At 39.4% G+C, this 142,973-nt stretch overlaps 7 protein-coding genes across 16 annotated transcripts; 5 read left to right on the forward strand and 2 right to left on the reverse strand.

Moving 5' to 3' along the window:
* Positions 1-13,094: 13,094 nt before the first annotated feature.
* On the forward strand, positions 13,095-34,811 carry rad50 (RAD50 homolog, double strand break repair protein). 2 transcript variants are annotated; one of them, XM_079355591.1, is made up of 28 exons: positions 13,095-13,201; positions 14,506-14,639; positions 14,882-14,965; positions 15,501-15,652; positions 15,756-15,941; positions 16,081-16,285; positions 16,831-16,959; positions 18,708-18,873; positions 19,063-19,121; positions 19,660-19,794; positions 20,079-20,285; positions 20,471-20,653; positions 20,799-20,956; positions 21,056-21,231; positions 21,368-21,605; positions 23,375-23,564; positions 23,694-23,820; positions 24,790-24,983; positions 25,639-25,749; positions 25,856-25,948; positions 26,274-26,387; positions 26,963-27,090; positions 27,283-27,384; positions 28,505-28,627; positions 33,080-33,165; positions 33,276-33,418; positions 33,528-33,661; positions 33,990-34,811. In XM_079355591.1, exons 2-28 carry the CDS (start codon positions 14,511-14,513, stop codon positions 34,174-34,176), a joined length of 3,939 nt encoding a protein of 1,312 aa, XP_079211717.1. In that variant the 5' UTR covers positions 13,095-13,201; positions 14,506-14,510; the 3' UTR covers positions 34,177-34,811. The 2 variants fall into 2 exon arrangements, with proteins under 2 accessions (XP_079211717.1, XP_079211718.1); XM_079355592.1 differs by lacking the exons at positions 28,505-28,627; positions 33,080-33,165; positions 33,276-33,418; positions 33,528-33,661; positions 33,990-34,811 and adding an exon at positions 27,876-28,064.
* Positions 34,812-34,940: 129 nt separating this feature from the next.
* LOC306831479 (uncharacterized protein) lies at positions 34,941-36,203 on the forward strand. Its single transcript, XM_079355607.1, has 4 exons — positions 34,941-35,297; positions 35,393-35,446; positions 35,603-35,728; positions 35,842-36,203. The coding sequence occupies exons 1-4, from the start codon at positions 35,067-35,069 to the stop codon at positions 35,956-35,958; spliced, it is 528 nt and encodes a 175-aa protein (XP_079211733.1). The 5' UTR covers positions 34,941-35,066; the 3' UTR covers positions 35,959-36,203.
* A 7,673-nt stretch (positions 36,204-43,876) lies between these two features.
* pou4f3 (POU class 4 homeobox 3) lies at positions 43,877-46,357 on the reverse strand. The gene is made up of 2 exons (XM_079356093.1): positions 46,008-46,357; positions 43,877-45,646 (listed from the first exon to the last, which is right to left on the reverse strand). Exons 1-2 carry the CDS (start codon positions 46,128-46,130, stop codon positions 44,705-44,707), a joined length of 1,065 nt encoding a protein of 354 aa, XP_079212219.1. The 5' UTR covers positions 46,131-46,357; the 3' UTR covers positions 43,877-44,704.
* Positions 46,358-49,639: 3,282 nt separating this feature from the next.
* rbm27 (RNA binding motif protein 27) lies at positions 49,640-68,733 on the reverse strand. Of its 5 annotated transcripts, none has more exons than XM_079355598.1 (21): positions 68,492-68,733; positions 66,674-66,792; positions 65,437-65,567; positions 65,220-65,299; positions 64,479-64,684; positions 63,675-63,983; positions 62,810-63,040; positions 62,407-62,589; positions 61,438-61,584; positions 61,189-61,342; positions 60,775-60,928; positions 60,124-60,375; positions 59,884-60,021; positions 59,020-59,145; positions 58,783-58,857; positions 58,462-58,638; positions 56,620-56,718; positions 54,678-54,908; positions 54,505-54,588; positions 54,250-54,369; positions 49,640-52,350 (listed from the first exon to the last, which is right to left on the reverse strand). In XM_079355598.1, exons 1-21 carry the CDS (start codon positions 68,548-68,550, stop codon positions 52,249-52,251), a joined length of 3,177 nt encoding a protein of 1,058 aa, XP_079211724.1. In that variant the 5' UTR covers positions 68,551-68,733; the 3' UTR covers positions 49,640-52,248. The 5 variants fall into 5 exon arrangements, with proteins under 5 accessions (XP_079211724.1, XP_079211722.1, XP_079211723.1 ...); XM_079355596.1 differs by having other exon boundaries at positions 56,620-56,724; XM_079355597.1 differs by having other exon boundaries at positions 58,456-58,638.
* Positions 68,734-68,752: 19 nt separating this feature from the next.
* On the forward strand, positions 68,753-91,557 carry lars1b (leucyl-tRNA synthetase 1b). The gene is made up of 32 exons (XM_079355593.1): positions 68,753-69,065; positions 69,406-69,527; positions 69,752-69,839; positions 69,919-69,999; positions 70,274-70,414; positions 70,533-70,694; positions 70,932-71,044; positions 71,327-71,390; positions 71,686-71,774; positions 71,903-72,128; positions 72,320-72,407; positions 73,249-73,325; positions 73,591-73,644; positions 73,752-73,892; positions 74,311-74,388; positions 74,575-74,660; positions 74,849-74,914; positions 75,028-75,110; positions 76,119-76,257; positions 76,769-76,981; positions 78,046-78,103; positions 78,474-78,537; positions 80,947-81,130; positions 81,490-81,580; positions 81,882-82,022; positions 83,095-83,235; positions 86,477-86,587; positions 87,094-87,204; positions 88,428-88,532; positions 89,792-89,887; positions 90,097-90,229; positions 90,401-91,557. Exons 1-32 carry the CDS (start codon positions 69,060-69,062, stop codon positions 90,604-90,606), a joined length of 3,558 nt encoding a protein of 1,185 aa, XP_079211719.1. The 5' UTR covers positions 68,753-69,059; the 3' UTR covers positions 90,607-91,557.
* Positions 91,558-92,220: 663 nt separating this feature from the next.
* On the forward strand, positions 92,221-96,918 carry plac8l1 (PLAC8 like 1). 4 transcript variants are annotated; one of them, XM_079355195.1, is made up of 6 exons: positions 92,221-92,433; positions 93,155-93,262; positions 93,568-93,900; positions 94,497-94,729; positions 94,909-95,045; positions 95,431-96,918. In XM_079355195.1, the coding sequence occupies exons 3-6, from the start codon at positions 93,875-93,877 to the stop codon at positions 95,560-95,562; spliced, it is 528 nt and encodes a 175-aa protein (XP_079211321.1). In that variant the 5' UTR covers positions 92,221-92,433; positions 93,155-93,262; positions 93,568-93,874; the 3' UTR covers positions 95,563-96,918. The 4 variants fall into 4 exon arrangements, with proteins under 4 accessions (XP_079211321.1, XP_079211320.1, XP_079211322.1 ...); XM_079355194.1 differs by lacking the exon at positions 93,155-93,262; XM_079355196.1 differs by lacking the exon at positions 93,155-93,262 and having other exon boundaries at positions 93,687-93,900.
* Positions 96,919-124,116: 27,198 nt separating this feature from the next.
* On the forward strand, positions 124,117-133,761 carry grxcr2 (glutaredoxin and cysteine rich domain containing 2). 2 transcript variants are annotated; one of them, XM_079355604.1, is made up of 6 exons: positions 124,117-124,363; positions 124,602-124,663; positions 125,088-125,271; positions 127,853-127,962; positions 130,530-130,757; positions 132,905-133,761. In XM_079355604.1, the coding sequence occupies exons 2-6, from the start codon at positions 124,607-124,609 to the stop codon at positions 133,076-133,078; spliced, it is 753 nt and encodes a 250-aa protein (XP_079211730.1). In that variant the 5' UTR covers positions 124,117-124,363; positions 124,602-124,606; the 3' UTR covers positions 133,079-133,761. The 2 variants fall into 2 exon arrangements, with proteins under 2 accessions (XP_079211730.1, XP_079211729.1); XM_079355603.1 differs by having other exon boundaries at positions 124,117-124,663.
* Positions 133,762-142,973: the final 9,212 nt, after the last annotated feature.

Below are 142,973 nucleotides of genomic sequence, written 5' to 3' on the forward strand. Positions count from 1 at the left end.
TGAGCCACACTGCAGCAGGAAGCAGAAGAGACACACAGGGTTCGGTAATGTGTGTAGAGTAAGAGTGTGTATGTGTGTTGGAGGTGAGGGGGTGTGAATGTAAATTACAGAGGCTAATGTTATCATAGTGCTTGCTGCCCAGCAGGCCAGGAAAGTTTTCATATTAAGTATTTAGCAAGTTGAAATACTCAATGGTATCTTTTACAGTGTGTGTGTATGTGTGTGTAGGTGTGTGTGCATGTGTGCGTGTGCATGTGTGTGATGTGTGCAACTATGACTCTGCATATCTGTGGCAAACGTGTATTTGTGTAAATACTTGTGCATGGCTGTGTGCTTGTGTGTGTGTGAGTAATGCATGTAGACAAGCCAAGTGTAAGAGGCCTGGCAGACACAACGCCCACATTTCCCTGTAGCACTGAGCCAGGGTGTGCGTGCAGCCGACAAAGTTCAAACCAAGACCACGTCACACACAAACACACACAAAAACAGACTTGCTCAGTCACTCACACACGCACACACAACCAGCCATGCAGGGTAATTTATGTCTGCTCCAAAAAGCAAACAAAATAGAAGGAAATAGAAGAGAATAGACAGAAATGTCTTTTTTGGTTGACTTTTTGCCACACGCATACATCGCTTAAATCTTTGATTTTTCCTGTAGGCTAATATTGCTTCCAGTTGTGGACAGTGATGCTATGCTATTTGCTTTTGATGATAGCCTACAAACAAAAGCCACAACAAACAACACAACAAAAGCCAACACTAAAAATGAAACCCAGCGTGCTCTGAAAACAAAAAGCTCCAGCATCTACGTTGACTTGAATCTCAGTGACGTCACCTGTTAGCTCCTGATGAGCGGTTTGAATCCCAACGACAATTGATATTAGAAATGCTACAGTATCTCAACCTAATTATGATCTGTTTAGAAACAGGCGAAGAGGTGGAGTGGAGGCAGGCCTAACAGCGCCTGGCAAACAGCTAAAAAGCGCCCACCTGTCAGTGAACTTTCCCAACCCCTAATTATGCAGATTTATGCAAATATCTTAATATAATAAAAACTGATAAGTTGTAAAAAGTTTAGCCAAAAAAAAGAAAAATTAACAAGGCCAAAACACATTACAGTTTTTTTTGAATTTCCACAATAACATCATGTTTCAAATCCAGTTGTTGTCCCTAGTTTTGACTTGAATCATTGGAGTATTAAACGCAACACAAGACCCAACACTAATCCACTATGAACATGCTCTTGGCAACAGTGGCACGAAAAATGTCCTTTAATATGCAGATAAGTCGAGCACAACTGGACATACAGTCCTGATTAACAGTCATTTGCTGCAACCAGCTGAGCCAAGAAAGTAAGCAATAAAGACAGACAGACAAACAGGGAGGCATGTCGAAGCGGAGCAGCAGAACTTGGGGTTGGTCCAAGGCAAACCTTTCAAAAAGGAAAGGTTTATGCCAGCTCTGAATAGTAGAGAGAGTGTCTGCCCGACTGGAAGATGATTCCAAATAACCAAGGCTTCATGATTAAAGGTTAAACCTCCCATAATTCTTTCAGAGACTATAGATACCAAAGCACCTCTGCATGGAAGTGTAATGTAGGTGGGAAAAGAGGCTCTGTGCTCTTTGGGATTTGACGGATCTGAACCATTAAGAACCTTGTAGAAGAGACAAAGTTCTTTTTGAGATATGAAAGAGAGCATGTGCAGATACAGAGAGATATGATCTCTTTCCTAGTTCTATAGTCAAAACACGTGCCACAGTATTTTGCTAGACAACGTCCTTTGTTTTAAGATGAATTGGGTAGTAAAAGCCGTCTGACAAGTCTGCTGGTTTAATTGAAATTAATGCAGAATGTTTGCTAATGATCCAACAACACCTAACTTTGTGTTACTTTGTAGATGCCTGGAGAGTGTGGCTGCTTTCCACCTGACAGGAAGTAAATCAAATGAATCCATTTGTCATTTTCCAGACCCTTGGTCATTCCTACAGGCAATGAAAAGCAGGAGATAGCCTAGAGACCCTCCAGGAAGCTTTCTCGCAACGAATGTGTGGAACATGCTGATCTCTGTCGTGGTAGAAAAGTGCCAAGTTTTAATATTCAGGGATTCATCCTCAGCCGAATCCATTTAAAATTTTTACCAAAAGCAGAGGTTCTGCCAGTGAAGCCAATATGGAAATTCTTCAAATCCAATGCTCTTTGCGAGCCAAGTTCTGCAGGGGATGGTTTTAAGACAAATTTTTGGCCCTCACCACAAGTTTCATAATGCACTTGAATATTGAAAAAGGTAAAGGCAGGCAGCAATGATTTACATGTGGCACTTTTACTAATTCAATCCTAAAGGATAAATACGTGCCAGAGGGGACCTGCTCTGCTAAGTCCTAACATTAAAACATACGTTTTTTTGTGAACAATGGGATTCTCCTGAGTGTATTTACCAAATGTTAGGTGACAACCTTTATTTGACATTCAAATACAATGAAGAAAATGTACTGCCCTTAATGTAGGAACCAATCGTGATTATAGCTTTTTAATGAATCTTACAAGAAGTGGCATATATTTCTTCATCAACAGTAGATGACTAATGACACAACCCTTGGAACCTTGGAACCTTGCCTTGGAACAAGTGTAAATGCTTTCAGCATCCTGCGACAACAGTTTATGGAAATGCTGCAACCCCACAGTAAGACATCATCTCACCAACGAAGTCAGGCTGACCAAAGTCAAGAGGAGATGAAAAACAACCACACATATCCAGAAGCTTTTTGGCAGAAAAAGCAAGTCAACAAAGGGCTTGTTATGTTTGTTTTTGTAGAGGAGATCTTATTTAAAGTCAATCAAGATAATAAATTAGAAAAAAAAAAACAATGGACTTCAGTTACCAGGTTATTTGATTTTGAAAAGACCAAATAAATAAAACAAAAACAGAGCTGTTATATACTTTTTCAAAATATAACAGAAATGTTATTTTACATATAAGATAATCTTCTTCTGAGTTTGTTCATTTCCAAGAGGTGAAAGGAAGAAAGGACCACGGATAGAATTAAAACACACACACACACACACACACACACACACACACACACACACACACACACACACACACACTTTGTCAGTATGACATTGTTGTTACACAGCCTTTTAGAAAGCTTTTTGCTAATCCAACCACTGAGAGATTCATCAATGTACAGAGAAACTCAAAAAATCACAGTAACCCTCCGATGCACATGACATTTAACTGCACTTTTCATGGTAATCAGAGATAATCAAAGTCTTTGATCTGTGCACACGTGTGTCATCACATCTGTTTACTTCCCTCTTTTTCCAAAGGGACCTCAAACTGTTCTTAATGAGCCATATAGGGTCATAATGAGCGCTCTGCTTGAATTCCAATGAAAATTATTTACACTATAAAAAAGTGAAGCAAAGCAATAACCCGGACAAAAAGACCTTTCTAGTCACTGCAATGAAATCACACTCAAATACAGACGTTTTCTTGATGAAAAATACATTTTGAAGCTGACATACATTTTGAAAGTGTAAACATTTAGGAAGTTTGACAAAAATCTGATTATTTGGTCTTTTAGTGATACAGTTAGTTTACATCTCTGCAGTGTTCATAATGTTACCACAAATAGTATACACTGTACTTTGGGTTTTATATCCTCTCAATGTCTAATATCTGAGTATCTGAGCACAAAACACTCATCGTGCATTGATGGTCTCTAGGCCATCTGTCTGCACTTTCATTTGATGAAGTAGATTTATAGAGAAGAGAAAGCAACTGTTACTCTAAAGGTTAATCTGTTGAACTGATTCATGAAAAAAAGTCCTTCGACATATTCAAAGTTAGTCCACAGCCGACAGAAACAACCAAAACAAATTGCTGCCTGCTCTGAGTGCATCACCTTGTTTGAATGTAATAATTACGTTCAACTTGATTTCAAATAAAAAATAACCAGAGCACTGCTTTTTTTAACTTTCCTAATTTTCAGTCATATCCACAAACCAAGGTCCTGTTTTCACCTAAACATCAGCTGTTGGTTTCACACCAGTGCTTTTTTTAATTGGGGAACTTTGTTATATTTTGGACAGAACGTTTTTTTTTGTAGAGATTTCTCATGGTTGTAACAAATTGTAACAGTATTACCTGCAACAAAGCCATATGCAGAAATGTATTTTAGCAAAAGGCAAAAAGGCAAACAAAGACAAAAAAAAGTCCAAAAAGGAGCCAGGAGGATGTATTAACTCACATTAAGAGGGAAGACGCACTTTAACCAAAATGATATTTTGGTCATCAGAAGCAGGTTAGACTAACAACACAGGTGATTTCAATGAGGACAATCAACACGAAGGGAAACCAGACAAAGAGAGGAAGGAAAACAAGAAACGTGAGAATAAGGAATTATAAAATAAAACAGAACACTAGAGTTACGAAAAAAAGCAAATCACCATACACATAAGGAAAGTCTCCACAAAATATCTTGATTTTTTGTAATCATTAGTAAGGTTACATACTTAGATTGTAGAATTCTTGCTAAATGTATTCAGTTTCATTTCCACCACTGATTAAACACCAGCTTTTGCATGTCTTCAGGCTTCACTTTGTGTACTTTGCCATCTTTGAAATCCGGTACATAACAATGCTTAGGAAACCCAATTTCTGGCCACGTGTTTACATTTAACCTTTCCTACCCTTCAGCTATGCAAGATCCACAAATGTGTACAAAGATCTTCAAATGATAGAGGTGAGGATTAGTTTTCCCTGAGCTCAGGTTCACAGGCTTACCGTGGCTTACTTTTGTCTGCTCAGATTCCCTGGTCACATGTTGTCATGAATTTAGGAGCCTTTCAATCAAAGCAGCTCTCCACAAGGTTTATTTGCCTAAAAGTATACCACGTGTCCTTTACATAGAGGATTATGACATAAAGAGAAAAGGCTGGGGGCACCGCCAGCTTGGTGCACATTGCTATATAAACCAGCACATTTGCAGTGAATTGGTCGCTTGTGAAACCCAATGAATAGGGTATGAGCTAATACATACTACTTGCCTTTGTTACTATTGTTTGATCATGCACTGTCCTATCCTCAGCCAATAATTTTAACAGCACATAGAAATGTATTATCTTTTTGACAATTGCTTTTTCATTCGCTCTGTTTTTTGACAACCAAACAAACCCACACAGAATTTCATTCTTTTTAAGGCCTTTAGATTCAGCTATAACTCCACATAGAAGCTGACATGCTGCTCTGGAAAAAAAAACAAAAAACATTTAACTGACTTATTTTCAAGCTAGAAAATGTTCTACTTTTGTGTGTGTGTGTGTGTGTGTGTGTGTGTGTGTGTGTGTGTGTGTGTGTGTGTGTGTGTGTGTGTGTGTGTGTGTTCGTGTGTGTGTGTGTTTGTATTTTTTATTTGTTACAGCAGTAGCAATGACAGAGAAAAGTGTGTAGCGTTAAACAGCAAATGATGATTAATGAATCAAATCTTAAAACCCCTTTGTCTTTTGGATCCTGTTTTGACAAGCCTCATATGTTTCTTTCTTAAAAAAAGATTGATTTTGCAGTGTGGCCTCTGGCTACACTTAAAGAAACTGAATGTGCAGAATTGATGCCTCTCAGCTTAAGTGGAGCAGGCGGCCTCAGGGTTTAATCGGATATGAGCAATGAAAGGAGAAAAGACAACACCATGCAGTCATTTTATGGAATAGGGCTAAATTGGAAAGGGCACAGTTAGAAGAACATTTCCAAAGATGATTGTCCCAGATAATAGTTTGTTACAAATAACAGAATTGAAGTAACTTCTGCTGTTAGGTGCTGAGTGTAAATTGCTCAATTTTAGCCTCTTGGCTGGTGGCTGAGTGAACGAATCATCTCTAGAAAACAAGCAATAGGCTGCATGACCACACATCCCTATGCTGTAATTACACACATGCTGCGCACAAACACGTACACAAACACACAATTACTCTAAGTTGACACTAATGATTGAGATAAGATGCAAAATTACTTTAAAATCAGTTGAAACTTGCAGGTTTTATGCATGTAAGGAAGTGAATGAGCAATAGACGACAATGACAATATTGAAGCACCTGTCCATTTTTTTGCATGCATTCATAATAGTCTCCATCCTGGCGTTGTTCTTGACTCATGGGAAGGTAGCTCTGCTCTGAAGATCAAAACATCACTCAGAATGACATCAATGCAGCTGTTTTCACCCACTGCTGGTCGAGCCACACTTTCATCAACACTGTTGTCACTCTAGTACAGGCCATCACAGTATGTCCTGGAGTACTGTCTTTTAATAACACTTAAAAGACACTGTCAACACCTGTATGCTCAGAAAGATTGATTCGAATATCAAACAAACGTGCTGGAAAAATCAATGACAAAATGTCAATGTTTTGAAACGCATGTGAGGTTGTGGGAAGAGTGCCATACCCTGACAAATCATGCCACTGTTTACAGGCTGATGGATTCGTTTCACAAATTCCATTAATCTCTGTAATCAATCAAATAAGAGAAATTCAAATAGAAATGACATGTTATGTTCCAAACTTATCAGAGCGACTTCTCTGCCAGTCCTAATATTAAATGCAAGTGAAATTATTTAATACTACAGAGGAACATACGAAGAGTAAAATGTACTATTAACATGAACATCGTCTTCAACAGATTAGTGACATGGTGAGATTTTCTTCACAATTCTACAATTAATTTGGCAGATGCTTTTATCCAAGGTGACATCAGAGAGTAAGTACAACACAAGCAAGGATCTAGAAAACAGGAAACAGTATCAAAAAAGTGCAAAGTCTGTGAAAACAGGTGCTGACAGGCAATGCACAGAGAAAAAGCACAGAATCAACAATATCAACACATTTGAAGGCAAAGGCCTGATTGTGATGTCACTGTCTTGGTAGCCTGTTCTGTATATGAGTAATTGAATGCTTATATTTAAATGTATGCCGTTATCTGACAGCAATGGACATTCACTTACCAACGTACAAAACGATCCACTTCGACATACGTACGTATCAGCTTCTACGTGCACTTCTATTTATTCAACAGCCGACATCAGGGGTCTCCAACCAGCCTTCTTCTGAGAGCTACTTTGAGAAAATGAAAGTGGCCAAAAGCGTTGTGCATCACATCGCTTGCATTTATTGACACGGACTGGAGCATGTTATCATTGCTTCTCAGTGGAGGTAGAAAACAAACATATTAGTGTGTTTGCGTTTGCTTAATGTGCTCACCAAATGTTCTCCTAAAACGTGATCTGGATATTTTTCACAGACTGTGAATAATAAAGTCTGAGAGACGTCGCCCAACCGTTACTGCAGAAGACTTTGGAGTCCCATCGATGGCAGTTGCTATGCTGGAAATGCTGACACACTTTAAGTGTCAGTCAACGTAACAACAAGCTGTAGAGCTGGAGCTGAAACGACCTTTAAGCTTCTTGACAAACCGCTACATTGCACCATCCCTTCAATCAGGTCAGCTCCACACTATTTTGAATGACACTTATAAAATCAAAATGAATGACTTATCAAAACATTGATTTTCAATAGAGTGAGTAATTTCTAAGACCTTGGTTTCAATCATGTTTATGTTACAGGGTAATGAAAAAAAAAAGATATTATTGCATGTGTGTACTTTAGCATCTATGAACTGGAACAGCAAAGTGCAGGATCTGTAGTTTGAAAATATGTGCATTCTGTATTCTACTACCAAGCACTAAAACACAAGCTTTGTGTGATCGGTGTTATTTACACTACCCATTAAGAATTAAAATGTGATGAAGAAACACTAGAATCATTTCATAGTTTATGAAATCACAAAGATAATGTATAAAGGTACCTTACATCAGTAAGAGCCAGACAATCTGCTTTCTTTCGAGCAGGCTGTTTTGGATGAACTCACTTGGCAACTTTACCCCTTCTGATTTCACGCACCAGCTCATTTTCAATCATACAACTTCCATCAGAGTAAGGCATCGAGCCTTCAGCTAAGATAAGATGGAAGGAACAAGCTAAGGGACAAGAGTTTCAAAAGAGGATCTGCACAGAACATCTAGATTTTCAGTCTGATGGAGTTGAAAAGCAGCTTTTGAGTCTATTCTGTTTATTCCTGCATTTTGAGCCATGAATTGCTTTAATGTAAGATTCATTTTATATAAACTTCTCTCTTCTATTGTGGCCATTAACTACTGCTGGCCTGTGAAGGGTTAAACATTTCAGATGAGCATTAAAACTGCATTCATAAATCCTCACATAATGCAGGAACTCAAATGATATTTTACAGCAAGCGCATACTTTGCCCACTGTCTTTCCCTTTCATGGAATTTGCTTGCTTACTGTCATTGAAGCTGTGTATCTCTTGACACCACCTCCATACAAGAGAGGAAAGCTTATTTATCTCCCATTACCAGGTCCAGCACATGTTTACCCTCACTTTCATCAGCTTTGTGTCCCCATATCTAGTTCTCTGCATGAATATGAGCCATCATTGAGGCTTAGAGCAGAGTTTGTGTGAGTGTGTGTGTGTGTGTGTGTGTGTGTGTGTGTGTGTGTGTGTTTCCATATTCTTATTCAACAAGTATGTGTTTATTATAGCCATAATTATTGACATTTTAACTTTGCAAAGATGTAATCCAGTTTGGTAAAAATAATCTTAATAATCCCTCTGGTCAACACAGCTACAGCTCTGACAGACCTTTTCACACTTTTTGACTTGGTTGTGCTACAGAGGTGCAATGTATTCTATTTCCTTACAATATAATATAACACATTACGATACAATGCGATATAATACAATGCAATTTGCTACTGTAAATAATGTTCTTGCACAATAACAGTAAATATACGGTAATTTTAGAGTATGACTACTGTAACAGAAACTTTACAGTAATAGCCTGTAAATCAGAATTACAGTATATTTCTGTAGTTCTATTGGCAGCAAAGATGCCAGCAATATAGTGTAATTCTAAATGATCTGAACAGTGAACAGTCTAATACTTCTTTTTAGGATTTTACTCATCACAGTTTACAGTATTGTTATTAGTCGAGAAGTGAAGGACGTTATTAAAACACCTCTGACTGACTGATCATGCACACTCAAGTCAGCTCCTGAGAGTGCCACTTGTTCAAGATGTTTCATCAGATTATCTCCTTCAACATCAGAAGTGATGTAGCATCTCTTGAAGGAATGATTATGCATACATTGAAACCAGCAGATGTAGGTCAGTGAGTTACACAATACATTCAGACATCTATTTAGTTGATAATTTATTCTTAAACTATCCAAATTCAGGTTATGGGCTGTTAAAACAGGTTCCTATCTTAATTACTGGGTTCAGGGTCTTTTTTTGAGATCAATTTGCCTGACTATATTGGTTATCATAATACAAGTGTTTACACTATCTGTCTGTTGAAGATGTTTAACTGCATTCAAAGTTAGAAAATTGAAGCAAAATATAATATTTAAAGAATCTACTGATTTCAATCGAAGTGTTATAATCAAAGATGCCAACTATAGAATATTTATCCAGCTCTCTGTAAGAATTGTACATAACACTGCTACCATGCTTTGTAAACTAAAAAACTATTTGACCAAAAAAAAAAAAAGAAACAACACCAATTAATTCTACTGAGGATAAAACTGGCAATAACTTCGATGTCAAATCTAGATCTAATAGAACTTGTATACAGGTTGTCATGTTCTGGTGAATTCAATTCAATTAAATAAACTGTAGTTGTCCCCACTCCCCAGGGGGCAACTCAAAGGCACACAGAGTAGTAAATAAACAACACCGCAGGTAGATTAAAAATGTAAACAAAAAATATAAAGTGGCAATTTAAATGAATGACAACATTTAGTGTTCCTGCTTTATGAAGCCACTGAAGCCCTTTCCTTAGTGAACAATGATGTCTTTTATATGTGCTTACTGTCAAAAACATGTAGCTCTGACAAATAACGTACATATTTTACATATGCGGAAAGGCTAATGTCAGAGATGTATCACTTTTGAAATTAAATTTGACTGCTTTCTTGCTGTGTGTTAGATGAGGAGTTTGGTACAACTTTATGAAGCTATAAACTAGCTACTTAGCTTAACATAAAAATGAACAGCATAGAGGCAAAAGCTACCCTGGTCTACAACGTTACACTTAAAGCCAACAGCTCATGTTTTATATGCTTTGGCAGATGTGTCTGCTCCCCCTCATAGACAGACAGATTTTCAGTCAACTTGATTCAGGTTGTTTAGTTTGGCTCTGTTTTTACCCACTGTCTGGACAATTTTTTTAGCATTAACATGCTTTAAAAATAAAACTTGCCTTTCACAGATAAACAAAGCTGCAGGCTTATAATTAGAACATTTCTGAATACACTTATGCATACACTTATTTAACCTGTGTGTTATGGTGATCTACAAGCAATACAAACAGGTTATTTGACTGGTAGTCTATCTTACCACTCTCACATAATCAGTTGTGGGGTAAAGGCATTTTGGTTTGTCTTTTGATAAAGATTCTCTGAAAGGGAATGTGACGGTTATATAACATGCAATCATTTAATGCTTACAGTGCATTAGATGTTAACGTTCACTAGCATTAGCCATGATTGATGCAAAAATCATTTGCAAACATCTGTGAAATATCAGATACACAAGGCTTACAAAGTAGTGTGTTTTAACGTTATGAACTGCAAATAGCATAAAACAACATTTTTGATTACATACCAACAAAGCTAGCAAATAACTAGCAAATGTCGCTAATTAACAAAGATGAATCTAAACTGTGAATGAAGATACTTCCTGTAGCATGTACACCCACTTCCTTGTTGAACATTTCTTTTACAGGAAGTCAAATACAATTTCCTGTGATATGTTAAGGAGCCACACATTTAATATTATTTAAACAGTGCATACTGACATTAGCACACACCACTAGGTGTAACTATTTAAACATCTAATTGTATGAGGACTGTAGTGCAGTTTGGGACTTAAGTTGGAAACAGGAGGCTAGCGGGTTCAAGTTCCGATGTGGACAAAGTCTGGAAATTGGGCTGATATCTTCCTGAGTTCTTTTTAGCAAAACACTGTATCCCCAACTTCTCAGGTGCATTTTCGAGTGTAACCCTTCTCTATCATCTCTCTATTATTGCATGTCCATAAGATCCCGTTTGTACATATAGCCATGTATATTTAAGACGTGTATCTATCTAACTTCTTTTTTAATCAAACTATGACTTAAAGTTCAACATTTCTACGACAAACTAGAGTGATAGTAAATGATATAATTTTGAAACAAGGGTCCTTTTAAAACCTTCTATTTGAGCACAGAATGGATAAACACAGCTGGGGCCAATTAGACAAATAGAGTGCCGAGATTCAGCCGTGCCAATATGGAAGCGCTCACAACAATTAATTATTGTCAAGCAAATCCAGCTAATTGGCTCTCCATTAGAAAGCGAAACCCATTGTTCATGTTAATAGTTGCATCTGCCCATGTTTTTTTAGATTCCATTGTTTTGATACTGCACACATTTTAAAAATAAAGACAGATACAGACAGGGAGGACAATTCAATTACCTTCACATCCAAATTTTTGGTAAATTGATAATCAGCTGGTTCCAAGTTTGTCTGTCTATCATCCAACCGGGTCACCAAAAAAAATTAAAAAAAATAAAAAGTAATTGCCCAGTACAAATAAGGTATCTTTGGCATGTCAGATGAGGCCTTCACACTCAAAAACACATACACATAATAAATCTCACAAATACATATACATGTACTGTGGTTCCACACAAGCCACAAGGTCACAGCATTTTCATGACAGGACAGGATGAAAATAGAAAGAAGTCCATGAGCTGAACAGACTGAGGCTCAATGAGTCAGCCAGCTGATAACACAGACAGACTGAATCAGTGGGCTGAAAGCAGAAGGCAGTTTGCGTGAGGGTGTGTTTGTTTGTGTGCCCTCTTTAAAGAGGGACAGAAGATGAAGTAAAAGAGATGATGTTCTATGGTTTTTAGAGGGTTGGCTGCAGGAAACACCAGGGACCTGCAGGACTCACCCATTATTTCTCAACAACACACACACACACACACACATGGGAGAGGAGATGAGAGGGGAAGGAGGATGGTATGTGAGATTTGGCAGCATTGGCTTTTCCACTGGGAAACATTGTCCTCTGGTGGTAAACGTTGATATGAGATATGTCGAAGTAAAGAGTAACAGATGTTTTCAAGATCTCTTCTGGACAAAGACATCCTAAATGTTTAAACAACTTTAGAAAACAAAAAAAACAAGAGAAAGAGAAGGTGTTCATAAGTAAATAAATAATGTGAAATAAAAAAATAAAAAAACAGACATAACATGAAACTGATAATTCTTTAAAAAACAAAGCACTCTGATGAACAAGGTAATAACTGTTTAGCGATGATTAGGCTGATGAACTTCTATATGTTCATATTGTTATGACACTATAGACATGATATAACAGAAACACAACGATATCCTGTGAAGCCAAAGGCTTAATAGCTTGTTTTTTTTGTGACAATTTTTTTGTTCTTGACGATTGAAAACACATTATTGCACAGGGGGACTTGAGTTTTCTTTATATGAACAATGAACTTATGGTTTATTTGACACACATACAGCTTCCTCTTGCCCTAAATATATGCCATTGCTGAAAGTACTCCCTAACAAAATGCACTACTACAAAAGAAATAGACACATGTATATATGTATGTGTGTGTGTGTGTGTGTGTGTGTGTTTGTGTGTGTGTGTGTGTGTGTGTGTGTGTGTGTGTGTGTGTGTGTATATATATATATATATATATATATATACATATATATATATAAATATATATTTATATATAAATAGTAAGCATTAAATAGTAATTAAATAGTTACTATAAATAGTAAGCATTTAATTAATATCACGGTGACTACTATCCAAACATGAATTATTAAAAGAAGGAAAGATAAGCCTGAACCATGGACTCTCCTTCATATTTACATATTCATATGTTTACATATTGCTATGCTGTACACGGCATAGATAGTATATCTACGGTACCCAGTATAAATGTGAAACCGGAAGTCGGAAGTGGACACGTTTTTGTCATATCACACACAGCGCGAAAGCTCACTCCCGTCCCCTCACGTCTCTACAGTAACAAACCAATACTCTGAGGTGAGTTATAATAAAAAAAAATCAATAATGTAACCAAGAAAATCACGTTTGTATTACTGTAAAGCGAAACATTCAGCTCGACAATGAGTCCGGAAGTTTGAATCACTGCTAAATAGCACGTAGCCAAACTTACGTTGAAAGCTAGCATGTAAAATTGTTGAGTTCGGCGCGATGTATTTTTATAAGGAGAAGAAACAGACATCCAACAGAGGTTACACGGTCAACCCTCGGACTGGAATACCAGGCCATTAAAGGGGTTTGATTGTTATTCATTCTTGTTTCTTCTTTAAAAACGTGAACAGGCTGGTGAGGACTTCTAACTAGTCACGTTATGTTTGTCAACACGAGCAGTAAACTTCATTTTACATTAAACATGTTTCAAGACCCCCCATCTAAAGCTTTCATGATGAAGCAGCTGTTGGTAATGTATTTAAGCCAGACTACAATCTTTTCAGAGAGACTGCAAAGGCAGCGGGAGAACAGAAACAGCTAATTATAAAAACAAGATTGTTTTTAGTGCTCATCAAATGTGTGATATATGGTAATACTGATATGACCAATTAAGTGAAGAGTCTTGACAGTTTAGATTAGTAGCACCAATCTGACAGTAATTAAAATACCACAAGTCATAATTCCAATCATCTAATACCCCTGATAAGTATGACCAATCAGACAGTCACTGTAGAATCTTAAAGGGGACATAATATGAAAAATCCACTTTTACAGTGTTTTTGATCATTTATTTGGTTAATCTGAGTGTCTATCAACCCACACAATTTGAAATAAATCCATCCAGTTCTTTGTTTATGATCTGCATAAGTCTTACCACGCAGAGAAAAATGCTCAGTTTCAAATGTTCTCAGTTTGTGACATCACAAGTTGGATTCCCCTCCCCTGGTATCTCCACCCATGGACACCACCTCCAGCCTGGAGCTAAACTTTTGCGCAGTTCTGCCATTTTCATTGTCATTACAGAGGAGTGATGTCTGCTGGGAGAACTCAGGAGGGCTTGTGGCATTTAAAGAGACACACACCAAAACGAAGCGCTCTGAGAGAGTTGGTTTTGACAGGGTCACAAACCTCTTCTGCTGCTTGATTCATGATATATTTTGACCACAGCACAGTTTCATTTAGAGCACAGGGGACTGTTTGAAAAGGTATAATATGTCCCCTTTAAAGTAGCATTGGGGAAAAGATTATAATTTCTCAGTTTTCTCAAAGTTTCGTAATTAACACTTCACACATTGTATATTCTCATCCCTCCTCTCTCTGTCTGTTTGTCTTCCCTTTTCTCCTCTGGATAGGAAACATGTCTAAAATAGACAAGATGAGCATCCTGGGGGTGAGGAGCTTTGGCATTGAGGATAAAGACAAACAAGTCATCTCTTTCTTCTCTCCTCTGACTGTGCTGGTCGGACCCAATGGAGCAGGGAAAACGGTATGAGAACATGTTTTGAGAGCAGAGATTGACCGAAGCATGGCCTGGAGTCAATGAACAAGAAAGTAGTGACAGAATCTTTGACGTGCCACATGTTCGCCGAGTGTAGCTGATGTGATCATTTTCTTATTTCATATTCTGAAAGCAGCCATGTGAAAAGTTGTTGAAGATATTTCAAAATGACATGTTTATCTCTCACAAAGTGATTTGTTTTTCATTGAACTATTTCTCCCCCACACCAGACTATTATTGAGTGCCTTAAGTATGCAACATCAGGAGAACTTCCCCCAGGATCTAAAGGAGGTGCTTTTGTTCATGATCCAAAGGTGAGCTTGTTCTCTTGTGTTTGTAAGTAACTCAGGCTTGCTTTAGATTTAGTTTTGAGCGCTTGAGTTCTGTTGTATGGGGATTGTAATCAGTATTTTAGAAAATGTTCCTTCTACTAACCTGTTTAGCACTCACTTTCAGTTTTTATTCTTAACTTTTTCCATTTCTGCTAAAGTGCAGCAGTACCTTTGTAATCCAGAACTTCCACCAGATACGTGAACGCTATGTATCCACTCCGGTTCGTTACGGCTCCCTCGTCTAACAAAACCCACAGCTCGAGTGCAGAGACTGAGGAATTCCTGCAGTAATTTTACAGATTCAATGGCAACAGCAGTTTTACTGTTGTGTCTGTGTCTAACTTCTTGTCCCGCTCGATCTTTTCTGTAAATTGATGTGCCGTGTTCCGGCAAAAATAGAAGCCTTGCTTATCTGCTGCTGAGGGCTGTCCTGAAGGAGTGGAGACAGACCGTACACGCATCTCGTGGAATTTAGTCTTCAGTCCCACTAAAGTCAGGATGTGCTTTGTGAATTCAGGATGCCCACGAGACCGATGTGCGAGCACAGATTCGACTCTTATTCTCTGACGTTAACGGAGAGAAAGTGACGATTCAACGCTCCATGTCTTGCACCCAGAAGGCAAAAAACTACACTTTTAAAAGTTTGGATCAGGTCATTACTCGAATTAAGTAAGCCCAAGTCTAACTTTTAGAAAAATCCCTTTTGTTGAACATTTTATGTAAATATACCGTGACCTTCTTTTTTTTTTTTTTGCATGCAACCTCTACTCAGGGACGGTGAGAAAACGAGCTTGTCAGCAAAGTGCGGTGAACTGGATCGGGAGATGATCTCTGCACTGGGTGTGTCGAAGCCTGTCCTGAACCACGTCATCTTTTGTCACCAAGAAGAGTCGAACTGGCCGCTCAGCGAGGGCAAAGCGCTCAAAGACAAGTTTGACTCCATCTTTGCTGCAACAAAGTAAATCTTCCACCTTCGTTTAATCGCTTTGACGAAATAAATGAATCCAAAGCGCCTGAGAGAAACACAAACCTGCAGATACTTGTGGGATACTTTTGGTTAGAAGGGGAACTCAAGAGTTTATATTTCTTCTTCCCAGGTATATCAAAGCTCTGGAGACGATGCGTCAGTTGCGACTCAAACAGAGTCAGACGGTGAAAACGTGTCAGATGGAGCTGGGCTACCTGAAGCAGAACAAAGAGAAAGCCCAACAGATTAAAGAGATGGTTGCCACCAAGGAGGCTCAGCTGACAGCCTCTAAAGACAGTGTCCAGCAGATAGAGAACCAGATAGACCCACTCGAGGTTTGTGCATGTATTTTGTTTAAAGACAGAGCAAATGCAGCAGCTTTAATGGAGAATGTTTATCAGCGTGAGGTTACACCCACAAATCATCTTTAAAAATTCTTTCATTCACCTGCAAACATACAGTACGCACAGCACTTTTTTTTAAGGTGCTGAGTCATCAGCCACAGAGTTACGAGTCTTTATGCATCATATTTTGTGTAACACACAACATATCTGACCTTAAACATGCTTTATGAATATTTATTTTCTGGAAGATTCTGAGAGAAAGCCGTATGTCAAAAACATCTGAGTTTATAAAATTGTTCACAATGTCAGTCGACTGGTATATTGATTAAAGTGCAGATATCAGTGTATCTACAGTGGTAGTTTGTACTGCGCGTCTTGAAAGTAGACTTGACGTATAGACCAATGGGAACGTCGTCAACTGTAACCACGTGATTTCAGCGAAACATTCCGTCAGTCTGAGGTCTAAGCACGCCAGAGTCACGCTCGCTGTACAGCGCTCCAAGTATCTGATGAGACACTTTCACTTCCACTTTTAGGTTCGTCTCACAGATATTGACATGAAGCTGGGTAAAGTGATGAAGCTGGACAACGACATCAAGGCTTTGGACAGCAGGAAGAAGCAGATGGAGGAGGACAACAAAGAGCTGGAAGAAACGATGGAACAGGTGAGATAAAAAAAACCACAACATAGATGCACATGTAAAGAAGTGCATGTATCAGGTGTGTGGTAATACGCGTTTAACTAGGATCTTTAATAGAAATGAGAAACAGGAATGACTAATTGAAGAGTGCAGGGAAGAAGATACCAGCAACAGTGGAGGTTTGCCAAAATGATTCCTGACATGAGGCTTTAAAGATGTGATAGAGGGTAAATGAAATGCAAGAGCACAGATGATGAGACTGAAACAAAAAGGGGAACATTTCTCCCCCTCTGGTCTGTTTGGGAGTTTCTTTCACTAAGCACGTGCTTAACAATACTCCAGCCTCCACTCTGTAAGAAGGGTCATTACCCTAAATGGGGAAATAAGAGAGAGACTGCAGATGGTGAAGAGGGTCGTTTAGCTCGTTGATCTCTGCCTCGTATTGATATTGAACGTCTTTTACGAGTGATGGGAGTTTCTGGTCCGTCCTGTCATACAGGAGCCAGGACACTTTTCCTTCTGTTTCAGCGTCGCCTCTGCATTTCAATGTGATTTTTTTTCTTTAAACAACATATTTTCTTATCACAGATCATATTTATCAAGTGATGCAGAAAAGGCACAAATGTTTGCACAGCACTTTTCTATTCTCGCGTCCACTCAGAGCTCTTACACCACACGTCACATTCACCCATTCGCACCACATTCACACACTGAGACTGCTTTGGACAGTCTATCAGTATGAACTAATCCCATTCACTGACGCAGCAGTAAGTCAGGGTTCAGTCGTGTGTCGTTGAGAGATGACCGACTTTACCACTGAGCCCAAGCCAACCCTCTGCAGTGATACTACTAAATGACAACTATTGAACTGTTCTGTGATAGTGACAGACAGCTGGCTGCTCAGCACTAATATATGGATCACTTCCAGGCACCGTGTTTTGTGAGTTGAACCATTTAAGATACATAGATACTTTATTGATCCTGATGGAAATGAAAGTATACATGAATAAGTTTAATCACTTTTTGTTGAGTGGTCTGTGTGTCTGTTTTTTGTTTTTTGTTTTGTACTTTGCCAATAACATCCTTGTTCAGTTTTTAACACACAGATATAAACATGTCTTCCCTTTGTGCCTTATTGCAACTTTTACTATTGTGACTAACAAAATAAAAAATCAATAATGAAGAAACTGCTAAAAGCTAAATAACTTTTACAATGAACACAGAGGGCCCTTAATGGTTGCTCAACATGTAAACAGCACACAGAACATATGCAGATATTGAATATAGGAATATTCATTCTATCAAGTTAAGATCAAGTTTGTCCTCTTTTTAATTTGTCATACTTCCACCTTTGTGCTGTCTAAAGAAAATGTGTTTATATGACGCCTTCCTAAGTTTAAACCAGCCCCTCAAAGAGGTAGCTTCAGTGTTTGTCAGTAAAGTCTGTCCTCCCTCCAGTACGACTGTTTACATCAGTCCTGCTTGTCTTGAATGTGAAATTATTTGTGTGTGAGGAAGAGAAAGCATCAGCAACTGAGAGCCATGGCATGTGAGTACCTTTACGCAAAGAATAACTTTGAAAACTTTGTTTTGTGGATGAAGTTTTTTTTTTTTTTTACCCAGGTCATTTTTAAGCCTCCAGTGTCGCCTTTCTGTTTTCATTATGTTGGGAAGCTCCACAGTCGAGTCAAACTTCTGATGCGGACAATTTGCCATGACGTGCTCGCTTAGCCCTCGAGCCGATCTCAGCCTGTGAGCTGTGTTTGCTGCAGGTGTTCCAAGGTTCAGATGAGCAGCTGCAGGACGTTTACCAGAACCATCAGAAGACGGTGAGGGAGAAGGAGCGCAGGCTGACAGACTGCCAGAAGGAGCTGGAGAGAGCTGGTCGAGAATGTCAGAGACTCAACAGAGTCAAAGCTGATCTCCTGGTAGAGCAAGGTACACACACACACACACCTATATATCTTCTTATCATGAGCTTTTAAAAAAAAAATCAAAAACTGAAGCACTTACCTTTGGAGACTGTTTTCTGAATAATAGAAAAATAGAAAAAGTATTAATGAACTATAAAAAGAAGGTGATCATCACACACATGAAGAGAGATATGTCCGCTCTGCTATTTCTCAGGTCGTCTGCAGCTTGAGGCCGACAGACAAACTCAAAACATCAAGAACCGTGACACTCAGGTATGACCGAAATATGAACCTCCCTACACTTGTGCAGCAGTACCTTACAAAGCTTCCTCGGAAGGATACACGGTACATTAGAGATGACAATCATTTTCTCTCACGGATGTTAAATTCACTTCTGTGAATTAATCCAACAAATTAAAAAAAAAAAAAATCTGATCTTCAGTTTCCAAACACAAGCCTGATGACTTTATCAAAGACAGAATTCTGTCAAATATGGAAAGGAAAAAAAAGTTGTTTGTGGTGGTTATTAAAAATGACTTTCAAGTGTAGGGATTATTCGTGGTTAGGGTTGCAAAATTCCCAGAATTTTCAAAGTTGGAAACCTTCCATGGGAATTAACTGGAAATTAAGGGTCATTTGATCAAATCGATCATATCCAAGCATAAATATAAACATTTTGTTTCCAAAACTCCCAAGCTTAACTTCCCATCGATAGTTTCCAGAAATTAACCGGGAAACTTTCCACCCCTTTGCAACCCTACTTGTGATATTAGAAACAATTTCTATATCTATATGCATCTTTCTTTCTCAGGTTCGCTCTCTGTCGTCTTCTCTGGAGATGGAGGGTTATGACCGACCTCCTTTTAGCACCCTTCAACTTGAGAGCTTTAATCGTCACGTCACACAGAGACTGGAGCAGGAAAAAGACACAGTCTCTCAGGCTCTGGTAAGAAACACTCCCTTTCATGTTGGTGTGTGTTTTAGACCGTCAACCTACCAAAACAAGTATGTTCAGTTTTACACCAAACTTTCTGGATTCCTGTGGCTCAATATTCAATAAAACGTTGCAATATGATGATAAAATTTGATCCCTGATAATTGTGTAAGACAAAACGACTATTGTGGTTATTAAATGATTTTAAACAGCTCTGTTTTCTTCACTTTCCAAATGTTGTACTCTGCCCTCGAGAACTGTTTATGATTCCTCCTCTCGATGTTCTGTCCCCTCAGGCGGAGCTGCAGGAGAAGGAGCAGCAGAAGCAGCAGTCCATCGATGAAATGAGGGACAAGAAGACCGGCCTGGAGAGAACCGTGGAGTTGAAGAGAGACCTGCAGGGGAAAAAGCAGCAAGAGCTAAGAAACATCAGGGCAGAGCTGCAGAGGCTGGAGGGCTCGTCCAGCCGACTGCAAGAACTGGAGAATGAGCTGGCGAAAGCGGTGAGCATCGACACAGGCCAAAGTGGATTTCTGTGATTACTTTTACTTAGTTCTTTTCTAAATTCACTTAAAAAAAACCCCTCTGAATTCATTAGAATATGTAACTGAGATACAGCACACCTTTTATTCATATTTTCAAAACAAACTACGTACTTTCTAAGTTTGTGTGTGTTGTCTTTTTTTAGGAGCGTGAGTTGCAGAGCGCAGTTGAAAACTCCAATGTGGAGGAGCTGAAGGCCGAGGTGGTGGAGCTCCAGAGAGAAAAGAGCGAACTTGATCGCGCGCAAAGACAGCTGGACAAAGAGATGGAGATGCTCAACTCACACACCACAGCACGGACGCAGATGGACATGCTAAAGAAAGACAAGGTAACGCGTTTCCCCTCTCTGTCTTATCTCTTCTCACTCTTTTCCCTCTGCACATCTTTGTATTACTGCCTTTCTTTCCTTTTCTTTTTTTAATTTGTTGTACTCTGCTGCCTCCACTCTCATCTTTCCTCTGTCGTTTGTTCAGACTGAGAAGGACGAGCAGGTACGTAAGATCAAGTCTCGTCACAGCGAAGATCTGGTGTCACTGCTCGGTCACTTCCCCAACAAAAGAGAGCTGGAGGACTGGATCTATGCCAAATCTAAGGAAATCAACAGTACCAGGGACAAACTTGCCAAACTCAAGTTAGTAAAATTTACTAACATTAAAAATCCTGCTCAATGGAAAAAAAAAAAAAAAAATCCCTTTGCTACACTGTTTAACAAAATTGTAATGATTCTCAGTAAAGACCTGGCATCAAGCGAGCAGAATAAAAGCCATATTGCTGCTGAGGTACGAAAAAAGGAGCAGCAGTTAGCAAACGACCAAGAGAAGTTCTTCAACGTATGTGGCAGTCAGGATCTGGAGCAGGACCTGGGCAAACTGCAAGACGACCTGGAGAAAGTCTCCAAACAAAGAGGTGAGTCTCCAGAAGAGAACACTTAAGGATCGTCCTTGCTTCCTTCTTACTGATGTGTGTGTTGTTGAGATTTAAGATTTTTAACGTGCACGTACAAATCTTAAAAAATGTGTTTTGTTATTTGCCCTTAACCCAGCCATGCTGGCTGGAGCCACAGCAGTGTACACTCAGTTCATCAGCCAGCTGACAGAGGAGAGAGAGCCCTGCTGCCCCGTGTGTCAGAGAACGTTCCCCTCAGAGCCGGATCTGCAGGAAGTTATCAGCGACATGCAGTCCAAACTGCGCCTAGTGCCAGACAAGCTGAAAAACACTGAGCAGGACCTGAAGAGGAAGGAGAAGAAGAGAGATGATATGGTGGCTCTCCGACCTATCAGGTACGGAGAGAGTCTATAACCATTAGTCCAGTCGACAAAAGAGAAAAAAACCTCCTTTGAGTTTAATGTCTGTAAATGTCAAAGAACTGTTTAACATTTGATAAATTCAAAAACGACAAAAACAGGCATGGGGTTAGCAAGACAACAAGAAGCCTTTTTGTTTATTTATTTAAAGTAAGTAAGCCCACTCTCAAGAAGGCTTAAATATGACAGGTGTGTTCAGGATCTCCTACCTTCTGGTGTGTCTATAAACACATTTTTAAAACGGTGTGAGCTTTCTCGATCAGCTCCTGTGGTTCCCGGTTTCAGACTTTTTGCGCTCGAGCTCATGAATGAAACATGATTCATACAACCAAAACAAAAAAGCAACAGCAAACTAAATCTGTCAAAAACAATGTCTCCAACCCCCCCCCCCCCCCCCCCCAAAAGCCACACAGCTGGCTGCAGCCTTTGCTTGTCACACTAAAAATAGATTTTTCAGCTTCAATCTGTCGTGTTCATTCAAGCGGTAAGGCGTGTGGGGAAAGGCGGATGAGCTCTCCTCTCCAAACCTCAACAAAATATTTTTTCTTCTGATTTGATTTCATGAAAAAAAAAGAAAGAAGAAATGGCATGAAAGGAAGATGAAGGAAAACAATGTTCAAAAACAAACGCTGTGTTTTGGCAGCTAATTAAGTCTGTACGGCCTTTATGACGGCTCAGCATTTATTTCCATGGTTCTTTATATTTTTTAGGCTCAATTCTGTCAAAGAGGGGTTCACTACCATTCACTCATTCAAACGCTGATGATGACCTGCCTTTTGTGCTGTTTTAAACCATCTTCGTGTTGTTGTTTCATCCTGTAACTTAGACTCACTCCTTCTGCTTTCATCGTGAATCTATGCATAAGGGCAACAACAGAACTCTCTCAGTAGAGTCATGGAGTTTCACAACAAGCCCACTAGATGGAGCCAGACTCTCATATAATACAGATTTGTTAGGAGCAGAGTCCCACACATCAGAGTGTTTATTAAACTGAATGCATTTTTTATGTTCAAGTGTTCAACAAGTGAGATACAAATCAAAGCTGTTAAATCTTTTGAAACATGTAGGAAACAGGTACACACAAGGCCGACTTACACAACCCGAAAACGCCTTCAAACCACCGATTATATAAAAGTGTTCTTCAGTAAACAGCTTCTCTCTGGTACAGCGGTACGTAAAGTTTTACCGGTAAGTTTGTGTCGTTTTTTAAGTCGTCATCCAACTCTATATAGCTGTCAAATTTGAATTTATGAAGGTACCCATGCGTCTTTCACACTTTTAAGAATAGCAACTACCATTTTGAGGTACCTTAATGCAAAACATAGGAAAATCCACTCTGAGTGAGCTCGAAACCTGTCAAATTAAATTCCTTGCCGAATATTCAAAGATTGTTTTATTTACTTTGAACTCTTTTAAACTGAAGTAACGTAGGGAAACAATTTGGCTTTCTACTTGCTTTTATTGGCTGGATAGAATTCAAGATAGAAATGAAAAGAAAACAACCCGATTTTTAGTTTTTTCATTTTCTTCCCTGATTGCAACCAATCTGAATTATTCTCAATCGCACAACTCAGTCGGAAAACTGTCGTCCTTTATCCAGATTCGTTTGTCTTCAGACGATATATTTATTAACTATAGAGAGTCAAAGATGAGAGGATGTTAAAGGACGTTGGTCGAACTGAACGTGGATGTTTATCCTTTGAACTTTAAAACAAATATATTTGTATTCATTCATCGTTTTCCAGGCAGTCCATCATACAGTTTGAGGAGAAGGAGCTGCCGGAGTTAAGAAACCGCCTGCAGACTGTGAACAGAGAAATCGAGAAGCTGAAAGGGGATGTGGAGGAGCAGGAGACTCTGCTTGGTACCCTGATGTCAGAGGAGGAAACAGCAAAGGCCTGCCTTCAGGACATTTCTCTCATGGACAGATACCTGGTACCGCTCTTCTGCCTGTTTCACTTTTTTCCAGACCTTAAACAATGGGCTATTCTGTCCCTTGTCCATGCCCTCTCTCTCTCTCTCTCCAAAAAGAGTTGATTACATCCTCCCTTTTTTTCTTGCCAGATGGACCTTAGAGAGGTGGAGAGGAAAATAGCTCAGCATGCAGCCAAACTTCAGGGAGTAGACCTGACCAGAACCATCCAGCAAGTCAGCCAGGAGAAACAAGAAACTCAGCACAAGCTGGACACCAGTAAGATGTGGACATTTCATTGTCCTGTAGTCTGGGTCCAGACTCAGACACACTTGACAGCCAATCAAAAGAGTTAAAAAGTAGAAACTGGTTTGTGGTGAGGGGAGAGTGGGAGGAAGGGAAGGAATTTTATTTTTCTTTGCAAGCTAACCCTGATCGCTTGATTGATTCAGAACAGATGATTATTATTATTATTATTTTTTTCATCAGGACTAAATAGAAAGGGGCGTGTGCACACAGACAAATCATCAGACACACATTTATTCTGTTTTTTTTTATTGTCACTGATGATGCAATGACCAAAAAGTGTTATTTTAAACAAATCTCCAATGACATGATGTCACCTACCGTAGCTTTTAAATTAAATTAAAGTTTAAATGAAATGTATCAAACAGTTTAACAGTGAAGTACACAGGGTGTCATAATACTTCTATATTTGTTGAGTTTAAGTCCATCTTAAATCACTAAAGACAGGTTTATTCAGCATAAAGTGATGCATAGATTCACTCACACACTAGTCTTCAATGCCCCTCTTTTCTTTAAAACCTAATGTACAATTAAAGACTCTTTCAGTATAAAGTTGGGTATAAGTAATTAATCCAAATCTGGTTAAAATGGGTTTACAATTGAAGGGATTTTGTTTTTGTGAATTCTTTCATTTTTTTTGCTATTCTGGGACAGTAAAAACTCAACTTTTTTTTTTTTTTTACAACAACTGTATGACCGTATTTTTGTCATCCTTTACGTTATGTAACAACGCAGTTGAAAGCAGTATTTTATAAACCTTTAATTAAAGCGATTCTTCGATCTATAAATCAACATTTAATCCAACAATCTGTGGCATGCTATTAAAAACATCCCACATGACCTCTTCAAGGCTAATCGTGTTCCCGGCGTAAGTTGGAAGTGGAAATGAAATGACAACAAGACGTTTTCTTTGCCTGTGTGTGACTTGATTTGTTGTTGCAGGCTCGAGCAAAATGGAGCTGAAACGTAAGCTGATCCAGGACCAGCAGGATCAAATTCAGACGCTTAAAAGTGCGGTGAACGAGACGAGAGCAGAGAAACTCCAGCTGAGCAGTGATATGCAGAAGCAGCAGCAGCTAGAGGAGCAGTGTGTGGAGTTCACCACCGAAATACAGACCTTAACCCGGGACATCAGGGTACACTTCAGTGTTTTGGATTTTCTGCATTATCTCCAACTACATTTGTTTGAGACAAACAAATGTAGTTTTCAGTTTTTCACATCACAGTTTTTGTAGAGATTTCATTTTTCATCCTTTCCTTGTCAGTACCTGTTTTGCACATCATATTGTTTTGATTAATGTAAAGTTGCTTCTTCCTGGTTTATTTAAAAAGCACCATGCATACACAGAAACTCAAAATACCTTTCTGACTAGCAAAGTGCCATATCCTATAGTTCACAACAACCGGTTTATTTTCTTACATCCTCACTTCTTGACGTAGTGAAGTCAAATTGTTACAAACGCAGCGCACCGCAACAACAACGGATCATACCATGGCAACATGTAAGAAACGCTGACGACTGTGACAACACTGTTTGTTGTTTGGGGGGGAGGGCGCATATTTCCCACCCCTGTTTCTGACACATATTATAACACTTTAGAAACACCTTTTAAGTCAAAGCATTAGTTCCTTTTATTTATTTTATGGCCATAAAGCCTGTCAGTTTTTCTCTGAACAAACTTTTTTTGGAGCGTTTTAACTGTCTGACTTCACATGTGAAATTGTTTAAAGTTTATGCTCTATAAATTATTATATATTTTTTTTATTCTCTTTCTCGTCTTGTCCAACCAGGAAGCCAAAGAGCAGCTCTCCCCTTTATCTGCTGCTCTTGATAGACTGCAGCAGGAGAGGCAGGAGCTGGTGGAGCGCAAGAGGCTAAAGCAGGAGGAGGGGCAGGAGAAGGTGGACACATTCACACTGATGTCTTTCTTTCAAATTACAATCATGTTGTAATGTTGATTTAATCTTCGGATTGGTTAATCGTGCTTCATACCTCGCCCACTGACAGATCAATGCCATCAAAGAGCGAGTGAAGGTGATCACCATTTTGGAGAGAGACATCAACAAATACATTGATGAAGGCAAAGACAAATATAAAGAGGTAACATGTTGACATTTTTATTTATGATGGACTCAACATACACTTAAATGTAAAAAGTAATGCTTCCCTCAGTTCTAGCTGAAGAGTCATGGCTGTATCTGTGTTGAGTGAAAAACGAAGAAGCCCGCTCGACAGCAAATAAAGTTTCAGGTGCACGACCACAACAAGACTAAAAACAGCACTCGACGCTGATGGAGGCCGAGTCCATTATTGTTTTGTACACTTCTCTCACCCAGATAAAGGAACCTTGAGGGACATGTAGTGTGCAGACTTTTCAGTCTCCTATTATTGTTTTGCAATCATCAAACATCTTTGCTTGTTGCAGCAAAAAGAGTCCGAGCTCCAAGAAACCAACACTCAGCTCCATGAAGCGGAGAAGTATAAAGACAAGATCAACAAGGAGATGGGAAACATCCGCCAGGACATCGACACTCAGAAGGTGCAGTCTCCAGAGTTTGTTTCTTTGACCTTTTGAATAACAACGTTCAATCATCTTTGAACTTTCCTTAGTCATTTGGTTTTACTGATTATATGAAACAAGTGCTGCCTCTTATTTAGAGATGGAACATTGTATGTTATTAAAGTTTAAAGTTCCCAGAAGTGAACATTTTAAAGGGGACAAAAATTCACATTTTCTCAGTTTGTGACATCACGCAAGTTGGATTCTGGTTTGAAAATTCCCTCCCCTGGTGTCTCTTCCCATGGACTCCACCTCCAGACTAGTGCAAAACATTTGCACATCTGCTATATTTATTCTTCCTACAGAGGAGTGATGTCTACTGGGAAAACTCAAAACACTCATTGCATTTAAAGAGACATACACACCAAAACGGAGCATACTGAGAGAGCTCGTTTCTGCAGGGTTAGAAACCTCCTCTGGTGCTTGATTCATGTTATATTTTAACCAAAGCACAGCACCGATGTTTCATTTAGAGCACAGGGGACTGTTTGAAAAGGTGAACGGGGGGGGGGGGGTATAATATGTCCTCTTCAAATGTTAAATGTGTGTTGTAGGTCCAGGAGCGGTGGCTGCAGGACAACCTGACACTAAGGAAGCGAGTTGAGGAGTTGAAGGAGGTTGTGGCCAAACGGGAAGTTCTAATGAAAGACATGGGCAACATGCAAGTCATGCAGCTACGCCAGTAAGAGCCTTTACTGCTAATAATCGCATCGATGAATCAACTTCAAGGGCAAACCAGGCTGCAAGGAAACAGTTTGTGTAGACAACACCAATGTTTCTTAACCTTTAAGTGTCACTCTTTCAGGACTAGTAGTAATTAATGCACAGGTTGCAAGTGTTTAATCACAATCTTTTCTCTTCACCTGGTTTTCAGAGAAAGACGTGATTCCGAACGCAAGTTGGAAGACCTGAAAAAGACCCGCAGTGTCGCAGTGGGACGTCAAAAAGGCTTCGAGGAGGAGATACTGCATTACAGGTGAGCTACTCCGCTCCAGGCTTTGGTTTAACACTGGACAGAGCGTTAACACATGAAGCTGAACTCATCATCAGTATATTGCAGGTAAATATTATGTCAGGCAATTTATGTAAATTCCCAAAGAAGAAGTTAGACTGAAGATGTGCTCTGCCTAACAATTAACATTTTTAAAATCGTGATAAATCATCGAATTTGTAGCGTTAATTGTGATTAATTCCAATTTTTAGTCTCTCTGTAAAATGTCAGAATTTTGTTAATCTTTTTTTTTTTTTTTTTGAGCTGAGATTAATTTTCTTGCTGTTTGAATTGAACCCTGTTTGCATTTTGAAATAAAGTAAGAACCTTTGGGTAGATCAAAGTTTACAACATTAACTTAACCGCCGAGAAAGAAACTCAGTACGAATCAAAAACTAAATGGAAACAGCTTCGAGGAACAGTGAGAAAGGGAAATAATGTTATTAGGTTGATGTTTCATTTTGTCTCGTCAACAGAGCTGTCTGAGAAGTAAAATGAGCCATTCAAAGACGCAGCAGTGTCTTTCATTGTCATCACCGTGACCACAGAGAGCCCTGAGTATTCACCTTTAGATTCTTCATTGTCCCACAAGGGGAAGTCTGTATTGCAGTAGACTTGCTCTTGTTCTACTCCTCCACGAACGCATGACATCAGTCTGAACGTCCGGCTGTGGTTTGGAGCGTTCGTTGTGCAGTTCCTCAGAAATTAACGCTACGCATCCGCAAGATGCAGTATGAATATCGCAGTGTAGGGTTGTGATGGCGATGAGACCGGAAATGAAAACTCCAGAGAGCCGCTACAACAATGGCGGAAAGTTTAGAAGAAAAGTTAAACGATTCTGTCTGTGAAGTGTCAGTATGTCACATTAAGTTTTATTTAAGACCTAAAGGGACAAAATAGCACATGATTAATCTCGATTTAAAAAAGAAATGCATTAATTTTAGACCTTAATGAATTGTAATGAACTAGTTCATACTGACAGCCTTTCCAGAAGATTCTTATGCTGCAACAATATGAAAAACCCCGAAATATACCAAACCGACTTCAGATCTGTTCAAGACTTGAACTTTTATTTATTCAATCATCTATTTATGTATTTGTCCAGAAAAGAGCTGCGAGAACATCAGTACAACAAAGCTGATGAGCTGTACAAAAACAAGATGATCACAATGAGGACCACAGAGCTGGTCATCAAAGACCTGGATATCTACTACAAGGCCCTCGATCAGTAAGTGTTGCTCCCACATGCACACACAGACACACAGCTGGCATTCACCATTTATTTCTTTGTAATGCAACATTCAGCATATGAGTCAGACTCTACTCCTTTATGTAAAAGTTTCAGACCGCTATTTGCCGGCTACTTGTGCTATTACTCCACCTGCTGTTTTTTCTTTTTCTTTTTTCAATGTGAGAGCAAAACAAAACATTTAGTCTGTTTTTACCTGATGACATTTGCATGTTGGGATTACTTCCTCTCGGGAAGCCTGGAGGCGTGCTGCCCATGAAGCACTGATCTGGATTAAAGCATGATTTGGCAGAAAGAGAGCACGTCAGCGGAGCGGTGCTGCACACAGTGCTGAGAGGACTTTTTAGACATTTAAATCGTGCACGATTATGTGTTTTCAACACCGCTTGTGTTTTTTTTTTTTTATGTGTGCAGTTTATTGCTTTTAAATGTAGATATTAAGCGTATAGACTAGTTAAACCATATGTCCAGTAGTTGTTGTATAGCGCAGGGAAATAAGTGTAGCGTAAACTTGGTTCTGTAGTGTTAAGTTTTTTGAATTCTAATAAACACGTGTTTTCTAAAACCACTAAGAGTGTGAGCTAAAGATCAGGACCGGTCGTCACAAACAATCTGAGAGTCTTCTTAAAGAGCTCCTAAACTAAGCTTCAAGAATCCTAGCAGAGATTTTTAGCTCAATAGTGATTTAGGGACATTCTCAGAGCAACTCTGAGCAAGGAAGGGACTGACACTTGTATCTAAGTGAGGATGTGTAAGTTGACCCAGATACTAGGAAAACAGTGAAACAGAATCTAGTCATTGTGTAAATATGACTAGATTCTGTTTTTTGTTTTTTTGTTTTTTTTTCAGACCAAACTGCAATCAGCACTCACCTTTCTCAGCCCCCTCAAAGGGAAGTTACGTGTCGTGTGAGTGTATTCATCTCTGTCAAACAAATCAAAGCTGTTGCGCATTTCGTGGTGACGGGATGGCACGTTGTATCAGTTGAGTTTCCCATGTGTGGGTGAACAGTTGCTATGCAGCAAGACACGTCACAAGTCGTGAATTGACTTTTCTCTTATCTTTTGTTATCAGAAATACAGTTCACAGTTTTTGCAGCAACTATGATTTCAGTATTTCAATTTGAGCTTCGGACCAGCCCACATTTTTGTCGTTAGTTTATTTTCAGAGATCTAATAAGGGCAGCCTTAATATGTTACGAAGCTCGTAAAAAAAAAATCAGCCGTTCAATCAGTGAAATACATCAAAATGAGTTCTTGACAATTCAAGTTGACTTTCATTGTCTTACAGACTTTTTTTTAGTTGCAGCTTACTGGCAGAAAAATTATCGAAACATCAGATTTTCTTCCTCGAAATGTGACCACATAACTATCATGGGCATCAGTTTACATTGAAATGCTGAAAAAAAATGTATTTGGGAAATTGTCAGGAGGGTGGTAACAGATAGCCACAACATACTCAACTGAAACACTGCAGAGTTTAGCTTTTCAAAATGAAAGTTCTATCATTTGATTTCAAGTTCATGAGTGTGAAGAATAAATGATCTAACTTCTTTTCCTCAGTGGTTTTCACACCTCAAATCACAGGAGCAAAGTAGTTCTTATCAAAGCAAATATGTTTAGTTCCAGCAGCCAATCCTTTTTTTTTATTATTATTTTTTTTATTGGGTATGTCCAGGAGTCCGACAGAGAAACTAACCCCGGATTAAAACACATTGGAGCAGAGAAGTCTGAACTCCAGCTGTCTCTTACAATCTGATAGAGCAGCAGCAGCAGCATCGTTTACTTGTGTGTGGGCTAACTAATGCATCAGTGTTTGCACTGTTATCAAGATCGTGAAGCAGGCCTTTTTATCCAGGTCACAGCTTTTGAATAAACCAGAAAAAGGCATCATGGTGAGATGTTTTGATTTGGAAGTTGATGTGAAACTGCCACTGTCGCAAACTCTGCAGCGTATCATGAAGTAAATAGTCTAAAATGCATTGAAGGCAGAGATGTGCGGCTCAATTATACCAACGCCTTTGTTTTAAAAGGCCTGAGTCAGAACCTGTGTGTGTGTGTGTGTGTGTGTGTGTGTGTGTGTGTGTGTGTGTGTGTGTGTGTGTGTGTGTGTGTGTGTGTGTGTGTGTGTGTGTGTGTGTGTGTGTGTGTGTGTGTGTGTGTGTGTGTGTGTGTGTGTGTGTGTGTGTGTGTGTGTGTGTGTGTGTGTGTGTGTGTGTGTGTGTGTGTGTGTGTGTGTGTGTGTGTGTTTAAGTGTGAGCATCAAAGTTAAAAACAGATGTTACAAAACCACTTGTTGAATAGAATGAGCACGAGCGGGCTTCACAAAGACAGAGAGCTGTCTCTAAAGGTGAGTGAACTGAAAATGAACCACACATGACCAGTAAAGTCAGGTCGTGTTTTAATAACCATCCTTTGCATTAAACTGTCCATCAAGCACACATTAAGATTAGGAAACACAAGAAGAGAACTCTCGCTCCTTCCTGTAGCAGCTTCAATTGATTTTGCTTGCACTACTTGAGCACAAAATTAGTTTCGAATATATTTTCACAGAAAGCGAGGAGGTTTGATTTTTTTTTTTTTTTTTTTCCTGTTATACACGAGGTCAGGGGTGTCTAACTCCAGTCCTTGCTTTAAACCAGAGGTGTCCAAACTTTTTTTCTTGCGGGCCAAAATTGTCGCGTTAGAATCGCTCACGGGCCACAGGGTTTTTTTGTTGTTGTTTTTTTTAATTTTGAAAGGAACTTTTTGTATTTTGACCTCTTCAAAAAATATTGTAAATGCACAATAACTAATTGCAGTGGGAAAGTGTTGTGTTCTAATTTTTTGGAAAGAATAGTCAGGCTTTTGTAGGTCCCCCTACCTAAAATGAAAAAAAAAAAAAAGAACGAAATATGCCATCTGATGAGGCCTGGGGCCAAAATCTTCTGATTCTTCGATTTGAAGTCAAGGGCCACAAAAAATCCACTCAAGGGCCACAAATGGCCCCCGGGCCGCACTTTGGACACCCCTGCTTTAAACTAATGTGCTGTCATCAAGCTCTCCAGAAGCCTGATAACGAGTCGCTCATTGGATTCAGCGGCGTTGGAGCAGGGAGACGTCTAACAGTGTGAGGACGCCGGCCCTCCAGGACTGGAGTTTGACACCCCTACACTAAGTCCTGTCTTAAGACATTATTTTTATATGTTAGCATTTGAGTCTTCTGGTCCTGAATGTGTTTCTTTTAGGCTTCAGTTCTTCTTCTCACTACCAATTCTATTTATTCATAATTCAATTCTTTAGTGTTTTTGTGGATGTTGTGATCCCCTGTAAACTTTTTTTTTTTTCATACATTGTTGTGCACTTTGGTCAGCTGTTTGCTGTTGTGACTTGACACTTGTAAGTCAGAAAGGGATCCTCAGTAGGGCCTAATTTAATAAGGACCTTTTTGGGTTCTGATACCAACGTCGATAAAATGTGTACCTATTCTGCTACATTATTATTAAACATGAAAGTCCAATGATGGAAGATTATCATTCTTATTTGCAATAATCTATACTTGTCTATTAAGTGACCAAGTCATGTTGTGTTTCCCTTGAAGCTTCATACTGTTTCACTACACCATTACATCCAGTCATCTCTATTTAGTCAGTTAAATGTATACATAGTGCAGCTCTCTTTTCTTTTTTTTATCTTTTTATCCATCATATATGCTCTTCAGAAGAAGCGCTTTTGGTAATACAGATATCACCCCGCTGATTTCAAACCGCATGAAGATTGTAGATCAAATCATTCTTGGTATGCCGGAAAGCAACATCTAGTTGTTGGTTTTAAAGTCCTTCATATCAACCGATATCTGAAGCGATATTATATGGATGTGTTGGAATAAAAAAGAGAAAGAGAGAAAAAAAAAACAACCCATGTCAGGCCACGTGCAAGTTTTCAACAACACATTATGATGATTATCCATTCAGTCAAGTTTAGTTCAAATAACTGTGTGTGCATACTGTTATCAACACTAGCATGAGCAAGTTCAGTGGTCAGTATACCTGGTTATCGAATCTAGCAGTTTCTGGGTCTCTGGCCTGGAGGCTTTGATGCTCTGGGTGCATTTTGACAATAAAGGTATCGACCTCCTAAAGGAAACCATCTTTTATCCTCAGCTGTAAAGAAACATCTTCACAATGGGAATGATTAATAAACCAGTAGGGTTTCTTTCTCTTCAGGTCACCTTCAGTGACATCCTGGAACCAGAGGAGTCTCCCCCTGCTGGCAAAAAAAGGAATGCAGCTTTAAAGCGCTTCAACATTATCATGGCTCTTTAAACCAAGACGCTACTATCCACTTTATACAGTTCATGCTTGGAGAAAAAGAATGGAGTTAATCAGGAAGTAAAGAGGTAACCTTTTCGTGAAGGTGTCGCATCTAATACACTTTTCTTTTTTTTTCCCAGAACCATCATGAAATTTCACAGCATGAAGATGAATGAGATCAACAAAATTATCCGCGACCTGTGGCGCAGCACCTACAGGGGTCAAGGTGCAGCAAGCGTGAAAAAAGAAAATAAATTCCAAATCATGGTTTTAAAGTGTCGTGTTCGTCGGTGTATTGTTCTTGTGTGTCACCGCCCCCTCTTGCTCCCTCTCCAGACATTGAGTATGTGGAGATCAGGTCGGATGTGGATGAAAACTCTTCAGCAGGAGTGAGGCGAAGGGTTTACAACTACAGAGTGGTTATGGTCAAAGGAGACACAGCTTTGGACATGAGAGGACGCTGCAGCGCGGGTCAGAAGGTACCAGAAAAATAACTTCTTCATGAGCATACATCACAAAAAGAGTATTTATCTGCACTTTAAACTGATATCGAGTATTTTTTTATTTATTTCAAACACATTTGTTTAGGTGTTGGCATCCCTAATCATCCGTCTAGCTCTGGCAGAGACCTTCTGTCTGAACTGTGGGATCTTGGCCCTGGATGAGCCCACCACCAACCTGGACCGGGACAACATTGAGTCACTGGCGCACGCCCTTGTGGAGTCAGTACAGACACAGACTGAAACAGTGTTTTTACCATTACATTTGTGATAACAAGATGCTTTATTATAGAGAGAGAGAGAAAATCTGGTCAGATACAAACTCTGTTTTTTTCTCTTCGATGGGCCACACGCAAGTGCCTTCATAGTTTTGAGCTGTTAGATACAAAGACATTTAGCAACATTGTGTGACTTAAGTAACTTTCTTCAGAACTGTAGTCCAATCTCAATGTCTTCTGTAGTTTATGTTGCACCAGATACATTACTCCTCAAACTCATTCTCATTCTCTTATTGTTTAAACTATATTTATCTTTTGTTCGTCCTTCCCAGAATCATTAAGAGCCGCTCTCGCCAGCGTAACTTCCAGCTGCTCATCATCACCCACGATGAGGACTTTGTGGAGCTGCTGGGTAGGTCCAGCTACATCGAGCACTTCTATCGCATCCGAAAGAACCAGGACCAGAACTCTGAGATCACAAAGTGCAGCATCACCTCCCTGTCATCGTACCTCCACTGAAGGAAAAAATGACTCTTGGAACTCCTTTGGACTTTCACAGTACACTTTGGACTTTCTGTATTTATTTCCTTTATGGAAAACGTTCCAGTGAACATGTTTCAGAATATTAGAAATACAATCATTTGACATACTTCAAGACCCCATCAATTCTGTGAACTGATATTTAACTTCACAGATTTGCACAATTGAACCTACACAATGTGGCTGACAAAAATCAACTCAATTTTTTTTTCAGGTAATCTCCAAACTGGAATGATAAAGTTTCCTTTTTGAGTCACTTTTAGGTTACCTGAAGTTCATTTATGTTCTACACTATATTGTTTCCTCCACTACTTCCATAAAAGTTCTATAAAACTAGAAGTCGTGATGCCATTGAATGGCTTGAACAGCCTTGAGGGTGTTGACCTAAACTTTTGTGTTTTGTCATATGGAGACTAACTTTGTGTTTTTTTTAGTCTTTTCAAAGTCCAGGAGTTGTGTGATGGCCAGCAATGGCAACAGAAGGATCTGTTCTACGTAAAAAAAAAAATTAGGCAAGGCAATTTTGCAGTTTTCAGTTGTTTTCATGTTTTCCACTTGGAGAGCTCATAATGTTTTGTCATTAAATTTCTTGTGGAGGTACAAGCTGTCACATACCACTGTCTCTCTTTTTACCATAAGTAATCAATTTGCTAAGAAGGTTTTTTTTTTTTTTTTTTTACCTTGTATGGAAACAGACTTTAGATTCAGAGAAAACTAACTCAGTTTTGTGAAGTTGCTCAGCAGTCACAGCGTTATCAAAACCAATCTTATCTCTTGTAATACTGCAGACTCACTGCATCTTACTTTTTTGTTATGAGTAAAAAAAAAAAAATGGCGAAGGCGTATTCAAGCACATACTGTATAAAAGCATGTCTTTCTCAGCCAAGACCTCAGAACAAGCTGCAAGCTCACAACTGAGAGATCAATTCAACAGCTTCTGCTCAGAGGTCGACAGGCTGCACGCTACAAACATGAAGACCGTGATGCTTCTGGCGTTACCTGCTGTAGCTATGCTGATTACTTTGTCTGTTGCCAATCCCATTCACAACAGTATGTCCATCATCGACTTGGTGAAAAAACACAAAGAATCTTTCAATAAGGTAAGCTAATCTAACTAACAGGCGTTTTATTCATCGATTATATTTTTTCATGTTATTGTTGAAACAAACGTCTAATTCCCTTTGATGTTGTGTAGGACATTTTTGTGGAGGATGTGTCACGTCTGACAGAAGGCAGCGAAAACTGCGGGGTAAGACATTTTACATATGTAACATTTAAAATACCCTGTATAGAAACTTAAGACGGATTGCTAGAATATTGTCTATGGTCATTTTGCTTAAAGTTTCATTATTAATGAAGTAGTTAATACCAAAAGTTTACATGGTGTTGTATATCTCTCAAACAGGCAAAGTTCTTCTGCAAAGTGCATGAGATCCTGGAGAACCAGAAGAAGAGCAATGAGCAACATCATCTTCGTAACATATTGACAAAGTTTGTTCAAGCCTTGGAGATGTACATCAACAAGACCAATGTAAGAGTTCTGGTGTTTAAAGTAAAAACTGGGGGGATTCAAAGTCACACACACACACACACACACACACACACACAAAGTGAAGATTCTTAACTTAACTTCTTGTACTTTAGGTTGACTGTACGGAGACCCTGAAGAATGTGACAACTTCAGAAGAAACCAAACCGATACCTGAACTTCTGAAGAATCTCAAGGAATGTTGCCAACACCACAACCTCAACGCGCAATAAAGCAACATCTCTGATTCAATCCTACAAACGACACGATGTAAGGGTCTTTCACCAGATGTGATCGTGTATCTGTCCGGTTAACTGATTTGAAACGGCAAGCAGCCACCGTAATGACTTGATAAAACTTTGAAGTAGAGGATTAAAGCCGGAAGTTATTGCTTATTTATTTTTGTCATAGTATTACCTTTACTTAATAATAAGTTATAACTTGTTTATGTTTGAATGATATATTTATTGTAATCCTATCCTGCAGTATTGAAATAAGTGCTGAGTGAACAATAAAACTTGATGCCAATCAGTGAAGTGTGTATGGATTTGATTCATGTTGTGAGACATGCTACCAAGCATCTACTGAAATACTCTTCTACTCTTCTCACACGTTATTTTATCATGGATTTTTGTTGCTCTTTATACTTCAAATAACACATTTTCCCATTCAGTCTCTCAGATATGTATCAGGTTATATTGAAAACTTATCTTTTCAATATAAAGGTTGTGAAATACATTGTATTGGTCCTTTTCTGTTCTCTCTGTCTTTTTGTTTTTCTTGAAGATTTCACGTTAAGATTTGATCCATAAACAGGCCTTTTGAAAACGTTCTGTTTATTTTTTTACTCTCCTACAAAATAAGGTTTTCAGCATTGGAGATCTTCAATTGGATTTACTTGGTCTTGCCTACACCTGTTCAGTTCTCTGCCATTATTCTGATTTATCAGCTGATTAGTTACTTCTCAATAGGGCCAGCAGGGGTTGCAAAATAGCAGTATATTCTCTTATTTATGTGTGCAGAAATAGAAAAACAGAAACGTTTAGAAGTTCAAATGATTTCTAAAATATTCATGAGTCTTTTAAATCATTCAGCCTCCACATATCTTCTGAGGAACCCTGTTTTTTATGAGTGCACTCAACCAATCAGAAGCCTCAGACATAGGCTACATGCTGTGTGCTGGACTGCGGTGAGCATGCTTTCCCAGCTGAGAGAGGAGCTCTCACAGAAACATTTCTCACCACTCTTTTCCCCCTTGCCTTGGACAATGTACCCGTCACTCAATGACTTGATGCAAAGTGAGAGGTATGGGGAGGCTCGCTCACGGTGATGGTTGGGTCTCTGTGTGGCGCTCAGCTGTGTGTATGTGCGCTACTGAACCGTGGCTGCTTCATTACTAAATAAAGAGAATCACTTTCCTTTTCAACAAAGCTTTTTATAAAATTGCTGGAATATTCTCAATAATTTGGGTTACTATTCCTCCCACGGTTTTCTTAAAAGACGTCACGAACAAATGAACCCTCATCATTTTCCAATCGTATGATGAGGAAAATAAACCTCTGCATTCTCAGTGAGCCACTAAACTGCATGAATAGAGATGGTTAAACAATAAAACCTCAGTAAAATAAAAAATAAAAAAATAAACATTTACAAGTTCTAGGGAAGGAATCGTAAATTATCTCACAAAAATTATAACAAAAAAACAACAACACCTTTTTCAGTTTTATTTACATCATTCATTATTCATTTCAGTTATAATTATAAATGTTTTCCCTACCATACAGAATCATTGGTAGGCTATTCTTTGTGCAGATCAAGAGGAAGCTCATTTAAATTAATGACTTGTTTTGTAGACAGTTTAGAAAGATCAATTTGACGAATCCCACTTGGAAATCCAACTTTTTTTTGTTATTCAGGATCAATTAATCGAGCTTTTCCAGTTTTTTTTTTTTTTTAAGATTAAAAGATACATTTTCGTGCTTTTTGTGCCTTAATTGTAGAGAAAGGACAGACGATAGTGAGAGAGAGAGTAGGGAAGAAAATATGGGAAGAGAGACACATGCCGGATTCTAACATGGGAAGCACACTTCACCACGTCAACAGAGTCATATTCACCTTACTTCTATTTTTTTTTTTAATTTACCTGGAATTGCATCAAATTGATCGAGATGAAAAAGTTTACAGGACATGAAATCTCGATTTCTAGCGCTCCAATAGTCAGTACCTAGAACACACTTCCCCTATAGGGGGCGACAAATACAAAGCAGCTTTTGTCAAATGTTGTGTTTGATATTTTAACCTATTTGTCCCCCAATTTTCTTTTAAAACCTCTGTCTACTTTATTTACTAGTTCAGCAAATCAGAAATGTAAGTGCAAATACATAAAACAAAAGTCCATCTTTTCAACAGCGTTGTAAAAATTTAGTTTTGTACTGGGAAAAAAAATCATTAGGCATTCATTATTACTGTCCAATTTAAATTCATCAGAGGAATAGGATAGTCTTTCCTTCTCCAAAGTTTTACTCAGATCAAACCCAAGATTGGTTTATCTGATCTACAACCTCAACAACCTGAACAGTGGCTGTATATTTTGTGGCGCAGAAATAAAAAAAAAATACAGTTATTGTGACTAAATATATAGTGATTCCACATTAGGTCACTGAAATACAGTTTATAGTTTATTTTAACATGGATACCAATAGGCTGCTTTTGTTCTTTTACCTGTTTTGATCTAGCAGGTATTTAAAAAAGCTTTCTACAGAATCAGTCTTAAGCACAAGATCTAGTCTTTACTCACGAACCAGAATCATGTAAACATGAATAGTTTTGTATGTATCAAAAAAACTAATTTAGTTCTTGTATGCAGTGTAACTTGATAAATATCATTATCTTAGCATCTTCCCCTTGATCTGTACACACAAACGAACACCCTCAGCACAGGCTGCTTTGGCTGCTTCTTTTTTTTTTGCGTTCCTGGTCGATTAGCCTCGGGGCTATCTTCAGGGCCTGGGGCCACTGGGAGCAGACAGGGGGAGAGGAGGGCGGGTGACTGCATCTGCCAGGGGACCTCCTTCAGGGGCCTCACTGCAGTGTGGCTCTGTTTTCATGTCAGTCTTCAAAAGCACGGCCCCGTAGAGATGGAGATAGAAAGACTTAGAGCTGCCATTGTTATAATCCCATGTGCCCTCAGTCAGTGTACGGGGTCTTGGGGTGGCGGGATGTGCCAACATTGAGCTGCTTTTCACTTCCTTGTTTACATGTTTCACATCCTCAAGGCGTGAATGAACATGTACAGAGCACGATCAAAAGATGTGCATATGTTCAATGTTGTTTGTTTTTTTTCATCTCCATTATTTGACTTGATTTCTCCAAAATTTACCTCTACACTGTAATGTTGTTGTTTGTTGCAGTTTCATCATAGCCTAATATTACCGAAGAGAAAACACAAACAGATAGCTTTAAGGGTGTTTTTCAGAATATTAATAGGCTGCCATATTGGTCAACAAAATACACCATCAATTGTTTGCATTCATTTGTATACTATACTTTGAATGTTGAGAAGAAGGCAAAGGATTAGTAATTGAGTTTCTGTAAATCCACCACATTTTTATTTGCACTCTTTTGAAGCATGATTTAAAACCCATACTGCAATATCAGAGATTTCTGTTTATTTTTCCTTGGTGCACAAATACACTACAGGTGTAGTTATAGCAGCTCATTATCAGGAGGTCTTAATGGGTTTGGATTGGATGATTATCCGCTTGCATGTAGCCTCCTCATACATCTCCTTCTGACTGAGGGTCTTCTGGGCGCTCCTGCTGTCACAGGAGTTTAGTGTCAGACTGTTTGAGGCCGACAGGGACGCACTCACCTTGACATGATCAGGCTGAAAATGAAAAGCACGGAATTCAGACAGTCCAGGAGGGATCCATCAGGGATTTTTCTTTCTTTGACTTCTTTCTTTCTCTCTCTCTCTCTCTCTCTCTCTTTCACGTTTCCTTCTTTCTCTTTGATTTTCCTTTGTCATTCTTTAACTATTTTTTTCTCTTTATTTTTCTTTCTTACCTTCTTTCCTTCTTTTATTCTATATTTCAGTCTTTTTTCTGTTCTTCTGTTTTTGTCTTTTGCCCTTCTTTCATATAACTACGCCTTTCCTTCTTCTGCTTCATTGTCATTAAAAGTGTTTCCCATATTTCTATTCTTTTCTTTCAAATCAATCCCACGTGCTACATCCTTGTTTCTTGCACCTCCTTAACCCCTTCACTTTTTATTTCTATTTTCCTTCATTCTTCTATGTCCTCTTTCAATCTGTGATCAATCTTCTTCTTCTGCTTCTTCTCATCTTCAACTTTTCCCCCTCCTAACAATCCTCCTATTTTTTTTTTCTTCCTCTCCTTTCATCCTCATGTCCTCAGTCTCACTACACTACTGGCGCATTTTCTTGGAGAGGATTATTATGTTCAGCAGACTGTGTGGTGATTATATGTTCATATACTGTGTGCAGACCTGGACCCGACCGGCTAAGTGCTTTGTAGAAAAAAAATCACGCCACAGTGAGTTATTTCTAGCTGGGTTCATCTTTTTTCTCTGGGCACTTTGATAATGGAGAGGACTTGAATAATGAATGGGGTGTATAATACTGTTGTTCAGGCCCGCTGAATGAATTAAACAAGTGCCTATAAGTGAGTTTTAAGTGAGTGTCTCTAATATAGAGCCCTGCTGCACCTCTCAGCTCAATCTCTTCAATGGACTTTTCAGTTCATGATCTTCATTTTGTAATTACGATGAGAAATTCTGCAATGAAAGAAATACTAGATCACTAATGTGTACTAAAATATAAACTTGGCTACCGAAAGCTTCTCTTCTGTGTGTTCTTGCATCTGTGCATCTGTGCATATGTGTGCGTGTCTCAATAGTCTGTGCGTTATGCATCGTGTGTTAGTTAGCAGAGGGCTTGACCTCATGCACTGACTATGAGACGCTCATTTTTTTTTTCTATCAACGGCTCATTGCTCTCTGCACAGCTGGCTCTTGTGTTTTGATATTTGAAAATAGTTCTTTTTTCCCCCCCTTTGATTAAAGTGTGTGTATCCAGTACAGAAACATATAGCATATCATTGTTTCACTTTAAACATTTCACTCCCAAATCGAAATATAGTGCACCTTCAACCAATTGATCGTAATTCATTTATTTTTATTTTTATTTCTCTTTTTCCCCCCTTTAAATCTTGATCATTGAATTTAATCAGACTTAAATAGTGCACTAAATCCAAACCAAAAACCTTGACTGATCTGTCATTCCAAAACTACAAAGTATAGATTTTACAGTCCTGTAGTCTGAACTCTGATCTAACTTTAAAAAGTGAAGACTTTGCAGGAGAATGGACTCTTTGCAGGTTTATATTTTCCATGGAGTAATGTCAACATGTGCATTATGGGCATCATTATACTGCACTGTTAGTTAAATCTGTCTTACAATGCTTTGTATATACTATGTAAATATTTGTGTATGTTTAAAAATCTAAACCAGCTAAATTATGAGTAAAATGAGTTGAGTCCGCTCTAGCTTTGCAGTAGAAGTATTGAGTGTTAAACTAAAATAAGTTCAACTGCGCTCTGCAGTAGCCCACTAGAAAAGTGCAAATGGTGATTGTCCGGCTCATACACAATTCACTTTGTCTTTTCCTGCTCTGAAACAAACATAATACTACACAGTGTACAGAAAAGTGAACAGTAGCTAGAGATGGGCAGTATCTCCTTCTATAAAAGACACCCTTCACCCTGCCTCAGGTTTCCTTAGGGTAATACAATCCCACTGTCAGTGTGTGTGTGTGTGTGTGTGTGTGTGTGTGTGTGTGTGTGTGTGTGTGTGTGTAAGTGTGTGTGTGTGTGCATGTGTGTGTGTGTGTCTGTGTGTTTTGCACTCAGGTATGTGTTTAGACCTCAGCAGCAGAGCAGTAGCAGGTTGGTATTGAGCCGGTTATTCTTCTGATGGTAATAGAAAGCGACTAATAGAGAGCACAGACGAAGCTGTCTCCCATCGCTCTGGTCACATTCTCATTTGTTGCTGCTGGCGGTGGATGAATTATTGAGGGGTGTTTCGGGCTTCCACCCCTCCTCTTAACATTCCCCCACTCTGCACTTGAGGGTGACAGCCTTCCTGCGTGTGTGTGTGTGTGTTAAAGTGAGACACCATGTGTATGTGCATGAAATTCTTTTGCAATTGAACCAAGCTTTCATCCTCATTCTGTCAAAAATGTTTTTCCCTGCATGAGACCACCTCAAGCAGACACACTTTTCTCCATCTCTTTCTTTCCTAATTGTTTATCTTGTCATTTATTTTGGAAGTGGCAAACACAACTTTAAACTCCTGTGATAAAGTTGTCTTATTCACATTTGCATATTGTTTCCATTTGGATATGAGCATTTAGCCTTATATTAAGAATTATAGCCAACTGTCTTTGCACCTCCATTGATGCAGGAGAAAATGTAACATACCTGGGAGCTGCTGCTGAATAATTGAGATAGCTTCAGTCCCCACATGCCGTGGACGCTCGCGCGCCTTCAGCTCAACTTACCACACAGTGAGCAGCCACGTTATGATATCAATACGGATATTACAAAGATCAATTATTCACGCGTTAGAGGAGCACTTTTTTTTTTACCTCACTCTTACGTCACAAACACCTTATTCGCTGAAGAAATAAGAGTTCCCTTTCAAGTCTGAAAATTGCTCAATCTCAAAGCACAGGCTATTTTAAAAATAATAGTAAGGAATTAAGCGTTTGAGAAGACGGCTGTAAAATATTTCACAACAGGTTACTTTCTGAATTTATTGTAATAAAAAATGTAAAGCAAATGAGATAGGGGCTTTGTAATTCCCCTTACATAAAAAGAAAACATAGGAAGCCAATTTATTGCCATAAATTATAGACTGGTGTTAATCATCCTTCAGCATCAAAGGGAATATTAATAAGAGCCACTAACGTTTCCGTTAATTACTAAGTATTGATCTCTCGAGTGTTGAAACAACCCTCTGAAAGTCTCCCTGGGAAAATATCAAAACCGCTGGATAAAGCCTATCAATGGAGGATTCTGGAAGCTTGGATCATTTCTATTGTCTATCCTTAATTTTTGCAATTTATTTGCTCTGCGCGAGCACAAGGGGGAGATTTTTATGGAAATACTGAGTTCAATTTAACCAATATAAAGTCTATTTATATAAAATAAAATAAAAATACAAAAATCACCCATGGGGTGGTTTGGAAAGAGAAAAATAATGGTCGTACGCAATTAAGTAATTTGTTTTTAAAAGAATTGGAAAATTAAACATTGGGCTTAATTTATAGGCTAACATAAACACAATGTCTTAATTACAGGGCCTACATAAACAGTCATTCGTAACAGTTCGCTACTAAATAATACAAAAAAAAAGACTTATTAAAAAACAAAAAAAATATTTTGAAGGAAAAAATACTTACTTCGTCAAACGACAAAAAAATATCAACATGTAGGCTATTTGCTTCCTCTTTTCCTCGATGCACCTGTTGTGTATCCGGTTTGTCTCTCCCATGAGTCAGCAGTCAGACTTCTCCGAACTCCTCAACATTACTTCGTTTTATATCAATATATGATTAATATTGCATCGTCATTACTTAATAATTTCAAAGCCCATGCAAGCACCGCGCGACACAACCCGTGACACACAGACATCCATAATTCAAAGAGCGCTAATTAGAGACGGAAGGGCCGCGCGCGCCGCGTCAAGAGCCGCGCGTGCTGCGGCTTCGCGGTGTGAAAATGACAGAGAAAAGGGAAGCCTCTTATTTCCTCTAACGCTGATAATATGGATGACAATACATATTTAATCCAGGCAGAGGTTGTGGGATTTGTAAATAAAACAAGTGAGCCAGTTTCTGAACACAAACTAATATTTTATCGTCTTATGGTGCTGCAGGATGTGGAATCCGGTTTGATTTCTCATTTCGTAAGCTTCAAACATTGTTGATGCTGCTCAACATGAATTAAATTACGCTTTAAGCACACAAAGCAAGTCGCTGCTTCAGAGCAAGTTTACAAAATTACCAATAATTTATTAAGTTTATATTTCACACATTTGAATCAAGTGAAATTATAGTGAGAAAAGAAATACTTAAATAAGGTGATTAAGGTCTGTATACTATATATTTAAAATATAACTCACCTGTAATACTCCAAAACACGTTCACATCAAATACTAAAATAGCAGCAGCCAAAGCCACACAGAGGTGCCTCATTTTATAAGATGGTGTCATTTCCTTTTCTGAATAATTGAAGATAAACAGACGCAGTGGGTCATACCCTGTGAAAGCGTAATTATTCACAGTTGTGCGTAAATGACTATCACACATTTCACGAACAGATAAAATTAGTTTTCCAAAAAAAGTGTCTAGTTTCATCATTGACCTTCTATTACTTTGAAAAATGTGCAAAAAAACAAACAAATCTCGAATGTGATTCAGTGAAGTTGAAGATAAACATGGATCTTGAGTTTACCAAAAAAAAAATCGTAATTCTTTTCTCTTCTTCAACCCTGGTGTAATACCACTGAAAATCAAACAGCCTGTACCATCGAGGCCATTTTAACTCCAGTTTAAAAAGTGAGTTAATATCCCTGAATGTGACAAACTGCCAGGGTGCAAAGTTCATATTTAGTGTGTGCAATAAACACGAGCAACAACATCAACATCTGCCACCTCACGAATCAATAAAACAATCATTTATCAGTCCGATATTATTAACAAAATGGAAAAAAAAAAGTGCAACAAGGAGGAGTGGGTGACACGACCAGAAAATATCAAAGTAAACGTCTTTTCGCAGTAATCCCATATGAGACGTGAAGAGCTGTTAATAATCCCTGTTAGTTAGGCTACTTAGGCTATTATTAATCACTCGATCAAAAATGTAGTAGGCTATTTTATTCATGATGATGTGTGAAACTCAGTGCACCGCAGAGTATTTCATTCGTTTCTGTTTCTGCCGCTGGTTGCAAAACCACACTCGAACCACGTTCTTTTTCAGGTCCAGTTTCTCTGCTATAGCCGCGATTTTTTCCGAGGAGGGCCGAGGCTGGATAGCAAAGTAGGCTTCCAAAGAGCGCTTCTCCGGTGCGGCGATGGAAGTGCGCTTTCGTTTCCTCTCGTTCCCGTTGAAAAGGTCCGGCTTGCTGCTTTTTTCCCGGTAAGCAGCCTCCGCTTCTTCAAGCCAGGCCTGCAAAACTGGCTTTAGCGCGATCATGTTGTTGTGGGACAAGGTAAGGGACTCGAACCTGCAGATGGTGCTCTGGCTCAAAGATCCCACTCCGGGGATCTTCAGGTTGGCGAGAGCAGATCCAACATCCGCCTGGGTCACTCCGAGTTTGATCCTTCGCTGCTTAAAGCGCTCGGCGAAGGCTTCCAGTTCCCGTGGATCCGACTCTACGTCGTTGACGCACGCCATTCCGCCGTGCACGGACAGGGAGTGAGGGTGTGCCATAGTGGCCATCGCCTGGTGCAGCTGCCCCATGGTCTGAAGGTGGTGATGGGGATGCTGGTGGTGGTGCGCCGGCGTGTTCATCCCGGGTGGCTCCGGAGCCCCCATCCCGGTCACGGCCAGGCTGTTGGAGAGATGATCCAGGAGGTCCCCGGCCTCCAGGGTCTGTCCGAGGTGGTGGTGATGGTGATGGTGGTGGGAGGCGATGGTGGAGGGGACGTGGGAGATGGGCACGGTGGTAGAGGAAGAGGAGGAGGCTGAGGTGCAGGGGACACTGCTCATGGTATGGTAAGTCACGTCTGGTTTGAACGGGTGACTCTTGCCGTGAGAGACAATGCTGTCAGCAGCCGCCAGAGCCTCTGCCCGTGCCAGCAGGCTCTCATCAAAGCCTCCGAATATATTGCCCTGCAGCTGCAAGCAAGAGTGCGCATACTGGAGTCAGTGGGGAATTCTGTCAGGCAGTGCTCAGGATCTAAAAAACATTTTCCAAAGGCAAGCAGCGCCGAGGAGAGGAAAGAACCCTCCTCAAAGCGCAGGTCATAAAAATTAATATGAAAGCAAGAGCATTGCTCGAATAGACATGTGGATAAGAGAGGAAGGAGGAGGAGGGGGTGTTGGGAGGGGGAGGGGGGGGGGGGGGACACAGACAGGAGAGAAAGGAAGAGATGAGGGGGGGAGATAGAAGATAAAACAAAGTCCTGTCAAATCAACTTTACAGACATTTTCTTGTGATATTTTCCCTCCACTCTCCCCCACCCGACCTCAAACGTACCTGCGGGCCGGGCAGACAGACTCTGCGCATGCCCTCCGAGCCTGAGTGCAGGCCGGGATACTTTGGCGGCTCGTGCAGGGCCGGGTGCATAGAGAAATGCTGCTTGCCGTTCATGGTCATCATCCTCCTCCCTGCAAGCAGCGCGCGAGCAGTGTGGCCCCTGACATTAAAGGCCGGCCGGGGGAAGCGGACGGACAGCCACAGAGCTCCTCTGCTCTCCTTCACCAGACTGAGCTGTTAACATGGGGCAGCGCCTCCCGGCATCCCTCTCTTCTCCTCTTCCTCTTCTCCCTCCTCCTCCTCCTCACCCCCTCCTCCTCCACCTACTCCTCTTCTTTCAGACTCCCTCCTCCTCCCTTGCTCCATCACTCCTACACTCAGTTTACAAGTTGCAATGTGTCGGCCTTTGCGCGCGCAAGCGTTAAACAAACCAAATGAATATCACTGTAACGTTATTATTTCACATGGAGGACATCTTTATAGTGTGTATCTATTTGATTTAGAAGAACTCCTTTTAAAGAAGGTGTGTTGACGTTTTTCACTAAAATGCTTCAAGAATTCAATAACAAACCAACCACTGATCTCAACTTTTCAAGTTATTTCAGCACCATGGACAGCGAACATGGTGAGACGTGGTATAGATAGATAGATAGATAGATAGATAGATAGATGGATGGATGGATGGATGGATGGATGGATGGATGGATTTTGAACGATTGATGCGACATTATATGTAGCCTATATGAGGCCTTAAGATTTTTTTCCCCAGGTGTCTTGCCCTCCTCTACCCTGGACGCACTTCCTACGGACAGTTTACAGACTTCTCAGGTGACCGCCTGGTTTGAACTCTCCATGCTGCGGTGAACGGGCCGAAAGAGGAGCTGGGGCGGGCACAGTCGGGCCGATGACACAGGGGGGGTCCATCTGATCCTGCAGGCCGCGTCTCTGGTTCCCCAGACGGTGAATAATTCAGCAGCATGGTGGCAGGCATCCATTACCACGTTGGCATGTTCTCATTCATTACACAGATTAAAACAGGCCATAGTCTTTTTTTTTTCACACCAGGTGAGCTCTCCCACACTGAGAGAGAAAACAACGGATTCCTTGATTTTCCATTTTCATTAACCAAAATAGAACGATGGAATTGTTTTTGGAAGTTTAGTTAAGATCTCCAATCACAGACTGGATGTTTGATTTATTTAACCCATGAAGTATACTTTTTGTATTATATTTCGTTTCAAAATAAGGCCACATGCTGGATAGCTGTGTCTATTGGGAGACCATTATGTCCCTTTTCTCATCTTCATAGCCCTTCCCAAGCGTTCTCCTTAATAGCTGTTATGGCCAAGATCATTTATATTTTAGTGGTCATTGTTTACAACTCTGTCATCTCTGTGCTTTTCATACTCTGAAGATTGCATCTGACATTTTTTATGGAGAGTGTTGTCATATTAGTCCCATCTGTACAGCACACACACTCCACCACAGGATCCCACTTCTCTTTTACCACATTCATCCACTTTACCTGCTATTTATCAGTCAGTGCATTTCAGTAGAATTTTAAGATAGCATAGCTACATTTTTCCTGTTTCTTAACTTTTAATATAACTATAAGCTATTCACTTGCCTTAATGTCTATAGACTTAAATGTGATTGGTTATGGTGTGTGTACACGTCTGATTTTTTATAAAATTCTACTAAAACCTAAATTCTGTCTGTACTTAAGGATCATTATTTTCAGACATTGAAAGACTTATTTGAATGACATTCTTTTCAAAAACCAAATAGTGAAAACAATATGTTTAACTTCACACCAGGAGCAGCTTTCATTAATTTTACTGACATTTGATCTCAACCTACAAGAAAGAGCTTCTTGTAGCTCATTCATGGCTTTGCCGTTTTTAATGTTACTAAATGAAATACATGACCAAGCACTAAAACAGTGGACGAAGAACTTCCCATTTTTGTTCTTAATTCATGCATGTGCTTGTCCCAGGAAAGTCTATCATTAACGATAACTCACGTTTTGCTTAAGTTTAATACTCAGATGACTCGTTGGATGAGACCATAAAGAACAATTACTTCTAAAGTGTTTTAAAATACATTTAATTTATTGCTGCTGATCCAGTCTACCATGATGTTATGGGATGATTGAATTTGTTTTCATTTATTGTATGTGTGGGGTGATTGGCTTGTTCTCTGTTGAAAGATGGCACGATGGTTTCTATTGCATCATACTGTCTTGTTAAATGAACCTGATGTACTGGCTCATATTGTTGCACAATGTTCACACAAGTTGACATAAGAACTATTCCTACCCAAACAATAGCCCCAGTTTACCACCTGCAGTTATGAGGGTATAGACATCCTCTCTACCTTTCAGAGTAGGCTTAAACGTTTCTTTTTGAAAAAGCTTATAGTCAAGGCTGGCTCAGGCTTGAACCAGCTCTTAAGCTGTCATAGACTTAGATTGCTGGGGGAACTGACTGGCCCATTGAGTGCTTTCTCTCATGTATACATATCAAATTAGTGCATGTCACTAACTGTAAATCTTCATGTACCACGTATACTGTATCTTCCTGTGAGCTCCTGAGATTCCTTGTCTCGTAGTTTCCTCTGGATTGTTGGTGTGGATGGCCTGCTGCTCTGGGCCTTCCTGACTCCCTAACATCTATTGTCATTATTATAAATATTAACTTGAATCTTAGAGCTGCTCCACTTCAACTGCTTTAATAACCAGCATCAGTACTCTCATCATCATCATAGCTGGTAATGTTAATGTTAGAATGGTCTGTCTATATACTGTTGTTCCTGCTAGTGCTACACATTAAACATTAAATCTGGCACTGTAGCTATACAATCATCTTATTCAGTGTTGTCACGGTTTTCTTTTCTTTTTCGGTCTCTCCCTCTATTCTCTCGACCACTTTTCCAATTGTGACAAATCTGTTTAACAAGAATCCAGTTCTCATTTTCTTTGTCACTGTTACTTTGCTAAATGTTTCTTATCATTGTGCTCATGGTGGACAAATGTTGGATCTAAAATAAATTGGTGCAACAAAAAAAAAAAATGAAATTGATGAACTTGGCTAAAGTACTCAATAAGTAACTTCAGATATACTTACCTGCACCAGTGTTGATGTACTGCAGCAAAGAGGCATTGATACCATCTTTATAATTATTTTAGTGTTTTAAAACTGTTAATTTGAATCACTTGAGAATCCACTTTGGTCTGAAGTTTTTACTGCCAGTAACGTTTCATTCATTGTGATTAGTTTCAACAATTTAAACAAAGAGATCTAATAACGCATTACTTTGCTCACTCATTTAAAACAGCCTCTTATGTCTGCCATTTATAAATGGATGCCAAAAATGACCTTTGGTAGCATCCCTTTTGAAGAACATTCTGTCATCGTTTACACTCATGTTCTTAAAACATTTCTCACAGATACTGCTGCTGTCTTTCGGCCCGAGGAGAAAGAAATTCAGCTCTCATCTGTAACAGAAATGACACAAATACTAACCTCATTTGTGGCATTTCAAGAATCATTCTTCTATAGCTCAATGAACAAATAAATTAGATGTCTAAGTTTTAGTTACACACAATTAAAATAAAAGACACCACACAAGAGTTTAAGGTTATATTTTCTGGAATGCTTTTGCTCGCTTTTTTTCCCCCCATTGCCAATGTCACCTTCTTTTTTGGTCAATTTTTTTTTCTTTAACTAAAAAAAAAAGATCTTTTCTCTTTTTCTCTCCAAGATCCAAGTCAGATTGTGTATTTTTTTTCTTTTCTTTTCTTTGTTGGTTTTACAAGCACCCCATTCCTCCATCTTTATTGGCAAAAGCAAACATGCTAGTAAATTAGAAATCCATTTTTTTTTTTACAAACAAAATACATGAAGAAAATACATCCACATCCTGCAAATATAAACAGTAACAAATCCAAAACTATTATTCAATAAACATTTTACATGTTTTTACAACGTGTGATAGTAGATAGTACAAAAAGTGGGAGCGAGACCTTACTTGAATTCTCACTAACACGAGCAGTATGGGATTTGTTTAAACTGCCAGAGACTTCATTTAAACAAAAAAAAAAAAATGACTGTGAGGAAAACATACATCACGACAAAGTGTCAATGGAAAAAGCTTCAGCTCTCCATTGCATGAGGGCCTTTGTGCTATGTCCAAAACGTGAGCTGAGGTTTACATGAGGAAGCTATTTCAGTCATCAGTCCACAGTGAGATATGCAATCCAACCAAGAGTGCTACTCACACTTTAGATGGGAGGAAATCACATTTTGAAACTGGTCTGCATCTTGTACTTCTGAAGCCAGAGCACACAGGAGACGACTTGTATTGTAAAGTCTCTGTTAGTGTCTTTCTACACATGCAGGTAAATATCTGCCTGTGTGTAAAGGCTGGTTACCAGATGTGATTGGTTAAGTTGATGTATGATAAGCATACATCCAACAATGCTTCATTAGGCTGCATGTAAACATAGTTATTTGTTTCTGGGGAAATAACATCGATGTCCTCCGTGTATATACCTGCATCCAGCTGTCACAGTACAGATGTAATGTATGTGATTCCTCCCACCATTAGTATTCTAATATACAGTAAATGTAGACAAGGCAAAAAGAAAGGGTAGTAATGAAGCATTTCTCGTGAAAAGTGCACCTTGTTGGAGTCCTGTCTGACAGTGTTCAGATAGAGGCATAGCTGCACTAATGCACAAAAGAAACGGTGATGTGCATGACTCCCAGAGTTTTCCATCGCTCACAGCATCTCTGAGAGACACTTTGAAAAACGGGCGACTTTAATCAAAAAATGAAGAGAAATAACTGCGTCAACTGGCTCAACAAAACACAAGAAACCTTCCAGACAAGCAGAGTTGTGAGCACTCTTGCTTTACTTTTCCTATTGACAGAACTTTGCCATTAAAAAAAAAAACCAAAATAAATGAAATAAGTAACAAAAACAAAACAAAAAACCCCCAGTAATTTCTCTTTCAAGCATTTACAAAATTTACAAAAGTAAATCACAAATCTTGTAAAAATTCAGCCATCCGCTGATTGTGTAAGGCAAAGAAATCATATTTATATATATTAAAATCAACTGCTCCGTATTACATTCAAACACCTGTCTTTAGATCTCACATTTCTGAAAATGGGTGATCAGATCCTTTGTCCTGCCGGGCCCTTTGGATGTCCAGGAGAAAGAATAACAGAAGTGAAAAATGTTACACACTCTTAGCAAATTGTAGAGCACCTGGGAAGGTGTCTTTTTTTTTTTTTTTTTTTTTTTAAACACAGGGCGGGACTGAAGATTAACTGAGCAACAAAAAAACAAAAACAAAAATACAAGATGGGAAATGTTTCATATTGACTACAAGACTGTAAGTGACGAGAATGGACACTGCCATTTGTAAACATAGTTTGGATTTTTCTATTGCACTGAAGTCCTTCTGTACCTGCACAGGCTCTTATATATTCAGAGTACAGTATCAGGTGTGGCCCTGCTTTATGTAGGAATACAACATGCATTCACTCGCATGTATTCATGCCAGGAGAGAGAGAGAGACGGGTGCTGTCAAAAATATCTGGATCCTTTAACATTTTGGATATATGGAAACTTACTATGGGGAGGAAAGTGAAATGTAAAAAAACCCACACCATCCTGTGCTGATACAGGTTCAGCACAGTGCAATTGTTAAGAGGAAAAATAAATTAATATCTCTGTGGTAGCCACAGAGAACGTTCTTTTGGTGAAGGAATGGCTGTCCCTGAACAGAGGACAAGATTTTTCAAAAACTGGTGAGAAAAGAGCTTAAATACAGTATGTATAAAAATACCTATTCACAGTAGACACAAATGTTGTGCATTACTGATATCTATTATCTGGTAAGCACACTGAAACTTACATAGAGTTTTTTTTTTCTATCTATAAGAACAACTGAACATTTATTCTTCTCAGCAAAAGTGAGATGTTTTAAATAATTGTTAGTCGAGGGGTACAAAAAGAGTCGTCCCTCCACACTTCTTCTCACGTACAAGACAGTAAGGAAGCGTTTGCTATGATTAGTCTAAAATTACTTTGTTTTAAAAATACTGGATAGGAACAACAACAAAAGAAAGGGTTGAAACTCTGTTTTGTTGATTTTCTCTGCAGGCGGTGAAAAAAAACAAACAAACAAAGAAAAAAACGACTGATTCTCCTTGAGAGCGTGACGGCGCCTTCATCGTCGCCAAGAGCGGCTCTCGTACTCGTCGTCTTCGTCGTCATCCTCTTCCTCCTCCTCTTCTTCCTCCTCACCAGGCAAGTAAGAGCTAGCTTCCTTCTGGTTCAATGAAGAATGAAAAGAGTTAAATGTACTGCATGGTTTTGAACATTTGGCATATTAGAGGCTTTTTCTTTTGAATGTGTGATGTTCGCTTGGGGCAGTGACGGGATTTAGACGAAAAGGAGGATTGACTTGTGTTCATGTGTCAACCCTCCGTCAGAAGGGAAACGGTTTTCAAACTTGTACTAACTCCCTTCTTTTAAGTGTCCCAAATGAGCTCCTGTCTTTAAGGACAATCATGTGTGTAGGTGGTGTCCAAACTTTTCTCTTGAGGGCCAAAATTGTTGTGTTAGAATTTTTTTTTTTTAGTATTTTAAATAACATTGTAAGGAATGTTTTGTATTTTGACCTCTTCAAAAACAACCTAAATACACAATAACTTGTTGCAGTGAGAAACGATTGTGCTCCAATTTTGGAAAAAAAAGTAAATATTTGTACTGTCAAAGAACATCAAATACTTTGATTTTTTTTCGTACTTCTTCATCTGTTTTTCTCACAATAACGTAAGCTTTCTGTATTTAGCTCAGCTTCTTAAATGGTTAAACAAAAGTCTGCGTATTTAGAAAAAATATGCATAGGTTCATTATCATAGTTAGAAAATGTGGAAAATAGTCAAAGCTGTTCATATTGAACACTTTTTATTTTATGAATATATTTCAGCCCTTGCTCACATGAAAAAGGAAAATAAGAAAATATGCCATCTGAATGAGGCCTCGGGCCAAAATCTTTCGATTCTTCCAATGAGGTCAGGGGCCGTAAAAAATCCCCTCATGGGGCCACAAATGGCCCCCGGGCCGCACTTTGGACACCCCTGCTTTAAGGCGTTTCAACTTGCTATAAGACATGCTGAAATTATAACTGATGCCTTTACAGAGAAAGAACAAAGGAGACTATCAAGAATGAATATTATATATATAATAATATATTTAGCACACACAAACAGCGAGGGGTAAATTTACACCACAAAATGACACCAGGACAAAGTATGCATGAATCGGACAGAATCAATAAAAGAAGTGTCCACAGGGGGCGCCAAAGTCGACAGAAAAGTTCCTTACAGTAGGTTTAAACGCGTCAGTAAACGAGTGTTGGGTTTGAATAGGTTCAAAGTGTATTCCGGATTATTTATTTCCTCTGAGCAAACTATGACTTCAACAGAGCCCCGTGTGTTTTTTGTAAGGTGAGGTTTTGTTCTGCAGACTCGAACCACATGTTTCCAAGTGATGCATTTATTTAGAGAGTGATGCAACAGGATTCATTCCTGGGTGTACTTGTACTGAATATCATCTGAATGTACAGGCGTCTGGATTTTCAGCACTGAAGAGATTTCAGCGAGAATTTGCTACCAGGGGTCTCTTAGAGAGAATAAATGAGCCCCCTCGTCCAAAGATTTAAGACGATTTCATGAAATTGAAATATAAAAAAAAAAGGTGTTTGATTCGATCAGAGAGACTGTGCACGACTTTTCAAATGATCTAAAAATGACCCTGAAGTGAGTGAATCCACAGTGACTTCACAAAGCTTCGAGTTGCGTTTCAAAGGCTTGCACACAAACCTCCGAAATGCATCTCAAAGCATGAAAATACAGTATGAGGATTTCACCTGACAGTAATGCAACTTTACTCAAAGGGCCAAGATGCTCTTAGTACTGAGAGGCTTGCTCTGATTTTCCACTGGGAGCCGTGGTTAAAAAATTTAGAAGCGCCAGAAAGAAATGTAAAAGTAAAATCTGTGAATATAACAAAAAAAAAAAAAAACTCAACCCTCCCCACTTAGAATGAAAGATCAGCTCTCTACATTGACCTTAATTCCTGCGTTGTCATTGGTTGTACGCTGCTGATGATAAAAAGTTGACTCCATGTTGTACATTATCGTCTGTGTTTGTGTGTGTCATACCGTATTGTCCTCATCTTTCGACTCCTCCTCCTCTGGCTCGGTTGTAACGGAGGGCGTCTTGGGCTTGTACCAGGAAATCTGCAGAACTCGACCTTTGAACTTCGCTCCGTGGTTAGCTGCCTGGAAAACCACACAGGAAGAAAGGCGAGTGTTAGAACTTCAGTGTCTGCGTCTTTCGTCCCGGTAACATCATCGTATCATTATGTCACAGTCACAGCCTTTTTCAGACGCTTCATTAAAACTCTTCTGACTTACATTCTCTGCTTCGCTTCTCGTCTTAAAGGTCATAATGACCGTGTTTGCATCTTGGTCACGGATATCCTCGATGTCACCAAATTTCTAAGAGAATATTTAGATTTAGAAGATTTAATATGAGATGCTGTTGATTCTTCAGAGAAAAAAATGAATAAAATGAACACAGGCCTCACCACAAAGTGTGGCATCAGCTCTTCCTTCTCCTCCTGAGTGACACCCAAAATAGCCAGAGCTCTGGGTCTGTGGTCGACCACCATGCGGTTCACAGAGCCGCCGCCGCGAGCCATCATGTCCCGGCTGCGTCCCCTTCCACGACCCGCGTGCATCGAACCGGGCTCCAGCGCCATCTTCCCTCGGCCCCGTCCCCGACCTCCTGGAGCCCGAATCAGTCCCAACCGAGTGGCCTGAAAAAGGACAGATTGGGAGGAGCGAGGTTATAAATACTGTCGCTAACAGGCAGAGGAGACTACACGGGGCCCAACCTGGCTGTGTTCAAAAAATCATTACAAGCAGATGTGGAGAACAGATTGTGAGCCTTGCTCATTTGCTGTTGTGCTATAAGATGTGAAAACAAACTAGAGTGTTTAGGACAGGGATTGTCAAAGTGGGGTCCGTGGCATCATTTAGAAAAAAATGTTAAAAAATTGAAAAAGAATATCTACAAACTGAGACTTCTTGTGCCAATAAAATCAGCTACATTATCCAATACTCCCGCCCACTTTACTTTTGTGCCAACAGATCAAATCTGATATGACTTTGACATGTTTGTCACAAAAAACAAAAAACAAAAAAACAACAAAAAAAACACGGAGCTAACATTTTGTCAAATATTATAAAATTACTCGTATAAATGTAGGCTCATTGCTAAGTACTACATAGTTCATGAATACATTGTATTAACATAATGCTTATCAACATTACAATATTAAGGCGGTCCTTGGAAAAATGTGTCACCTGAAAAGGGTCTATGGTCTAAAAAAGTTTGAGAACCCCTGGTTTAGGTTACCCTAACCCTTATTAGGCGTCTACCATTTTTTCCTCAGCAAACAGGTCAGAATAAAAAGAAAAAAAATCATTTAAAACAAATTCAGAAAAGAGACAGAATCTAAAAGACATCTTCATCTTTAGAGTTCAGACGTCTCTGACTTTTACCACTGTGTCACGTGTCACTCTATTTTTAACACCGACTTTTCTTTACTTCCCCAACCATTCTGCAACCACTCTCGTTCCATTTGTCCCCCCCCCCCCCCCCCCCCCCCTCCCTCACTTCTCCCTCTTAATTGTCATCCTGCGAATATCTCATAAGGAACAGCAGCTCAAACATTGATGAGACGGGGGCTCCGTCAGCGAAGGACCAGTGTCTGATGTGGCTTCGTTAGCGGCGGTTCCTCTGGGCTTGCTTAAGTGGCTGTGGTTTAATGTGCAGAAGGAGGGACCGGGGGTTTGGATGGATAGATGGTAGAGGAGGGAATGCATTTTTAATAACTGGATAATTTAGGACCCATTGGAGGAGATGGGGGGGGGGGGGGGGGGCGACATGCCAGGCGGGGTGTTGCTAACACAAGCGATGTTCTTGTCACAGCTGACCTCGCCTATGTTTGTGTGCACAGCCATGTGTGTGGGATCAATTTGTGCTGCCCACCAGCCTCGGATACTCTGAGCTGCGACTTCACCTAAAAACAAGCTATCAAAGTCACAAGTCTACTTTTTTTTTTTTTTTTTTTAAATGAACACCTTTACTGAAATCCCAAATACCCGATGCTAAAAATCTAAACATGAGCAGGGGAAAAAAAGACTTCTATTGACAAGCCTGTCAGTTTGTAGTCCTCACTTCTTTCTATGGGTTTATTCGGTTTGAGTTTTTATTCAAAGTGCTTTATATGTGCTCCCTCTGTTTGAAAAAGCCCTCTCGTTTTTCAGGCAGGAAGTGTTAAATGACGTCGTACACTGCCACTATCTTGTGTGCCGACTTCCTCTGAAGCGTTTCAACCTGTCACATCCTGCAATTCTGAAAAAGTGTGACGATACAACCTGCGACCTGTTCGCTATCTGTTTGTCCATATATGGTCAGGTAGCATGTAGCATGTTATGTGTATGTGTGTGTGTGTGTGTTACCTCCACTTGTAGCAGTCCTAGTTTTCTCTTGAGATCTGTCGTATCCTCTCCAGAGCTCATCTTCTTGTGAAAGTCTAACTCAGCATCCAGCAATTCCTTCTGCGCCTGTTATCACGTTATTTAAAAAAAAAAAGAAAAAAAAAAGAAAAAGAAATATCGTTTTGTTAACTCAATAAAGAGGGCAATGATAAACTCAGACCACCTAGTCTGCAGTTACAGAGTCTGCAAAACAAAGGGCCAATAGAGGCAGAAATGACACATTTGTCAATGTTTGTCTAACAAGGTCATCACATCACAGTTACGGGCGGGTTAAACCACTTGTTGATATTTTCGCTGGTTAAATGATGTGTGTGAGCGGTAATGCAGCTGCTTAAACTTCTCTCCCCGCTCGACTGACCAGCAGCAGTGTACGGATGGCATCTTGTACGTAAACGGTAAAAAGTAGAAAAATGATGAAATATGTTCATGAGATGTATGTGTTCCGTTTAGTGATGTTGTAATACAAAAAAAAAAATGCTTTGAATGGTATAAAACCAAATGTCACCAAGGACCTACTAAAGGGGCTGTTTGCCTGCAGCCAATTTGTTTTATATTGAATGTTTGAATTAAGAGTTTTGTTCATTAATAGTTGGGGGTAGTTAAGAGGGTCAGATTATATCAGATTCATCTACTTTCTGCTCTTTTTCATTTAAAATTTGAGGTTTTATGTGATGTTGTATTTAACTGTATTTGCATTTGTTTAAATGAAATCAATTTACAAACAATAAATTTTTTTTTTTCTAAATGACTTGAGCCATTAGGCTTTTAAGTCTTCTGACGACTCAAAGCATGAAACCTATGATGTAGAAATGTCCTCTGTGAAATATTCCTGCATAGGAGGTGAATTGCATTTTTCAATTCTGAGTCCGCTTTTCATCAGAGCTTAAATCCTTGTTTTTTAATAAAACAGTTAATGCTGCAGGATTAAAGGCAAGCTACCAGAATAATCAGACATCTGTTGACCAATTGTAATAAACTACATTTGAAAAATGAACATACAAATTGCCCATGTCATATCTGTTGAACATGTATACGTGAAATATTTTCTTAAAAAATCAAAATCTAAATTTGTTGTGTTAAGTGCTCATGTAAACATTTAGGAATAAATCAAACAAGAAATTCTTAGGTGACATTTGGGTCTGTATTTTTTCTTAATTGGGATTAAGTGTCTCGCCTCAGGGACACGTCGGACATGTGGCTGACCTTTCGTTTAAGAGACGAGCGACTCCTACTCCTGAGCCAGCACCGTAGTAAGGCTTCGTCAGGTTAAAGGCAGGGTTGCTAATTCTAAAACGCTATAGCGGGATTTGAAAAGTAACATCCACCTTTGGGCTCTGTCTAAACCCCTCCCCAGTGATTGCTTTCAAATTCATTCAAATATGTTTCCTTGTTTCTCATTCAGCGGTACGAAAACCCCAAACACTCAATCATACTGGATTAAAAAAAATAATAATTTAAAAAAAAAGGGAAAATAGTGGGGTTAGGGTTGTGAGTGAAACCCTACCTGTACCAGTACTGGTAGCGTTAGCTTCCCTCGTTAGTTATTGTTCAGCCGCAGAGCGTCATACATTTGAGCAGCAGATTTTGTTGTTAAAGAACGTGATGAACCATTACAAAAACCAAATTAACACGCTGAGTTCAGTATGATTTTAGACATCAAAAGCTGTGTTAAATGCACTGTATACTGAGTGTTCTCTTATCTATTAGAGTAGGGATGTTAGTAGCGAAATTTAAATTTGCAACGAGTCAACTGCTAGTGTATCTGTGTAATGCTGAAGAAAAAAAAAAGGAGCTCACGCTCACATCGATCTTGGTCTTGGGCTGGTTGTGGTTGGATTTGGCGCTGGGGTTCTGCGAGGCTGGGTTCATTTCATTCTGCAGCTGTGCGATCTTCTCGGTCAGCTCCTTCAGAGTCTTCATGATGTTGGCTCTCTCCTCAGGTTTCATCCCTCGGTTCTTCTCAAGGCGGTTTATCAAGGCCTTGAAGAAGACGCACAGCAGCGAGAGAGATCGTGTAAAGGCCGGGACTTTATACAAGTGTTTGAGTGATTTTTAGTCAGAAACGATGGATACTTCAGACGTTTGTCAGAGAGTTGTGTAAATGTGTATTCAGGCCAGTCTTACCTTCTGACACTCAATCTGGGTCTTCAACATCTCTTGCTTCTGCTTTCTCATGTCCTGCTGGAGCTTTAACGCCTCCTAATTGAACAAAAGCAATACAATAAATCAAATTAAAAAAGACACTATTTAGACATTTTGTGACTGCCCCCCTCCCCCGCCTCGAGAGAAACAAACGGGCTAATCCTAGTTTAGCTATTCTGGTAGCAGTCAAAATACGCAGTAAAAAATTAAGCAACATGCCTGCTTCTTCTTGAGGACTTCCTGTGCTTCTAGTGCTTTTCCCGTTTTCCCAAGGCTCTTTGAGGAGGACTTCAGGGCTGCGGAAGAGTAGGGGCCCTTCTGGGCGTTTGTCAGTGTAGGTGCCACCTAAGTGCCACAGAAAGGGAGATTAGGTCATCCGAAAGAGTTTGTAGAAAAGCTGCCGTGCCGACACCGACAACATGCACTGTGAGTTTCCAACCGCTCGTACGCGTCCCACCTCTGGATGAACCAAACAAAAAGCTTTCCTACTGTATTGCTTTGTTCTTTCAACAAAAAGACTTTGTAAGACTGTGGAAGTGACTGATAGTCACACTGAACTTTTATTTTCACATCTCTCGTCCTACTGTAAATAAGGTTAAAAATGCATATCAGTATATCTGTCATATGCACAACAGGAGCTCAGCATTTTTAGGTTTTCCTTTGACATCTAGTTGAAAAAGATCCCAAACACTTTGGTACAGACATTCAGGATTCCTGAAGGATGGATTGTAATAACGTTGTCAACCCTTCATGTTTCGTTCCAGCAGCATCATTTTGTTCAACATTTCAACGTGTCTGAGACTTTGGTTTAGGACCAGATACTTCCGATTCATGAATCCCCCCTCCCTTTTGTCCTTATTGGTCAGCTGTCAAAAAGGCGCTTGACGTCACACAGTGCGTTTCTGAAAGCGTAAAACAATTCAACTTAAAAAAAAAGAAAAAAAGAAAAGGCGTCGGGCGCATCGCTTTTTGAAAAGGCGTCGTCCTTTTTTTCCCCCATAGGGTTGTATGTCAAGTTCTAATCTGAAGATTTGGATTCACGTACGCAAAGCTACTGTGAGTTGAAGATGTTCTCATACTTACAATGACCGCGTCTGCATTCAGGTTCAGGCCGTCTGGCTTGTTTGGAGTCCCCGGTGGCCCCGCCCCTGCTGACAGGCGATGATGCTTCGGTAGTGTATTGTTCAACACGTAAGCAGCAGGATTGTGCTGCTTGATTCCCTGAAAAATAAGTAAGGGAGAAAACATTTATTTTTTTACTGTTGCGGTTTGAGTAATGCATTAAGGCAACAAAATCTTTACGTGTCCGCTCTTAATGCTGACCTTATGAATGTTGCTGTGCTGCGGCGCTTGGCTGGGTGCTGATCCAGCGGCCTGACTCCCTGAGCTCTGCTCCTGCTGCTGCTGCTGCGGCGGCGGCGGCAGCCCTGTGGCGTTGGTGCCCGGCTCACGGTGCCAGTAAACACGAATGAAGCGGTTGTTGAGGACTGCTTCGATGCTGGATATGGCCCGCCTGGCCTCTTCGTTCTTTGTGTACTGGATCAACGCTGCCTCTGGGTCGCCACCAAACACCACCTGATTTGAGAGTAAGACGTAACGCTTTACGTTTGAGTATGTGGTGTTGAAATTCTTCTGCTGAGTCGTTTACACTGAGAAGACCTGAAACTACTTGAGCATTGACTCGAGGGCAAGTCATCAGAGTGTCACTGTGATGAACAGAGTCTCAGGGACAGACTGAAAATGGCTGTTTTCTATCATTCCCATATAAGGCTTCCAACAACAAAAAAGGATACAGTAAATGTGACATCACAGTACATTTTAAAATGAAAATAAAGTGAATCCTTCTCTATGCGTCTGTCATGAGTAATAAAAAACCCCACCAACTTAAAATGACTCCTGATGGACTATTAGGCCAAACAAACCTCTAACCACACAGTTCAAATACCTCTTGAACTACAAAAATGGCCAACATACCTGGATGTTAACGATAGTTCCGAACTTGCTGAAGTGCTCGTTCAGCTTGGTGATGTTGTTGAGTTCACGTGGGATCTTGCGCACCTCCAACTTGGTGTTCACATAGTGATACCTCTTTGGAAAGCTGCTCTTGTGTTGGTTGTTAAAGCCTGGTCTGAAACAAAAAGAAGAAGAAGACGGTGTTGTTGCAAACTGTTCACAAACTGCTGCATGTTAGAGAAACAGTTCTTGCTTTGAAAATGTAAACAATAAATGACCTCTACTTTTTTGTTTTTTTGTCTTTCTAGTGTTTTTGTTTCATGGCAGGACAAGACAACAACGTGCAGCAAGTTCATTTTTTTCTTTTAAAAAGACACTCATATCTCTCAAAATTCAACATCATATTTTGAGATGTGCACATCTTTGAGTCCTTACTTCTCCATCCAGGGTTTTTTAACTGCAGGTCCCTCAGCTGTACTGGCCCCCATGGCTCTCTTCCTGTTGTCCTGCTCTGCATTGAAGCGGGGCGCGTTACTTCCAGGAGTGCTTACAGCGACGGCTGGTTCTGTCTGGATCACGATGTTGGCAGCTTGAAGACAAACACGCAGGATAAAATAAACACTGGGAACGTTCTTCTCAAACATCAAGTGTCAGCTTTAGGTAAACAAAGTGTACGTGTTCTACCTCTGGAGCCTTGTCCTTCGTTGGATGTGAGGCCAATGAGGTTAGAGCGCTGAGTCTGCACCCGGGGAATGAACTGACGGTACGGGTTCCTGCCTGCTGTAGTCAGGCCGGGGGATTCTGGGTTGTATCCCTCTGGATCATAGTTATCTAATGTAAAAATAAAGACTTTAAAGTGAGAATGAAGCATTTTAGACATTCAAACACTCACCTATGGACAGATAAGATACGAAAATTAAACAGTCCTACACTCATTAAGAGGGAGTTGTTGGTATTTAAAAAAATATACATAATCATTCTAAAAGCTCTGCGTAGGAACTAAACCATTAAATGTTATCTTGTTTACAACTTTTATACAAGATATAAATACATGTGAAAGGTTTGCAAATATATTTGAAGTCAGTCAATGAAGGAACAAACTGTTAAAAAAAGTTAATTATTAAGTAATAAACAAGATCAGACTCCTGACAAGGATGATTCTTATCCTCAGCCAAAGTTCAATCATGTACAAAGGAGCTTCTGTGATTTAAACAAAAAAATATCTGGGTTGAATTATGTACGAAAGCTTGAGTTTGTACTGAAGGACAAACAGAAAGGCTACATCTGAAGCTAACTTAGCTTTTACTGTAGAAATGTGTGATTACTGAAATGATTGGAAAGCACTGAGCAGTCAGAGGAGGCAGAGTTGTGCGGGTTGCTCTGTCTCTTAGGTTGATAAACAGTGCTACCTTCTGGCCAACTAATGTTACTGCAGCCTGAGGATGTAAATGACACTGAATGCAATATAATCACACACAAAGCAACTTCAAAAAAATAAGAGAGGTGATACACAGGGTAGCTAAAAGTCTTCACATTAACTCCAACTAGTTGAGTCAATTTGAAGTACGACCCACTTCAATTCAGATTAAGAGTGAAATTAATTCTCCAAACACACACAGTCCCAATCTGTAGAGGAAAAGCATCGCTGCTTACATTCAGACTGGACATATTGGGGACGAAGAGACACAGAAGAGGACGAGGAGGGAGGAGGAGGTGGAGGAGGAGGAGGAAGAGTAGGCGGCAGTCCCACACCAGGTGGTCCAATAGGAGGAGAGGAAGTGATAGCTGATTGGTGGTTTGGGGTGTCAATCCCACTGGTTACTATCAGTGGGGGTCCTGAGGAAGATATAAGCCAAAAGCTGATGTCTCAGGTCGGAAACCACTGAAGACTCGCACATCGTTTCACACAGAGAGTTTCAACATGTGACAATGACTGCGACTCACATTACAATAAACTTTTTTTTTTAAAGTTTAAAAGAAATTCAACATCACAAGTTACAAACAAATAAAGTCCTGAAAATGATGCAACCCTTTTTGTTGGATGGTTACTACTTACCAGTCATGGGGAAAACGCCTGGCGGTGGTGGCTGGCCATACGGGGGCGGCATTGCGGGCATCCTGAGGGGAGGGGGAGGCTCGGTGATGGGGGGCATCGGAAGGCCGGCAGGGGGCATAACGGGCGGAGGTGGGAAGGGAATCATGCTGGGGAGATTGACATCATCCACAATGAGAGGATCGTTGCCATGGTCGAAAGGACACAGATCTCCACGGACACAAAATCCCTTTTCTGTGTGAGGAGGAGGAGGAGGAGAAGGAGGAGGAGGAGGAAAAAGGGGTGTTAAGAAATCTGCCTTTTGACTTGAGGTTTTTAGGCAGGTTAGGACAACTCAAGGACAGCAGAATCAAACGTACTCTCAATGTGAAACTTTCAAATCTGGAAGGACGTTTGCAAAAACCCCCCCCAAAAAACCCAGAACTTTAAGAAGATGAGAATTCATGACAGAGTATTGATAAACAAACTAGCCGAGATCAAAGCAGCTACGAGCTACAGAGTATGCATTTACCCAACAGTCTCATTAAAAAAAAAAAAAAAAAACGCTTTCCCTCGAGTCTGTGTTTGAGCACTGTGACAGAAAGTCGTGTGCTTCAGGGACTGTGGGTAACTTTAAACTCTGCCGTGTCTCTGGAGAGGAGAGGACTGCCTAACAGTGGTCATTAGTGATGAGACTAAACAAGGCAATCAATGACCCTCATGGGAAGAAGAACTGACCCAGGAGAATGGAGACAGTTTTTTTTTTTTTTTGACAGAGACCGTATCAAACATAAACGGCATACATTATTAATGGGAAAAAAACCCAAAAAACAGCAGAGATGGATAGAATGCAGTTTTTAGGAGGGCAAGATCATTCACTTGTTCCTACCGTCGTAATCCCTGCACCGCTGTTTGAGTGAAGAAACCTTGTTGTTGAATGGCTTCCCCACGCCGTCTTGCCTCTGGGTGCCATAATAGCCTGACCAACTGTCTGTGGTGCTGTCAGGCAGGTGAGCGGGCGTTGCGATGGGAGGTCCTCCGGCTCCTGGGACTCCTACAGAGGAAGAGGACGAGAAGGGGTGCGGAGGTGTGGGTAGAGGAAGAAGAGGCGGTGGATGTTGCTGCGGGGGGCCCGATGTTGTCGACGAGTTGTAGCAGTCGGTGTCCTTACGCTCCGACTCGAACTTTGACTTGAAATCTGTAACAGCCAAACAGGTATTAGGATGCACGTTTACAGTACGGCAAAGCATTAAAAAAAAGAAAAAAAAGAAAAAAAAGAAAGAAAAAGGAAAACAGTAGAGAGATGCACTAAAACAGAAATTTCAATCCTGACTTTTGAACATTGTGCTAAACATTTGGAGAATTAACCTTGCGGGGAAAAGGGCCAATTCAAGTTCCTGTAGATGAATCCCCACTGATGTGACGGCAAAGTAGTCCACATTGTTTAAAAATCGAAAACAACTCCCAGCAAATACTGCCAACAAAATATACTTAAAAAAAGAAGAAAGAACTGCATTCATAAACACTTCAGTCTAAAGGGTGATCAGGACGTCTCCGGCAGCTTGTGCACATCAATAACGCTCAGCTCAACTGCTCTGACAGGAGTTTACACGCCCTAATGGTAGTCCCCTGTGCTGCTGTTGTCATTGGCTGTGTGGTGTACTGTAAAGGTGGTGGGGGGAAACTTTCTCACCTCTGCCTCCTCTGTGCTCCCTGCCCATGCTCTTTCCTCGACTGCCGCTCCTGCTCCTGCTTCTGCTGCGGCTGTAGCTCCTCCCACGGGGGCTCCCCCTGCGGCGCTCGTGGCGCTCTCGTTCTCGGTGGGAGTCGTTGCCGCTCTTCCCGTGCCGGTCGAAGTCGCGCCGCTTGCGCTCATCTCGCCGCCTGTCGTCTCTGCTCCTGTGCGGTTGAGGGAATACCTCTGAATATTTTTGTCTTTATAATATATTTGAAATTCACAAGTCCAGGACACAATTTTTTGAAAAGCTCCTGGATGAATTTAAACTCAGACAAAAGTGGGTGTTAATAATTTGATGAGAAAAAGAAGCAGATACACATATTCATCCATATGAACCCTTACCTGGACTGAAACAGGTGTTTTAAATACCTTCAATAATGTTTTAATTCTAATAATCTGCTGCTGTTTAAAACAGGTTACACTTCCACTGTTGTTTGAGTCAAACTTCAGCTGGTTTTGTTTTGTTGTATTTGTTATTGACTGGGTGTGTTACAGTCAAGGGCCTGGCTACTCGACACCAGGGCATCAATTTACGAGAAGGGCTCGTGGGATTATAGCGAACCATGCAAATACATATCCAAATGATAACATCTCTGCACAACTCGGAAACACGACTAATTGTTGTCAGCAATAAGGAGTTTGTGTTCATTCAAACTGAAGTGAAACGAAGGTCTGAAGACAAAAGCCACGCTGTACCTCGACTCGTTGAAGTCCGATCGGTTTCTCAGAGGACTTCTCCTGCGCCTGTTTTCTCTCTCCTCCTCTGGAGTTTCAGCCTGATGGGGAAAGTCAAATATGAATGTGAAGTATCTTTTTTCTTCTCAAAGAAGGAGATGTAGACATACAAAAAAATAGATGGAGAGATCACAAACAGGTCGTTATACAAACATACTGTACGTTTAATGCTTCTCACCTCTACAACTTCAGGTTTGATTGTAAGTGGCGGTTTGACTTCCTCTTTAGGCGGCTCCTTGGCGGGTGGATTTCCCAGGTAGTTCTTGGTTGTCAGACATTCAAAAAGTTTATCGACAAATCCAACTGTATCTGTAACGATAAAACGATTCGTGTCATGTTAATAGATTAAATCTCTCACTTGAACTACAAGGGATCTTCCTCTGTTCAAAAGAATCATGGTTCCCCTCAGGCATCAAACGTTCGTCCTGCATTCCACAACACCAAGTATTTCTGTCATGAAAGAGCCTCCAGACTTTCATCAAACAGGAAGAGAATTGTGTTCCACCGCAGCCTTTATCATTTAAAATTGAGGAACAGGTGATACGAGGAGGATTTATTCACAAGAAGCAGCGAAGGAAAAGTACAGTAAGTAACAAATTCTCTGATCCTAGCTTCAGGAAATTTTGAGAAAAAAAATCTCAACTACTTACTAATAATGAACAGGTGAAAAACTAGGAGGTAAAACAGAGAAGCGTTGCTAAACAAAAAAAAGTATCATAAAACATCAAAAAACGTTGAAGGCTCTCATAAAGTCATTTCTTCTTTTTATAAAACAACACCGCCTAACAGCTGTCAAGTTCTAACGGAGCCATAGTTGCATTTTCAATCATGCTTTGAACGACAGCACGTGTCATCTTTGTCGGTACATGTCTGTGCAACAGTATGGTGGAACTTTTAAATAATGTCGCCCGCCCTCTGGTGGCCATTACAGAGAACAACACATGGTAGATGGAGAGAACACATAGCTGAACGTTACTTGAACTCATCGTATGGGATGAAAAAAGAAACTGTTTATATTTTACATTTTGGATATTCCTCCAAATCTGAACTTAAAGCTGCACTAACATGCCGATGCTGCATGTGAGGACAACACTAACTACATATAATGACCTGCAAAGCCTGACTGCCCTTTGGTATGATTTCAAAACCAGGCTTCTAGGCTACGATCGTTCAGTGACCTAAAAGTGAAAGTAAACAAGCCCTTTTAAGTTTATGATGATTGAACAGTGAAATTGTCAGTAGGAGCATTAAGTGAATAAAATACATGTTTTTGTTTTCAATGAATGGTGAACATCTCTTCTGGAGAAAAACAAACATCTGTACAACATTTCTGACCATCAATACTCATGGTGAATGACAAAACAGCATGATGCATTCACTGACACTAACAGAGACATTTTGGTTGGAGTTTGTACCTTTTTGTAGGAAGACATCAAGCTGATCCGCACAGAGAGCTTTCAGCTCTTTCTCTGGTTTGTCCTTCTTCACCAGAGCCACCACATAGTTGGCTAATGCAGAGGGGTCAGCATCACATCTGCAGGTTAGAATGAAGGTTTTTTTTTTTTTTAAACACAAAAATACAGGAAATACTTTTTAAACAGTAGAGACAGGTTGGGAAAGATGAAACTACAACACCAAAGTGGCGGGCAAATGTCCAAACCATACCAAACTATAGTCAGTATCAAGAAGAAGAAGCTTCCTAACCAACAATTAAAATGTCAAAAATAAACTGGCTCTAAAGAGGAGAGCATCAATGTGCTAACATATAAGGGCCAGCATATGTTGATATATCATTGGAAAATACTGATTAAATTGTTAACTTTGAATTGAATTCAAACATGTTCTGCAAATAGGAAACCTTACCGTCTATCACACGGTGACAGACGATGACAATATAAAAACATTCACACCCACGAGACTCACATTAAATCACACTAAAAGTTCCGTAAATTAATAAAAAGCACACGAGCAGAGCAACATTAACACGCTTCTATCCTGTCTTGTTTAAAATTGCAGTGGATTAAAATCTGAAACCTATACATATATTTGAGAACCCTGTCTGTAAAGTCAATGAGACTTTAACTCAGTTCAGATTCATGTGAATGAAGAATGTTCCCTTGTTGCCAGAGAAGACAATGCAGCAGCTTGGGAGCACTGTGTGTTAACACAGTTCACAGAGACTTGCACATTTGCCTTTTTAGCAGATCGGTCATTTTATCAGCGTTCCAGCGTGCATATGTTAACTTTACTGGCTTAAACTACTTTTGCGATTGGCTGTCATAACGCAGTACATTAACATACTTAGCTGTTACTGCTAATACTACACATACCGTTACCATTATTACTGCCATTGTTGTTATATAGATCTATTTCAATCATTGTTATTCCTTCTCTCTCTCTTTCTGCACCCCTCACAACTCCAACACAGTTTTGTCAGATGGCTGTTCAACATGAGTCCGGTTCTGCTCGAGGTTTCAGCTTTTCTTTCCCCAACTGTTTAAATAAAATAAAAAATTGATTGCTTGGTTGATACATTTGTGATTGTACTGTTTAAATAATGTCTATGAGAGCTGTGTGGTCTGTCTTGAAAAATGCTTTACAAAAGAATAATTATTGTGATGACTTTACAAATCAACTTCTTCCTTATTTTTTAAACTAGAAGTTTGTCCGTGGCTGCTCTTTATGTAGCAACAAATATCTGCAACTTATAACTACAAAGTCTTTTAAAATAATATCCTATTGAAGGATAAGTCGAAAGAGAGGGGTGGAAAGTAAAAGTATGTTACTATGGTAACTTTACATGTAAACAATTCTCTCTGTTTGTTTATTAAAAAAACCATTTATTTTGCTAATTATAACAAGGTTTAGATAAATTGTGTGTCACTTATTTATATTACATACTGCAACGTACACGTTGGCTATCTGTTACAGCTAGATGCTTGCTACAAAGCTGTGTTAAAGTGATATTATCGTGAGTCAACCAGACGTGTCTATGGAGCCTAAAATAACAATAGAAGATGTATATGAAACAATATGTTGGAAATAATAAAGGTCCAACGAAGTCACTATGTTGTGAAACGTTAACTAGCTGCAATGTGGTCAGCTAACTCGTGCAAGAATTTACCATTAGATTCTAGCAAGCCCTTCATTGATGCCAGGCTAAACACACAGGCTACTAAGCTAACGTAGCTACGTAGCATGCGAGCTAAATGTCATTTCAATTCAACACTCACATTGGCTCCAGGAGTTTTGCCAGCCATGACTTCAAGGCTTCAACATTCTCTATGATCATCGTGAGGAAGCCCGAAATACTGTCTATAACATGAAAGTGCGTGTTGATAACCCTACTTTCATCGTCTATAGATTTAAAAAGCTTTAAGGCCTGCTGTCCCTCTTCACTGGCAGGTCGGTCAAAGTGTTTTACGGCATAGCAACACAAGTGGAGTTGTCGTAACGCAAGTCAGTGGACTTGTGTTGTAACCACAGACTGTTGTGACCAGATAGTGTCAATACAAAACCGCGGGTTGTAATTGCATATATATGAACATGTAGTTCAGTAATAACATTCAAAGAATGAACAAAATCAATACCTAACGCGTAATTAACATATTTAAAAAAATATATCTAACGGTACGACGCCTGAAAAATCATTGAACTACATTTCCCAGTACTCCCTTCTGGCGTGTAAAGCCGTGTGTCATCATCCAGGCACCGGTGGCGTGGGTCTCAAACTAGAAACTACTTCTACTATTGCTTCTGTCTTAGCCAAATAATAGTTATCAGCCCGGGGATTGGGTCAAAATGACGGTAGGTCCAAATCTCTTATTACTATTTATTTTTCAATGCTGGGTGTTTTTTTACAGAAAGAGAAAATGTTATATCTCTCTCATTAACTTACAGTAGCTATTAGCTAAGTAAGCTAACACAAGCTAGTTGCCGAGACAGCTGCATAAATAGACAGGAAAGAAATCTGACTTGGCTAGTGCAGAGAAAGTATATTGATGGTATTGTTTGGACATAGTTTATATTTTATAAATTCCTGGCTGTTTTATAATTAAACGGATTACCGGTTATGTTATTTTGTTGACTTTAAGCGAAGTTATTTTATAATGTTGTATCTAATGAATGTCACGTTTTGTTCTTCAAGGAACGAAAAGGAACAGCGAAGCTGGACTTTTTAAGGAAGATTGAGCAAGAGATCCAGGAGAAATGGGAAAAGGAGAAGGCATTTGAGAATGATGCACCGACTACAGTTGGGGAAAGCACAAAGTGAGTAGATGCTCTCACGAAGAGATTTATAACTTACTTAGACATGTTAAGAATACTTTCAGTGCTCCAAACAAATGTTCTCTCTCTGATCAAACTGAAGGCAACAACCACAAACCCATAAAAAAAAAACAAGTTAAGCAACTTTGGAGGGAGCTCTGAACCTAAGTTGTGTGATGTCACAATTTATGCGTAGAATTAATTTTATCTCTTTGTTTTCCTTTCAGCAAGAATAAGTACTTTGTCACATTCCCCTACCCGTACATGAATGGCCGATTGCACCTGGGCCACACGTTCAGCCTGTCAAAGTGTGAGGTAAGATGTTATATTAAAGCAGAAGTCTTTGCTCATGATATTTGCCTAAATGTAACTTTTTTTTTTTGTCCCTGTGTAGTTTGCTGTCGGTTACCAGTCCTTGAAAGGAAAGAAATGCCTCTTTCCATTTGGGCTTCACTGCACAGGAATGCCAATCAAAGTAGGTGTTGCTTTTTTCAGTCAGTCACATTGTGTGAACAGAATGAATGACACCGAGAGGTTGGTATTACATTTCGATCATGTTTGCAGGCATTGTTCCAAAAAATGGTGTGCATTATTGTTTATGTGCTTGCATACTCCAAACACCTTGATCTTAACAAATATAAATATTGCATAACTTTTGTTGTTAAATATGCATTGTATTTATATTCTACTCCTATCAAAGCGGAGTCATTTTTTTCTTCTTGTATTCATGTGCATATTATGTGCTATAGGCTTGTGCAGACAAGCTGAAGAGAGAGATGGAACTGTACGGAAACCCTCCACAATTTCCAGACGAGGATGAAGAAGAGAAGGAGAAGCCACAGGCTTTTTCTGATGAAATCATCATCAAGGACAAAGCAAAGGGCAAGAAGGTCAGTATGAGGATGGATACTCCATTGAGTGAATGAGCTTTCATCAACTTGAGTTTTTAAACACACATGAGGTATTTTTGATTTATTTCTACATTATTGATTCTCTTTTCTCTCTTAGAGTAAAGCTGTTGCAAAATCCGGATCCTCGACTTTCCAGTGGGACATCATGAGATCTTTGGGCCTGAATGACAATGAGATTTGCAGGTTTGCCAATGCTGAACACTGGCTCGAGTACTTCCCTCCTCTGGCTGTAAAAGACCTCAAACAGATGGGCGTTAAGGTAACTAATCAAATGAATACAGCACAAGCATAAGCATGTCATTGAGGTTTTTATTCATTTTTTCTCTGTGCCCTTTTCGTGTGGTGAAATTGAACAAATACATCCTTGCTTTACATGAAAATCCTTTTAAAGAGGGCACAAATTTGAACTCATATTCTTATAATGTAATTGGCCTAAGTATTTGAACGCCTGTTAAGGGTTATAAACTTGTCATAAATGATCTTCACCTTTCTTTAGGTGGACTGGAGGCGTTCATTCATCACCACGGATGTTAATCCCTTCTATGACTCTTTTGTCAGGTGGCAGTTTGTCACACTGAAAGAGAGAAAAAAGATCAAGTTCGGCAAAAGGTAAGATGGTAGAAATGTCTTTATATAACTTGTGTGCTTTTTTTTTTGTGTTTGTGTGAAAGAAAGTGCACCAAATTGAATAATATGTTAATGTATTGAACATTTCACTTGCGGCATTGCCTGAAACCATGGAAACAAAAGCCCTGTATTAAAGTCACGTCTTTCTACGGGCATAATTACATGTGGATATAAAATTGGCAGAAAACTGACATTTAAATCCGTCTTTTAGACTCAAGGAGATTGACACGATGATGAGGCAATATCACCCTAACTCCTTTGCAGGTACACCATCTACTCCCCCAAGGACGGACAGCCTTGCATGGACCATGACAGGCAAACAGGAGAGGTACATCTACACAGCCACAGTTTACAGTCACAGATGACTTATTGTCCTTTGTATATGTAACATAACATTGTAAACATTTGTGAGTGGGATGACTCGTGAAATTGTCATGTTCATTTTTTCTTTATTTTGAGTCAAACTCCTGCTATGTTTTTTTTTTTTTTTTTTCCCCCAAGTTGGTTTCCTCAGATGGACAAGCACAAAAATCCATCAATCTCAGGAAACCTACGAAATCTTTCAAGTCGAACAGCTGTTTTGAGTCGTCTTCTTCTAACATCTATTTGTACTTCATCATCAGGGAGTTGGACCTCAGGAGTACACTCTTATCAAGATGAAAATAGTTGAGCCGTACACAGCGAAATTCAAGTCCAAAGTCTTTTACAGCAGGTAACAGATTAAAAAACAAGGACTCCGATAGTCTGCTCAACTTTTTTTTTTTTGTGTTAAATTCACTACTTATAAGTTCTGCATGCATGGACTGTAAACAAGGTACTAATGTTATCCTTTTTTCTCAGCGGCATGAAGGGCAAAAACATCTTCCTGGTGGCTGCTACAATGAGACCAGAGACTATGTTCGGACAGACCAACTGCTGGGTGAGGCCCGACATGAAGTATATCGCCTTCGAGACAACCAATGGAGACATCTTCATCTGTACCAGTAGGTCTGCCAGGAACATGTCGTACCAGGGCTTCACCAAAGAGAACGGGGTGGTTCCAGTGGTCATTGAAATACTGGGACAGGTACGAAGTTTGTATCTCTTGCGTTCAGCTTGCAAAAACATCCCAATTACACGTTTCTTTTCTTTTATAAAGGAGGCTCAAGGCTGCTGTTAGGTCAGCCATTGAGACTTTGAAATAAGCTTAAGATTAGCCGCGTGAACGTGTTTGAAAGTTTCAACAACTGATACACGTTGCTCCACCTTTTTGTCCAGGACATCCTCGGCTGTGCCCTTAGTGCTCCGTTGACCTCCTTTAAGATCATATACGCTCTGCCCATGCTCACCATCAAGGAGGACAAAGGTAAGTCAGGAAGTTGGGGAAAGTTGTAAAGAGAAAAGTTGATATAGAGTTTTTTTTTTTTTAAGCGTTTCTCAAAAGGCAGATATTTGTCACGCTCGTTTAAACGTGATTTTCTTTGCCAGGTTTGCTCACGGCAGACAGAATACCTTTGAGTAGGGGCACTAAAAACCTTCTTTTAATGTATTCTTGAGCTGAGGTGAAAAGTGTCTACTTGAAAAGCATCCATCATTTTTTTCAACATCTTGTCTGCGTTTAAAATTAAGATAATTTATTCCTGCTCTTGGTGCTTTAGATATTACCCCCGGCTGGGAAAATGCACTAAGCCTTATCCCTCGTTCTTCCTCGTCTTAGATATGCATGGAGGGTTTAAGGAAAACTAGTGGGGAGTCTCACAATAGCCAAGGTCAAAATAACATTTAGAAAACGTTCTGTTTTGTGATGTCAAAGGATGGAAGTCATGGCTGCTCTTTGGCCTCCAGGGAAAACATTTGTAGAAATATAAAATAAATTTTTGTCTCTGCTCTTATAATTCTTTATGATCTGTTTTTATAGACTCTTCTGCTTGGGGTGTTTACTTTTTGTCTCACGTCATCTGCCTGCTTATAATTGTTTTTGTAAGCAGCCTTGATGAGAATTCCAAATCAGTAACAAAGAATCTCCAGAGGCCCGAGAGTCATTCTGGTTTTTAAATGTGACTTAACCCAGTTAGAAGCCTTGATTGCACTTGACTTTGGCAAGGTTTAAAATATGTCCAATGCATCTCGCCTCGGACTCTAACTTAGGAAAAATAGCACCACATTTCTTTTCACAGATTTGATGCCTGTTTCTGTGTTTTCCTCAGGTACCGGGGTTGTCACCAGCGTGCCTTCTGATTCTCCCGATGACATCGCTGCTCTCAGAGACATCAAAAAGAAACAGGTGGGGTTACAGACGTGTCACACTGACAGTCTACTCTGTCACCTTTTCAAGCTCGCGCGCCTCAAATGAAGTCTGCCGCAGAGAAACAACACAGCAGAAACTTCAAATGCAGTCGAGTTGTTATGTCTGAGCGCAATGTGCTGTGCTGTTTGCTTCTGTTCCTGAGTAAAATTAACATTATAGAAATGTCTATATTGTGTAAGCAATGAGAATGCATTTCATTCAGCAGTCTATTCATGTTTCTGTATGATTGCATGTCTGAAAGGCTCTGCGGGAGAAGTACGGCATTGAAGATAAGATGGTGTTGCCTTTCGAGCCGGTGAGTGCCAGATTTTATTAAAGGGTCATCGATCCTAGCAACCCGAGCACTCGGATATACCCAGTGCAGCCTCAATCAGTGCGCTTGTATCCGTTTGTGCATGTCAGGTACCAATCATCGATATCCCAGGCTACGGGAATCTCTCTGCTCCCCTGGTGTGCGATGAACTGAAGATCCAGAGCCAGAATGACCGGGAGAAGCTGGCTGAGGCCAAGGAGAAAGTCTACCTAAAGGGATTTTATGAAGGGGTGAGTCCCATTAATGGTTAATGAGGTAAATAAAAAAAGCAACATAGGTCAGCATAACGCAGCCCCTCCGAAACCCTCCCCTGTGGATTGAATGTTAAGATCTGAAGCGTGTACAATTTATTTTGCAGCCACAGACTGAAAGTGATTCAAAGCTCAAGGCGGGACTGAAAAATTCATAACTAGCTATATGCCACCCTGAATTTGTAATCACACACACAGCAATGGGGCGAAAACTTTTTCAAACTTATTTTATCGACCTCTTTTTTTCCCCACCAGGACATTATGGCACAAATCACATAAACAATATTTCAAACTCGAAGAGCTTTATTGTTGTCACAGCAGCATGTCGAGCTGAGCACAATCCAAAAGATTACATTTTGTATGCGTTCATATTTATATGAATGACTTCTTGTCTCAGATCATGCTGGTCGAGGGCTTCAAGGGCCAGAAGGTCCAGGATGTCAAAAAACCCATCCAGAAGATGATGGTTGAGAGGGTAAGACATCCGACCTTGTACCTGCTGCATGGTTTAAAAACTCTAATAACACGCAGTACAGCTGTTTAAACTTTCATTCTGTCCAGGATTTATCTTTTGACATTCATCATGACTCCTGGGTTCACGGTTATTCATTTCCTATTATGCAGTCCTTACACTTACCTGCTATAATATTATCTGTCACAGGGCGAGGCCATGGTCTACATGGAGCCCGAAAAACAGGTCATGTCCCGCTCAGCTGATGAGTGTGTGGTGGCTCTCTGTGACCAGTGGTGGGTGAACTCAGATCGCTAATACTCAAATGTTTGTTTTTCAGTAGTGAGAAGAAATTCTTCTTCTTCTTCTTCTTCTTCTTCTTTTTTTTCTTTCTTTTTTACATTTCTGCTCTCTTCTTCTTGTTCTTCATCTTCATCTTCTTCATTATTATTAGTCATATGCTAATGTATCTTGCGTTTGTCAGGTATTTGGACTACGGGGATGCAGAGTGGAAGCAGCAGGCCAATGAAGCCCTAAAGCCTTTAGAGACGTAAGACACTTACATCAAACGTACCAAACATTTGAAATAATAGTCCAAGTAAAAAAAACAGAAAACGATACGTTACTTGATGTTTTACATTTCTGCTCTCTTTTGCTTCACAGATTTTGCGAGGAGACCCGGAGAAACTTTGAGGCTACTTTGGCGTGGCTGCAGGAACACGCCTGTTCTCGTACCTACGGACTAGGTGAGCGTTTCCCTCTGTGGTGTGTGTGTGTGTGTGTGTGATTGTGTGTGTGTGTGTGATTGTGTGTGATTGTGTCAGGACTGCCTGACTGAAAACGTATTTTCTCGTGCGTTCAGATGGAAACAATCTTCCCAGCTGTAGAGTCTCAGATTGAAAGTGACACTGTTGTTTCTAGTCTATAGATGGAGACAGAGAACAGTCGATAAAGCCTCTCGCAGCAGTCTGCCTTTTCTTATTGAACTCTCCTGGAATAGATGCAGACTGAGGGCCAGCTGGCACACAGCACAGTGGAGCTCTGTCTGTTAGAGACTCCCTCTGTGCAAATACGAAAAGAACAAACTTTTGATTCTCAGGTGCAGGTTTTTACAGACTGCCTGAACTTTTCACTTGTGGGAGAAAAAAAACAAAACAACACAATGTCTCCCGACAAACGGATCATGGATCTTGGATCATGTTGCTCACATTTTTTTAAATTTTTTTAGCTCGTGAACATTAATGACTCATGGAGCTGTCATAGGATCACAAAATGACATTCACTGGATAAACAGAATCGTGAGATTAATGCATTGGAGGCTGATTCGGTTGAATTAATTCATAAAGATATGTGATGTGGGGAAATGCACCATCTAAGGCAATAAAAAAAAAAAAAAATCAGTTTGAGCTGTGTGCTAAAGCAGCAGGTTAGCCAGATAACAGAATAAAGTGCATTGCTTAGTCATTTGTTGGAGTGTTTTTATTCAGCACCAAGATGTAACCAGCAGGAAAAGTAACAATGAGGATTTTCTAGCACAGATTCGCCCATTCTGTCTCTTTATAACTCGATGTCGCCCTCTCTCTCTCTCTCTCTCTCTTTTTCTCTCTCTCTCTCTCTCTCTCTCTCTCTCTCTCTCTCTCTCTCTCTCTCTCTCTCTCTCTCTCTCTCTCTCTCGTGTGTGTTTCTTTCTTGTTCTTACAATTTGTGGCTTTGTGTGTGTGTGTGTGTCTCTGCGTGCCGGCTGGTTACCATAGGGACTCGGCTGCCTTGGGACGAGCAGTGGCTGATTGAGTCACTATCAGACTCCACCATCTACATGGCTTACTACACTGTAGCACACCTCCTCCAGGGAGGCGTGCTCAACGGGCAGGGAGCTTCACCACTGGGCATCAAGTATGGAAACAATACACACAAAACGCACGCTACAGAAAGACCCACTTCACTCACACACGCGAACACACACTACAATTAAAAAGGATTAAGCCTTAACTGATTTGTCTCTGCTTCATGTTTTGCTGCCTCTCCTTCTCTTTGTCCTTCTCTTTCAACCACCTGTGGGGTTCACCAGAGGGAGAAAAACCTCCCGTTTCGTTAATACGTTGGACATTTCACTTGACATGAGTTTCTTTTAAGAGTCCAAGTAAAGTGGATTTCTTTTCTCAGTGTTCATCTGTTGAACGAAAACAAATGTAATACACACAACGTCCTCTCAAGGACAAATGCTTCCAGTTAAGTTTTAAGAAAATCAATTCAAAGCTCAATACTCATTTAAGTATCCGAATCTCTTCCTCCGCATGAGGGGGGGAAAAAAATGAGCAAAGAAAAAGAGGAGTGACCCAATACATCCCCGGTTCTACCCTTCACACTTCTCGTCTCTTTTTTTTTTTTTTGTCTTTCCTAACAGGCCCGGGCAGATGAGCAGAGAGGTGTGGGACTTCATCTTCTTTAAGACTTCTCCTTTCCCAAAGACGGATATCCCCAAAGAGCATCTGCAGAGGCTGAGGAGAGAGTTTGAGTACTGGTACCCTGTCGATGTCCGTGTTTCGGGCAAAGACCTGGTGCCGAACCACCTCTCCTACTACCTTTACAACCATGTGGCTATGTGGCCCAAAGACAGGTGAGTGTGCAGTATGTGGCCGATCACTGCAGGAGGAGCGAGATTGTGATCTATTCAGGGGGTTTAAGACGTAAAGATGGAGTCTGTTTAGGTTGAACGTTGAAGAATTGAGATTAGTTTTTGTACCTGTAGAAGAGTGTAAACTTAATAAGCATATCAGCGAAAATGTCAGAGTCGGATAAAATCATTGATGGCACTTTCATGACTATACGGTAAATCTAAACCAACTTTTAGCATTAAACGTAGCTTAGCATGCCATCACAGAGATGGGAAGAATGATTCAAATCTCAGCTGTGAAAAATATTGTCCAGTGTTGAGTTATACGTTCACATTTACAGAGCCTTGTTATTAGCTGCCACAAGTTTTTTTTTGTTTTTTTCCTTTGACTGAAATGTTTCATTTTAAGGAAAAACCCTGCATGTTAATAAGACAATATGTCGCCATTATTTTTTTCTTCGCTCTAAATTGGGTTTACATTATGTAATTGAGTTTTTGTTGAACTCTTCCAAAAAATCGACAACACAGCCCTGATGATGCAAAAGTCTGTATCCAACCACTTTTCAGTACATTCGATTTGGTGTTGTTCCTTTTTGGTCAGGTTACTTTATTGTGCCCGCAGGTAAAAAAAATTTCAGGGAGAGTCAAATGCATTTAATAAAACACAGACGATACATAAAGCATACAAAGTGCTAAATGAGTGGAAGTGGGGAAGTGCAAAAAGTGTGCAGATTCATGTCTTACAACTTGTTAGACGAGTTGATCTGTCTTAGAATGTTAAAAATAGATCAGAAATAAAAGAACCATTAGTCAGCATGACATCATCTTTATGAACAAGACCTTTATGAACCAATAACCACATCAAGCAGTTCTTATAAATAATTATACCGATTTGTCGGTAGTGGAAACGATACACATTAGTGTTATCTTTAGAACACAACTAGAACATCCCGTAGATCCATTTCCTGATTTATTAACTTAAGCTGCAGTCTTCAACGACCATAACTGGTGACACTGATTGGAGTCATGAACTTTATCTTAACCCACACATTGTCTTATGTCCACAGTGGAAAGTGGCCACAGGCAGTGCGCGCCAATGGACATCTGCTCCTCAACTCTGAAAAGGTGTGTCAGAGGTCTAATGGCAGTGTTTACCAGTCTCATGAATATTTATGTGTGTGTGTGTGTGTGTGTATATATATATATATATATATATATATATATATATATATATATTTGCTAACAATATCACCAGCATTCTATTTAACAGCTAACCTTTCGTAATGCCAATGTGTGAGTAATTACCTCGCGTTTGATGCTGATACTTTGAATGGGTGCTTCTGATATACACAGCGAACGCAGAGCGGCTGTGACCTGATGGTTGAGCCTTTGCACGGGATTTGTGTAGGAGGTTGTGCTTGAAAGATTCTGCCTGCTAACATCTGTTCTCTCTCTGTTTTGTTTTGTTTTTCTTTTCTTTTCTTTTTTTTACCAGATGTCTAAATCAACTGGAAACTTCCTCACTCTCACCGAGGCCGTCGAGAAGTTTTCAGCAGATGGTACTACTCTCCTTCTTCTTGATTCTTGATGTTTCTCCCTCCTGTGTTCTGTTTCTTACCTTTCACTCTTGTCCCCTCTCGACATCTCTGTCATGTTTTATTGGAATGTGGAGAAACCCCCTCAGGTGCCACTCAGACTAGATTACAATGTCGTTTCAACAGTCCATGGGTCATTAACCTTGATTAGATTATAAGCCTCTTTTTTTCCCCCCCGCGGTGAAGATAATTAGAGAACGCCCCATCTTCCTATGATAGGTGAGGTGTTGATATTTGGAGTGTATGCTACAGATCTGTTATGTTGGTCTGTAAGTAATGACTTTCTGTTTTAATTATATATGATTAATACTTAAATCAAGCTGTTACCTGTAAGGCTGCATACACTCAGCATAATGTTTCTACAAGGAGCAATGCATTAGTGTCCAGGAGCATTGTAATCTCTATTTAAAGGAAGCGTACCAATCAATCATCAAATATCCCGTGTTTGTTGGATCGTCGCTCTGGTGGTCTATTGAATCGTGAACCCATCCAGATGTGTTTCTGTGCAGCTCTGCACAGTACTGGGAGCCTTATTGGATAGGGTTCATTTCCTCACATTGCAAATGCACTGGGAGCATTATCTGATAGGTGATAATTGTCTATGGAGATACTCTTACCCTGAATTCTATTACACTAGAAACTTGCTCCCCCGTTCAGTGACGATGCAAACAGAGTGAGCGGAGAGTTAATATAAAGTTCTTTTGTTCTTGCTGGCATTATTTCATAGGGGATACGGAAAGCCTCTGCTGTCATTTCGTGCGATGGAAATATTTTTGCCGACAAGGCAGCACATCTCAACGGAACCAGCGGAGAAGCTCCTGTTGGTCTCTCCACAGAAAATAAATCAAAATACCAGATGCAGAGGAAAGAATTTACAGGGAACGAGTGGGCAAGACAAGAATCATCCGAGAAGACCAAGAAAGAGACTTGATGGGCAGTCAGTGGAGGAACTTGTTTTTGAAGTGATGTAAGACTCGGGGATGGGGAAAGTTACTCCAGATGTGATAACAACATCACAATACAGTGATTCTGCTCTATTTGACATCGTGTTGTAGTCACGACTAGACTGACCAAGACATTTCGGGATGGAGGCCCAGTCAAGTTCAAGGCGGGGCGAGAGAGACAGAAGACCAAGACCATAAATATCACTGAGAGTCATCATCTTGTATCCTGCACCAGGGAAGCTAAAAATCGAATTCTAAATTGAAGTAATTTGTTTATTTAGAAGAGGCGTTTTCTTCTAATCACAGTAATAAGACTATCAGTGGTGATCTTGATGTAATATCCAGAGTCTGCCCTGTCTGAGGCCAGGACAAGACCGAGTGAAAATGCTTTCAACCCCCGAGACGAGTTAACAACTTTTAGAAAGTAAACTCTCGACCAAGACCGATTTCGAGTACTACAAGATACATCACGATATCTGATTAACTGAAGACTGTAAACTGTCCCTAAAAAGGTAAAGTGCCAGATCAACTGATTTATTGATCTGGAGTCGGTTTCACCTCTTCTCACCCTTCATCATCCTTTCTGTCTTCTTCTTTTATCTCACAGTGCTTTTTTTTATTTTATTACATTCCTTCATGTTCCCCTCATTGGTGTCGTAAGCGCCTCTGTGTGAAGTCGTGACGTGGTAGTGTCGTGAGAACATTTTATTTCAAGCGAAACAAGTTTAAATGAAAATATTCACATTTAACACCAGGAGCACAAAGATTTATTGTTGTCTTGCTATTTTGTCCTTACTCCTATTGATGCAAAAGATAAAAAAAAAGACATTAGCTTGGGGGGGATCCTTTCAGATTTAATCATAATGACGATTCATTTTGGCGGAATTTGACTCTTGTGATGCTCATGTCCCAGATGTAATATGGATTTGTGTCTGTGTCGATGTGACGTGGGTGGGATGAACTCTGCCTTCACTTTACCCTCCGGATAAGTCAATACATCTTTCAGTTGTTGTCGTTAGTGTTACCCTGTGTTTTTATGTCCTGAACAAACCTGAATACTAATAGATGTGCCTGTTGTGCCTCTAAAAGATATCCTCTCATGAGAGTAAAGAACTGACAGCAAATAGATGCATTAAGTTGACTTCCTTTCTAAAACCTTGGAGTCATGCCTGCTGGGTATTTCAGGTTTTTCTCACACTGCTGCCTCCCAACTTCACTCGGTTGTTGAAGTGTTTTGACGCTGAAAAATGAGCCTTCAGTTCAGTGTTGGGACATGTATACGAGGTTTTGAGCAAATTAGAAGAAAAAAAAAGAGTTGTTTGTGATCGATGAAGCAGTGGCAATACGAGACTTTCTCTCAAATTGACAGCACGTTGCAGTTGAAGGGTCGGCGCTTGTTTTTAACGGCATTCCTGATTCCCTCGTCCAGGTATGCGTCTCGCTCTGGCCGACGCCGGGGACACAGTGGAGGACGCCAACTTTGTGGAGACTATGGCTGACGCTGGAATCCTCCGCCTTTACACCTGGGTGGAGTGGGTGAAGGAGATGATTGCCAACCAGAACAACCTGAGGACAGGACCTGCAGACACTATTAATGATCGGGTCTTTGCCAGGTAGATGCAGGAATTAAAGAAGACAGGGTGGAAGTTTGTCATTTTTTCGATTGGTTCTGTGACTGAAATTGCTAAGTTACTGATGTCATGAAACATTTCTGTTTATCTGCAGTCATTATTTAGCACTGGTCAGATACATGAGCGTACTGAGCGGTAGCCAGTTGGCACCAAAAGGCAACAAATAAAATCAAGCAGCTCAAAGTGTGCCAGTACTTCATAGTTTGGCCTGTTGCCTTAGTTGCTCTTGACCTTTTTGACCTTGAAATTATCTATGCTGAAATGTTGATAATCCACTGACTTGGCAGACACATTCTAAGTGTTTATTTTTTTTTTTCTCTCTCGCTCTCTTCACTGTATAGTGAGATGAATGCAGGCATCTTGAAGACGGAGCAGCACTATGACAGAATGATGTACAAAGAGGCTCTGAAGAGTGGCTTCTTTGAGTTCCAGGTAAATAAAATGACCTTTTATGAAGAAGAAGAAAGGAGAAAACGCCGTCAGTGCAATGCACCAGACAAGCATGCCTTTCATCCTCCCGCAGAATTAAATGAGATTTATTTAATAGATTCTGCATGGACAAATCAAACGAAAGGCATTGACTGAGTATTCAAATGTCATGTTGAGCATGGGGATTGTGTGTTTGGAAGAGTTGGGAATCACAATGACAAATGAAATGAACAACATAAACCTAAAGACATTGTGTGTGTGTGTGTCTGTTTGTTTTTGTGTGTGTGTGTGTGTGTGTCTGCAGGCAGCCAAAGATAAGTATCGTGAGCTGGCTATCGAGGGCATGCACAGAGAGCTCGTCTTCCAGTTCATAGAGAAACAAACTCTGCTGTTAGCGCCCATCTGCCCACACCTCTGTGAATACACCTGGAGTCTGCTCGGAAAGGTAAGACACTTAGGATGGTCCCCGTAGTGTGCATTTTAATGTTGCTTGTTTTTCTCTGACTGCAGGTGATGCAGCAGCTTTTGTGTTAATCTTTGCCGCATTCTCTCAAGTAAAAATGAAAGATAAGTAACATCTGTAAAACATCTGCTTCATGTCAGAATGGCCACTAAGGCCAACCGGCGTATTTACCGGGCAGAAAAGCGCTGTGAGCTCGGGAGTGCTTCCATGAAGGGTTTGTGTGCCGAGAATAAATGTGCTGCACCTCCGTCCTGTCTCCATGACAACAGTCTGTTGACAATGTCCGACACTGCTCTGTTGACACTGCTCTGTTGTTGTTTTTTTTGTTGTTGTTGTTTTATTTGAGGTAGTTTTTCCCCCAGCAGACGCAGAGCAAAGATAATATGGGTGCTAGGCGCGGTGACGTCCCAGCACCTCTCTGCAAATTAAAAACAATTGGGGAAAAAAAAAAATCGCTCAAAAGCACAACATAAACACGGCGCCTAAAGTTCACACTTATTCCCTTCGCTGCTCAACATGTTCACCATGGTTTTGTTTTCACACCAGGGGCCTCTTTTCCTCATCGTCATACGAGGCATAAACACAATGTTGTATGCTCCAAACAGCGCAGAGAGCAAGAAACACATTTAACACTTGAATTTATGAATATGAAGGAGTGCTCCTGCTACCGAGTGGGTTGTTTTGGTTGTTGCTTAGCAACAATCGGAGTCCTCACAGCTCATGTGTACAGTGCAGCTAGCTAAACAGCTAAGAGGCACTCAGTGGACACAGAGGGACACACATTAGTCTCGGATTCTTAACCGCTTGTCATGGTGGGACTATTTTTATTATGAGAGTGGTGTGACCTCTGGCTATATACTTAATAGGATTCAAAAGCTCCTGTGTACTTGGAAATGTATTTTTTTTTTCCCACCACACCTCTTGACAAGAACCCATTAACCGCCCTTCCCTTTTACTCATCTGCCATTTTTGAATTTCTCTCTCTCTCTCTCTCTCTCTCTCTCTCTCTCTCTCTCTCTCTCTCTCTCCCCCTCTCTCCCTCCCTCTTCGATAGGCTGGCTCTCTGAGGAAGGCATCATGGCCTGTGGCAGGTCCAGTTGATGAGATTCTGATCCGTTCCTCTCAGTACCTGATGGAGACAGCCCACGACCTCCGTCTGAGGTTGAAAGCTTACATGCAGCCCCCCAAAAGCAAAGTAAGAAATGAGCCAGGACTGCTTCACAGGCTTCACTGCCGCGAACCTTACCGGCTTTAATCGCTTTTTAAAAAAAAAATTTGAAATAGAGAACATTTTCTTTTCTTCAAGTAGTTTGAATGAAGATTTGCATTTGTTTCGAGGTGACTTAGGGGTATTAATTAAATCAGCGGCAGCTCTGTGTCATAGTCTTTCTCCCTTAGGTGTTGTTTAACAGTTTTGTGGTTATTTGATGGGAAGCACAGTGAGGCAGAAAATAACAAAAACAACATCATAAGAAGCGTGAAATATCAGGCAGTATGCTGAAAGCAGCATTGGTGTTTAATAAAATCTGAATTCACTTTGGGGGGGGGGGGGGAATGATGATGAACGTTCATTTTACTGGCAACCCGATAATATTATTGTCTGATGGACTGGCCATAGCAACCGAGCTCGAATTTGGCTTGATACGCTGTAGTATTTTTTCCCTTACACTAAATGGGCAAAAACTTTGTAGTTTTCCATTTACCACCATTCATATAGAAGAAATGTTTTCACCCAAAAAGGGGCGGGGCCTGCATCGTTTGGTTAAAGTACCCGGATGGGTCACTCTCATGAAGAGAGGAGGATCTTTGTTTCTGGCCATGCAGACACGGTGCAACATATTTCTATTTAAAGGTTTCTCAGACACTGTGTAATGCAAGGAATCTCCTCTTTAATGCTCCAGACAGCATTTCTAGCTGCTTGATGTTTTCATTTAACCTTCGTCTTGTGTTAGGGTCGGCACCGACCCGTTTTAGTTTTTAAATGCATAAAAGAACCACGTAACTTTTTTTTTTTGCATCAAGGCTTTTTGACTTTGTCAGGAATCTCTATTTCAACAAAATAAAACATTTTTTTTGGTTTTCACTAAATTGTAAAATGCTCTGGTTAAAATTATGACCTTGGTGTTGTTAGGGTCGGTTTTGACCCAGTTATAAAAATAAGATTATAAAGCAATAATTAGAGCCAAAATTGAACACACACTGACAGCCAGCTCCTCTCCCAATCATGTGAGCTTTAGGGGATTCTCATTTTACCTTGTTATCCAGTACAAAAACAAAACAAACAACGACAGGCATTTCCAGACATGTGAGGTCAATTCAGTATAGAGTTGGTGACTTGCAGAGTGCACATCTCCAATTTGCAGCATGCAAAAATGAAAAAAAGATTTACAGTGAAAGAAGTTCTGGATAATATTTTTGCTGAAAATGAGGGAGTGGACACAGAGCAGCATAGTGATACGGATGAACAGGTTTCTGAGGAGAAAGACAATGTGGAGTATCATCCAGAAGACACAGACACATCTGATGAGTCTGATGAGGAGGTCACCGGTGGTGAAGCTACTCCCGCTGAAAGATTCAAGTCCAAAAATGGTGAGATCTGTTGGAGCTCATTACATCATGATTTACATGGCAGGGTAGCTGCTGCAAATGTCATCAAAATGACCCCTGGAATCTCAAGGTTTGCTGTGACGAGAGTCACTGACATCAAGACATGTTTTGAGCTATTTATGCCATTGTCACTAAAAAGAGTCATCATTGCTATGACAAACCTTGAAGGAAAAAAAGTCCATGGCGACATGTGGAAAGACATGGATGAGGAATACCTGGATGCTTATATTGGTGTTCTTTTTTTTGCTGGAGTGTACAGATCCTGCAATAAGGCCACTGATAGTCTCTGGGATGCATCGACAGGTAGAAATATTTTCCAGGCAACAATGTCACTTCAGACCTTTCATATGATATCAAGAGTCCTCAGATTTGACAACCAGAGCAAGATCTGACAAGCTTGCCCCTATCAGGGATGTCTGGGACACACGAGTGCAGCTTCTTCCACTGATGTTCAACCCAGGGCCATAGGTGTTGTGTTTTACAACATCCTCGATGTATCTGCATATAATGCATTTGTGTTGTGGACCCACATCCACCAAGTAATGGAAAAATAATAGTAAATATACATGGGTCGAAATTGACCCGTAACACCATAGATGTTACTATAGTTAAAATTATTAAAATGAAAAAATAAATAAAACAAATTTATTTAACAAATGTGTTCTAATACCCCTCAGTAATAGTCAGGTAACACAACAACCTTTTATTTATTTATACAATTCTCTTGAGGTTCATTTTACCATTTTTTTAAATTGAAATCGAGGGGTATACTGACAAAAAAAAGGCCCAATGGCCCACACCAAAAATATTAAAACCAATATTTTCATGGATAAGGAAGCCTAACAAGGTAACCAAGAGATGAGAAACAAATTGGATGATAGATAATTGTTTTCAGTGTATTTTACAGCTGATTTAAGACACGGGTCAAAACCGACCCGTTAACATAAGAGATGGTAACAGAAAGCTAACACAAGACGAGGGTTAAACTTATATAAAGAGGACCAGAGGGCAGAGGCTGTCTCACACTGTAAAGATAAGCTTAATAAATAAAGAATGACTCATTAACCCGGTTTTAATACCTAAAGCAGTAAAGTCTGCGTTACGTGCAGAGCATAGAAACTAGCCTACAGTTAGTTTCCTGTTCGTTTGGCACTTCCGTAAGTGGCTGTTGGCAGCTTAGACAAAAGCAAAACAAGTATTGACAAGTTTGGAGGCAACCAATATCTCCCGCCTTCTGACTGCTGTTGATTGATTTGCCGCAAATGTTTTGTTGGGAGTGAAGCAAGCTGGAGGGATGATGGGGGGGGGGGGAAGAGAAAAAAGAAGAAAGAGAGCAGAAGGTTGTTTTGAATGCTCGATGAAAGAATAATTCAATCATCTGTATTATTGGTGACACACGAAAGGATGTATGACTCGGGTCTATATAGCTTTTCTTTTTTGCACAGTATGTCTGCGAGGCAGCTTTATTTTTCATAATAATTAGTTTATAATATTTATACATTCCCATCAAGACTCATTTGTGGAAATGCACGTCAAGTCGTGCTCACTGTCCAGGACTAGAGTAGACATGACAGCTGTCGCATAGAATAAGTTAACAGATCCCAATCTTCTTTGAAAAAGATGAGACGCACACACACATGCACACAAATTGCTTCTTTGATAATCCGAGCACAGATTGCTTCACATTTAGGTCACCAGCCTCCAAAATACATCCCCCTCACTGTAGCCAATGAATTAAAGACCATCAAAGTCTTCGGTACCTGACTGTATAGATAAATGAGATGACTCTGAATTGCTCCCTCGTTTTTATTTATTCTTCCCTCCAACAGAAAGGTGACTCAAAACCCCCAGCCAAGCCCTCCCACTGCAACATCTACGTTGCCAAGAGTTACCCTCCATGGCAGCACAGTGCCTTGTCTCTGCTCGGGAAGCACTACAAGGTGAGAAACAAACACACACGTGTACCAACCTTACCCTATAGGAAAGAGGCCGCGTATCACCCATAACTGTTCTCCTCCTTGTGGAGCTGTGCAAGGTGGAATACGCCACCCAGGATGCATTGGCAGTTTCTTTGCTGCATTTCATTGGATGTGTCATGTGGCTCAAATATATGGTTATCCAAGGAGTTGTTCCTTCTCTAAAAAAAAGTGGGATGACTCTTCTGCTGTTGAAAGTGGAGCCACTTGCAGTTCCAGCTTCACTACACTCGTCAAATGTCTGCGCTGATGCTGAACGAACGCAGCATTTTGCAGCTGCATTCAGCCGCATCCCAGACGCACAGAAAAGACCTGCAGCCTTTTATCTCACTGTAACTCTGATGCATCTTTTTCTGTATCTTTTTTTTTTCTTTTCAGATCACACATGTTATTTGTTTTGTTTTCTGCGCGTATCTCCCCACTTCTAAGCTTTTCTCTTTCCTTTTTTTAAATTCTTTGTGTCTGTCCAGAGCAACAACGGGGTCCTTCCAGACAACAAAGTGATAGCAAGTGAGTTGGGAGCCCTTCCTGAACTGAAGAAGTACATGAAGAGAGTCATGCCTTTTGTGGCTATGATTAAGGTAAAGCTGACCAAACTAGTAGTGACTTTGTTGTTGCTTCTTTTTTTTTTTCTTTTTTTTTTTTGCAGAGAACATGCTGTCCCCTCTCCATCCATCTATACCCCTGCAATAGATCAATGTGTATTCATGTATATGCAGAATTTTTGTATTATAAACGTTACATGTCCTACTTATTGCACCTCATCCCTTTTTTTTTCTTTCATGTTTTTTTTTTTGTGCATAGCTCTGCTTCTATTTGGTTTTAAAGTGTGCTTTAGTAATTCTGCAGAAAGATTGGAGCCATCATCCTCAGAAAGGTGTTGATGTCTTCCTCTTTTGTGTTGAACAATGACAAAACTGCCGCCAATACCGAGAACAGCTTTGCATTGGTGTTCAAAAGACCTTGCATGAATACATGGCGTGCACATTTTAATGAATTTTATCGATTTGAAGGAGAACAAAACAAACTTTTGACAGGCTGTCTCAGCTCCTCCTTTATATATGCCCCCCCCCCATCAATATCCAGGCTGCATGTCTATATATTTTTCTCCACAACATTTATTCCCACCTTTTACATTTCTGCAGCTTTGCATTCAGAACATATGATATCCCAGAAAAAAAAAAGCTTAACTTTTGGAAAAGATTATACACAGCTAAGTACCAGGATGGCTCACCGTAAATAATTGTTTCTGCTCCCGCACGATGTGTTTGAGGTGATGTTGAAAAAAATGCACGATCAGAAAGCGGATGCTTATTAAATCTTTGTTGGGCTCCAAGAACTACTCAAGATGTTTCTGTCTCTCTGCAGTAGAGACTAATAAATAGTCATGATTAGCTTAGTGTTCGTCCAAGGTTTTTTTTTTTTTTTTTCTTGTCTCAAGCTGTTCTTTCAGCTTCAAGGTTTTTTTTTTTTTTCTCTTCTAGCTCTCCTTGTTTGATGGTTTGTTTTGGCACGTTTGTTTCACGGAGCTTTCTGGTCCTTCATAATCTCATGGCGGCAGCCTCGGCATAACAATGAGTTTTCTGCGTGATGCTGAATTTAAAAACTGAACCGTGACTTCTTCAGTAGATGGATGAAAAATTGTGTTGTGCTCGTTTTGACTTGTTAAAGTGGAGCAAATTAAAAAAACTGACAATGCTGCCTTCTCGTTTATTTCTGAGGTTTTTTTTAGAGGATTTAAACATTCGTTTACTTGCTTTTATGTTTGTGTGCTAGCGTCCGTTTTGCTTTTTGTGTTCTGCAGGAGAACCTGGAGAAGAACGGTCCCAGGGTCTTGGATCTGGAGCTGGAGTTTGACGAGCGGGCAGTTCTGATGGAGAACCTGGTCTACTTGACCAACTCTCTCGAGGTATGTTTGATTATTCAAAAATATTTCAATTAGAACAAACATTTAAAGATGACCTCACTCAAAAGCTTCCACTCAAGCTGAAGACACGCCTGAGGAGGACTCAGTTTTGTGAGACAGCAATCCATCTGTCTATACCGCTTTTTCCCGTTCCGGGTTACAGGGGGGCTGGAGCCGAACCAAGCTGTCTTTGGCCGAGAGGCGTGATACTGTACACTCTGGACTTGTCACCAGTCAATCACAGAGTTGACATACAAAAACAGACAAGCAGCCACACTCACATTCACACCTACGGGCAATTTTGTGTCACCAAGTAACGTAATGAGCTTTTCTTTGGGCTGTAGGAGGAAGCCAGAGAACCTGGAGAGAGCTTATTCATGCACAGGGAGAACATGCAACTCCACACCGAAAGGCCCAGTCCAACGGGGATTTGAAACAGGAAGCCTGTGCCTCTTTATATATACTGTATATAGATCTTATACATATAAACTGTATATCACTTTTTTTTTGTTTTTAAGTTTGACTGCTACCCTAAGCAACAAATATAAACATCTGAATTTTAGCAGTATTTCACGCCAAAGAATGATCGTTAATATCAGAAAGACACTGAGCAAGTTCACTTGAGTAATAACTGTTAGTCGAGCTGTAAAAAAAGACGTTTTGGTTCACTACTTCTGCAGAAGTCAAAGTCGGACAATCCCAGGCTCGCTTGTCAGCCTGAAAAGGCCTTAATACTTTTGTCTTCACAGTCGCTTCCCCTCTTCAAATATAAACAAAACCTAAGTCCTACAGGTTACTGTGGTGAAACCAGCATAGAGTTCACACATCTCACACATTCGCAACAAACTTACACCATGATCCGATACCCACGTTTCCAATACATCAAACACCGGAGATATGCTGTAATACACAAGTTGTAATGATACAAAATAATGTGTCACGATGTGTGACTGAAAATCCCTTACTGCAGTCTTATTTTAAGTTTCCTCACAAGGATGATCACAGGAGAAGCTCATGGGGTTTCTGTGGGCATTGTGGCCCTCCTTTCTGTCTTACATGTTACCTGATTCGTTGTGTGATGTCAACCTGAAATACTAATCCTTGACAGGCTCCTGCTGGGATAAGAGATTTGGCATGTCTTATCCCTGCAGGAACCTGGATAAAACCACCAGTGAGTCTTCATGCCAAACACACTTGAATACCCACTATCTTGACTGATCAGCGGATGATCGCGCTCTTCTCCCTTCTTTCCTCCTTTGCAGCTCGAACACATCGATGTCCTGTTTGCATCTGAGGCTGATGACAAAGTGAAGGAGGACTGTTGCCCAGGGAAACCATTCAGTGTTTTCAGAACAGAGGTAAAAAATAAATAAATACATTTAAAAAAGTTTGTTAAAGGAAAGACATCAGACGCTTTTTAACACCACATTTATCAGCTTTAACGCTAACTTGTGCGCCTTCTCTGGGAGGTTCTTGTTTGTTCTTAATGGAAAAAAGTTGCATGTGTGCTCAAACTCAAAATGAAATAGTGTATTTGTGCTTTTGTGTCCTGCCTCTGTCTTCTCAGCCTGGAGTGAGCGTTTCCCTTGTCAACCCTCAACCAGCCAATGGCATGTTTTCCACAAAGGTTGACATCCGCCAGGGAGACAGCAGAGACAGCATCGTCCGAAGGCTCGCCAAGGTCAACAGACTCATCAAAGGTTAGTGAATGAATGGATATACAGTTCAAAATCACCAACCCTTGTAATGATCACACAATGTTCCAAAGAGGATAAAAAAAATATTAACTCAGATTTATATTTCAATCAAACTCGATTGTCTTCTTATTGCCCCATCCATTTTACCACCTTCGTGTGCCTCTCCTCCACCAGATCTGTCCAGAGTGAAGCTGATGAGGTACGAGGATCCAGTGCTGGGGCCTCGCCGGGTGCCCGTCCTGGGACACGAAGAACGGGGCAAACTGTTGATTTCCACCAAATCTGTGTTCAACGTCAATCTAGAGGAGAAGCGGGTCACTCTGGCAGACAACGGCCTCAGTGTGGACATCGGGGACACCTTGGTTTATCTCGTCCAATAGAGAAACGTTCACTCGCGCAAAAACCAATGGCTCCATGGGGACACATTCAGCAGTGAATCCTCTGTGAAAGGCTTAAAATTATCATTAAATGTTATAACAAAATGACAGATTTTGACAACAACAAAAAAGCCAGAAAACAATAACTCAAAAATATTATGTTTTATAATTTACATTTCTGAACGACACAATTTGCTCTCTTAGTGGTGGTAGATTTCAGAAACACAAGTTGTTTTGTTTCTGTTTGTTTTGTTGAGTTTCACTGCTGAATGTGATCTAAGGGAATATCTGAGCTATTGGGACCTAGAAGGGTTTCCATTTATCTTCCATTTAAACATGAAATTGCAGTACATTCAGCTATGGGCTAAAGAAATGGAGATGGTTCAGGGTTTTATTACCCGATTCCACTGATATTCCGAGGCAACTGGGTCTTTTACAGTTTAATTCATTTCTTCAATCGTTTGGGGAAACATTACAAGTTTAAAATTATCCAAAGTATCTGTAGGATTTGGATTTGCTACATTACAACCTATTTTATATTCTATTCTGGTCTTTGTCTTCTAACGTTTAATTTTTTCATGTGTCCCCTTGTGTCTGTTGTTATTTTCTTGTCATATGATGCACAATAAATAAGCAACTATCTGTCAAAGAGGCTTTGGAATAAAGATTTGTTTTCTTCAAACGAAAAACATTTTCTGTCCTTCTTTGCTGGCCTTCCCATTTATTTATGCTTTAAAATAATGACCCTGCTCACTGCAGACTTGAATTTCTGTTGTTTTCATTTAGATGATAATGCATCTGCTGTTTTGTTTTAACATTGGAGGTGACGCATATGGTCCCCTTATGTTTTCTTAGCCTGTCAGACTGCTTTTCAATTTTCTGTCTGTGTATGGGTCTTGTCTGACTTTGTTTTTTTTTTCCACAGAAATAATAAAACGGGTGAAATACTCTGCCTCCCTGGTTCCAGTCTCTGCTCTGTCCTGCTTATTTCTTCTGGGGACATAAATAAAAGAATGCTGGTTCCCACGAGGTTAAGGCCCATCTCAGGAGTGTGTCATGGTTTTGACAAAGTTGTTGTACCTTCACCCCCTTAGGCCAGATAGTGACAATATGATTCCCCACTGGACGGTTTTTGATGAAACAATGTGCACAAAGTGTAGATTTATTGGGCTTTATGTTATCAAAGCAAACAGACAGGCAAGGGCCTTTAGGGGCAGATATACAGTAAGGTAGACATTTAGTCCTGCTAAAAATACAGACCTAAAACACATTATAAAGTTCCCTATTATCTCTAGGTCAAGGACCCTTCACATAGTGGATCATTTTCAATGAAGAGCCGAATCACTGGTTGAGAAAACTGGTCACGTTTTTAGCTATATTTGAAGCTGAGAACTTTGCTTCTCATAATGTGAAAAACCAACCGGGAGGTAAAGGGAGAAATGCACTCCACAGTGTGTGTGTGTGTGTGTGTGTATATATTTTATATATATATATATATATATATATATATATATATATATATATATATATATATATATATTATATATATATTATATATATAAAATGCGTAAATTCTGCGCATTCATTTAGGCTATTCCTTCGGCGGACGTGACTGACTTCCTGGATGTTGCACGTGTTGCCAGGCAACTCTGTTACCAGTGAATTGATACTACATTTCAGTAGGCTACCTGACGTTATCATAATGTAATAAAATTATCAAGTTAGTATGCGTCAAGATTTAGGCTACCTGTAGGCTATGTGTCTCCAGCATGGCTAAGAGCTTCATTTAAACATTGTTAAACTGGACCAAGACAAAGGTCTTTTTTGGAGGTAAGCTGGTGTCATAGTCATATTTCAGAGTAGGAGTTTGATAGCCTACTAAAAATGTTAGCTGGGGTTCCTGTAAATTTAGAGGTAAATCAAATTATATTTTAAAGTTAAGCACTTGTTTAACATATTTTAACTTCTGTAAGCTAGCGCCAAAGATGACTTTCCATCAAAGGTCAATCATTGATTTAAAGCCAATTATAATTGTCATTGTATAACAGGCTGCATCAAGTTTAAGAGTGCCACTCCTGATTGATAAATTGGATTAGTAACAACTTCAGTGTTTCAGTTATGTGTCAGGTGATGGACTTAAATGTGTCCCAAGAAATCTGATATAAAAAAAAAACTGAGATTCAAAGATTGTCCTGGTATCCCTGAATTCACTATACTCAAACAGGATTATTCAATTCTCAATTAGCTACATCTCCAGCTGTTTGTTGGTGTTGTAAAGCCTCCTTACCTGTTCAGAATTATTATTTACGATCATTGCTTTGATAACCTACGTAATGGTATTGCCACCACTATCATATCATATTTTTGGCAGTCTGAAAAAAGATGCCAAATTCTATGACTTTTCATGCAGTCATGAAGTCTCCTTGACATGATGTGCATAGGCCTTTAGTGTGAATTGTCTAAACCTCTAACCCATGATAGTTTCAGTACGTGCACTTCCACCACGTAAAGGTTCCCACTTCTCTCTTACTGTTGCCCGGCTGTCACACAGGTCAAACTAAGTTATAGACCACAGTCAGGAAATGCACGACTGCAGACAAGCCCCCTCTTATAGCAAGAACCACAGGGTTATTTCAGAAATAGATCTTTCACTTTCTGGGTATTTACTAAGCGTCTAGTTCTGTGTGTCAAGTGGAGCAGTTTATCTTTTCAAAACAGTTGAAAAAAAAAATAGAAACAATCTATGTCCTTGAATGTCATCTCTCAATCTGGAACTTTATGTTTGTATGAATCATTTTCTAAACATGTCTAAACACGTTTTTGTGCACATGTATTTTACTTCCACTGTACAATTGATAATGTCAACAAAAGCTAACTTTCACATAAGATTGAAGTCATTTCTAACCTGCCTATGACTTTGTGCTCAGTGTATGAATGCATTAGCATCTGATTATTTTTTGCCAGACATTCAAGCTCCTGCACCCTGATGTGTATCTGGCCTCTCTCTTCATTTGCTGTATAAGTGGGGGGTACAGTAAAGTCTCCGGCAGTAGACAACTACAAGACTTATCTCTGTCACACAGCTTCTGGCTGAGCCATGCGACTGCTGGTTTATCTGCTCAGACACATACACACACACACACTCACACTGGGAAGTGTCACTCCGCCCCCCCCTCTTCTACCTCCCTGTTCCTGCTGACTCCCTGATCACCCCTCGCCTCTTTTGCCTCCTGACCTCCCCCCTCTCTGGATGCCAATATAACTTCTAGACATGGAGCTGACGACAGTCACACAACAGTAAGAGCCTTTCCTTTTTTTGTTTGTTTGTTTTTATTTTGTCCCCACTGAGCACAACGCAATTAAAGCAAACAGCTCACTTATCTTTCTGTTTTGTTTGCCGAGCGTCCTCCTAATGTTTTCCTTCTTTAATGTCTCTGTGATAGATGATAATTAAACCGGAGCATTATTTAAATCTATTGCTTCTGCAGCTTCTTCTTATTAAACTATAATCTCTATACGTTGGCCTCTCTCTAATATACTGTGCTTAAATGTTGCTGAGGTCCTCAAACAGCTGAATGCAAGAATAAAAGCTGTCCCACAAACCGTTTTAGTAGGATATTAGTGGGATACTGGTGTCATTTTGATGACAAAGAATGGCAGCTGAGTACAAAACATTCTGCTGCAGCAAAATTAATTCAGCTGACTAAATGAAATGAATCACATTTGTGCTGTAAGGATTAAAAAAAATGGACAAATTAGCTTATTTCAAACTCATTCTTTGTCCTTTTTAGTCTTCAGTGTAGAATTTGTGGTAAGATCATGGCTTGTGAAGTCATGGTGAATTTATAAGCCATCCTTCGAAAGAAAAATACTTTTTAAAATCTAATTTCCAGACCAGAGCTGTCAAGCAAACAAGCCTCAGCATCAGTGCTTCAAGAGGAGGAAGTGGTGTGCTGCACAACTGGAAGTGAATACAACTTGAGGTCGAGCGATGTTCCTGCAGAGACGAAACCGGTGCTCGCACAGCCGGGCCTGGGAGTCACCACCACGACAATCACCACCATCACACAGACGGGAGGTGACTGGAGCACCAGCCTGCTGGACATCTGTGGAGACAAAACTACATGTAACTTGAAAACTCAAACTCAAACTCAAAATCCTTCTAAAAAAAATTGTTTTCTCACATGCAGAAAAAAAAAACAGCTTTCAAATTCTCCATCTTTTGCTAGCCATTCTCAACTGAGATATGCGTCCTCGGTCAAGCTTCCTCTCACATATACTGTGCTGTCGTGCGTGTTCTTGCAGGTATTCTCGGGGCTTTAATACCATGTTGTTTAGACCTGAGTTTGGCTCACCAATATGGTGAGTGTCTCTGCATGCCTCTGCTGCCAGGATCCACTTTCGCCTTACGTGTTGGGATCAGGGAGAGATACAAGATACGGGTGAGTGCGTATATTCACACGTAAATAACAAATCCCTTCAAGAAGAAATAAAGAATTGTCCTGCCTGTAAGAGAATCCACTTAGAGGTTAAATCAGTTAAATGTTCCATTTACCAATAGTTAGCCTTTGAATGTTGACAATAAAGGAGCATTTAGTGTTTCCAAAGCAATGTTTTAGACTCAAAAGTACATGGGAAATAAATGGTTTCAGGACTGTATGATCTAGTACATAAATTCTCTCAAAGATTCACTCAAAAATGTAAATTTAATCTTCATGTCTTTTGTGTTTTCCTCTACAATAACCTTGCGATTTTTCACTTGGCCCTGCTTGTTTTGTTGTTGTGTCTGCATGTGTGCATCGTGCCTGTCTGCATGTCACTTCACAGGGCAGCGTGTGTGAGGACTGGACCACAGTGTACTGCTGTTACCCTCTGGCTGTGTGTCAGATGATTAGAGAGATGAAGTGGAGGATGAAGACACAGACATATCAGGTGTCCACTGCTCTTGAATGCTCCTGAAGAGATCCTTGACAGTAAATCAGTCCTGTCCTTTAAACCATTTTACGACGGAGACTTTTGAAGGCCAACTGAGATTGCTGACTGCTCAAAGAATCAACACTATCGGGCTTCAACTCAGTTTGAAATTCCCCTGAGGATGTCTTGGCAACTAAATCAAGCCTGTCTGTATGACAGTCATAACACTGCATATGACTGCAAAGGACAGAATCTGATTAATAGCATTTTGTGTCATTGAGTGTCAAGAGATTAAAACACTTCATGGACCTATGTATCATAAATAAAAATCATAACAATACTTTTATTTTAATTCAGAAGCAGGAGCTCAGCTATATTTAACGTTAAGCAGGTGGCAAGATGCACGCTCTTCTTCGTTTCAGTGGATTTTTGTGTCGACAAGCAGCATCAACCATCTGGTACAACTCTCAGTCAGACAATAAAAACAAAGGAAAAAGACAAATTCTCTTTATACTTTAAAATATGGTCATGCTTACAGTCAATTCCCTCATCCCCTTAAAAAAGAGACTCTCTGAACTATACTGAAACTGTTATTTTAGTAGCTTTTTGATCCTAATCAGATAACAGACAATGCCATTTAATCCGGTTTATAATGTTTGAGTCAGAGGTAAATGGTGGGTTCAGCTTCTTAAAACAAAGTCTTGCTTTGTGCTTTGGAAATTGGGGGAAAGTCACTGGCAGCAGCTCATAGGGGGCTATTTCTTCAACATCAACTGGTACAAACAAAGTTAGAAATGTGATTTGGTTAAACCCAATCTTTCGCTTTGGAAGTGATTTAGCTTTATCAGAAGGCATTAATGCCTCTGATATGTTTTATTTATCTCAGTGTGGAATACAGCGGGCCTCTGAGTTCTTTCTTAATGCAGTACTACTTGTCTGATTTCCTGGAAACAAAAACACAGTGTAGGTCTGTAAACAGTCTCGAGTTCAAGTACAGTTCTGAGGATAATAAAGCCCATTTCCATTTGTGTGATACCTCTTTTCTCCTTCAGTTACTTCGCTCACCTCAGGCATTAAACCATATTATTATACCAGTACTGATTGCTGTGCTTCTCTGAACCTGAAATGCCAAGCAGCACAGAAGCGGATGTGGAAAATGTTATTCATACACAAAGCACATGGGTCCTCAAAGGGCAAATATGTAATTTGTTAACTCTTACGAATGTGGGCCCCCTGCCTGGCAGCTGCTTCAAAAGGAATGGGAAAAAGGAGAACATGAAATTTTTGTAAAGGAGAGAGATGTGAATAACAAAACAGAATCATCTTTTACAAACAGTCCACTGCTTGTTTTAAGGTGCAAGTCTGCTGAATGAAAATAAAAACACGTTTGAATCATTGCAATCCTTTACGAGTGTATATTTCTTAACTTTACATCCTACTCTGTGTTTTTTGGTGTTTTTCAGTATTTGGGAATCGAGAAAAGTATTTGAATCCTTAATCAACAGTGATACTTAATTTAATTGAATTGACTTAACAGCAGTCAGTCTCTTATGCTAAGGTGATCCTCATTTGTCAGTGAGGAAAAGCTTCTTTCAGACATATATAACATTGTGGAGTGCATACCTATTGAAACTGCTCTGCTTTGCATTTCATAAACTAGTTTCAGTCCCACTGTGGACATTTTGAATTCAGACTCCAAGAACAGCTCGTATCTTCCTGCCATGTATCCGTGCACATCAAAGAAACACCAGCAAAACAGAAAACATTCTGTAATTCTCAAATTCCCTGATGAAACTCTTGTTGAACGTGTATGATAAATATAGAATGCTGGCTCAGAATCTCACTGTGCTTAGAAAGCTGATATGTAAAAGCGCCCTGTATGATGCCTATATTTCGAAAGGCAACATGCTTTGAAAAGAGTGCACGCAACCTGCCATAAAAAAGTTGTGGACTATTACAAAGTCAACAGGAGAAGGTTTGCAAAGTCAAAACTCACCTTCATCACTTAATCAGTAGCACTTATATCTTAAACTCCCCAGTCATGGCCGACAGTACAGGGAGATGCTGCGGCGGCAGAAGGGCTGTGCAAGAGTGCAGTAGTGATGGAGGTCATAGCTGGCAATGAAAGAGCAGAGGGAGACTGGAAATCTTGCATTTTAAATAGACTGCTAATTGAAGGAGGCGTTTTCAAGTGATTGTGGATAATGACGCATTCCAAGTAGGAAATCAGTGCAGCTCAAGTTGACTGCCTGACGTCGCCTCATGTGTTCAAGGAAGACTTTACCTTTCATTTAAAGGTCAAAGGGTTAAATGGAGTTTGATTATTCATTGCACCACCAAGGGACTACAGGAGGAGGCTCTAGCTAGTCATTTGGAGCCATGTTGTGAAAACAGAGGGGAAACACGCTTAAGCAGCTATTCCATGTGACTTTGAATGGTAACTTATAGGAATTAAATCAAAGTGCACTCAATAGGTCCACCCAGTCATTTATCAGCGCTGCACTGCATTCACCTTTTTGTAAAAGGAAGAAAGGATTTATGATGGGGACATTTTTTTAAAGCACCCCATTCTCGACTTTCCTGCATAAATACTTTCAGTATTAAACTGTGTGAAATGTTTTGTAACACGACACCCCTTAACCATTACTTTCCAAAAAGGCAAATACTTTGCCAAAAGTCCATTGTAAAAGTTACAAATAGCCCCATTGTTAAAAAGGTCATAAGTTACTGCATTAGGCTCCCGTGTTTCCTGGGCTACCCTGGATGGATAAATAATGCCCTTTGCCTACTGGGGTTTGTTAATGAGAAGAACCAGCCTTGAGCAGAGCTGCCTCAAGGCGCTGGAGTAACATATTTCCCTCCCTGTGCAATGACTTAATGTTATTGCTTCAGCATCAATAGCTCTACATTGGGGTTGTAAATGGGAAATCTATTTTCTATGCAATTCAAATACACCCTTAAAATTTCCTATTTTCTCCAGAGAACTATACGTTAATGTCTATTTTGAAAACTTTTTTTTTCACTCGTACTAACATATGAAGCTCCAGTTATTAGATATACCTTAAAAGCTGTATTTCTAATTGCAAGGGGTTTTAAACAACTCTCCAAAGCATCCACAAAGGTCCCTTTCTTACTGTCAAAGCACCAATCATCGTGTTGGGGTCAGAATGGACAGATTTTTTTTTTCTAAAACTGACCCTTCAGTTATCTCACGTTTTAATGCGCACTTAGAGGCAGCTCACTGGGCTTTATTGGGAGGCTGAGTATAAAGGGTCTTCACATAAAAGGGCCCAAAACCCACAGAATTAATAGAAAATTATGTTCGAGGGACCCATAAAGAATGCCTTTCTACATGACCCTAAATCTGTTTTGTCTGCTTTTTCATGCAAAGAGAAATGAATGTGACATTAACTAATAGTTAAGCCCCAAACACATTTATTGAATAACCACACTCACACAGCCAGGCCTTACGTCATCTCTACATAATACACCTCCATGCCTAACCATTTGGGGGCAGTGTTGACCCAGACCTGGATCTCGACTGGCTGTTTCATCGTCCCACTGCTGTTCAGTGGAGTGAAATCAGTCTTAAGTGCTGATCTGGGGTCAGGACTGGGATTTCCACAGCAGTAGTAGAGGTCAAGATCTGGAACAGTGAAGCCCAAGTCAGCAGTCGGACAGGGACCATAAACTGTCTCTGCTGATGTTGCTTTTCCTGCTGTTTCAGCACAAAGGCGACAATCCCCACAGATACATCAGGTGTAGAGCAAAAGCTGTTTTCAACTACAGCCCCTCAGGGAGGTGTGTTTGCGTGCGTGGGTGTGGAAATGTGTGTGCTGTATGCAGACGTATCCTTCCTCACAGTTGTGCTCTTTGTAAGTGGTACAGAATAAAAATACCAGAGAAAGAAGATGAAATACTCACGAGAAAAACAGATCACACCACCAAAGATGCGCTCATGACTTTAAAAGATGAGCTATAGGTGAAGTTTTTCCCCCAAACTCAGCACTGACATTTTTAAATTATGTCTTCTTTCTTTTGCTTCTTTCATATTTTCTTGAAGCAGATGGGACATGTCTTCCTGCTGCTCATTATCTATTGTTATTGCCCCTCCATCCCCTCTGTTGTCTCCTTTTTTCTCCTCCCTTCACCCGTTTTTTCAGCGTTCTCTTTTATATATTCCACTTGCACTGGTTTTCCTCCAGATTCATGCTGTAATGTTTGTTTGTAAAAAAAAATAAAAATAAAAAAGGAGGAGAGAAGGAGAAGAGAGAGAGAGAGAGGTGTGAGAGAGACTTGCTAAGCTGGAGCAGCCGTCCCCCTGGTGATACTTCTATCCAGGACAACAAGCGCCACCTGGGGTTTACATAACACACACCCAGACACACACTTCCTCGCACTAGCTCTTCATATCAATTTCTTACTGATACTCAATTTTTTTTTTATCCTTGCCCTTCCTTAGTCTCCCCTTGTTTTTTTTCCATTTTGACTTTCTCTCTCAAACATCAGTAAGATGGGGAGCATTCAGGTGCTGGTTAGCCTGCAGCCAGGCGCCTCGGCAGTTTGTGTAGTTGTCTCTGATCTGCTGCTGAGTTGAGTTGTCTTATTTTTGGCTGTTTTTGTTTGTTTGTGTGTAGGATGATGGAAGCTTGAAATCTGCTGTGCTTAGACTATGCAGTTGGCTTTATTGATCCTTTTTGTCCAAAGAATTTTTCATCGTGGGAATAATTTCACTTCAAAAAAGATAGTTTCCTGCTTCCTTTCTTTGCAGGACTTTATTCTTCTTTTTAGCTTTATATTTATGAAACGGCATGAGAATGAGCAGATCATCTGTTCCACAATATAAGCTGTGTGTCCTTTGAGGTCATTAACAGTAAACAGTGTTGGTTGCCAGAACTAGAAAACATGGCAGATGCCTTTTTATTTGACAGCATTAATCCACATAAACAAATATGGGCTCTGCCTACAACTTGGTCATAGATCACATTGAATAACAAGGTTCTGTTTGAGAAATATGAATTTTCTGAAATCAATAAACCATCAGTCCAGTTTTGACAGCATATAACTAAGTGAGAAATAAGAATTAGCCACATACCTTCTATTCAGAGGAGAATCGGGGTGAGAACCCCTTCTGTTCCCCCCTCCACCTCCCAACCTACCCTTCGACAATAATTGGCACTGGACAGATAACCTGGTGTTTCATGCAGTGAAAGCAAATGCTAAAACTGTACGTGAATCAGCAAAAACTCCAAATGAAAAAAAAAAAAATCCTTTGAAGTTACCAATTTATTTTATATCTGCTCCAAATAATGAACTTATCAGAGCAGAAGCAATATGAGTCATGGGAATGAAGTTGAAATCGTTGAAATGTTTTTTTTCGGAGGCTTATTCGAGATAAAAATATACGTTTTACAGAGCAAGCACTTTTGTAATTATCTGTGATAAAAAAGAACACATTTACAAAGAGAAAAAAATAGATGGTGAAATAAGTAATTTCTTCATGCAACAAAAGCACAGCCCACATCAAAACATAAATGGACTTAAGCTTTTCTAGTTCTCTGACTACTCAAAGTACTTTTACATTGCAGGTCACACCTACCAAATTCACACACTGATGGCAGAGGCTGCTATGAAAAGTGACTAATCCCATTCATATGCCCCTGAAAAAGGAGCAGGAGCAATTTGGGGTTGAGTGTCTAAAAGGAACAATGATGAATTGTTAAATGCTTAAATTGTATAAAACAGAAACATCCCGCTGCTAAAAGTAACTAATTTCCTTCTTGATCAATCCAAAAAATTCAGATGTTAAACATGCAGCTTTCTTAATTTAGTCCAGCTCTCCAAAAGAGTCTCTCACGATTGTGTCTGGATGCTGATTCATGCACATCTTGTATGTGAGAATGTTATTTCCAAAAATTGTGAATATTATCTCCAACAGCTTTTTTTTTTTACCATCTTTGGGCAGGAATGCCTGGAATTTGAGCCTATAGCTTCATGTCAATATAGAGCACTTTTCCTAAACCAACTGGAAACCTGCAGGGATAAACACTGCCTTTGAAGGTGTTGTGACGGCTTCCCTCTTGTGACAACTTCAAAGTAAATGTTTAGCTCATAGCTCATTTGGTTTGCCAGAATTTTTTCAACTGTACAATGAGAAATCGCCTCATAGAGCTTATTTGGGTCCTTTGACCCCAAGGGGCTTCTGCTCTGTGCCTGTTAGGCCTGATCAGAAATCTATTGAGGGGAATTAGAGGAAGAAATATGATCCTATTCGCAATGGAAAACAGTCATGTGGTCTGATGAATCATCTGTTCTTTGATGTTCAATAATCCATTTACATTATCTGAACTGATAATAAGAGCACCACATGCACCTCAAATCCAAAATACTTTCTTAAAGACTAGAACGATATGTGTGTCATCCCTTCCCCAATAAACAGATGTAAACGTAATTTCTATTTAAAACCCCTGAACTAGATCTCTTCCTCAAAGATGTCTTTGCCCTGTGAAGCTTGTCCAATGCTTCACAGTTTGTAAGATACAGATCCAAGTGGACTGAAGACATCCTGGAGGCAAAAGCATGTCTTGTGTCTTTAAATGTCACAGATGTTTCACTGTTAATGAGAAGGTTTGTTCCTTACTAACAAAATATGTTTGAAGGCCAAACATCTTGGGAACTATATCTAATTTCTCGTAACGTGAAGCTATGTGCTGTTCCTATTTCTTAGTAAACAGGGAAAGTGAGTTAATGCAGCTTTGTTTTAAACCAGGGCTTGTGTTTAGAGTTCTGTTTCTAAATAGTTTAAATTGCTTTCTGTCCTGATGCTAATCTCAGTGCCACTTAAATAAATCTCATTTTTTAACACAGAAAGTGGCTATTTTAGGAAAAGAAGAATGTCAGAGTTTGTATCTAAAAAGGTTCCCATTATTGGCATAATGCCTTCTAAATGGATATTTATATAGTTTATAATCACAGTTCCAGCAAACAATTCTGCATTTGTACAAAATATATGTTTAAACACTGTAGTATAAAATAATGTTGGATTCAGTTTTTCATTTAATTTTGAAAGATTTTTTAACAGAAATGTGAACCCTTTTTTTTGTTGCCGCAAACATTAGTTAAAACTGTCATTTCAGACAAGGCCTAAGGTTCACTGGTCAAGGTTGCTAATGTTTTTCCTCGGGGATTCTCTCCTAATTATCCACTCTATTTGCCGTGAGCTGATGTGACATAGATGGTGGACAGTGGCTCAGACGTGATGTTTTACTGGAGGCTACTATTCTTGTTCTAGCTTTTAGACCCTTGAAGAACCTCCATCTGGTAGTGATTTATTACCATAGAGGTGTAATAGGGAGGAAGACTGTGGGACTGTGTAACATCCGAGCCAGCAAGGCAGAACAGTGCTACGTAAAATGGTAAATGGACTTGAGCTAATGGCACTTTTCTACACAAATCGCTTTAACAACAATATTTACAGACTGGACTCTAAAAACTAAATTAGTCTGATTTGCATAGTTTTCAATTGGCACACATTGTTTTGATAACTCATCTCTTTGGATTTTATGACTGGTAAGCGTTATTCACATTGAGGCAAGTAGCTGACCTGATTGACACATTTTGTCGAGAAGCTTAAAAACTGCCATGGCTCCAGCTCTTGGTCTGACGTTGCGTTACTGAGACAGTATGGTGAACACCATTGATGGGTCTCCAAAGCCCCCTACAGTAACTGATGGATCTGTTAAGTACAAGGGCATTATGGCTCTGTTGTAGAATCACATTCTTGAAAGGAATAATGCTTAAACGGCATTGATAAGCACTGGCTTTATAGTGTGGGTTCACCTCTTCACTTGTAACATAAATACAGTATTTGTTTTCTATGTTTATGGAGTTTATATGAATCTATTTACAATATTCTACAGTTCTATATATAACGTTCTACTAATGTGAACACTGTCTCTTTTTCAGTAAAGCACATGGTTGAAGAGTATTTTCACTTTGGGTCAATACATTGTTATTGTGGTGTTGTTTTAGTTTGTCTACATTACCAATCAACATAATTAGGATTTAGTCTCATCAAAAACACTTCTGGACATTTTGGATCTAAGTCCCCTGCATGAGACATAACGACAGGCTTGTGCTATGCTGTCCCCCGTCCTCATCCCTTGTGGAAATGAAACGCCTTCAGGCCATTATCAGTCTGTCTATCCTGTCACACACATTTCCATGTTCTGCATGTCTTTTATGTGTCCTTTCATACAGATGAACTTTTTTTTCACATGACCAATAAGTGTGTAGACTGTGTGTGTGTCTCTGTGTGTAGGGATTATCATTGCTCGCTTGAAATGAAGGGTTGTTACAGGCTGGCATGTGTTACGTAATGCTTTTATCTTTACAACACACGTGCTTCCACTATGCAGTCACTGATGGAGGTTTTCTTTCATCTGGCACCTCAAAGGCGTATTTGTATGTGTGTGTGTGTGTGTGTGTGTGTGTGTGTGTGTGTGTGTAGGTGTGTTGGTGTGTGTGTCTGTGTGTGTGTGCCTGTATGTGATAACTACATGTCAAAGGCTGCAGTACTTTAGTGCGAGTGAAAAATGTGTAGGTGTGCGCTGCAACGACAGTTGAAATGGTGCAGAGAGGAAAAGAGAGTGAATGTATGAAGAAATGATGCAAGTCTTGGAATTCATCTTCTCCAACCTTTGCTCTTCTCAACGCTCCCTCCCTCTCTCCATCTCTCATTCCTTCAGTTGTGTTCCACATTTCTCATCATAGCTGAGATATCGGCAGAATATTGATAATTCAACTCTGAATTGTTGGTAAGAGTTGTGTTCCGGAACAATCTTCATCCATTAATTAATTAATCATCATTCATCTTAAACGACAGGTATACATAAAATGAGATGGAAGATGAGATGAAACATTTTCACATTTTTTGTCAGAAAGTTTAAAAAAACAGGTCTGACAAAAAATAATTCCCCTCCTTAAATGTAACTCTTTTATTTCAAGTTCATTGAAATTACCCATCTGTTAGTTTAATGTTTCTGCCAAAACTAGTTTCATTCATTTTCCAATTTGGTTTGGCCTTAGCTACTGGCATGTCTCATCATGCCAAATGTTGCACATCAGTCTTCATGCTCTCTTTCATTGTCAGATTGTTCTGCCCTGCTAGTGTGAAAAACCAGAGTAGAAGGAGTAGTCAAACATTTTGTAAAGTATAGATGTCTTGCCTGGAGTTGGATAATGAGACTGATGCCACTTCTTGAAGTAATTAACCTAAAAGGAGACAAAAAAAAACAGCTTTGATGGCGATTTAAAATTCAAAAAGATCACTCTTAAGAACTTCAGCTGCAGATTTCTGCTTGTGGCTCACATTGTGTACTTGTTTGCCGGCACAGATCTTTATTTCATGCTCATTTTTAAAGACCTAATTACAGCACACGTTACAATCTAAACGATGGCAATGTTTATATGCACCTAATAATCAGATTATGACCAATAATCAGAGCAAGGCGTACCTCCAATTAGGTTGCTTACATGGGTTGACTGCTCCATTTATAGTCTTGTTTCCATGCAACAGAGTGTGATTAATGGCTGAAGACAATTCCTCCATGTAATCTTAAAATGTCAAAGTCTCTCTGCTGAATTCCAAAACCACAACTGATGATGCTCCCATGTTGCTGCAGCGGTATAACCTTGTGGTTACCCTCATGAATATTGTAACATGAAGTTGTTTGTGTAAACTGTGACTTCAACTCTTCTTTTTCAGGGTAAGACCACACAAGGTGAAATGTCATAACAAGAAAAAACGTGTATAACTTTCACATTATTCGGGGTAAACTGGGACACAGCCAGATAATAATTGAAGTCAAAAGCCTTTAATTATGAACCAATTTAGGAACACCATGAATGTTTTTCTGCTATGTTTACCTTCGGGGTAAACAGTCACTGTTTAAAAGGCTTTTGCTTAAATCTGATGAAGTGGTATTTTCCAATCAAATGTTCAAAAAGAAAGATGAAACCACAATCACCGTGTCCTCAGGGGTCTGTGAAGAATTATCATGAGATCAAGCTGCAGGCTGCTTTCTGGCTTTTCAGAAAAAAAGGTCCTTGTTAGTTGGTTTGAAATCTCTCAGGGAGAACAACAGTAACTTTAGTCATTTGGCTCCTATGTCATTGCACCAAAAATTATAATAGTTAGAGATCCTACGTATCTGCATGTTTTTACGAAGCGAGTGATTCAAACAAAAAACAGATGCAGGCATATACGAAAAAAAAAGGAGAACAAGGAGAGATTTGTGGCGGGTGCCAAATGCACTAGATTTCAGTAGAAGAAACAATAGAATAAAACATCAAACAAGCAGTAGCTCCAAGGAGCTCATTAGGACACACAAACAAACACATCCAAAGACAGATGGACCATGGCCTTACTCAAAGACGTTCAACAATCAAAATTTAATGTCCATGTTCTGAAAGTGTTCCTCACTGTTGTTTTACCAGATCTGAATCTTTTAGAGAAACAGAAAAAACACAAGTCAAAAGTGAAGTATTGTTTAAGTCCAAACCATTCATCTTTGCTTAACCTAACGATTACATTTTGTTGCTTTAAAAACACCAAATTAACTTATACACATGAGGCATTAAGGGCTTGAATTAAAGTCCTTCTTTCCGAAACTCAACACGAGTGGCCCTGGACAAGCACCAGGTCCTGTTGCCAATTGATATGGATTTCTTTGCAAAGATGGGGGACTAATAGTGCGTTTCACAGCAAACAAGAACTTCCAGCAAGATTAGACTTCTGTCCATAAAGAAAGAAATCCCAAAAAATGAACTGACATGTCCTAATTTGACTCACCTCTCCAGTCTGAGCACATGAACAGATGCTAAAGCTAATTTGCAACTACTGAGGCCCTGATCTCCCTGTGTGAGACGTCTAATCAAAACATAGTCTCCAGAGTGTGAACAAGTACGGGAGACTATAAATAAACCCAAACCCAACTGCATGTCTTTCTTCAAACACAGCTGAGGCTGGGATCAAGCAAGCGTGTCCAATCTAGAGCGCCTAGGCGATGCAAACATCTTTTGAGGATGACATGTCAGTCAAACGAACAGGAAAACAATGGAGAGCGATGAGGCATGGAGGAGACTGACTGGTGGAAGTGTCACTCAGTGCAAAGAGGATACACACAGACACACATGTACGCGACACAAGTGCACACATGAGGAAATGATTTTATTTACAAAAGTGAAACCTAGCTCATATATATCTACCATACCATTCAGAAGTCTAGATAGTTAAAGGAATCAGGATCCTCTTTCAAAAATGGTATTTACCTTTATCATATACGACATTAAAAGATGGACAACACAGTAGCTCCCCAAAAATCAAGGCCAAAATACTCAGAGGCCCCACCTTGTTCACTTCCTGTATAGATCACAAGCTCTGGATCGGTTATGTTAAAAAATCATAAATGGGTCAAACTAGGAAATAAAACTACAAATTTTGTTTGGAATTGCAGCCAGTAGCACTGTGAACCAGATTAGCATAGTAGTGGTGAGAGGAAACACATGATACAGACATTTCATAGATGAGAGGGGTTTATACAAAAGTTCATGAGTTAGAGAGAACTGTTATTTGGCTGTTAACAGAAACTCCTTTTCGGAGAGGTGTTTACACTTAATGAACTGATTAAAAGAAAATAACTTCAGAGAACACATTTACACCTCTGTCAATAATTTGTCTCCCTTTCTCTCGCTTATATATAAGAATGCTCTCTCTCTCTCTCTCTCTCTCTCTCTCTTTCTCTCTCTCTCTGTGCAAAGTTGGTGTAGATTTTTATCTGTTGATGCTTTTTTAATGGGAAAGGCAGGTGATTGAGGCTTTGTGTTTATTTGCATATAGAGCGGGAAAGTGAGAGCTGATCACAAGTGGTAACTGGAGAACCATTTGGAGGTACATATTAATGCAGGATGTGAATAATCGTACTCACAGTATTACAATTGTGATCCTTCAAATGTGGAGGAAATGGGTAACAAGGCCAGGTAAATTGAAAAAAAGTAGAGAAAACATATAACACAGAAATGTAATAAAGCAACCTTCAAAGATAAAGACTAGCTGTGAGAGATTGCTGCCACAGTGATAGAGATGGAGTCAGGTACACAGTGGCAACAGACTCAATTACACTGCATTATTTTGATTCCCCCTCCCTAGGACATTGTCAAACAGCAGGTTGGGAGCAGTATGTGTGTCGTCAGTTTGTGTGTATGTAAAAGTGCAGTACCTTGTTCTGTATGCGTGAGCCACCTCAGCATGAGCCGAAAGCTCTCATTGAAATGTTGTCTATGGTCGAGGTGACTCTGGCCCCAGGCAAGCGCTGCACAAAACAGGAAAATAAATGACAGGCCCCATCTCCCAGCTAACACCTACATCAGTCATCCTTTCATTAGAGTAGGTGAGAGCTTCACAAGGATAGAGAGAGGGACAAAGGACAGAGAAGTGACAGGGGGACCAAACGAGAAGAGAGGAAGAAAGACTGCTAAAAATAGCCCGATAAAAACAAACAAATATTCATGTAAAAAGAGATAAGAGTGGAGGGAAAAATGAAAGCAACAATATGCTTTCCAATCGACATTTGAAGGGTGGGGGGGGGGGGGGGGGGTGACATTTTAAAGTCGACATCTGGTTGAAAGATGTGTAAAATGGGACGAATAGGCAATGATAAGAAAGAGCTTAGACAGGGACAGAGGCACAGCCATGTTGAAAAACAAAGACTTGCTGTGGATTCAATGAGAACTAAGTGTATGAAGCTCCCCAGATCTTACACACGATGGACAGAAAGGTGAGAGCACCGAATCAAAGTGAATCAAAAGCAGTGATATATATTCACGTATGTGCTCATTCCTCTACCTCCCTCTGCCTCCCGGTGATATTCACAATAAGTCTGGGTTCAGACTACAGGAGTTATAAAATCCCTCTGATTTAAAAAAAAACAAAACATGGATTGCATCACACACGAGGAGAACATTTCTGACAAATCTCGTGCATGCACACACCACCAAGATTTGAAAATAATGGCATATAACTCCACAAGATTGTATGACTTTATGTGACCTCATGAAGGGTTAAACAAGTAGGATTAAAAACAGTCAAGGACTCTATTCTTCAGCAGCAGTTTTCTTGTTTATCGTAGGATGCTAACTAACGTCAGCTGCAGGAGCTGATTGTAAGAAACACATGACTACTTCTCCATCTTTCTCCCATTAGCGTCGGAGTTTCAGGTATAGACAATGCAGACAAACTCATCCAGATTTTAAAATTAATATAGGTTTTGCTGCGATGAATCTGTGAATGGTTCAACTAAGATCTGCAAACCTTTCACAGAAACTAGTAAGTGTTAACGGACATCAGTCAAGGCTCTAAACCAGACACAACCTCACATTAACTCAAAGGTGAGTTGGGCCGTTTCTAGTTTCTCCTAACTTCACTCTTTACAACCTTGTATATTGTGTCTTGATGGGACACAGCTGCCTTTATTGAGATGACAAAAATATTTGATAACATGCAGTGAATGATGCTTTGCTGTTAAGAATGCTGGATTCATTTAAAAAAAACAACAACAACAGATAAATAAGTGTGGTTTCACTTTACAATACTGCACTAGTTTCACAATGTCAGGTACCAATAGTATATTACTGGTACTTAAATGTAGGTGCTGTGGAGGGAAACAAGACTCCAGGGAAACCGTGAGGCTATTTGGAGACATAAAAAAAATCCTTTCCGATGGTGTGGTGAAGCGGGAAAAAAAAATACAACTCACACTGAACTTTATCAGAATGAATAGTATAAACATTTTCATTGTGTAACATATTGATAGCTATATTTAACCAAAGAACAGGGGTAAAAAAAGAGGTGGAAGAAAGAGCTGAGCTTAATGCTGGGAATGACAAACTTATCAGCCGTTTACAGACTTAAGCATGGTACTGTCAAGGGAATAACACGTGCAATATACCCTCAATATAAGACGTTTAGCCTCAGCTTTGATGCCAGTTATTTACAGGTTCTGCAGCATATCAGCTTTGATTACATCACTATTCCCAAACCAGGGATTTGTTTCCCTGCCTTTCTCTCGGCTCTCTCCCTCAGTCCAGGCCGTCCGAGACATGTTACAGTTAGGCTACTCTGGTGACTGTAATTTGTTCGTAAATGTGAGTGTGAGCATGAACGGTTTGCCTGTCTCTTTTTGTCAGCCCTGTTCAAGGTGGAGCCTGTCTCTCGCCCAGTGACAGTTGGGATTGGCTCTATCGCCTCCAAAGTATTTTCACTTACATCATCTGGAAGTGAAATTCTTAAAAGCTATTAATGTCAGGAGAAATAAATATGGGATATGTTTTGTGTACTACCCTCTCAAACAGGTTTTTCAGTTTATTTGACAAGGGCATTGCAACAAACTGTTTGGCCCATCTGCAGGAAGGTACTGTATATGTTGCTATTTTTAACTATTGCTTGTATTGTTCTAACCGCAGCAGACTCCAAATGTATAACACACAACACAATCATTGCTATGCCTTGTACTAGCTGCTGCAGGGCCCATGACAAATGTATGGAGAGAAGGTGGCACCAATGGGTCGATTTTCCAGACAACCATGCCAGAATTATGGATTTTGCCCTGGTACTGCAAGGCATTCCAGACTAACGCTGCCATGAAATGCCCTTTGCTGTAATTTATTACAAGAAAATCACCTTTGCCTCTCACTTTGCCCTAGTAATGGCAAGCTGAGAGAGATGGAAAGTGGGTAAAGAATAAGAAATCAAGGTGATCAGAGGTCAAGGGATTATATAAAGACAGGAGGAATAGACGATACTATAAAATTGAGGGAAAATTACACATATTGTTTTCTTGCCATTATGAATCAATTGGACACAAGGCTGACTGTTTGACAAAAACTTGAACACTGACACTTTTTACAGGGCATTCTATCATTAGCTTGGATTTTGATATTAACAGCACAGCAAGGTCATTCAAATGAGCACAAGCACCTGGAAAGAAGGAACAAATCAATACCTCTGAAGAGTGGCTTTCTGAACAACTGTCCTTGAGCTTTCTTATCTGCTCTCCCTCTCTGTCTGAACATGATCACCCCCCTGCAGCAAATTAACCCTGATTAGCCCTGTAAAACGGATTTTAAGAATGTACAGCTGCCTGTGCTAAAAATGTTTTGTTTTTTTCTGCGGTCTACGATGCATCTGAAAATTTGAAAACAAACTGCTCCCAACAAAATGCAAATCATTGTGTATAAATGCAGCTATAGCATATTGGATATAAGAAACACTATTCCCATAGGTTTGGATGGGATTTGCAAGAGTGATTTGCTGCATCATGTAATTCCATTTGGCTTTATTGCAATATTCTGTATTACATCCAGAACAACCAACTGATTTATTTGACTTGAATTCAGATTTTGAACTACAGGGATTACCATTCCATGACTGTAAAACAAGAGTAGACAAATGAGCGAAAGATATTGGAAGGAACAAAGTTTTAGTGGCATTGGTACAATACATTTTAGCAGCCAAGGTCAGGAATATGACACATTTTAGTACAGAAACCTATTTACGGATAATGGCATAATCCATCACCTATGGTCTGTCTCTCTCTGGAGGAAGCACATATCTTGGAAACAAAATAAGAATCCAGATATTATCAAACACAAAACCATACACTGAGGGATTGTTACTATGCTGCTTGAGACATGTGTTGAATACATAGGATATGTTGCAACAAACTGTAAGTGATATTTATCTGAATGCACAAGTATTCATCAACAGGATGAGATTCAGGTTTAGTATGTTTGGGGCATTCATTTCTGAAATGCTGGGTTCTTCGGGTTCTAACAAACTCATATGAGACAACTGGAAACTACCTAGCTGGATGTTATATGAATTGTATGATGTGTTTTGTAAGTTCTATAGTAGTGTTTTAATTGACTGGAAGACTCATGATTATTTTGGTCTTTTTTTTCCTCCTCTGGACTTCGGATTAGCAATGCTAATGTTTAAACAGTAGAAGCGAATGAGGAGATTAATCAGAATGGGTAAGTGTACAATAAGAGCCTTGCCCCTCATTAACCTTGATTGATGTAGCCCAAAAAGTAATTTCAGGCACTGAACAGCTTTTGGAAGATTCAAAAATATGTGTAAATTGCAAAGACAAAAACTGGCATGGCCAAAACAATAATAAAAAAAATCCATCTCAAGGCTCTTACAGTGGGTTGGTCACATCCAATTGCAGGAATGTTTATTTATTTGTGTATGTTTTTGTTGACAACACTTCATAACAATATCTTCCGAAGCTGAAAGAGGAATCTGCAATTACCTTACCTTGTTGTTTATTGGTTCTTTGCCTCTCTGATTGAAGGTCTGTACCTTCTTGGGGTGTTTCAACAGAAGCGATCAGGTGAAGCCCAACACATGCCGTAGGGTTTTGCAGGCACCCAGCGAAATTCCTGGACAAAATGAAGTCAAAGCTTACAAGATATTCACTTCATAACTCTCCAAAAGAGCTGATTCAAGATGACAAGATTAAGCAGGGTCCTGTGTTTTCCAGCTATTTGTTTTCAAAAGACAGGCCGGGTTAAATACTACGTACTGTAAATCCTTCAATTCGTAAATAGATGTCCCATTTTTTAACATTGCTGGTAGAAATTGTAGAGTCATGCATGCACTGTAAAGTCCATCACTGTCCATTTTTGCAGTGTGTAGAATTAAGTCGGGAGCTGCCTCAGATGAGCAGCTAATAACTGAGATAAATGGTATTTCAACTGAAATGAATTATATAAGGATTAATAAGGCTACTTTCACATTTTCAGATGTATTAGTAGACACCACCACTGTGAGTTGACAAACAGGCCCTGCCATGCCTATGTTGTTGCGCTAACAACATTATATCATAACAGAACAATAGGTTTTGGAAAAGACATTATGAAAACAAGATGATCTGGTTAAAGTATTATTTTTTTTGGCTGTATGAAAAAATATTCATATTGAAATGCATCAACATGGTTTAAAAACTGTAAACGGTAACTGTTGAATCCTGTAGATTTGATCAAGATTCCATGAGATCAATGCTTATTTTCCGTTAAGAACCCAAGGACATTTATTTGTGTCTCGGTTCAACCTCTAACTCTTCACGCCTCATCATCCTTCCTTAATTTGTCTCCAACTCTGTCTTTTTCCCCCCTCCTCATGTTTACTGTCACTATGACTTTGTCTTATACTCTATCTGTGCTGGGCAATCACGCAGACAACCATGTGTAATCGAAGCTACTTTGTAGGAAGGTTGTTGTACGGTAACTCAGTTTGGGCGCAGAAAGCACAAGATTTTTAGGGCAAGGTGTCAATTATATTAGATAGGTTACAGAGAAAGGAAATGCTGTTGTATTTTACTAAGAAATAAGTACTGAAAAAAAAACTGAAGTAAGAGAGAAGAAAAATAAGATCTCTGTGATGACAGAGTGACAAGGAAAATCTTGTTTAGAGGGAGGAAAAAAGAGAAGGATTGAGGCCTGCAGGGATGAGGAGGGAAAAAAATGGAGGTCAGGATGGGGGAGGTGATGAGTGGAGTCTTGTTCTAACAGTAATACAGTATGTGTCCCCCAATTATAAAAAAAAGGTCCATCCTCTGTATTTTACCTGCTCATTTTTTCAAAAAAAACGTGTGCTCAAACAGGCTGTTTGGAGATATCCCCTTCACGACCTCACAAAGGGCAGTAACCTCTCCTCTAGGTGGGTGACACGCCTACAGCTAAGTGTTTGTTCCATTCTCTGAGTCTGCCTTCTCACCGTAAGTAATCAGGCATGATGCAAGAAAAGCCAAAGCCATCAAAGTCCTTCCAAAGGGGTGCAGTCAGACACAGATTACTTACATTTAAGGCTATAGACTCAGACACAGCCTGCTCTGAGCACGGCTGGAATAGAGGGGTTTAAAGGCCTGTTGAAATACAGGATCAGAGTGGATTTTTAGCAAGAAACTTCACTGACATGTTTTGTGGAGCTGTGAGACTTATTCAAACTTGTCGATAATGAAAAAAATGCAAATCAGTTTTTTTTTTTTTTATCATTTTGTATATTCTTATTTAAACAATTATGTTTTTTAATTCTGTAATACTATAGTAGGTGTAGCAGTAGACCTTTTTGCAAGTGCATATTCATGGCTATAATGTAGCAGTGCAACGCTTCCTTGTTTTATTTGTAAAATGTCAGTATACTCAGCAGGCAGACAGTTTTAATTGTCCTTGCACCATTTTTTGGCACACAGAAACTTGCTTCGCTTAAGCTGCTGTTCTATTGTTGCGAGTCTTTTCTGAATAATTTTATTCAGATGTTCTTTTGTGTGTGTACATTTGTATGTGTGCAGTTCTCTTGTGATAGGCTTATGTACAGGTTTCAGGGGAAGATGGATGGTCTAAGTAGACAGAATGTGTTCGCAGACAACAGAGCCAAACAAGAGATAGTAAGCTTTTTTTTGTATTGTAGAAACAAATGGCACAAGCCCACACAGGAGGTGGACAAGGAGTACAAAAAAATAATAGACTGCTTGCCTTGCTGCTTTGTCGCTCTTCTTACCAGTCAAGCATTGTTGTTCAGAGGCTTACTGGCTCCAGCAGTGTTTTCCTTTTGCTTTCTCACCAAAATTTCTGACAGAAATGGTAACAGGTATCACAAAACAGCGAAAGAAATCATTCTAACTTCAGACGTAAATTGTGGCTGTAGCATTACATCCGGCTCTTTTTTGGCGCGTTTATGTGCTTGAGTTCTGGGTTTTTTCAGGATACTGAAGGGCAAGTAGCTTTCTCAAAAGGAGGTTAAAGCTGAACAGCAGCAGTGATAAGGTTACAAGCCTCTGCTGTAATAAATATGAGGTGATACTTATTATTTTTTCGTTTCTGTGAAATAATCCCATTTTGCATGCTAATGTAGGTAGAAATGTAGAGGGAAATCTCCGTGAAGGCTATCAGATGATAGGTTTGGATCATGTAAAAGCTTATGGGATTTAAAGACAGCTGAGAGGAGTATTACGATTGTAATTCATGTTTATTTTTTAATTCAAAAGAGCATATCTTTTTAGGTAAGATGACTTAACCATAGCCACTTTAGTTAAAAAAACAAACAAAAACAGCCTGCCTGCTGCTCATTTGCCCTGCACTACCCACACACGATCACCCACCACGTTTGCTTACGGAGAGCACGGACACAGCCTCACGGATCCCTGGAACTCACTTCACCCCCTCGTTGTTCACATTGAGTATTCATCATTAAATTGTATTCCTGTCACTGAGTCGTGCATTTGGGTCCTAACATTATCTACCACCGGTGTATCACAACAAAGATTTTCCAAAAAAATACAAGAAATGAAACAGACTTGAGTGTAGACTTTTTTGTGGCAGCGAACAAACAGACGGAAAAGTGATCTCTCAACAGGGACCCTGCAGAGACAGCACTCCTGAGTTCCTTCTATGATGAATAATGGAAATCTTTGACAGGTTGAAGTACTGCATAACACTGAATACAGTAAGCACAGAAACTCAGCCACCAGCTTTCTTCAACACTGTTATTAGACCAATTACAGTGTAGGATGGGGAAGAGGAAAGAAGAGACTGAGAAAAAACGGACACCTCAAGAGATTTCTTAAAAATGTTTTGCTGGCTTTGGAAATCTGCAGAAGCTTCCATTTTTCAAATTTAGTTTAATCATATTTGTTTGTTCATTGTATTAGAAGCCAGTTGCACCAATTGAAGTTAAAGGCTTGATTCCATATGCATGTGCACCTTGTTCCATCTGTGCCACGCCCTCTAGAGCTGATTGCAACCATTTGAGTTGATGCTTCTTATTATCCAATGGATACGTGTTTTAGAAAATCCTGAGAAGCATCTCTCCACACTGATCTGCTAATAATCACTTCCCAAGTTAGCACCATGATGGAAACAGCAGACCCACAGGAAGTAAGACACAAAGTCAGATGTGGAGAAATGTTTTTAGAACAAGCTTGACAAAGGTTCAGAGTGACCAAAACGTTGGGATTTTTACAAATAAATTGGTGATGCTTAGCAAGAGTAGTGTGCAGGATTTTTTCTTCTCAAGTGGAAGTCAGACCCAAAAATGTACAGAGCATCTGGCCCTTTTCAAAATTAAACACTGTGTAAGCTTCAGAAAGGCTTCCAGTTGGGGGGATCATACTGAAGCATACCAAATGTTCTGTACACATGTACAGTTATGTCTTAGTTTGAAGAAGATAGAACTCAAAATACAGTCTTTTTTTTTTTAAATGGTGGACCTAGATTTTCTTGAAATTTATGCACTACAATATTGCCGCACACCCATCCAAATGAGTATTAATTATTCCAATAATGTAAATCAATTGTCATGGATTCTGAAAGTATAAAGGGTCTTTGCAAACCCCTTTTGGTCCAGTTTAGACAGGATCTTTTCACATGTATTAGTTATAAAACATTTATTTCTTTGACACTTATACGGTACTAAAAATCTGGATATCTTTTCTTGATATTGGTCAATCGATGTGTAGGCCTTTTTTGGGCTGCCATTGTGTTTATATTGGATAGAAGATTGTCTGTTTACTTGCTTTCACTCCAGTAAACTCCCTTTACTCGAGTGACATCTGCCACTACCATTTTTCTCTTTACAGAGCAGCCAGACCCTCTTGAAAAGATGCCCTCCTCTGAAGCCAAGAAAGCATTAGATTGAGGCTCATGCTGCCAAATGCTCCCTCTATTTCCTATGCTCTTTTAGTTATTTTTGGAAACACCCGACCAGAACTCTGGTATCTGGCACAGATAAAGCAAACATGTACACACTGACAAGCAAATTAAAGTCTTCTGCAGAAATGTAAAACGTGTGTCATCTCAGAATGCATGAAGGGTCAGTTGTGTAAATACGTATTAATAGTTATCAAGTGCCTTAGACAACTATTGAATTCCTTCATGTCAAGCAGATCTGAGAAGTTATCTTTAAAGTTGGTTAGCTTTTCCATTAAGCAAATTGATTTGCCAGAAAAAACAGTGTCGACATGCTATCAAGTCCCTGGATGCTTTAATATTATAGGTTATTGTGCGTAAAATGGTCAGGAAAGGTAGTAATGCACAGCTGCCTGACGGCAGAAACTTAAATTCCATGATCTGCCAAATCAACTTATCAACTCAACTTAATTAAGTTGATATTGTAAACATGATACCTACCCAGCATCAGGATGTAAACATCAGTCAAAAAGTGTTTTCAGATTGGTGGAATTCAGTAGTTCGAGAAAGAGTTGGGCTTTTCCATTTTTCTATTTTCATTAAATTTAAAAGATGGCACGGATGTGGATTGCAATTCATATTTGTATAATTTGGATCTCAGCAATAAGAATGTTAACCCACTGTTACCGCCTAGCTTATAATACTGTATCTCATAATGAGATTTTCAGTGGGGTTCACCAGATAAATGTTTGTCATGCTTTATCTTTGGCTTTCATTCTTTCTTTACATTGTTTTTATTTATTTTTTTACTTTGCTTACATTGTGCTAGCACAACCTCTTCATCCTTCGAATGTAATTCAAAATTTCCCTAACGGCCTTGCAACTAGACCATGCTTTGACAAAACAAAGTAGAAGTATCTGCTGACTCCTGCCTGTCTCCTGCCTGTTTCACTTTTACTAGGGGGCTGGCAAGAAAATGTTGAGGTAAAGAAAAAAATAACCTGCTTCCATTTACATAAAGCAGCTCATACTGAAAATTTCAGGTTGTTTTTTTATGGACATTTGTGCAAGTAAGAAAGCACCACCAAGTCAGTGGAGCCAGTCATGTAATCATTTTGAGAAGCATTTCTTTTTTTGGTTAAAGAAAAGAAGAAAGAAAGAAAAACTGTGCAGAGAAAAAGTCACATGTTTAGCCCTCTGAAATACCACAGCAGCAAGTTTCTTCGTGGCTTTAAGATTTCATGGGAACCATCACCACATGGCTAATTAAAGTGAAATAGATAATCAGTCGATGCTAATTAAATATTAACTTGACTTGAAACATCTTTCATTTGATAGACACTGTAATTAAGATAATGATGTTAAAATGCATGAGAAGTTCTATTTAAAACATTGCTGTGGAACTTTTTTTTAATGACAGTCTTATCTAATTTAGTGTTGAAGGTTTCTGCTTTGTCATCATTAAAGACCCTTTATAAACTTGGAGAACTTGCTGTCAGCAGTATTATAGTTTTTTGTCTAGTATTTTGTCTTTGATATGTGTTTAAATTTAGCCATTATTTTACCAATTGTTATTCCGCAATATATTATGTATGGTAAGGGGGATAACTTTTTTTTTTTTTTATCTGATCCAGACCTGGGAACGTTATATTGTATATTTCAAACCACATAAAATTTGTATTGTGTTGTACTCAAAATGCAATTTCCCATTTAATGGCTAAATTATTTCTGGCAAGTATCAGAAATGGAAGATTTTGGGTGGATTGTTTAGGTCAGTGGTTAGAGTGTTCTCCTCATGAAGATTAGCATCCCCAAGTGCCCTTCGACCCTTGCAGCTGTATCTGTCCACTCTCCGATCAAATATTCAGGAAATTTTACAGAGAAAGCGAGATGATGCATTCATGAAACCTGATCAGTGCAATCTTCATGCATGTAATGAGGATTCTTGATACACTTACTTGCTGTATTTTATTTTCCATTAATTTGTGGATTCTGTTAATATGCTAGATAACAAATAGCACTGACACAAAGGCAAAAACATGTCATTATTGTGTCGAATTCACACTTTCTCCGCTATCTTGAAATCTCATCGAGAAGTATTCAGCAAAGCTTTTTAGTTTTAGTCTGTTTATGGGATATTATGGGATTTCTTTTAGAAATATTGCAAATGTCTTGTTGTGCATTGTAATTTTTGATTAATATAAACTTCAAAGTATATATATATATATATATATATATATAGATAACTTGTAATGCATTTCATCATTATCTGAAAGAGTCTATCAACCATAAACATTAGCCATTTCAGTGGTTTGTTTTGGCTAAAACGGTTTTGGTTTGCTTTTATTCTCTTTACCTAGAGCTGTTACCTATAGGTAAATCAAAACTTTCGTTCCAAAGATTTTATGAAAGATAAACCATAGTCTGAGGTTTCTTTTCTTGTCTGTAACCCTCACATACTAAATGACGTTACTGTCCTCTGCCATGATTTGAGACAAATATGGTCTTACACATTCATCTTTCGCTTTATTGTTCCTCCCTTATCTCTCCTTATAGGCCCATCCATCTCTTATTTCAAACCTATCACTTTTGTCTTCATTTCATCTCTGTCTTTCCCCCCTCTTACTCTCACATTCCTCTTCCCTCTTGCTCGACAGCCTCCCGAGGGCAGACTAAGAAAGTCAAATAGTCAAATATCTAAGTTTGACACCGGAATGGGCAGAGAGTAAGGGAGAGTGCAGAAAAGTGGTGGTTTCTATTTAAATTGGTACAACTCGTGTCTCAGATTGTGGCAAACAAGTGATCATTACCTCTTGCAGAAGGAACAGATCGTCATTACAGACTACTTGTATGACAATCTGAGTAATTCCACCTACTCCGTAAAATTTGGCTCCCCCGTGCCTTCAGGCAAGTGACCGCTATGGAGAAATTCAAGCCAGTGTTTCTAACTCCTCACTGTTCCGTTGTTGCCTTAAAATAGCTGCTGCTGATATGGGATTCAGTCAATACTATTCCCCTTGGGAAAGCATCAAAAATAGCACAGGCAAAATAATGAGTACACGGCTTTTAAAATTGGCAGTTTCACCTTACTGTTAGTTGTATAGTACCTACACAGGGCAAACATTCAGAGAGAAGGGGAGAGACAGGTAGGAAAGAGAGGTCATATCAAAGAATGCATTACACATTTGGAAGTATGCAGCCTTATCATTCATGGTGAGACAAACCTCATAAGGGTAATATTGATGGCTGAGGAAAACAAAGCAGCTTAACCCATTATGACCTCATACGTCACTGCCGTGTTTCTACTTTTGAGACGTGATGCAACATCTGTGTTTTCCTTTTTGTTTTGATTTTTTTTTCAGGCTCTGACCTAAAGTGCTAAAGCAATTTCAATTTAGAGTTACAGCCAATAGTTTAAGCATTCAACTGTTTTTAATTTGATGTCTTAATCTGATACATGAAGATTTTAGTAAATGTTGAAATCCTCAGGTTTTGGCATGTTGATGTCAAATGTTATTTAGGTTTTAGAGGTTTTTTTCCAGGCAGCCTTAGATCTAAATTGTTTTGTTTTTTTTAAAAGTTCCTATAGAAAAAAAAACTGCTAAAATGAACTGCTGCCAATGCAGCTCTGCTTTTGGATCCTGAAGCCTTCAAGAGTAGTATCAGGCTCCTCTCTTCGAATATAATAATTGCATATCTTTTTGCTGTCAGTAAGTCTGCCTTTATGTCTGTTTGTTGTCTCTATCCAGGCTTTCTCTTGCTCTGTAATATTTTATTTATCAAGCCAAGCATTCATGGCTGTTCATTCGCTGTTCACAACAAATCTGGTCCTGCTCATTTATGCCTGCTAAGACGTTAATTACTGAAGGATGAATCTCTGCAAGTAACATTACAAAGAGCACAGTGTGGACCAGATTTACAGGTAAATGGTCATGAGATAACTTTTGTTTTGAGTTTTTCTGACGACTTTATTCACATCCACTAATGCCATTGTGAGACTTGATGTCATGAAGGGTTGGGACACAAAGAGCTATAAGGATAACACTTGTAGACAGTGCACAACAACCAAAAGTTAATCAAAAGAAAAAGATTGAGAGAGTCACCTGCATTCAAGGTCCCCACCCTTGCTTTATGGAAATACATATGATAAAGTTTCAGTTCTAATTTACATACAACATTTCGTACTCATATGCTGCATCATGAAGGAATATTCCATTAGGGTTCAACTTTGTGACTCAATGAGGCTTGTATCACACACTCTGGTCCACAAGCGTCATCACTAGCACAGTGAAACCAAAACTATTATTTCTCTGGGAAAATGTACAAGATGATGATCAATGTAGCTCGTGGAGAGCCAGTTGTGTACCTGAGCAAAGGAGCTCCTATTGCATATTGTATTTATGGAGGATAATGGGGATAATAGGATTTACATGAAGTGTTAATGTGGAAACACAGGGAGACAGAATTACAGTGACAATCATTTAAACTGAGAGCAGCAAATCCTGGCACATTAAACGATTCCTTAACAGCGATGCACCCAAAACAATTTCCCGCCTGGGTGACCATACTTGCTTGTTCTGCAATCTGATTAAGCCGACCAGGGAGGAGACGAGAGAGAATCTTCTTGCAGCACTCTCTCTCCTTCACCCTCTTTCTAAATCGTTCATTCACCCTCAACTTAATATCAGTCGTGTGTAACAATAATTGTAAGATTGATCTTGACATGCATGAGGTTAATGGCATCCATTTATTAAATTAAAATGGCTCTTGAAGGTGCAGGGAAAGCTGCCTTTGCTCTAAGGACATTCTTAATACTGAGAAAAGTCTGCAAAAATATAGACCCAAATATCACCTAAGAATTTCTTGTTTGATTTATTCCTAAATGTTTACATGAGCACTTAACACAACAAATTTAGATTTTGTGCAAAGTTTTAAGAAAATATTTCACGTATACATGTTCAACAGATATGACAATTTGTATGTTCATTATTCAAATGTAGTTTATCACAATTGGTCAACAGATGTCTGATTATTCTGGTAGCTTGCCTTTAATCCTGCAGCATTAACTGTTTTATTAAAAAACAAGGATTTAAGCTCTGATGAAAAGCGGACTCAGAATTGAAAAATACCATTCACCTCCTATGCAGGAATATTTCACAGAGGACATTTCTACATCATAGGTTTCATAGGTAGATATAATGTTCTTGTCCATACATGCATGTTTGGGCTCTTGAATGAAAGCAGTGGGGAAACCAATCAATGTTAAAAAGCTCAAAAAGTCAAATCTACAGTAAGGTTGTGTTCTATAGTACACACTATCGTTTGTTTTGCAACAGACAATGTTAGCTTGCATACAAATGTCGTTTAAAAGTATGATGTGTTTGCAAAAAATATAGACGGCAGGAACAATTTGAAATAAGAGTGTTTGGATTTGAACATTTGAAGTGAAGCTCAACTTACCTTACTTCTTATAATTCTGTGCCAAATCCAAAAGCCTCTGTGTCTAATGAATGGTAACCTTTCCCATTGGTCACACTAAGTAGTTGGTAATTGGGAGCTAAGTATGGAATTAGAATATGTAATTAACCAAATAATTACAGCAATTATAGTAGATAGAAGACACTTAGCATGTGGTAATTTAGTTAAAAGACTAAATGTTTGACTCATTACCTCAAGTTAATGCACTGCAGGATCATGATGAGAATGAAGCTAATCGGGCATTTTAACTGATTTTTTCTGAATTACTTAAAATAAATAAATAAGGTGTTGTATATAAATCATTTATTTTTACTTAGTACAAAAAAAACCCAATTGGTTTATCTGCCTATACTGAATTGTTTAAAAATATTTAACTATTTTGGTTTAATGTTCTCTCTGTTGCAAATGTCAATGTTCCTGAGTTTTACTCAGCACATCTATGGAGGGATCTAAATATTGTAATTTACATACAAGTCTCCCTATGCTTACTCTTACTGTAATGTCTGAGCTAACCTTCTCATGTTCATCCATGCTGTCTGAAGAGTTTGAACCAGAAGCTTTAATCTATTTGATTTTCCTTTGATTCTTCTTAGAGTCCAAATATGGTCTCTAAGCTTTTCTGATTTATAACACTTCTCAGTCGTTCTAAGGTATCAGTTATATTATCATTTTTATATTTTACACTATCACAAGTACTCAGTGGATTACACTTTTAAAGAGAATGACTCAGACTCCCTAAGTATTGAACTCAAAAACACTGAGGGATTGCTGCACTAAGCTCTAGATTTCTCACCTTGCACTGACACATACATCAACCATATTCAGACAGCAACCGATCTCCTCGGATTTCATTCTCAAAGTATGGAAGCTCACATGTGATCATGTAAAACTGTGGTGTTCCAGGTTTACAGGTTCAAATAAATTGATTCTGTATTGTTGCTAATTACAGTATAATTGGAGAGGCTTAAAGTCATTTTCCTATTATTTTGGAGTGAACATATTAAGTTGTAAGCTGTTTTACTTTATGAATTGCTTAAACATAACCTACAAATCATTATTTGATAATAATAATAATATTTACGCCTGTACCAATTAAATACTTTTGCAAAAACTACGTTTTCCATCTTTCCTCTCCTTACAAACATGTTGTCATGTAAAACTCATATAACCTAGATTTACCATTTTTGTTGTTCATTAAAATTGCATGTGAAGGGGTTTAGCAGAAGGATTAAACCATACAGAGGTGCTGCTTGTAAATAAACAAGGCCGGCATAAGGGCCGAAAAAGCTTTCAACTAAAGCATGAGGCTAAAATTGAAGAAACTTTGCAATGACAGTATAGGAAACCTCCCAACCAAGCCCAATCTGACAGCAATCAGTCTAGTTACACTGTGAAGTGTGAGTTGCATGCATTGTTAGGTAAATGAAGATTTATTATCTGTCTGTGTAAAAAGAAAGAAAAAACGGAAGTGGGGAGTGAAGCAGATAATGAAAGTTTCTTCTTGATGTTTCACTTGTGTATCCAGCTGTTTACTGTGAACAAGCCGCACGTGTGTAGTCAGGAATCAGTGTTATTAGTTAATGTCATCTACATTGTTGATGGGTTGAATAATATAACTGTTCCTGAAGCTGAATCTATCAACAGACTGGAGAATACTAATGCAGCATAATCACGGCCGTGGTTCTACTCTGACAGACACACTGTGACTCTGTGCAGGCTGAAAGGTAGACACTTTGTTAGTCGTTGCAGAGCCCTTATATACAGCACAACAGATGTCACAAATTCCTTCCCACTTTAGATACTTCTGTACATGGTATGAAGAAACACATCTCCTTGACTCGAATGTCAAACCTCTATTTGAAGAACAATTCCTCATTCCATTGTCAACTGAGGCCATACATTATACTTTTAGAATACCTCTAATGACATTCTTCTCTTCAAATATGGTCATAGCTTCTCCACATAGATCGTAGTCTGCTAACAGCAAAGTCACCTCTACAAAGTGTAACCACACTGAACATATTCACAGAAATTCGTACTATCAATTGTTTTATTTGTTTTTCTTACTTTATATAAATGTGATATTTCATGTATTACTGATAGTAATTTGGTATAATTGCTAATGTATGAATCATAATGACTGCATTTGTACGTTTAGGATTTGCTGATTGTCCTAAATTTAAGTAAAAAACAAAACAAAAACAAAAATGGTAAATACACACAAACACAGGTTTGGCAACAAACATTCTAAGAGTCACACTCAAAGCACAAATGTTATCTGAGTAACTCTCTAAATATCTTGATAAAAGTAAAGGCATTCATTATGATAGCAACAGACTTCAACTTTCATGTTTACTTTTAAACACTGATGAACTGGGCTCCGGTCCAGTGGCAGGCACTCCTACAACTATCTCACAACTCCCACACTTCCACACATAGCCTCTCTCTTCTTTGCTTTCCCTTACGCACAAAAATACACAGTGCCGGGCTGCAACTTCTATTCTGGTAATCATAATTATTTGATGACAGAGCTTCTGGTTTCTCAACTACGCTTTTGTAAACTGGATCTGGCTGTGAATTATTTAGCACGGAGAGCAAGAAAGGTGGTCCCTTAAAACAGCAGGTGCAGTCAAACTCAGGAGGCAGGACACACAGAAAAAGCTGTAGCTCAACTACTCACCCACCCACTCCTTCCGCACCAGTTTTTAGTCGTGTTCTCTCATACTCTCGGCTTCTATCTAGCTGTATATCAATATTTGTTCTTCAGCGATACGTCAGTGCATCTCTTCATCACAGTGTCCAGCTGGTGTTATTTTTCTCAGATGGACTGACCCTCTCTCTGCATCTCTGTCCTCGATCAGCCACTATGGAGGAAATCCAGAGAAAACTAAATCAGCGTTATGAAGACATCAAGCCCAGAAAGGTGAGTTGTTTACATGAGTACTTTCTTTCAAATTCTTGGGTTTTGATGTATTTTTAAAACTGCACTGTGCTGAGTAAAAGACATATTGGGGTCATAACTGAGCTTTCTGTTTCAAAGAGTTATTACGCTGTTGTGTTAGTAGTGGCTGATTTCTTTACATTCCAGCACACAAATAGTTAAAGCTGTGAGCTTAAATATAGTTCTCAACTTCATCACAGGATGTTATGTACATGAACATGAATACATTGTTAGAATTTCCCTGCCTCCTCTGATCTACCAGAACTTTTTTTTTAACATTGTTTTCTTTTGGTCATTGCGAGCACACTGTCCTTATTTGTCACTATACAGTAATCAACAATAGTGTGCCTCCTTTCAAGAACTTGAGTGTGGAGGACAATATGCAACTTTTGACATATCACTACAGGTGAGGTTCAAGCTGGCATCGTCCTACAGCGGTCGGGTGCTGAAGCATGTGTATGAGGATGGTCAGGAGCTGGACAGTCCAGAGGAGAAATACCCTCACAGCTTCGTTCATCGTAAAATCCCGCCCAGCCACCTGGAAATGGAGCAGCTCTGTGGGTTTGAAGACTCCCATGGGGATCAACAGGGTAAGCGTCTATTTGGGTTATACTGCACAACACCAATGTGTCTATGCACTAGGTCACTCTAAGAATTGGAAGTGTGGCCTAGGTGTGGTTTTAACCATGGAGACCAACAAGATGTGTACATTTATTGACTACAGTACATCTATATCTATTCATAGCTCTCAATCCTGTGTCTGACACCATTGAAAACACTGTACAAATGCAGAACATTTGATACTTATATAAATTATTGAGGTTTAAAAGTAACTATTGCCCATTTGAAGTGTGGGACTGTTTCATGGCTGGAACATAACTTACTAGATTTTCTACTCACTGCCTGTATGTCATGCAATGTGTGTTATGTGATGTGATGTGTTTTAAGAATGAACCACTGCTAAACACGAGTAGAATAAGTATATTGTATACACCGAGTATGTGGTAAGCCTAGCTTGTTATACTAGATGACAAAGCTTGCAAGGGTATAGTTGTAATTTGTTTGTTGTAGGCTATATCCAATGTAAAGGCCCTGACACCCCAAGTAGACAGCAATGAACTAGTGACGATGAAGGTCGCCTGTGGCGTCCCTAATATTGTCTTGACCAAAATTTGCACTTGAACACAACACAAAGACTACAGCCTATGGTTAACCACCTACGTTCCACGCATGCATGAGAGAAATAACTCTCTATGCCAGCTGGATGCAGTGGTCCGGTATTATGATATGCAAAGACAGTTTTCTCACCATTGTCATGCTCCACTCGTAATATAGGCAGCCACTAATTAAAAATAATGCCAGATAAAAAGTTGAATATGGCACTGGCCTAATAGTAAAGACCACACTTATGGGTTAAAGCATGAATACTACAGCATGCTCAAATATTTTTCCCATATCTGTGACTAGAGCTGGATTGGCAAAGGGGTCCTTGAACTGCCTATCAGAAGCCTCACGAAGATTACTAGCGCTCTAAAGTAAGACTTCAGATGACTTTAAAGGACTCCAGAGACCAAATCATCAGCAACGCTCCACCTCTGTTGACTGGACGGAAATGGACACCATCCGAAGCGGTGCATCGTGTTACGTCAGCCCTGAGGCACAGTGATATTGTAGGGCACGTCCATTTGGGAAGAGGAGGCTTTGGCCGAACAGCAAGTAAGCCAACTTGACGTAAGGCCTCAACATCAGAGAGGAGGAAAATGGTGGTCGACAAGGTGCGCTGTCAGGAGGAGGCATCCACCACCCTTAGGCCAGACTTGGTACTTTGGTCCCCATCACTGAGATCTGTCTACAGTATCATGGGAGAATTTAACAGAAGAGGAGAAAGAAGAAGAAGAAACTGTGCCACACAGAACTGGCAGCAGACGCTCCAAAAAGAGGATTGAAAGCAAAAGTCTATCCAGCTGAAGTAGGATGCAGAGGTTTTTTGGCTTCTTCCACCATCAGGCTCCTGAAAGACCTTGGGATCCATGGACAAGCTCTGCGACAGACAGTTAGATCAGTCTCTGAGGCGGCCGAAAGAAGCAGCAAATGGATCTGGGTCAAGCAGAAAGACTCTTGCTGGGCTCAAAGAGCAACAACATAAACTGCTCACCGCTTTCATAGTCCCATGAGCTTCACCAGTTAAACAACTGGGCAATTCTCATGATTGAGCATGGGACACAAGCTAAGGTTTGATTACCCTGTAGCTGGCCACCTTTGATGATGGTGTCTAGTGTTAAAAGGCCGAAACACCCTATGACTCAAAGGTACACTCCTGATGAAGTGTCACGTGGTTCATGAGTCCCTGACTCTTTCTTACAGGTCCAGGTCCATGACCTATTCTGTCTATTTATAAGAATAGTTGTTTCTTTCCCTTTTGATGACTTGTATCTATTAGAATGGGTGTTTCTTATCCTTCTGATAATTTTAGTCCCTGACTATTTATAGTCCAGTTATGTATTGGTTTGTGTGCATGTAAAGCACTTTGGACAGCTGAAGCTGTTGTAAATGTGCTATATAAACATGGTTTGACATGACTTTTGCTTGAATTCCCAAGATCTTTCTCACGTCTGAGATACAGCTCTCATGCCACTCTCAACATCAAGGCAAAAAAAAAAGGTGTATTACCAACCATTGGCACAATGGACAGTTTTCCATCATGTCCCGTGTTTCATGATTTTGAACCTCCAAACAGCCAATCAGAGAGATTCCTCCCACTGACGCCAATTCAATGTGTCGCATTGGCCAAAAAAAGACAGCTCACCGACGGTCCAACTAGGACTGACGGTCAACAATCTCCTTGGTGTGTCAGGGCCTTTAGAAGCATAATAATGCACACCATGCAAACAAACCTGTAAGAATGTGCTGCATATAGAATTGAACAATATGGTTTCATTATGTATACAGCTAATCTGTTTTTTAAAACATGCAACAATATAGTTACTCTTGTTGCATGCTGCTTTTTGGCAGGCAAATTATGTCCAATCTCAGCACAATCTCATCGGCACATTTTTCACAGGTACAAATTGCATACTATAAATTTGGATGTCAATGATGTCGTTAGTATAAATACAATGACAGCCTTGGGTCTTATAGACTGCAAGTTCTGACTTATGTTTTGTGTTGTAGAAGTCTATCCTCCAACAGGGCTCATTGCTCAGAGAATAAACGTGTACAGAGGAATGGGAGGCTACAAGCCTGCTACAGGTCGGACAGAGGAACCAGAGGGCGACGGCACAGTAAGCATGCTTTGGTTTAGCTTGTTAAGCTTTATATATTAATCGAGCTCTCACTGGCAGCTTCAGTTTTGTCAGTCAGAATGTTACGTCTTTAGATCTATCTTAATGTCTTTATTATTCATTGGTGCAGTTAAACAAACTGGAATCAAAGTTTTAATCCAAGTTATGACTTTATCATGGCAGGAACATGGTTTACATTTTGCTTTAAAAAAAAAAAACAGGCTGATAATACAAATGTATTATTACCTGTGTGAGTGTGTTAATGTGAATGGAAGTCTTGTCATGGTTTGGTTTTATGTATGTTTTTATTTCAGAGTTTTGAGTTCTGTTTTAGTATTCCCTAGTGTTGCCTGTTTTCTCTTGTGTGTTTAGTCTTTAGTATTTCCTGTTTTATTGGCTTCTCCCTGTACCACTCTGTGTTTCTTCAGTGTTTTACTTGGTAGTTCTCAGTGTTGTCTCGTTTCTTGCCTTTCTGTGTTTCCCTCCTGTTTTGGGAACCCTGATTAGTCTCACTTGTCTCATTAGTCTCACCTGGGTCTGATTACCCCATGTCTATTTGGTCTCAGGGTGCATTCAGATTGTCCCTCCAATCTACTTTCACTATCTACTTTATCTTAAACCCGTGACGTTTTCATGGGTTATCAATCCGAACGCACCCTCAGTGTTTCTTACCCTCTGTTTCAGTTCATTATCTTTTGTAGTCTGTTGGTGTTGGTGTAGTTTGTAGTTGTCTTATGGTCAGCTTCAGTGTTTCCAGTTGTTCTTCTTTGGGATTTTGTTGGATTAAGTTCATACTGACAATACATATACTACATATACGGCATGTCTAAATGTTTAGATGTGTCCACTCTTTCAAACTCCTCCAACAGAAAGAAATTAGCTAGCACATTCAATTAATGATTATTTTGTGTCTCAAACCATTAAATGATAAATTCTAGATTTCGGATTGTTAAAATTACACTGTTCTATTAGATAATATACTTAAATTAGGAGCATAATAATAAAGTAAAACAGCACCTTGGAAAGATTGGTATACTCTGCAGGGCCTTACAAGCCCACATATGCTGAAAAACATGCCATAATAAACACATGCAGACTTCCCACCCAACACAATACAATTGAGTTATTCCTACATCTTTAGAGCAGAACAAGCAATCAAGACATAAATTGGAACAAACCGTGGGTGATTATAGCAATAACAACATGCTATTCAGCACAAGTTGTAGAACATTTAACGTGGAACAATAACAGCAAAAAAAGTAGTTGATCTTGTGGAAAAAGGGCGATGTTACTGAGCTACTGTGACAGTGGCTTCATTAGTGCGGCAGGCTGGGAGGGTGGTCAGCTTCATCACCTGCTGGCTAAGTGTCAGTTTCATTCTTTTATCCTCTAAACAAAGGCATGTTTGGCCCTGCAGAGCAAAGCCAGCATTTTTCCCATTCATCAGTGGAAAACAGCTATGTGGATCTAGTCTTTCTCTTTCGAGCACAATGAGATCAAAGGATAGCATGGTGGTCAAAGAGGATCACTGAAACCCAAGTCTCTAATGAGTTCTCCTAGAACACTTGGTTGCTTTATATGTGTTTTAAAATAAGACAGATTCCTTAAGCTTGTTTAAAAAAAAAAAAAAAAAAAAAAAAAAAAACTTTGGGCCTATAAGTAAATTTAAAAAGCAAATAATATCATACATGCAACGTTATGAGTAAAGTGCTTCTATGGCTTGGATTGGTAAATCTCCTTTCAAAGCAAAACATAAACAACTTTTTAATGAAGTTGCTTGTGACAAACTTTCAATGCAAGACAGCACACTAAACAAAACAAAGTTGATATTGACCTAATGCATGGAGCATTTTATTTGAACGTGTCATCATTATACAATGTGTAGTGGAATGTTTAAGTGGTTAATTTTTTTTTTCATTTTTTCCTGAACTGCAATAACATGCTCTAAATTAAAGACAATTAAAAAGGGTATTGTAAGATTTTGAGCGATACATGGTGTCATACTTGGAGTCATAGTGTAGTTCCTGTTTAGAGCAAGTTACATTGTGCGTTTTGTTTTGAGAGCTAAATAAAATTAAAAAAAGCAAAACATGAGGATCACTGGCTGCTTTACAGCTCTGTGCATCCCAAACTGTGTTGTTCAAGGAAAATGTAGACCGTGAACACAAGTGTATTACACAAGTGTATTTGTTTAATCTCTGGACCAACTTCGTAATTTTGTTCAAACAGGATACTGAAATTGAATTGAATGCAGTTAAAATTGGAATGAACTATTTAAAACATCCATGAAACCAGTACTATTGTGAGGGACGCTATTCTATTTAGGAGTTTCCAAATTTTCCTTCATCAAACCAGAAAACAGCTGTGGTGCATGATGTGGTTTGCACAGTTGCAATTAACAGGAAAATCTGTTCTCGCTAACACATAACACCTAAAGCTTAATGTGGCCAGGCTCTCTTAGAGATACAGGAATTGAATGTATACATGGAGGAAACTTCTATGTCAAGACTTGTGAAATGTTAAGGTTACACTTTTGTTGATTATGTGACATTTCTTCTTTCCTTCAGTCATCAGTTTTGGATTTTGGCAAGATAATTATCTACACCAGCAATCTGCGCATCATTAGAGCCCCACCGAGGAATCATGAAGTGTTACGGCACCACACAGTACCTTCTGTAGAATTAGAGGAATACCCAAAGGCCAGGGAGAGGGGGAGCAGGAGGAGGGCTAAAGCTCTCTGTACACAGGACGGGGGAACGAGGGAGGAGAAACAGATCAGTGACTCGGAGACTAAGGTAATGATCCTTGGCCAAATTATTCTCAGCAATGTGGTGGTGTTTTACCACCCTGTTTCTGTTTCTAGGTGTTCCTCATCTCGTGTGTCGTCCCCTTCCTCATTCCCACTCTATTTCTCTGCACATGTCTCCAGTTGTTCTTTCTTCACTTCATCTTTGCTTTCAGGAGAACAACAGCCTGGTGTTCTGTGCAGCCATATTGTTGCAATTTGTAACCCATTCACTGATGTGTTTTTTTCCCTCTCATCCCACAATCTCCTCTGGGTTTCCTTGTAACTGCCACCTTCTTTGTGCCCCATCCGACTGCAATAACCACCATCCCATTGTCCTGGTGTTATCTGTCAACTGTGAACAGATAGTGATGAGTCCACAGTTTTCACTTTGCCCTTGCAGCATTTGCTTGCCACTTGCCAACCTGCAAGGATACCCTGCTCCAGATATTATCCGCTTCCTCTCACCTCCCCGGCTGATTACTGTTTCATCTTCAGCTCACTCCCTCCATTCGTTTCTCACCTCTCTTGTTATTTTCTCATTTTCTCTGCCCCTCGAAGAAGAAAAAAGTTCATTCTCAGCGTTTTTCTTCATTATTTGGCAATCTCACTTCTCCTTTATAGTTTCCCTTCTTTATCATGTTTTCCTTTGTAGGCTGAACGTCAAGGTGGTAAATTTTACATTGTCTTCATTTGTAACACAGGCTTACATTTTATACCTCACATTTTGCAACTCTATACCCAATCAGGGTCTTTTACTATTTTTCAAAATCTGAACATCAACATCAAGTTCATTATAATAGACAGCCTGTGTGCAACTTATCCAGTTGAAAATTGGCCTGTTTAATTTTGAAATGAAAGCCCCGCCCCCCGACTGCATGTGTTGACATACTGCTCAGATTATTTAATTTCTAGCCAGAGTTGCAAAGTTTATATTCACGCGGGTTTTACATCCCCCTTCTGATTGCCAAAACACATATTTAACTTACAGGAAAAAACACTATAGATCCTTCATTCCCTTTCGCCATTTCTCTTCTTCTCTGCTAATCCGCTGCACATCTCGCTGAGGGAACTGCATTAGTCACCTCATCTCTCATTTATTGCATTTTCATCCCGTTCTTTTAGCATCAATATAACACATTATAACCAAACCTTTCAGAAGAATTAACACTCTGGCATAAATTTGTAAAAAAAAAAAAAAAAAGACCAATGCCAAATAGAGAAAATAGTATTTGATGTGTAATTTGATTGTGCAGTTTGACCTATGCCCATTTTTAAACATTGAGGACGCAAAGCTTATGACCTATCCTGCAGCAAGTCAGTTGGTGGAGCTCCAAATGTTTTAGTTTCACCTAAAAGGGGGGTATCATGTTGTCCATTTTTTTATTATGGTCAGTGAACACAACACTCTTTTTTTTTTTTTTTTTTTTTTTAGCCTGTTACATGTCAGTCAGAAGTTTCAAAAAATGTTATGCTGTCTTTGGTGGTACTTTTGGGTCCAAAAGGTTTAAAGTGAACTGCATTTGGTTTGTCGCACCTAAATTCTTAAATACTCTTAAAACTTTTGTAAACCACTTCCCATTTACTCAAATCAAACACCACATCCTTGTAGACCTTTGTTGTCAAAGGTTTCACTGAGCTGATAAAGTTTTAAATATAACCTCATCTGCTGTTACTATCCACCCTCTGCTCTATGATAATCATGGCTTTTAATTGTACATTTTGCAGCGAACAGCTGCTTTTAAAATGACCAACGGGCTTTTCAACATCCAGCAACACCGATACACAAACGCATTTAATTACAGACAATTCTGAGAAAAATCCTTCCTGTATTCAAGCTTGTTTTGTGTTTGCCAGCAGCTGTGTTAATGTTTGCTGTTTTAGTGGACTGGCTTTAGGTGTTGCATTTGAATAAGTTTAAAGAGAACTGTAGAATATTTAATATGCTTATTAGTGAGGCTTTGACATTACATTTAATTTGATGATTTTACCTCTTACAGTAGCTACAACATCCCTTTTGAGCTTAATCTTCATGCCTACTTTTAGTGTCTTTTTCATTTATTCTCCCCCCTTTAACCCTTTGCTAACCTCACACTTCTTGTCTTCACCTCCGCTGTCTCTTCCTCTTCCTAATCTAACTCTTTTTTCTGTCTCCAGGAGGCTGACAGCTGCCAGCATTGTGGCGGCTCGGGCTGCGCTCCCTGCTCTCTGTGTCACGGCAGCAAGCTGTCCATGCTGGCGAATCGCTTCAATGAGTCCATCAGTGATCTGCGTTGCCAAGCCTGCTACCCCCATGGTCTGGAGAAGTGCCAGTCCTGCTCCAGCAAATAGTGCTGTTTGGCGAACACCTATGTCTGGCAGAGAGAGAGGAAGAGAGAGACAGAGAGGAGGGGGGGGGGATGAGCTGTGCTATCAGTTAGTAAGGATTGTCTCAGCAGCAATATTGCTCTAATCCAAAATGTTCTTGGTGGGGCTTTTGAGAGCACTTCGAGGAAAGAATAAGCCATCATTTGAAAGAGGAATTGTGAAAGTGCAGCAAGCGTAAAATCACAAAATACAATTACTGTGTGTGGTCAACGTGACGTGTGATAAACACAAAATTCATTTTTTTGTTGTCACAAAATTTTGCATCTGCATCATTCTTCCTGATAAAGCTGGCTTCCACAACAGACTTATCATTTTAATTAAAATGATGCAAATGTTTTGCATTTCATTTCTACCACTTGGCAGATTAGCCTTTTCCTATCTCCTTTCTCTTTTCAACACAGTGATTGGAACCCTTTACATCCAAACATGATGTACTGTATGAGATTTAGATTAGTTTTTTGTTTAAACAGAGGTCCACTTCTTCAAGAACTAAGGGAAAGAAGATCAACAAATTGAGATTAAACTGAACAATTTACAGTCTCAGAGTTACACAGTTAGAGTGAACAAGTTAGAGGGGAACATTTTCATGGATTGTATTAAAACACATCACATTTTGATGAATAATAAAATCACTCTCTGTCTAGTAATGGTGAAATACACAACTGCTTTTAAAGCCTTAAGTCTGAAATATTTTGGAATTTTTCATTATTTGAAATTCTTCTTTTTTTTTCAGAAGAAGACAGATTAACATTTAAATGGATGAATATAGTAATGAACACTTTGAATTAAATATAAAATTGATGGTGATGTTTTTTAATAAATAATCTTGTTTTCAGGTTATTGTCAAACTTAGTTTAAAGCTTCATCACGCGTTTTGGTAATCAATTGAAATAAACATTTTATTCGTTTCAATATCTCTTCTTTCATTGTGTCAATAGCTTGTGAAGACCTGGGGTATAAAGGTGGGATATGCACATCTCATCCACTGCACCTTGTGGCCAATACTGCCCCCTCAGTCAAAAAAGTCGTAAAAGACTGCAACAGTCACTCAGCAGCAGTCAGCATTTATACAGCACTCAGACAGTTATCTGTGCCTTCTACCCATCCTCTTACAATACACTGCTTTTATCTCCACAGCATGATAGAGAAAAAGCTTTCCGCCATTGACACTAATTACTCCCAATCAACACAATAATCGATTCCTGGAATAGTGCCTTCTCGAGGTTGTGAAATTTTGTCTAGTAATGGGCATCGGTACATTTGGGGATGTATTTGTCAGCTGGTAAATGTAGGTTTGAAGTATTTTTTTGATTGTTTTAAATTTTGGTGGAACCTTGAGTCGACACATACCTTTATAGTTACAAGAAAAGGAGGACATACTGTAGCTCTAAATGGGCTCTTTTCTTCAAGCCCAAGCACCAAGGCATCCCTGTTCACTTTAGTAAAGTAAATGAGTGGCAGGTGTCTCCCCAACTGGAGAATGACGCCACCACTGGGAACACCATATGATATAAAGAACAGCTCAAATTGTCTACAGTAATAGATGTTTTGTGGTTTAATGTTGCTGATCTATTTTACAAACATAGTGAAGCTCACCAGCAGTCATCCTCGATTTTTTCCATGTAAACAACTCTAGAGGAGAAAGGATTTGTTCTTCTCTGCTCTGAGCCTAAGATAAGTCACGAGTGTCACTATCAAACATGTTCACGGCAGTAATCTACACAAATCTAAACGTATCCTGCAGTTGGAGCTGCTTCATAATTCAAAGTTAACATCTGTGACAGCAATGTGTGAAAGTCATCCCTCAAACATTCAGTGTGTCTTCAGAGCAGGATAGGGATGTTTGCGTGCGTGTTGCCAGCTTTAAAACTAAACGAAGCGACAATTAAGTCAAACCAAACATGTTCCTGTTTCCCACATCATTATATCTTTGTCACTTTGCGAAAATTGACAGCATTTAACTGTCATTAAATGTGTTGTGTCATAAAATTGCAGGACAAGTTAACACAACTAAAACATTAGCTCTAAGTGATCACGTTCATGGAATTATGCATTTCATCTGCAGGGACATTACCATCCCCTGGGGTAACATCAGCCCATTACAAGCATTTAATATTCCCTGAAGGGTTCCAACACAGTAATGTGTTGAAAAGGTTGGTCTTTTGACTTGTTTTTGCGGATGGGTGGAGTTTGGATTCTAGTTTTCAGATATGAGCTACGCTCTGCTATATCATGCTCCGCTGTGTCTGCTGAAACTGCCTTTTCTTCCACCACTCTTGTCATCTTGCATTGCAGAGATAATTTATCAAAATCAGTGTTAGTCGTGGAAAGCCCTGGCCAAATTATTGAAGACATCAGTGGCCCAAAGTTTAAAAGAACAAGCTACCCAGACTATAACAAACCACTATCTCCTGCACCTGTACCTATCTTTGTGCTGGTATTTTCATTATTTTGTCCAACTATGTATTATGTTAGATAGCCTCACAAAGAGCAGACTATATATGACTTATCAGCAGACTGGCCAAAAGCCCTGAATGCCTGCTATTTTTGGGACACAAGTTGGAGTGTGTATCTTTCTTTCTTTTTTTTTAAATAAAATTAAAGATAAAATCTCTCCTTTTCTGACAGTTCTGTTTAAAAATCTTCCACCCTTACTGAGTTTTTCTTTTAGCTTTGTCATTTCAGCTCCTATTCCCACTCGGTATTACACAAGGGAGACAGAGTGGGGGGAAAATTAGGTTACAGAACTATAAGACCGAAAGTGATACGGGAGCAGGTAAAAATGCACAAGAGTTAGAGTAAATAACATGCTTTTATAGATACTGGGAAACGAGAGTGTGAATGAATGGCATTTGTGCGTAAATATAGTTGCTGTAATAAACACCACAGAGGGAACTATTAACTATTAACCAAGATACAATGCTTGCAGGTGAGCTTATAATGTATAGCTGTAACATATTTCTACTTGCATGTAAAGGACACTCTAGAAAAGGACACCTCTTTCATGTCAAATCTACCAAAGGCATGTCCTTCAATGTTTTCTTTTATTTTATGGATCTATTTATTTTCTTGCTACATCTGTAATTATTTCTTTGCAAGGATATTTAATCTAATGAAATACTTCATCATGGAGACAAACTGTAGGGACAGCTGTATACGTTATTAGGTTGTTAATACCAATTAGACCAATGGGAGAAAAGACTCTGAGAAAACATTTTTGAAATGCTTCATAACTCAAATCTAAGCAAATCTTTTTTTTCTTATAAAATAACATATCACATTGCACTTATATATTGAAACAGTAGTTTTTTAGAGATGTTTCTTTCTTTCAGAATGTTCCCTGCTTTTTTTTCTTCTTTCTTTTATGGTGGCTGTAAACAAGCATCATCTTGTCGTGTGATACAAAGCTGTTTAATAGATATAATCGTCATTTATTGGTGATTATCTTAATCAAATAATTGCCCCGTTTAATCAGAGCAGCAAGCAAACGAATGCATGTGAATATAGAGCGAAACACTTTCCTTTGGGGCAGCGTCATCATTTATGATGGTTGATAGATATATCGGAGATCTCTTCGAGGCCATTTGTAATATCAGACAGAGGAAGCCAACTGTGAGCATACAGTGAACATTAATCATAAACTCTCATGCAAGAATCGTTTACACAGTATGGGGAAGTGAGCTGCATTAAACCTGCAAACACTCAACTTTCTCATTTAGTCAATCCTGTCTGTGGCTTTATAAGTCACTCCCTCTCTAACATTTTACTTTCCTATTATTGTAATGGATGAATCCCTCTTGTGCAAATCACTAACAGAAAACTTAATGAGCTCATAACTTACCATTTATAAACAGTTTAGTTTTTTATTATCTCTGTCGACATTCCAACCTGCCATTAGAGCAAACGAAAACAGCAGAGAAATGAAGTTATTATGCAATGCCAAGGTAGGTGGTAAGCTGATGCTGATGCATACAGCCAATGCATTGTCCTAATGGAGCAATGCATTACTCCAACAGGTTATGTCCAATTTATTTAAAGAGGATCTTAATGGAATCAAGTAAATACATATGCATAATTGTATAGTTGATCAGGTTAACAGGAGGGTAATTTTTATTGTGTATGATCTAAATGAATAATTTTATACTGTACTTCACATTTGTATTGTATCCAAACCAAAACCATTCTTACCTCTTGGATGTACACAATTTGAATACATTTATTTTACTGTTATGTTGAAGTTTTCATTTATTTATTGAAATGTTATAATAGGGTTGTAGTGTTATAGTCAGACAGTGGGGAAAGACATGCTGGAAAGGAGCCACAGGCTGGGTTTGAACCCTGAAATACACACACATGGGCTCTGTAGGATTCTCTTCCTTGAGGTGTTTGTTGCACTTCAGGTTCACACGTTGCTTTAGTAAATGAGACTACACAATCTACTTGTGCATAACATTGGCACTCTGCCTTTATGTGACCTTAGGCAATGTAAGCAAGGCCGACAAGTCATTCTGGATAGGAGAGCCATTTTAAAACAGACAAGGGACATTCATTTTACATGAGTTGCATAAAATTAAGCAAATAAAGGCCTTTATCTGTCAGACACATCTATAATGTTCCCTTTCAATTAAAACCCAATACAATCCCAATTTTGAGGAAAATGTAATTAATGTTGGAGGTTTAACATTATTTTGGTCTTTTAGTTTCTCCCATTTTTAAGTTCTGTCAATTATCTGATATTTCTAATGGATGTCTGTAAAATTATTGCTCCATAAATACCCATGAACAAGCTTCCCTGTACATCACGTTTATATTGATATATTATACAAAAGGTTTAGAAAAATTCAGTGAGAGATGGTGGATCCTCTGATGAATAGTAGCACACGTCTGTTCACCTGCTTGTAAGGAAATAAGAGACATTTCTGGGGACATAAATTCAGTTCTACGTTATTGTTAAGTCACTTTCCAAACACCCCCCCCCCCCCCCCCCCCCCCCCCCCCCCGGCCAAAAAAACCCCCCCTTCCTTTAACTGTAACTAATTCCCACTCTGGAAGCATGACTGCAAAAATATATTCACTTACACGACTAAGTGAATGATTCTTATCCATACTCTACTATTAATTAATTAATAGTCAATTTGAAACAAAACTTTATCAGTGTTGCATTTTGCCTCAATTTTATTTATTTTTTCTTTTCTTTTCCTCTGTGTCTGCATCCACAATATTTGTTGATTTGAAACGCGTGATGAAACTGGGTCTGGCGAGAAGGTAAAGACTTGGCCATGAAAATGCAAAAACTCAGACTGCTGTAATCAGTATTCCAACTCAACAATGATGTCCTTGACATACAAAGAGTGATGGTAGTGTAGGGGTTTGTGCGAGTCGGCCAAGGTTCAAATCCAACCTGTGGCTCCATTCCCACATGTCATTCCCTCTCTCTCCCCTATTTCTGACTCTATCCATTGTCTCGTTTCTCAATAAAGGCCCAAAAAGCACAAAAATAATACATTAAAAAGACAAACACACGATAGGCGGCAGGGTTTGTGTCGTTTGTGAGTTTTGTATGTATGTCGTGGACTAGACTCTGTGGTAAGGGACTTTAGTTTTTTAATGTGAGCACATTTGTATCTTATCTTTCCTTAATGCTATAATAAAATTTCTGAAGAATCTTATATTTAAACGTGTTCCATATTTCATCCTCTCTTTTATTGGTAATGGTGTGTTTGAATGATTTTTATGTGTTCTCTTTTGCAATATGTAGATTTTGCCGCCAGGGGGCTCTCAATCAATACTGTAATAACAAAGATGACGGGTAGCGGGGAATCATGGGAGTTTTCTCTGTGACTTCCCCCAATCCCAGGTGAAAACAGACTCTGAATTTGACACAGTGAAGAGGAACAGGCAAAACAGACTGGGGAATTTGCTTTTTTTTTTTTTTTTTTAACAAAACAGCACGTATAGCATCAGTACGGCCTGATTTCAGTAGCAATTCCTGCTTCCTGACTGTATGTAGGGGTCTTTGACAAAACAGCCAGGGTTTCTATGGCAACTATAAACATTCTGCTTGGATGTGTGCATTTAATGGTTTCCCCTTTTAGCATTAGTCTTCTAATTTTTTTTGTGAAGCACTTTGAATGGCCTTGTTGCTGAAATGTGCGATATAAATAAACTTGCCTCGCCTTCTCTCTTTCACTTAAACCAATCACATTTTTTTGCACAGCCTCAATGAGCCGACCATGTTTCTTGTGTTTGAAAGTGTCCCTCTCTGCTGCTGTCAGTAGTCATTTTAGTCAAATCCATGTGACCCAACACCACCTCATTCACCTCGACTCCTCACCACACTCAGCACCCAGGGGTCCTTCAACAGCACTAATCAGAAGTCCTGCTCACGTCACATCAGGCCAGATCTTTTGCAGTGCTGTGGGACGAATAAGAAGGATGGTAAGTGCGAGCCCACCATTAAATATTAACATTTGGAAAAAGTATAATCACCAAAAACTCCTCATATCTCAGGTTGTTAAGCATCATATTTATCCACATCATGATACTCCATATCTCGTCTCCTATACATAAAAGAACATTAACATTCTGCAGTCATTTAGGCAGACTGCATATAAGTCTTTTTCAAGTGAGTTTCCATTCTATGTAGCATTGTGTGTTTTTTGTATCACTGCTGTTGTCGTGCAACTCGCCACTAAAATTAATTATTTTTCAAAATCCCAAATAAACTCCATAAACTCAACACTGTCTCAAGTCAATTTGCAAATCCTCAAGGCTGCAGTTCAGTACATCAGCATATTCTTATATTAGCATTTGCATATGTTACCAACTAATTTCACAGCCATTATTTGATTGAAATATTCTGTCAGTGCATGCTTTACGGTGCTGGCACTGAGATAGGGGCTGGGGGGGGGATGGGGGGGGGTGAACTAAACCATCCAGTGTTTTGAATCCAAAGGGTAACTTTAACGTTTTTTTTAGCTTGAGAAGCTGGACTGTAAAATATCTTGCCTAAGCAAACACAGCCCCATGTAATCACAATTTCCAACAGAACTTGCAGCAGCCTGAAGCAAATGCAAAAATGACATCACAGTCTTGATATTTATCAGCCAGAATGTGTTTTTAAGCAAAATCAAACTTAAAAGAAAAAAGAAAAACTGCTGACTAAATTGCTGATGGAGTTTCAGAACTACCATACATGCAAGAGTTTTCCCACCAGGAAACTGGAATTCATTTCTCTCTCTCTAAACATTGTTCTAGGTTAAATAAATGTGACTGCTTTTTACCTTTTAATGCACAGTGCTGTTGTTTCTCTCTGTTCCCTCCTGTTCATAGACTATAATTTTACTCAACTTACTTTCAAATGTCAGTCGAAACTCTACTATAATTAAAAAAAAAAAAAAAGTAGCCTACAAGACTTTTAATAAAGATGGCATCATGTTTTCTGATACATACCTTGAGTTGGAAACCTTGTAAAACTTCAGCATTTCCAAATAATAAGGCTTTAAAAAATGCTTTTAATCTGTCAAACAAATAAAACAAGAAAAACCACTCCTTATCCAACAAAAGGTTTACCACTTACTAAATGATAAAATAGGCCCTTCTACTGAGGGTGCTTCTGTGTAATCTTAGCAGCGATCTGAACTGGTAGAGCACAGTGGTGAAGGGAAAAGTCGAGGCATTACTAGAGTGCATTTTTATTTATTATTATTATTTATTTATTCAATAGGTTTTGATTAGATTAGAAAGGTGGGCTTGTTGTTTTAGGAATGATCAAACAGATGCAAAACAACAAAATGTGCATTGTTTTTGAGTTGCTGCAATACATTATCAGTCATTTTGTAGCCTCCTGTTCCCTCACAGAGCTTTACCTTCAACAATTCTCTGCTGATTATATTAGCTTCCATCACCATCTGTATTGCACAGTGTAAATTTTAATGTTTTAATTTCTCTGATGTCCAAACTTCTTTGATTCTTTGTTATTCATCTGTTTTTTGGCGAGTTTTTCTGTTTTGATTTGAAATTGTTGTTAAATAGTCCATGCATGAAATTATTCCTTTTGTTTGTAACACAGTAACATCTTTTCTTCTGTTGACTATGATTTCTACTTGATCTACAGCATTGATGTGTGTTCCAGATACATCATATTTTAATTAAAAAGATTATTGTCTCTTTTCTGTTTGATGAAATATAAAGGAATGAAAAAGTTGCCATCCAATAACTTGTTTTCACGATCAAGGCCATCACATTAACCACAGTAACATTCCAGTATCACCATGCCTTTCACTTTTTGGTACATGAATCAAAATGTGGCAGATAATACTTTTCTAGAATAAAACCTAAAAACCATCAGGGTTGTCGTTCAGAGAAGTTTGATTGTGTCTTTGAACCTCTCCTCTGCTTGTGACGCTGTCCTTTTTTTCCCTTGAACTTTTAAACCCACAGGTGCCGCCTGCTGCAAGCTCAAAGATGAGGGGAAATCAAACATCACACTCCTGTTTGTGACAAAGTCTACCTTCTGCATGTGTTTCCATGTTGTATGAATCTGCAACTGTTACGGTTAGAGATGTGTAACACACCCAAATTGGAATGCCTTCGCTTACCACTGTGAAAAAAGATACCAATTCATGCTGCTTCTGGGGTTGAAAAGCAACTGCACTCAAGAGGTTCTTATTCATAACATAGACGCTGCAGTTCAAAATATTTCATGACATCTATTCAGATACAATAACGCTGCCAATATGAATAGCCTCTGCACAACATGAACTTAAATTATTTCAAGGGAAATCGATGGCAGAGGAAATGTAAATACCACTCCACTGAAACCAGCCTTTTATATTCAACAGGACACTTCAGATCAGGGTTGACCACATGTCGAATTGTAAGACATCAGTTGTCACCGGTTGCTAAAATTATGACCCTAATCCCACCAAACCAGCCTTGGCAGCCCCAACCAAGCTGCTCTGAAGATGCTCATCTTCGAGACGCTGAAAGGGGGTGAGTCTACAATTTACACCCATTTGGGCTGTTTTCCAACCCTTCAAGGCCTGAGACAGAGCGAGAAAGACTGATGACAGCCCAGAGTGAGATGTCATGGCTGTAGGAGCAGCTGCAGCGGTAGATTACTTTATGAGAGACAGGCTGACTGATCCAGAAAGGTTGTTACTTGGGATGGCAATGATTGTCATAACAACAGTTTTGAGAGCTGTGGGGCCACATGTTTGGTTTTGAATGAGCATGTAATTTTGTGTTATTCAGAAAATGTTAATTTCCCAGCCTACAGGTAATTGCAGTTCCCAAAAATAGTATTCGTTTTGCTCAATAACATTGTTTAACCTTTGACAGTTAGGTCATCTTCAAGGCACTTTTGAAACTGATTGCAAAAGTTCCTTTGTTTGATTTGGACGTGTTTTCCCTTGTGTTCTTTCCCTGTTTTTTTTTTCTTGATACAAAGCAATAAAGTACAGTTTCACTCCAGTTTTTGTCCAGAACGTATACATTTGGTAATTAAGTAGCTTCTCCAATCAAGCAGTATAGACTTATAATGTTATCCAATAGTTCTAGAAGCTGTTGGCAGGTGAATAGTTAACTCTACCTGCAGTTTGTCTGCCAACAATCTGATGTGCATTGCCTAGAACTAATCATCTGACAATGAGCAACTAGCCTGAGATGGACAGTTCTCATGGGGAGTCGCTTCACTAATGCAGAGACATACAAAGGGCCTGATTTCACTTAAATTCCTTCCAGCTTTTAAATCAAGGAAAAGTAATGACTGTGAGCTTGCCAGTGCTTTTAATCCCCTGGCTCGCTTCTTTCTCTTCTGGCTCCTTTTGTGTCACATCTACGTGATTTATTTGCTGCT

This window comes from Symphodus melops (assembly GCF_947650265.1).
Source record: "Symphodus melops genome assembly, chromosome: 11".
Taxonomy (NCBI): Eukaryota; Metazoa; Chordata; class Actinopteri; order Labriformes; family Labridae; genus Symphodus; species Symphodus melops.

Coding starts and splice junctions, on each gene's coding strand:
- rad50 (XM_079355591.1), top strand. CDS start 14,511: ATGTCTAAAATAGACAAGATGAGCATCCTGGGGGTGAGGAGCTTTGGC. Junction 25,750..25,855: donor AGGAGGAGGGGCAGGAGAAG/GTGGACACATTC, acceptor GCCCACTGACAG/ATCAATGCCATCAAAGAGCG. Junction 26,388..26,962: donor AGGACATCGACACTCAGAAG/GTGCAGTCTCCA, acceptor TGTGTGTTGTAG/GTCCAGGAGCGGTGGCTGCA.
- LOC306831479 (XM_079355607.1), top strand. CDS start 35,067: ATGTCTTTCTCAGCCAAGACCTCAGAACAAGCTGCAAGCTCACAACTG. Junction 35,298..35,392: donor ACAAAGAATCTTTCAATAAG/GTAAGCTAATCT, acceptor GATGTTGTGTAG/GACATTTTTGTGGAGGATGT. Junction 35,729..35,841: donor TGTACATCAACAAGACCAAT/GTAAGAGTTCTG, acceptor CTTGTACTTTAG/GTTGACTGTACGGAGACCCT.
- pou4f3 (XM_079356093.1), bottom strand. CDS start 46,130: ATGATGACCATGAACGGCAAGCAGCATTTCTCTATGCACCCGGCCCTG. Junction 45,647..46,007: donor TCTGTCTGCCCGGCCCGCAG/GTACGTTTGAGG, acceptor TCTTGCTTGCAG/CTGCAGGGCAATATATTCGG.
- rbm27 (XM_079355594.1), bottom strand. CDS start 68,550: ATGATCATAGAGAATGTTGAAGCCTTGAAGTCATGGCTGGCAAAACTC. Junction 56,725..58,455: donor AGACCAAGATCGATGTGAGC/GTGAGCTCCTTT, acceptor ACGTGATAACAG/GCGCAGAAGGAATTGCTGGA. Junction 52,351..54,249: donor CGAAAGATGAGGACAATACG/GTATGACACACA, acceptor TCATTGAACCAG/AAGGAAGCTAGCTCTTACTT.
- lars1b (XM_079355593.1), top strand. Junction 76,258..76,768: donor GCTTCACCACTGGGCATCAA/GTATGGAAACAA, acceptor CTTTCCTAACAG/GCCCGGGCAGATGAGCAGAG. Junction 83,236..86,476: donor TGCAGCCCCCCAAAAGCAAA/GTAAGAAATGAG, acceptor TCCCTCCAACAG/AAAGGTGACTCAAAACCCCC.
- plac8l1 (XM_079355195.1), top strand. CDS start 93,875: ATGGAGCTGACGACAGTCACACAACA. Junction 93,901..94,496: donor CTGACGACAGTCACACAACA/GTAAGAGCCTTT, acceptor TCTAATTTCCAG/ACCAGAGCTGTCAAGCAAAC. Junction 94,730..94,908: donor CTGTGGAGACAAAACTACAT/GTAACTTGAAAA, acceptor GTGTTCTTGCAG/GTATTCTCGGGGCTTTAATA.
- grxcr2 (XM_079355603.1), top strand. CDS start 124,607: ATGGAGGAAATCCAGAGAAAACTAAATCAGCGTTATGAAGACATCAAG. Junction 127,963..130,529: donor AACCAGAGGGCGACGGCACA/GTAAGCATGCTT, acceptor TCTTTCCTTCAG/TCATCAGTTTTGGATTTTGG. Junction 130,758..132,904: donor TCAGTGACTCGGAGACTAAG/GTAATGATCCTT, acceptor TTCTGTCTCCAG/GAGGCTGACAGCTGCCAGCA.